At 44.4% G+C, this 144179-nt stretch overlaps 1 protein-coding gene across 1 annotated transcript; it reads left to right on the top strand.

The window, feature by feature from the left end:
• The first annotated feature begins 23068 nt into the window (after positions 1–23068).
• Positions 23069–135465, top strand: BAHD1 (bromo adjacent homology domain containing 1). Its single transcript, XM_048485425.1, has 7 exons — positions 23069–23541; positions 95206–96852; positions 111614–111978; positions 116871–117030; positions 128684–128760; positions 130224–130315; positions 132124–135465. The coding sequence occupies exons 2-7, from the start codon at positions 95223–95225 to the stop codon at positions 132311–132313; spliced, it is 2514 nt and encodes an 837-aa protein (XP_048341382.1). The 5' UTR covers positions 23069–23541; positions 95206–95222; the 3' UTR covers positions 132314–135465.
• The last annotated feature ends 8714 nt before the right edge of the window (positions 135466–144179 follow it).

The following is a 144179-nucleotide window of genomic DNA, read 5'->3' as shown; positions in this document are numbered from 1 at the left end:
TGATGGCAGGGCTTATCCTTGGCTCAAACTTTTTGGGATTCTACCTCTCCCCCAAAGACTTTTTCTCTGTGATGAGAGGAGGCATGTCTTAAGAACTTCCTGAACATCACACCTCTCCATTTTTTTTATATCATGAGAGGCTAGGGTTTAAATTTATCTCAATCTTACGCCCTCTTCAATCCTTTATCTCTAATCCTATATTTTTTGGGAGGAGGATAGCAGGTTAGTTTGAGAAAGTAAAAGAAATTCTGCATGTGCTCAGGGTCACATATTGCTTCATACCATAAAGTCGTATCAGGATGGTTTTCAGTGCATGGTTAAAACGCATGTCAGACTGGATGGGACTGAGCTCATTTTTTTTCTCCAGCAGATCCTATTCACATACCCAGTGGCGTAGCGCCAAGGGGACAGGGGTGTGTGCAATGCACTGGGTGCGCCCTGGTGCCGGGGGCATTCCGGGGCAAGGCGTGGCGTTCTGCAGTGTGCCAGGGCGGGCGAGGGCATGGCAGTGGCGCAGGGCACACACATGCCCCGGACACAGTTCCCCCTAGCTCTGGCCCTGCACATGCCCCAACTGACTCATCTGGGCAGTTTTTCTTCTGCAAAATCTGTGTGGAACAGCAGTGGCGTTGTGGTTAAGAGCAGGTGCATTCAAATCTGGAGGAACCGGGTTTGATTCCCAGCTCTGCCGCCTGAGCTGTGGAGGCTTATCTGGGGAATTCAGATTAGCCTGTGCACTCCCACACATGCCAGCTGGGTGACCTTGGGCTAGTCACAGCTTTTTCGAGCTCTCTCAGCCCTACCCACCTCACAGGGTGTTTGTTGTGAGGGGGGAAGGGCAAGGAGATTGTAAGCCCCTTTGAGTCTCCTACAGGAGAGAAAGTGGGGATATAAATCCAAACTCCACTCCTCCAAACTGAGGAAGCAATCTGTAGTTTTTCTCTAGATTTTCTGCTAGGGTTGCCAACCTCCAGGTGATGGCTGGAGATCTCCTGAGATAACAACCGATTTCCAGGCAACAGAGATCAATTCACCTGTAGAAAATGGCCATTTTGGAATGTGGACTGTATGGCATTTAATCCCATTGAAGCAGGACCAGATCTTGAGGGTAAAGGGAGCAGGTGCCCCGGATGGTGGGCAAAGAGGGGGCAGTGGTAAAAAGTGGGAGCAAAAGCTTATCAAGGGGAAATGATGCTTGAGGGCACTGAGCCCTGCCCCCTGCCTCTCTGCAGGCTCCTGCTGACCCCTGGGCCTGGGGAGGGCAAAAGCCGGCCTGCACGGTGAACAGGGGGTGGGGCTCGGTGGGGCAGGTAGTCCAGGTGGGTGCCGTGGTCACCTGCCACCAAGCCCCACCTCGACTTCCTGCGGGGGAGCAGGGCTCCATGGCATGCAGCTAGGGCACAGACTGTTTCATGATGTGGGGGAGGGCACCTGATTAGGTTGCTTCTAGAACAAGGAGGAGGAGTTTGGATTTCTCTCCTGTAAGGATTCTCTCCTGTAAGGAGACTCAAAGGGACTTACAAACCCCCTCCCCTTCCTCTCCCCAGAACAGAAACTTTGTCAGGTAGGTAGGGCTGAGGGAGTTGTGAAGAACTGTGGCTGATTCTGCACATCAAATGTATAACAGGTTGCAGTCGTGATAAAGGAACCCCTTTTCCTGTTTATCTGTTGACATGTGTTCCATGCAGGGAGCAATTGGAGCCCACGGAAACAATCTGGGTTGTTCATGCATTGCACAGAGGTGCTTCTCTCTTTTTTAAAAAAATTTCTGCTACACATGCATAACTACGCAGGCATGCAGAGATGAACCCCCACAGCCATGCTGATTGTTCCACAATATGATTGGCTGTACCTGCGTAGCTACGCAGATGCAACCCACAAAAACATTTTTTAAAGGAAGAGGCGCCTTTCTGGAATGGAGGGCCAATGGCAGGCTGCTTTTCCCTCATCCTGGAGAGCACAGTGGAAGGGAGAAAATGAAAGTGCCTCCTGCCTGGCTGTTCACTTGGTAGCAGCTCCAACTCAGGATTTTTCAAAAGAATCATTAATTTAGCAATTTAAAAAATGGGTTGGGGAAACTAACTGGAGCAGACTCGTTTGGGTGATGAGACCTGTTCGATTCCCCCCCCCCCCCACACACACACAGTAACGTAGGTATAGATTTGTTATGGGCCCCACCCCTGGCCTCAGTGCTTATAAAAGCAGCTTTCCGAGGCAAGGGATTGCAGAGTCCCCTTCCCCACCCGCCCCCCCTCCCACCGGCTAGGCTCCCAGCTGGCAGCCGGCAGTCCCTTCTCCCTCCCCTCCAGGCAGAGGGGTAGGGAAAATGGAGCCCAGTGCAAAATCTTAGGTTTGCGCGCACACACACACCCATGGGCAGCTGCTGTGATGCTGGAATCCCCCCCCCCAAAATAGCATCACTTTCAATGGTGTTTAAACTAGGGAGCCCAGATTCTCCTTTTAAATCCATCTTAAAGGGAGAATCTGAGGTCCACAGTTAAAACAACATTGAAAGTGATGCTGTTTGGGGATTGGTTCTCCCCCACCCTGAAACAGCATCACTTTAAATGTTTAAACTGGGGACCTCAGATTATCCCTTTAAATCCATGCTGAAGGGGGTGGATTTAAAAAGAGAATCTGGGGAAATTTGGGGGGTGCCTGCTGTCAGGGGTGCAATTGTTAAGCTAGCAGCACCAAACTTTCAGAGTATTTTTAGGAGACTCTCCTGATGATACCACCCAGGTTTGGTGAAGTTTGGTTCAGGGGGTCCAAAGTTATGGACCTTCAAAGGCGTAGCCCTCATCTTCTGTTAGCTCCCGTTGGAAACAATGGGGGATGGCGCAACCCCTTTGGACCCCCTGAACCAACCTGCACCAAACCTGGGTGGTACCATCAGGCAACTATCCAGATGATACCACCGGTTTAGTGAAGTTTGATTTATGTTGTTTTTGCTCTTTAAATGAAAGGGTGCATAACATATTTCTTTGGAGGCTATGCTCCAAAGTGACCCTGGTAAATGTGGCCCTGTTGTAACCATGCAGGTGTGGGATTTTTACATTTATAATAGAAAATTTAATGAAGACTTGCAGTGCTGCAGGGAAAAAAGCAAATTAAATGTGAGAGATGGTAAGAGATTGACACTAATGCTATTGGAAATTTATGGTATCTATGCATTTGAATACTGGTTGCAGCTTGTATTCCTTTTCTTGATTCTTCTCTAGCTCTTTTTGAGATGGGCCTACTACAATGAAGGCCAGAACATTTTGAGAAGAAAGTTCAAAGGAATTTGGACTGTCTTTCATTTTTGTTTTTAAAGATAGGTAGCAATCTAGTCTTCTACAGAGTTGGACAGCACTGAGATAAATGTTTGTATTAACTAGTTTGGAATTGGATGATTTACAGTGCAATCCTAGACAGTTATGCTCATTAGCTTCAATAGGTTCAGAAAAGTGTAACTCTGGTTAGGATTGCACTAATATTCTGTGACCCTATATGAATAACTGGAGAGCAAGATGGATTCCTCACAGCATATTTATAATGAGTTGCAATCATTATAATAAATTCATTTTCCATTTATAAATAGGGAAAATGAGTCCATTTATAACTATTGCAACTCATTATAAATATGCTGTGTGAAATCCATTCAAGCACAAAAACCCACTGAGACTTACTTCCAAGTAAACATACAACAGATCTGGCAATGAAAGTGCAGATTATTGAGGTTTTATGTTGTGATTTGTCTGAAGAGTAAACGGAGGTGACTATTTTGCCTCTGTCAGTACTCCAGAAATCAAGGTCACCCAACAGAATTGATTAGAAGTAGTGTCAGGATGAATAAAAGTAGCTATTCCTTTGTGCAGTGCAAAGTTAAGTTATGGAATTGTTACCTATAAAGACCAAGCCAGTAGCATAAATAGTTTTTAAAAGGGGTTAGTCCTTTGGAGGGAAGTCCTATCAAGCACTTTTAGACAAAATGGTTAAGTTTGGTTCTTCCAGATTTAAAGGCAGAATAACTCTGATTACCAGAGGCTAAGGATGAGAGCAGAATTTTCCTATTCTTGTCAACTCCCCATTGATAGAATGAGGATGGGTTTCAAAGATCTGTTGTTCTGGCTCCACACACTCTGTGCTTATGTGACCAGCAGTCCTCCATGACATATGGCAAAGCAGCTTCTGAAACTGAGAGGGACTTCCAAAAGTGGTTTGTGATATAACATGGGATGGGGTTTGCCGCTCAAAAGTAAAAACTCTCACTGGACATCCCACAGCATTATCCTAAGCAGAATTCCACTCTCCTAGTCTACTGACTTCAATGGACTTAGTAGGATATCAGAGCTATGCTTAGGATGGTACTTGTGGAGAAGCTCATTGTATCCTAGCCAGAGTGCTAGACTAGATGGTTCACTGGTCTGATCTGGCAGTGCAGTTATCATGTCTGTAGGATTTCAATATCCTTTCAGAGAAATGGAGACATGCAGGCAAATTTTTCTGATTTTGAATTACACACACACAAGCCTTTATTGGCATACAAAACAGGACAATATTTTAAAGCAAAACAAGGTTAAGAAATACAGTTAAAATTACTAATTTCCATTATAAAATTTGCAAGTTTCACAAAAGAGCACATGAGAGCTGTTCAGGAGACTGGGTATCTTATAACACTCTTGCCACTGAGAACATTGCAAGAAAATGGAATTCATGTATTTCATGCGTATCTTATTGTATTTAGGGCATACAAACAGAGAATGGTCAAGTGTTTCAACTGATTTTGAATATAATTGCATTGCAGTTGGGCTGCACTTGTCTTCACCTAATTCTGTAATGTACAAGCTTTTCTGTATGCTATAGTTCACATGATGAATTCTAGATAAGGGTTTATAATGCTTGCTGAATTATTTGGTTCACCTGTTCAGAGTGCATTTGCACTAACCCCACGCCTCTAGATAGTGAATGAACGATGCACTGCCAGATTCTTCTGGGTCCTTTATTTTACAAACTGCAAGTCTATGCAAAAAGCCAGGTTAAACAGGGACACTGGGTTTTGAAAGCTACTAATGGATCAGTAGCCTAAAATAAAAGGGCAGCTCTCTGGTTTTTTTTTCTGAGGAAAAAGATTGCAAAGCAGGAGAAACTCCCCATGTTTCAATACATTTAACCTGCATCCTTTTAAACATTTCAAACTTGAAGCAAAAAGTCAAAGCAATATGCTTATTGACCAGAGATGGTTACTCCCAGTGTCAGAGTCCCAGAAGGAGGACAGTGGAAGAAGAATGATTCAGTCATCATTCCATGATGAATGTTAAGAAGGCTGCAACCGCAACTTCTGTAGCATTGTCTTACATAGTTTGGACCTAACAGCTCCCAATTTCAAAACAGCATTAGCCAGCACACTGGAAAGAGCTACCATCAAGAGCAATGATTCCCAACCTTCTTTCACTTGTGTGCCCCTTGGACACCCATTTCCCTAAATTGTACCCCCATTGCATATTTTTGCATAGCCCCAAATGCTCTGGCACATATCCCTGAAGGTACACTTACCCCAGGGTGGGAACCACTGATCAAGAGTAAATTGGAATATAATCCAGGAGTGTAACTTGTTTGTTAACAAGGCCAGACATGACATAAATGTGACTTGGTCAGTCCAGGCCCTGCGGGGGAGGTGACTGTCTCAGCTGATGAGCTCCTAGCAGGCTCACTAGCCCAGGTTTGCATGGGGGGTTGCTAGACAGGTCAGATCGGAAGCAGGGAGGGTGGCTGCCTGGACTGATCAGTCCACAGGCTTCCAAATCAGGGAAAAAGTGGGATGGGTGGCTACACCGGCCAATATGCTATGGCCCTGGCAAGCCAGATCAGGAATTGGGTAGGGTGGGTGCCTGGACTGGCAAGGCTGCAGTGGGCTTGGCAGGCCAAATTGGGAGCAGGGTGGTGTGGGTTCCTGGACTGGGCCAGCTGGCGTGTGTGGGAGTGCACAGGCTAATCTGAATTCCCCAGATAAGCCTCCACAGCTCAGGTGGCAGAGCGGGGAATCAAACCCGGTTCCTCCAGATTAGAATGCACCTGCTCTTAACCACTACGCTACTTCTGCTCCTTTAAAAGGAGAATCTGAGCTCCCTAGTTTAAACACCATTGAAAATGATGCTGTTTGGGGGTGGATTCCAGCATCTCAGCAGTTGCCCATGGGGTGGGGGCACAAAACTCAGATTTTGCACCGGGCTCCATTTTCTTTAGCTATGCCTCTGTCTGGAGGGGAGGGCAGAAGGGACTGTCGGCTGCCTGCTGGGAGCCCAGCCGGTGGGGGTAGGATTTTCTCTGCCCATATTTAGGCCCTTTCTACACAAATCACCTAAAACATTTGTAAAACATCTTTTAAAAAATCTTTTTTCATGTTTTTGTAACTCTTTTTAGAAAATAAAAAATTACTTTAAAATATTTTCTATATCCTTTTTTACCACAATATTTGTCCTCACTCACCTCCTTGGAATGATTCAAGGCTGCCTTTGGAGGGTTCCCCCCCCCTTTTTTTTTAGTTATTCGTAGTAAATAGATCACACAGCAAGTGAAAACATTTTGAAAATGTTTCAGGCTAAATAATTGTTTTAAAGGGGGATTCACTTAAAATGTTTTGAGGCTGGAAATAAAATGTTTTCAGAACATAAGGGGGGGAAACAATGTGGAACTCCATGGAGGAAACATTTTATTTCCTATTTCAAAACATTTTAAAAGGTTTGTTCGGAAAGGGCTTTAACTGCATCTGTTCAGTAAGTCCAATTTAGCCTATAAATTGAGACAGTCCTTGCTTAATTCTTGTAACTAGCATTGAGAACCAAGTATTGCTGCACATTTATTCTTAGAGATACAATGGGGCCAAAGAACAAAATGTCATTTGAAAATGTGCATGAATCCCATTTTGCCGTAGAGAGGAACTATGAACTGTCACCATGCAGCCAAATGTTCTTGCTAGTTTATTCTTTCTTTGTTCTTATTAGGATGTAAAGGAAGATGAGGCACCTGCATCCTTTGGTAACTCTACGATTTCTAAGAAGTCAAAATAATACTGCAAATTTAGGTGCAATTTTGCTTCTCAAACGAATTTTGGCATTTCTTCCCCATGTAAATTTAACTATTGCTGTTATATTCTCAGTCCTATCTATGTGCGTCTTTTGAAATCTATACATTAACAAACCTGTTTTGCTGCCTCAAGCTGAGGGCACTTTTTAGGAATGGGTTGGAAAGAGCTTCTAAGAATGGCTTGTAGAGAGCATTTAATCTAGGGCCACCAACTGCCTTGAACCACCACCCTTCAAGCTGGCCTCCTCTTCATTCTTAACAGCAATTTCTGAACCACAGAAAAGGAAAGGTGAAGCTGAGCACAGCACGAGTCAAACATTATCAGCAGCTAATGTCTTCACATCAAGCTGTTAAAAGGACAGCCACAGATGCTGACTGAAAAATGGGCGGTTTCCACACAACACAAATAAAACGTCTTGAGGACAGAAATATAAACACTCCTGCTATAAAATCTATTTTCTGTAGCCTTTTTTGAGTACTCTTTTTGTGAACTCTTGATCATTTTGTAGAGTTCTTGTTTTGGCTAGCTTGATACTAAATAGCAAACTTTTATTCTCTTGGTGCGTTCAGAAGTTTTCAGACTCTGCAAGCACCGTTGTTTGAAAAGAAGCCACCTAAGCCTTACCAGGAAGTTCAGCTGCCAACAGAAAGTTGCTCGCTTGGCTCATTAATGGGCAGATCAAATGAAAAAGACAAAGCAGTATAGACATGAAGTGGATTTTAAGATCTCACAAGAGAGAATTTCCAGATTATCCCTTGCATCATCAAGCAGTGCAGCCAATGGGAAGGGACAAATACAAACGCTATAGCAAGGTACCAATACCAGTGGGCGGGAACCAAGTTACTAGCCCTGCACTAACTGGATAAGCAAGTTGTTACTGTGCATTATAACCTAGTAGGTTGGATGGGAGAAGTATAAAAGCTCTCTAGGAAGTCCTTTAAGAGGGCAACATTCAAACAAAATGCAACCCAAAACATAAATAAGCACAACTGAAGTATTGTAATAAATCTGCCTCTCTGTATATCATCACAACAGTAGGGTTATGCTGCAGATCACCTTCAAAGTTTAAAAAGGTGTAAGGCCAAGGTACCCCGACAACTGCTTTATCACAAACATATGGTGCATGCAAAGCTTCATTATTCTGAATCAGACCCTTGGTCAATTGAACTTAGCACTGTCTACTCTGACTGGCAGCTGCTTTCCACCATTTCAGGCATAGGTCTTTCACATAACTTGCCACCTGATCCTCGGGGATGCCTGGTGTTGGACTTGAGACCTTGTACATGCAAACCAGATGCTCTACCACTGAGCCACAATTGCTTGCCAAAGGGTCCTGGCTGATTATGGAGATCTTTATCAGAAACCCTGCTCTGTGTATCCCCACCCCCATCTTCAGAAGTGAGCTGGATGGATGCCAACAGATTTTTTTAAAACTGTCACAGTACTTTAGTAAATTCCCTTTTTTACATCTATTTGCCTGGCACCACTTCTTTTTGCCTCTAAGCACCAAGTAGAAACATTTTTGTTTTCCCAAGCGTTTGATAATAATCATCACTGTTGGTTTTGCTGGCCTTCATTTGCTCAATTGTTTTGCTACTTCTATTATTGTTATATGATCTAGTCTTCTTGATGACTTTTAGTGTAGTTAGTTCGTATTTTAATTATTGTGTGGCTTGTACCATATATTTATAGCAAATATAAGGCACCTCAAGAACTTTTGTTAGAAGGCAGGATGGAAACATTTTAAATTAACAAGGTTAGATGTTGCAGGGTTTGTTTGTTTGTTTAAAAAAAAAACCTTCTCCCTGCTGTTATCCAGTGTCTCAGATGTCTCTGATAGCCTTCTTCTCCATCAGCGCTGCTAAATGGCTGAATTAGCTTTACTGCTTTGGGGTTCAGGGCACAGAAGAAATGAATTGCAGGAGCTGTGCATGTCTGTGGTCCTCACTACACCCCTGAGCAAGCTGGATATATGGACTTCTCTTGTACTACCATAAAAACATATTTCACTGTTTCAGATAGAAAACTGGAAGCTCAACAGGTGACTTTATGTATTTATGCACAGTCCGCCTTTCTCACTGAGACTCAAGGCAGATTACACAGTGTAAGAGATGAGATGAGACATCTGATAATTAATATAAAAAGACTAGGATTACAATAATCTGAAATAAAGCATGAGTATTAGACATGATACATTAAACAATGCTGAAAATGTTACAGAAGTATAAAAGCAATGCAGTAAGAGCAGGATATTACATACAGCAAACAGATAATACATACTATACAGTGTGGCATAGTTCAGTCTTGTGTTCTTTATAAAAGCATCTTCCTGGGCCATTTCGTTAGACAACACCTGGTTTTCTTTATAAAAATGCCTTCTTGAACAATCCTTTTTGGATAGTTTGCAAAATGACAGCAGCATGGTTCCCTTCCTGACCACTTTTGGAAGACCATTCCACACAGTGGGGGGTCGCAGCAGAAAATGTAAATCTACAGGCAGTTGATTTGCAGGGTTGTACTTGCAGAAGGCCCTGCTGAGATGAGCGTAGGTGTTGTGTTAGAGCATAGCAGAAAATCTGGTCCTGTAGATTTGGGCCCAAGACCATGAAGGGCTTCATACGTGACAGCTTGTGAAATGTGATAGAAGTACCTTGAACTGAACCTGGTAACTGGCAGGCAGTTGGTGAAATGGGTGTAATAGGCATGCTCCTGCTAGCTCCTGTTGATAAGTGGGCTGTGGCATTCTGTTCCAACAGGAGTTTCAGGGGCAGACCCACCTAGAGTGAATTAGGAAAAACCCAGTTTAGATTCATGGATTCAGATGGCCCGTTCAATCTAAAACAGTGGTTCTCAACCTTCCTAATGCCGTGGCCCTTTAATACAGTTCCTCATGTTGTGGTGACCCCCAACCCTAACATTTATCCATTTTACAGATGGAGAACACTGATGCAGAGGGTCTTAGGTGACCCTTGTGAAAGGGTCATTCGACCCCCAAAGGGGTCACGACCCACAGGTTGAGAACCACTGATACCACTGATCTAAAATAAGATAGAAGGTTGTATAATTGAACATCATTTTATAACTGTCACTTCATAATCTTTGTTGCCCATTTTCTGCACATATCCCAGTTGCTTCCAGGGCAAGTGGCCCATTAACACCATTGTATTTATCCTATTGCTTGATTCTCCCCTCCCCTCAATGTCTCTCAACAGCCTCTCCTGGTTTCATTCCTGTGTTTCCCTGTTTTACTATGTCAGTTCTCTTACTGCGTCATACTTTGAAGCCTAATTGACTTGAAAAGCCCACACAGATTCTTTTTCTCCCTGTAAATATTTCTCAGAAGTGAGTGAAGAATTCTGATTTTGTAGTATTTTATTACTTTTGTTATTACAGCCCCATGATGCACCTGCAATGATTGCACAAACAGGTGTTGGGTCTCTTTTGTATCTGGCATTGCAAACCTTGCTGTAACTCTCCCCAAGCTGGCCAGTTTGGGTTTTTTTTTTTGGGGGGGGGGTTGCTGTAGAAGTAGTTATGATGATCAGGCCCTCATTGCTTGTGTGTTATTCAGTAGACAAAGATATGAGACCGTTCCACGCAGCACAAAAAAGACATCTGTGGAACGTCTTAAAAAGAGGCAGCTTCTGGTTGCTTTCCAGTCAGCAAAGGTGTTAGAGGGGGAAAGAGACTGTTTCCCACCTGATACTTTGCTGTCTAGTCAGTTTCACCCTCAGCATGTGCCTGACATTTTGTATGTTAGTGAAGGGATTCTCCCTGCCACCATTTGCTGAAGGTTTCCCCGGGACATTTGCTCTGCGGGCTGTGATCCTGGTGAACCTTTTTAGCTCAAAAAGTACTCAGCTGGTCCTCCTGATTCCAACAATATACAGTTTTCCTATGTTTTTATTATTTTTGAGGATCTGTCTTTGCAGCTACTCTCACACACATAAGAGAATATTAGCCACCTGGAAACCGGGTCTGCTGCTCATTGAAAAGCATTGGATTGTCTTGTCCTGCATGAACCAACTTCATTTTTTTTCTTATTGCACAGAAAAACCAAGTTGGTCCACGGAGGGCAGGTCAACCTAATGCTTTTCAATGGGCAGGAGACCCGTCTTCTGAGTGGCTAAGATGCTCTTCTGCGTGTCTGCATAGATACAAAAATAGCTCCTGGGGAGGGCAGGGGGAAGAGAAACTATGTATTGCCAGAATCAGCAGGACCAGCTGAGCACAACTATGTATTTAGGTGCCATCTTGAGTTAATTAATTAATTTAATGCTGCATTTTAATGGGGTTGGGTTTATTTTTATTAGAGCCATATTTAACTATATTTATATTGTATTTTAATCTGACTGTGCTCTTTCTATATGTTGTTCACCGCCCTGAGCCCTCCGGGGGAGGGCGGTCTATAAACCCAATTAATAATAATAATAATAATAATAATAATAATAATAATAATAATAATAATAATAATAATAATATTTTTCAGGCTGAAAAGGTACTCAGGATTGCAGCCCGCAGAGCAAACGTCCTGGGGCAGTCTTGTACAAATGGTGGCAGGGAGAGTCCCTTCTGCTGCACACAAGGTGTCCGGCACCAGTTGAGGGTGAAACTGACCAGAGAGCAAAATGGTTAGGCAGGAAACATAAGACACCTTCTTAATTCTGCATTCCACACAGCCAGGCAGTAGATGTCTTGTAGGTGGCATAGGAGGAAAAGGTGCACCTTCAAGTGTTTTTTTTTATGGCTGTCTTGAGCAGAAATAAGGTATTCTAAGGATGTCTTGGGGAAAAGGCTGTGCAGAGTGCCTTCCCAGGATGGGGTTGTTGTTGTTGTTTTTTGCATCCTCAGGATGTCTTATTTCAGCTGTGCAGGACGCACCTTAGTGATCTTTAACACACTGACATATTTCAGAAGGAAGAAATCAGAGATGCTTGTTTTCCCTCTCCAGGTATTCTGATATCAAGAAAAATGTGCATCTTTGTAAATGACAAGGACTAGAAATATGAAATAATAAAGCCTACAGACAGATGCTTGATGGCTGGTGTGAAAAATAATTATCATGCAGATTTTACTCTGGAAAAGCTTTTTAGCCAATGTTCTTGCTTTTTTTAAGGAATGGATTTGGATTTTGAAAGAAATGTGTTGCTACTATGTGATTTCTTCTGTTCTCTTGCAAAAATGTTGTTGGCAGTTTCCTTCTTCTGGGGCTGAATGTTTAGGCAGGGCCAAAGTTTCTTTTACCCTGAATTCTGAAATTGGACTGTCCTATATAAGAGAGGTGAGGCTTCAAAAAATCTGAGGGAGTGGGGAGCAAGAGGGTGCCAATGCTCACAGTGCAATTATGAGTTACACCCTTCTGAGCCCAGAGACTTCAATGGATGTGGAAGGGTGTAACTCTGTTTAGAATGGCACTATTAATCTATCCACATCTGGCACACCTAAGGATTTTGTTGGAGGAAGCCTTTCCAGGCTGGAGGTAGCTTTGCCTGCTGTTGTGCCATGTGAATTGGCTTGCTTGTTTGAGACATTTTTTGAGACAAGTATTTACAAGCATTGTAAAAATGTTGGGGCACTGATGAAAGCCCAACCATACTTTCTGACCGTGGCCACACTGCTGTTTCTGGCACCTCTGTACTGTGGTGGTGCTTTTGGACACAAGTCTTCATAAGGATGGATGCTTCTTTCTCCAGGCTGCATATCACCTGTATCTGTTTGTTTATTAACATATTTCTGCCCTCTCCCCCCACCTCCTTGCAGCCATCGGGGGAATGAGGCACTTCAAAATGAACCATCTCTACTAGACAATTGAGACTCCCCAACCTTCTAACAGCAGCCTACCTGAGACAACCAGCCATGTGCGCTACAGAACAAGCCATCTCTTCCAGGCAGTTTAGCCTCCCCCACCTCCTAGCAATAGTCTAATTGGGAGAAAGAGGGGCATGTGTGCTGCAGAACTAGCCATTTCTGCTTGGCAAATTAGCCTTCCCCACCCCCTAGCACAGGGGTAGGGAACCTGCGGCTCTCCAGATGTTCAGGAACCACAATTCCCATCAGCCCCTACCAGCACGGCCAATTGGCCATGCTGTAAGGGGCTGATGGGAGAGAGCAACAATTCCCTGAACATCTCAGAGAAGCCACTGGAATTCTGCCAGCAGCCTAATCAGGGGGATGGGCATGCTCCCTGCAGAATGAGCCATCTCTTCTGGGCAATTAAGCCTCCTCCCTGCCTGCTGCCCGAGGCACCTGCCTTCCTGCAGTTTGATATCTAGCCCATCACTTTTTGCCATTTAAAAAATGTTGTTTATATATTACAATTGTGTGTCTGGACGGAAATGGCTGGTGCCAAGGAAAATGAGATAGGATATGATGAGCAGGGAGATTTGAAAATCTGCAGCTTCTGCTTTACACTTTGTCCAAATTTGGAACTTTGGGCATCAGCATTCAAGTTGTACCAAAGCAGGTTTGTGAAAGTGCAAATTGGGAAACCTAGAAAGGGGTGAATGACAAGAAAAAACCCTGAGAAGGACTGCTGCAGTTCAGGAAGCAGGATGAAGCAAGAGTTCTTTTGGAAGTGACCTTTGTGGGAGAAGAGATTAGTTTCTAAAAGTACCTACATATGGGGGGTTGGGGAGTACATGCTTCAGTTCAAATATCTTTGCACTGAACAACAGATCTCTTCATCAATTTGATTTTTATATCATGTAGGTTGGAGAGAAATAAAGAAGAAAGTCTTACCAGCAGGTAGGCTGAGAAACACGCACATTAGGGCAAACTGGGATTTATATGCTAGATTTTTATTTTTTTGCTGGAAGTCCAAAGAAATGCTGTTTCAACTAAGAGCTGCTGAGGTCATCCCTAATGTGCCCTTCTCTTGCCTGTCTCTCTCTCCCCCTCCCCCACCTTCTAATACATTGGAAGGAAAATCTAGATCTAAGGAATACCTTAGCAGGAAATATGCTGTGATAGCATCATGCTGACCTCTAGCACTGAGCTGTAGTATTGATCAAGGTGGAGGCTGGAGGGCAGAGTTCATCAATGAACTCATCAGCCCCACTACCTACTGCATCTCCCAATTCATATTCCATAGAGGTCTTTTAAGTACTGACCAAAATCTAACACATACCATTTTTCCTGGCAGGAGGACAGTCTGACAATCTGAGCCAGACGGGGCTACAAAATAATGATGTTTTGGAGGATTACAGAATATCTTAAAATATCCTCCAAATGGCAGCCACTAAACACGCCGTGGAGCAATAGAGGTCTATGGTAGGATCTGAAAACTAAGAATTATGAGTTTGTTCCCACCTTTAGTCTGATTCAAATAATGTCCAGGTTCTCAGCTAAAATTGTCAGTGATTAGCTGGGAACATTAAGACCAGCCTTGTGATAACTGAGTGAATTTTAACAGAAGAATCTGTTTGTGAGAGAGGGGTACATTCCCCTGTGCTGATACAAGGTTGGATTAATATGGTCCTCAGACCTACTTGCAACCAGACCTGACAGTGATAAACACTTCTGGGTTTTAGAGATACTTCCAGAATAAAACAGGTGTCCAGTGGAATTTTTGAAACTAACACAATTTATTTCAGCATATGCTTTTGTGTGCCAAAGCTCACTTCCTCAGATGCATTGGGCTATAAATGAAGCAAATAAATATATATATCAACCTTGCATTGCTGGGGTTCTCCTGGAATCATTCTGCTGACGCCCCCACCAGCTGACCTCATTGCCTCAAGCAGCTGTCATGCACTTGATAGGTTACACCTGCGCCACGTTTTTTTGTGGAATCTGTCAGTAACTCAAGTTGATTATTTAGAGTCAGACTTGATGAAATGCTGGGTTGTGTGAATGGATATTTTTTTATTCCGCTTTCGTGTCCCCAGCCCTCTGATTTGGACCGGGGCTATGACTTGGGGGGAAATGGGGTTCAGCTCTTGCACTCTGTTCTTGATTTAAGATGCCCCCTCTGCAGCTATTATTGGCCTTGTTAGGAATCTTAAAAGAAAACCTTTATACTTCACCCACAGGGTAAATAACAGCTCAAAGAGGAATAAGAAGGCTTTGAGACTGGAAAAGGAGATGGTGTAATCTCCCCTCTTTTCATGGCCCATGACAGTGAGACTGTGCAAACTAGTAGTAGAGAAGTATGTGCTCTGCATTCAGGGGCTCTCAAGTTCACTCTTCAGTATCTCTAGTCAACAGGAAGAAGGCAACAAGAAAGGCCTTTGCTTGAGTCCTCAGAGAGCTGCTGCCAGTTAGACTTCAGCAGGCCAGTGGTCTATCTTCCTTTAAAGCAGCTTCATGTGTACAGTTGGCATGCTTAGGAGATCAGTTCAAAGATCACCTAGTCATCTAGCTTGACCCTCAGACTTCCCACACCTGATATATTTACTCTAATGAAAGACTAGGGTATTCAAAGGGGTTGCCTTAAATTTGCATGTAAGTTATAGTTATGTCCAGTCCGACAATAAACATTTTTGGGCACAACTTTTTGGGTTACATTCTTCCTTTTGAGTAAATACACATAAATCTTGCCTGTTCCTGATTAATCCTCAATTTTGTGGTTTTGTTTAAAATGAGTTTGCTCATTATCCATCTATTTAACTCATCATTTTCTGAGGAGCTTGTTTTTTGCCTGGGTATGGGTAAATGGGTGGGATCTGATCTTCAGGTATCGACTGGGAAGTTAAAAGGCCCCTGGAGCAAGCCAGGCTCAGCAGCCCCCTGCAGGGCTAAGCAGAACTCGTGGGGCTTGGCTCTGTTTGCAGAGACCCACCAGAAGCTTTCCCGCTGAGTTAAGTAGCCCCTGCTCATCTTGCTGAGCTTAGTCCCTTCAGAACCTGACAAAAATATTTCAGGGTTTCCCCAGATCCCTCCTTCTGCACATGTCATCAAATTATTTGATACAAGCACCTGTATGGGTGAAGAGCTCACTGTCGTTTTATAAAAATGAGCTCAGTACAACAGTCTGGAGAGAAGTAAGTCTGTATGAATGGCAAATACACAAGAATGCATACTGGAATGAAGGATAAAAAGAAAGAATCCTGCATGCCAGGCAGGTTATAAGCCTTGCTAACCAGACACAACAGGTGAAGAAGAGACCCGCGCAACTGCAATACGAATACATAGTGCTTAGTTTATCGCTAGATGCAATGTATGCTGAGGCTTTTTATTTCTCTGCCTGTGATTGGAGTGAATCCTAGTCTAATCTGCATACTTGGGAAACAGTTGAAGCACACATGCAAACAGCATTATTTATGAATGGCAGGCACTCGTATAAATTGCAGCATTAAAGACTGTGCCACTGCTTGCACATATTCTAGCAGCAAATACTGCATTTTAAAGCAAGCCCATGCTATCTACACATTAGGTAATTTGTGCATTGTATAAGAACAGTATTTTTAAAAAGCTACTAGAAGTAGTCCTGAGTGAATGAAAAACTATCAGAGCTGATAGATGCAGGTAACATAAACGGGTGTACAGAGAAAGAATGAGATCCGCATCATCGATTCAGACAATGGGAAAAGGGATCACTGCTTGAATCTCAGCGCAAGTGGAGCACAATGGAGGAAAACTGCCATTGTTTATTTTTCAATTCCAGCCTACAAATCCACTTCTTATCTGGCTCTCACTTCAGTTTCCTGGGAAAGCATTAGACACTTTCCCCTGTGTAGGGAAATACCCTCTTCTTTGCATAGAGTGAATGAGGGAATTACTTAGTAAATTGGTTATTAAGGGTAGAACTATCGTAATGCCTTGTTCAGGTGCTGTATTTGAATTTGGCATAGATTGCTTGGTTGTTCTGGCCTTGGATCCTGTATAGCCCCTTGAAAATACAATTATTTTGTTTTGAACAAGAATCTATCCCTTATTGGCTAGTCTTCAGGGTGTAGTTTGAGGCTGCTAATCTTCACTAGTTTGAAAGGATAATGTTACTACCATGATTTCTGTTCAAAGAACTTCAGCCAATGAATGTCATTCTTTCATTAACATTCTCCTACTTTCTAGCCACAGGGAGAAAACCAAGAGCCTGATATTACAATAGAATCACAGTCATCACTGAAAATAACTGAATCACCTCATGTTTCTAGTAAGCTCCATATTGGTACAGATACTATGTTTTATATTTTCTATTATTGCAGACCCAGAGTTTCTTTATGTTAGTGAAGGAATTGCATCCTTCTCATCTGTCTGTATCCAGATAAGTGGGGTTATAAGGCTAGACTGAAACATTATTGTGCCACTTGGGGTATTGTAACACATGAGATATGCACATAAGAATGTGATAGTAGCCAAGAGCCATTTTCAACCCAATGTACATTCTAGCCAATTTAGATTTTACGCCGGTATTATAGGCATGGGAAACACAAAAGACTCTTTGAGTGACACACATGGAGTACACATACCAGCACTTGCCTTTGTTTTTAAAGTGGCAAACTAGAGCATTGCTATTCCCCAGGCTGCCCATGTCTTACCTTCCTCTGCATTATGTAAGAGCAGGACGTCATCGCTATTGGCATTGAATTAGGCTACAGAAAGAATGGCACAAAAAGAACAGTAGAAATTAAACGCACTGGTTTAAAGATGTAACAAAGTGTACCTAATGCCACTAGATCAATGAAATGTCCATAGTATGGTTTGAGAATGGAGAAGACAAGGGCTAAACAGTACGCATAAAGGCCTTCGAAATCATGGGTTCAATTTGGCCCATTGGGACTTTGTATAAAGGAAACTTCAAAAACACAAGTGTTAGTCATGCTGGTACATGTATGTGGAGTCCCCAGGTCTATTCAACTAGGCATGATCCTGGTCACTTGACCAAGGTGCAGCAACAGTAGGCTTCCATTGTGCCTCCCAGCAAGATATCCTGTTGCCCAAACTCCAGATAGCCCACAGGCAAGAACACGTTGCTCCTGCTACCAGTACTTGGAGGCCATAATTAGAATGAAGCTATGCCTGGTCTATTGGGGTAATAGAAGCAGAAAAACCCCACTGGTAGTAGAAACAATAACCCCCAGCATGAGAAAGTACATTTCAGATGATGACCAGATTTTGATTTCGAGATAAACATGTATCAGAGGAGTACATCAAGAGTTACCCTAAATGTGCACCCTTTTAGCTACCTTTTGTTGGGGATTTTTCCCCCCAGTTGGTAGATACAGCAAGTTGCAATCTGGGAAGGTGTGTTATTTGACCAGGTCTTCTGAGAACTGCCTTTAAAAAGCCAGGACTTGAGAATGCTTGAACAGAGGAAACATGCAACCAGCATTCCATATGTGAAAACTCAGTCCCATTAATCCCACCTTAATTTACATTACTTCAGCAGATCTGTAATACTTCAACAATCCCTTGTGTGATTTGGACCCTGCAAATGCAATCCCAGGTCTACAGTTTAGAGCAGGTACGTGGTCACAGGTTCTTCTCTCTCTTTCCCGTTCCCTCCAGTGCTATTCTATATCTGTCACACTGTAAATCCTATGATTGGTAGACTCTTCAGATTTAAACTACGATCACAATTGTTGATCTGGGGTTGCATGGTTATCACCCCTAGCTTCTATGAACAATCCCATAATGATACAGATAGTGTTCCATACGTACTTCTTCAGAATTTCTCTGCCTTGAACATATGAACAGAGAGCAATTTTGCAATGCTATTTTGGGAGACATGGGGAACTGGGGGAGAGTGGGATGATGCATCCATGAGTACTGAAGCAGAGGATGCCCTCAGTTCAAGAAATCATTCTTAAAGAGCCCAGCAGTGACAGCTCCTTCATTCTAAGATGAGTCAGAAGCTATGGTATAATTTAAAATCACTTTTTAAAAAATGAAACACAATAGAAATTACACAGGATAAAAAAGCTAGCATCACGGCTGCTCTAGACAACTGGAACATTTGCTGCATGAAGATCTCACCGTTGTTATGCATTTCTCTCTACCTAACAGGTGTTGCAAGGAAATGCTCGGAAACGCTCTTTCCCCACAAGTGAGGGTTGCAGCTTCAGGTGTTTTCCATAAAGATTTCTCTGGTGCTGCAGCAGCTGTTGATGACTCCTCATGGCAGGTTTCCCTGCTCCGGTCCCCTGGCAGCAGACATTCTGCCCCCCCCTCCCCGGCATGTTTTCTTTTCTTTAGAAAAAATGACATTGGAACATTATCAAAATATAATCTATTTATCAGTTTCTCTGAATTTCTGGCTTTTAGGAAACACACATAGCCCCATCCATCGGAGAGAGATGCCTTTCCAACCACCTTATTCAGGCACATGCTCACAATCACTTGAGGTGGATCAGTTACCTCTTAATGCTCACGACAGTTTAAGCATGGCAAATGTTTTCTAGTTTTGATGGTGTGTATTTTTGAGGGCTTTCAAAGGCAAGGAATTGGTTTCCAGAATAGTTAAAACACAGAACACAAGACGGTAATCTTGCTAGGCCAGTTCCATTACATGGCTGAATTTGATTTTGTTTTCTTTTTTAGAATTGTTGCCTAAACAATAAAAAAGGATAATTTGCGTGGCCAACAATGTTCACGGCAATCATTGTGTTAATCAGGAAGATTTTATATCTTGGCTGTCGCTCTGTTCTCCAAAATAGTTAGCAGCCATCACTACAGCAAAGCTTGCCCATGGTAATCCTTTAACAGCTGGTTAACTTAACCTGCTCTGTTTTAGGATCTGATGCAAGAGAGCACAGAGTCCCTGAATCTTGGAAAAGTTATGCAAAAGAGGGCATTTCAATAGGTGCAGAGGTAAGAAAGGCCTCAGGAAATTCTCCCTTGAAGGCAGAAAAGCCCGTCCTATCCTTTTCTGCATTATGACACCCTTAAGAAACCAATACAAATAATTTCCAAGCAACTAAAGACTATGTGGAGCTTGAATACGGCTGTAAGAGACAAGACTACAGTACACATGGGCAGTCCAATTATATATATTAGCAACTATGTGCAATACATGGTCAGTTGGAAGTGAGTCTTGTTGAGCGTGAGTGTGTTAAGTGCTGTCAAGTCCCTTTCAGCTCATTGCAACCTTGTGAATCAATGTCTTCCAAATGCCCTATAATTAACAGCTTTGCTCAGGTCTTGCAAACTGAGGGCTGTGGCTTCCTTTATAGAGTCAATCCATCTTAGGTCTTCCTCGTTTCCTGCTGCCTTCATCCTTTTCAAGCATTGTTATCTCTTCCAGGGACTCTTGTCTTCTCACAGCTTCAGTTTAGCCATTTTAGCTTCTAGGGACAGTTGAGGCTTAATTTGATCTAGAACCCACTTATTTGTTTTTGTTTTGGCAGTCCATGACATCCATACACTCTCTTCCAACACCACATTTCAAAGGAATTTACTTTCTTCCTGTCAGCTTTATTCACTGGCCAGTTTTCACACCCATACATAATAATAGGGAGTACTATGAAATGAATCCAGTGACGAAGGGAGGGGAAACTGCGACCGGGACATGAACTGCCTGCATGCCCCTGCCCCAAAATGCCCCCGACACCCACCACCACCCCGGCCCCAATACTTGACTGCAATGATGGTGCCCGGGGCGAGTCACCACAGATGTCCCCATTGTAGCTCCGCCTCTGAATGAATCAATTTGATTTGAGTTGCTAGTGACACATCCTTACACTTAAGAACCTTTTCTAGTTCCTTCCTGGCCTTAATCTCCTTCTGATTTCTTGGTTGCAGTTTGCCTCTTTGGTTGATGATGAAGCCAAAGAATAGAAAGTGTTCAACAATTTCAATTTCCTCATTGTCCACCCTAAAGTTGAGTAGTTCTCCAGTAGTCATTACTTTTATCTTTTTGACTGTCTGCTGCAGTCCTGATTTGGCACTTTCTCCTTTAACTTTCAGCAGAGTCATTTTCTGCCAGTTATGTAGTATCATACCTCAAATAGCTAATATCCCTCCTCATAATTATGGTATGTTCTGCATACAGATTGAGTACAATGAGCTTATTCTGAAAATGTACATAGAATCACCGGGTATATAAATTAAATATCAAATTAAAAAATCAAATAACAAAAATAAACAAAGTGCTTGACATTGTGTAATCACAGTTCCATTACATGTGGCAATTAGACCTGGAGTTAAATTCCAAATGCTCTCTAAATCTGCAAACCACAAATCATTTTGAGAGCAGTATACAGCCTTCAAAAGATTATTATTCACTAAATGTTCCAGCAGGCTTGGCACCTACAGAACAGCCCCAAATGAATGTCTTTTAGCTCCGATCAAATTTAAAATACCCACTAAGTTTGGTTCTCCAAAATAAGACCAAAAATGGGATAGTTAGGAAAAGGCAAAAATGAAGAACTTTCTTGTTGGGAAAATCCAATAAATGTTGACCTGGGTTTCTGGAAGACAGCTGAGATGTTAAATGTTATAGTTAAATATTGCTCAGTTATGTTATTCATCAAGTCTGCATTAAAAGGTGTTAGCCCTTGGGTCAATAGCAAGGCAATCAAGCTGAGTTTGATGCTATTGGGGAGCAGGTTTTTCCTCTGCTTTTCTACAGCACTGTGGTGCATCTGTGTACTTCCTGGGATTCCCCCAAATTTTACCTGATGTTTCCCAAAGATGCTTTGCTGCAAAGCTTGGGGAAACATCACAGCAAAGCCTGGCTGACTGCTGTATGGCTGGGAAAGCCCAGAACTTTCCGGTTGTGCCCACATAACAGCCATTTCCCCTGTCCATTCCCACAGCAGCCATCCCCCCCCCCCCCACACACACACTATACAGACACCAGGCTTTTATGGGGTTTTAATCAGCGATTGAATATAAAGTTATAGCGGTGTGTATAAAGGTTCCAGCTTTCATTTTTAAGAAAAACAAGACTCTGACTTTGGTTGCAGGAAATCTGCCTTTCCCCTTACATCTCAGTGAAGGGGGCTAGAGACTTGTTTCTTGAAATGTGGAAGTTGGCAATACGGTGAACCTGATTCACAGATTGTGGTGCTGATGTCATGGGGATACTCCTGCAAAACCTGGGTGGTGGTTGAGGGATGCCCGCTTCCAGGGAACTGGGGCAAAGTAACTGTGGGGGAAACCTGCCAGGTGGAGGTCTCCTTTGCCACAGCATCAGCAGCCACAGGCTGAAGGAAGTGAGCTCACCCCCCAAACGGAGGGCCATGGCCATTCGTATGCACATTTGAAAGAAACGGAGTCCGCCGGGCGGAGCCGTCGAGTGGGTTGGTAACCAACTAGCTAGCCGGCACTACACCGGGCGTTCCTGGTTTGCCGGTTCCCCCCTTTTCCCCGGCCGCAGCATCGAGTCCCGAAGCGAGGCGTTTCCAGGGCCGAGGAGGTGAGAGCGGAGCGGACTGGTCTGCGATGAGCAGGAACTGCCGGAGGGCGACTGACTGACACGCGGAGTCGGTGACCTGAATAGGGAAGCTGTCCAGCGGGAGTGGATGCAACAAAGGGCGCGCGAAGAAGGGGACCGAACCGGGGCCGGCCGGAGGCGAGACCGGGGCTCCCCCCGCAGCAGAGCTTCGACGACAGCAAGCGGGAGGGACCGGCTGGCATGTGCGGTGACCGAAAACTTCGTCGAGGGTTTTGCTTAAACGGAGAGGGAGAGGAGGCAGCCGCCGCCAGGGGTGAGTCCGAGCTGTGGTGCGGTGATGGGGAGGAGGGAAAGGATTTTGGTTTCAAGGGGGTGGGTGGGTTTGAAGACCCCTCCTCAAGAGAGAGAGATGGAAACGAGGAGGCGTCTGAGGCAGGTTGTGGGGAGGGGCTGAGGCTGCTACTGCTGCGGGGCCGCCCCTCCCCCTCGCGCTGGGAGGCGATGGTGGCCCTGCCGAGTCCGCTGGGAGCCGCTTGCCTGCCTGCCCGCCCGCCCCGCTCTGCCTGCCTCTGCTGGGACTCGGCTGGGGCGGGCGGCTGGTTGCGGAGATTGGTTGGCGGGGGCGGGCAAAGTCCCGCGCGATTGGCGGGCGCCGCGGAGCGGACGGCGCAGGAGAGATCCCTGATTGGCTGCCGACGAGGAAGCAGGAAGGGAGGACGGACGGAGCCGAGCAGGGGCTCGATGCTGTTTCTCTCTCTCTTGCCGCCGCCGCCGCCGCTTTCGGGGACTTGGAGCGCATCGGCGGCGGCGCCGCGGTGGAGGCAAAGCGGGAGCCCTGCGGCCCCCTCCTTCTCTTTTTCCCGCTTCCTCCTCCTCAGCGGGAGCAGCAGCAGCAGCAGCAGCAGCAAGAGGAACCGCCGCTACCGCCCCCCTCGGCGTGTGCGCGCGGGCCCCAGAAGGGGGCGCGCCTCCCGTCCCCATCCCGCAGCCGGGCGGCTACGCGGCGGGAGGCGGAGGGGGAGGAGGCGGCGCTGACGCAGCAGCGTGGAGCCCGGGACTCGGGCGCCCCGGGGCGTTCCAGCCGCCGGATTCCAGCCCGGCCGGGGCCTCCGCCTGCTCCGGGTGGGCCCCGCCGAGCAGAGTGGCGGCGACGGCAGTGGCGGCGCCGGAGGAGCAGCAGCCCGCGAGCGCCTGGGTGAGTGAGCCTGTCGTCCGCCCGCACCGGCCGGCAGCGCCGCCGGGCTCCGCCCGCCGAGGAGCCCACAAGGTGGTGGTGGTGGTTCTGCGGGGGCGCCGCGTTGGGGACCTCGTCGGGGCCGGGCGGGTGATGGGAACAGGTGCCGTCGTTGCAGGGGGGTGGGCGAGGACGGGAAGCGGAGGGGGCGCGGCTCTTGCTGGGCGCCCCCGGGAGTCGGCGCTCGGGTTTGGGGGGAGGGGGTTTGTGGCTGGTCCCCGGGAACTTTCCGCCCAGATCCGGCTCGGGCTTGCTGGCGGGGGCGGGAAGGGTGAGCTTCCCGGCCGGAGTGCCCCCGGGGGCGCCGCTATCGCCACCGTCTTGCTCAGGCGCCTCGGTCGTCCTCCTTCCCTCGTGTCATGGTGGGTGGGTGGCTTGGCTGACTCGCGAGCTGCGGTTCCAGCTGCAGCCGCTTCCCTGCACCCCCCGACCCAACGTGGTGCCTTTGGGGCCCTGCCCTGGCTGCCGCTGCGTCGTGGTCGGCTTATTGCGAAGGGCACGGTGGCCCGGGCTGGTCCTCCGTACGAGCTGAAGGACACCCATCTCACCCCGCCCATCACCCCGCCGTCTGCGAGCAGGGAGGAAATGGCCCCTGGTGGCAGGTGGGCTGAGCCATGGCTGTACAGCTCCCCAGTGGCCCGCTTGGAGCCCGTCTGGGGGCTTGGTCTGCCCTGCTGGGCTTCCTGGGATTAGCTTTAGGGCTGAAGTTATGTAATAAAACCATTAACTTTTATAACATCAGCAACAAAAAGGCCTCTTCCCAAACGTCCTGAGGACGCCACCGTAGGAGGCCACGTGAATGCCTCTGGCTGCCCTCTGCCCCCTCGCCCCCTTCCTGATTTGTCCCCTGCCTCTGAAATAGACAGTGTCCTACAGTCCCCATCTCCTCGTTCAGAGGGGGCTCTTCTTGCTCTGTCTGTACCAAACTCTTTCCTGGGTGAACCAGACATGGAGACAGATGTCTTGATTAAAACGGGCCATAAAGGACAAAGGCGCACAGAACACTCTCTGTGCCTTGTTTGTGGGCTGTTCATGGAACCAGGCACCACATCAGAAGGGACCCAGCCTGAAGGAAAGGGGGTCGAGGCAGGTGTTGGGAACTGAATCTTAATAGATTTTCTCTGGGAAAACGAAGGCAAGTAATAACTCCACATTGACTCAAGAGAAATGTTTCATGAAATTAGCTAAAGTTATGCAATAGTTCCACTATTGAAAGCATTTAGAGAAGCAATGATGGAAGTGTGCCAGGAGGTGATGGGGGTCCTGGCAGCCTGGTCCCCCCTCCCCAAGGAAAGCTGGAACAACCAACTTTTTATCTCTAGGTCTGATTTTGTAGGAGCAGAGTTCAGAGGAGTTTAAAAAATTCTCAGTCTGGTCCACCTGTTTGTCACGCTTTGCTTGCAGAGAGATGATAGACATGTACCATTATCTTAAACAAAACTTACATAGCCTTTTAAAAGCACTTTAAGGATCTTCCAGGAATTTTCTCCTGTTTTAGTTAGTGTGCTCTGAGCATTGGTATGCTTTCCCCAGTTGAAGTGTCATCATGCAACCTTCAGTTGGTTAAGGCTAAGATGCTTCCCTGCCTTTCCTTCATGCTAGCCCAGCCTCCTTTATGGCTAGGTGTGGATCCTTCTAGTCTGCTCTGCCACTTTTCCCTCTCCAGGTGCTTCAGTGAAGCTGGCAAAGTTGAGTGAAAACCTTTTTTTTAAAAAAAAATACCGTGCATCATGCTCACACAAGTTTACCTGGTATCTTTCTGAAAGGGGAGAGAGACTGTCAAATCCTAACTGGGAATCTGAAAGTCATCTGTTTCAGGAACCCTCGCAAAAGGGGAGCCATTTGAAAATATGTGGAACTTTAAAGGATTGAAAATGCATTGTAGACAGAATGCACAAAAGATATATGAAAGCTGAAATACAGTTGAAAATCCACTTGCCTGTAATCAGTTAAAAAACCTAACAGATATGCACTTGAACAGGAAAAGGAAACTAAAAATGCTATAAGACACATGTGTAAAACTTATTTTAGGGATTTTATTGGTACTTCATATATTTTCTAAAATCTGGAATATTTACTTGAATACATGACCACATTGAAGCAAAATGCAGGTTGAACAGCTGTTATGTGAAAAGGATGTGTGATCAGCTTCATTTGTGTTAAGTGTGTTACTCCTATGTGGGATGATCCAGAAACTAACTACTCTGTGGAATATCAGATGTCCTCTTCCGTTGAATGGACCACATGTTAACAGATCACATACAGCCCATATCTGATGTGAGCTGGTATAATCTGAAAGCTGTTGACATGGCAATATTCTTTTAGGAAAGTACCCATTGTATTTTTATGTACCTTTTTGCAGTGGAACGAAGTGAATAGTCAATAAAGTCATGAATCTTGACTGTCTGTGTTATCTGCTTCCAGATTTCCATGTTTACCTTCATGTAGATTGCATTGCAGAGAGCAGCTGTTTGCCTTGCTTTCTGTAGCATGGAAGTAACTTTTTAAAAATTGTCCCCTCTTGTTCCTTCCTAATTGAAAGGAATGGTTATCAGTGTCTGTAAAATTCTAGGTGCATCGTTACTTTTTATTTATCTAGATTTGCTGCCGGACTAACCCTTGGAGTGTAACATTTCACTCTGCATGCAGTTTTGTGATAGTGTGATAGAAGAGTCCCCATTCTGTTTTGTAACCTTTGGAACTAAAGCAGGCTACGGCTTGCCCATAGATGTTTGGCAAGTCCATGGTTAAAACCTTGTTACACTCACCACTCACTTTCCCTCCATTTGCACTTAACGCTTGTGTTTCCAGGCTCTTGCAAGAATGCTAGTATGTGTTCGATGGGTGGAGGGAGGAAACCAGAGTTCTGATGAAAGTAGAAGGTACAGTGCCAATATTTCCTTGTGATATGTTAAGACCGCTTATTGAATTCAGGTTTTTTGAAGAATCTTTGGCACTGTGATTGAACTATATGTTGGTCCAAGAACTTTTGATACTTCATGGTTTATAGCATAGTCTGATGGAAAATGTGTTTTAAGGATAGAAGTAATAATTTGCTTAAGATGACTTCTGAATTTCACCTTTCCATCGTTTTGTGACAAGTGGCATATGAAACTTTTTGCCTCACTCCTTTCTATCACATTTCTACCACATTTACCCTTAGTAGGCTTTCTATTGAAAGGTAGTTAGCAAAATTGTGATTTAATTGGGAAAAGTTCTGGTTGATTGTTAAGGTAACTCTCTAATGCTGATAACTGTTTTGGTATTAGAATCGTAATAGCTTCTGTATGGAGCACTGAAGTGGCTTTGTTCTGACTGTGCTTACTGTCGACTCGATCAACAGGAGGAGGGAGAGGAGAGAGGACGGGGGTTGGTAAGCAGTGCTAAAAGAGGTTTAACTGTTGATCCTCAGAATGAAGACAGTGTCATTGACATCAGTTCTGTCCCCCAGAGAATGGTAAAAAAAATGCTTGCTGGATAATGTTTGATATTAAGTTGGATCAAGAAATGTCACTGTCTGTATCAGACAAAAAAAGGAATGCAATGTTTGTGTTAATTATGCTTCTATATTGGCTGTATTGTTGTGAAGTAGTTTTATTGTGTGTAAGACCAAGATGAGTATCCTCAATCAAGAATTGGCAAGTAGTTAATCTGCTGTTTATTTTATGCAGACACAACCCCCCCCATGTACACTTATTGAACTTCTGTCCTATTCAGTAGAATGGAAGAGAACGTATTTATGTGTCCTATACTCTATATTCAAGGCTCAGAGCAGATACACATACAGCAAAGAACTCTTTTTAAAGATTGGTTATTTATACGTATTCGGGATGTTCATGTCATACATTGTAAACAAGTCATAGGAAACACACTTAAAAGGACACTATGATACGTTAGGCATAGCTCACGCCAGATGTGACTACTTGCCTATGTAATAATTCCTAAATATATGAAAAGCAATAATTCCCAATGTTTGTATATCTCATTTTGTATGTTCAAGGTCCTTTGCATAATTATTGTGAAGCCAGTTCAGTGTTATTATTGCATGCAGCAGATGAGGCTATTGCTGTAAGGGAATAGAGGCATGTTGAAGTTCACCTTACTGAGTTCATGTCTGATTAGAGATTTGTACTGTGGACTTCCCAGCTGCCTATCCTGGACCTGTAACAGACAATTGTCAGAGGAGAATTCTGATGCACCACAAACAAATGAAATAATATTTGTTTGGCTGTTCCAGAGGCCTCACTGAATTCTAGGGTGCTTCTGGGTGTGGTTTACCAACCTGACTCTTTCAAAATGGGGAACTTTTTTTCTTTTCTCAGAATGTGATTGATGCATTCTTACCTCTATAAGGAATAGTAATGGGCATCCCACCAGTTCTCTAACAATATAATCCATTAACAACATTCAAGTTAATGTTGTGTGGGTACTTCTATAATTTTTTGCTAAATCAAGCATTTGTGATCTTTCAAATGAAAATGAACTGGAATATCTTTAGGAACAAAATTTTCCCGACAGAGACCTTTCTTAGTCAGAAACTCGAGCTTGGCAGTTCTGTTGTGTTAGTGGCGTTAACCTGAGTGAACAATATCGGCAATCATCTTTTTTTTGGCCCTCTGTCGAGGTGATGAATTATTTTTGGCTAAACAGACTTTTAGATGTTGGTCTTCCCTGTGTTTGCAAGCCATCAGTCCTTCAATCATAGTTAAAATCTCTTATAATACTGACTCTCATATTCTCGATATAATAGCGTGCATCATTGAACGTACTGGAATTTTTCAGAATCTTTCTTCATATTGACCTGACCAGGACCATTATGGCACTTCCAGTTCTTAAAATAAGTTAGCTTTTGTTTTCTCTTTCATATCTTTTATGGGTAACATGTGACTGTATTGGTACTATCTTTGCTTCTAGTGGTTGTATGCATAGAATAATACAAACAATCCATGTTTAGCCATTTTTAGAAGGGATTTCTCTTTTTTATTTTTCTGCTTTTGGGCTTTTAAAGTATTAACGTGTCTATGCCCTAACTTTATATTACATCTGATTTCTTCCTTGATGTTTTGGAATGTCAGCTAAAAGCAGTTTCCTGCTAGGGAGGTATTTCCAGATAGTGTGTGTTATTTAAATGAGAAGGATCATCTGCAGTATCAACTGAAGCAGTCACTATGCATAAAGATTGTCTTGTCAAGTGTCAGAATCCCGGGAAAATCAACATATAAATTTTCTCAATAAATAATAGACAGGATTGTAACAAAGGGAGGACTGGCCACTGGTTAAAATGGGGCAAACTGTGACATGGAGTGCATGTTAGAAAGGCCTCTTATTGTGATATTTTATGGATGGTCCCTCATATTCTCTTTGTTTCCCTAATGGTTTTCCTTTTAGGAAACTCCTAATCATGCCAGTGCAATGCACGTTTCTGTAGCTAACATAATGATTTTCACAGTTCTCTTTCATATCTTTATCACAATAAAATTTTAACTTCTGTACAGTATCTCCCCTCTTTTATTAGAACTCCTTAAGAGATGTGTTTGTTCAGTAACTAAGGTAAGACATAAATCATATACAACATATTGTAATTCAGTATAAACAGGGCTAATATAAGAGGGGTTTTGTGTGCCACAAAGAAGTCAAATGTAACCAAATCCCATTTTTTTCCAAAGCACTTCGCCAAGTATTTTTAAAGCAATTAGTTGGGATTAAAAAAGGCCAAGTTAAAAAAATGTGAATATCCCTAGACTCAACTATTCAGTGTCTGCTGAAGTCTTTGAATTGTTTGGGTGTCCGGCATCCCTTTGCTCCTGCATTCTCCTGGTGGCCAGTGAAGTTAGTTAATACGAGTAAGAGACAAAATGAGAAACTGGACTTTTTGCTATGGCCCATCTCACCTTCAGGGTTCCAGATCATCTCTTTTATAGCTCTTGCACAGCATTTAAAGTTTGTATGCAGACTGGGAATAGATGACTAGGGATATTCAGTGTTGAAACACTGATCAAAAAGAAGTAATTCATTATGGAAAGTTTGTTCTTCTCAAAAAGTATATGCTAAACAAATATCTCCAACAATTGATGAACATAGGTAATAAAACATACAATTATGCTTCGTTAGCTGGCACCCTAAGCTACATAACTGCCCTAGTTAGTACCTATTACTTTATTTATTTTTTTATTTATTTTTGGAACTTTTATACCGCCCCATCCCCGACGCAGATGCCCTGTTTGGAAAAGGTTCAAATAAATCCACTACAAAGATGCTACCATAGGAGCAAATTCTAGTTCGTTCCCATGGACAACTAACCAGTTCAACTATTTGTAAGTCACAACTACATTCCTGTAATCCTGATACTGCTGACTTGAGCAAAATTCTATCCTACCTGTTTATGCTAAACATGTCTTCTCTAATGGGTGTCATCCTGCACCAGCTGCTGTGGGTGTATGACAGATTGTTATTGTACTGCACAGATCACAAACTGTTCACAACACTGTGGCTGTATGAAGTTTTCTAAAGTGACTGGTTGAAGGAATTTGGAGAGCAGATTGCTGCATTGTTGGATGCATGAGGTGATGTGGGGGTCAAAAGAGTGAGAGGGCATCACAGGGCTGTAGGATGACAGTAAAATCCCACCCTTTTCAGGGAATATCCCAAAGCTTGAAAAATTCCTGTTAAATGTTTGGGTATCAAATGGTTTAAATGAATATTTAAAATGAATGGTTTCTTAGATTGCGTTAAATGACAGAAGAGCACAGTAAAAGAAGGCAACACGCAAGTTTCTTACCTTCATACCTCCAGTTGCAAATTTAAAAAATGAGTCAGTCACAGGAAGGGTTCATGGCCTGTTTGCTTTACTGTGGAGCATCTTGTGGAATAGCAAATGCATTACCACAGCATGTGTCATGGACAGCTTTACTTACCTGAGCAAGTGCTTCTGTTTCTAAACTAGTTCAGCGGCACTTAAGTAGCTGCTGATTCCACTTCAGGCTAAACCAGAGAAACCAGAGTGCTGTAAAGGCCCAGGTGTAAATGAATGGTCTCTATGTATTTCATCCTTGGAGCTAGAAATGCCATTTGCATGTCAACTGGCTTCAGAAGTGTAAGTTCAGATACCTACTGGAGAGCTGTCACTTGGTTTCATCAAACAAAGTCAAGGAAACAGGCTTATGGAAACAGGCTTAACTCACTTTTAGTCAGCATAGTTTCTAGCTAGTTTCAGTTGCTCCGTAAAAGCTATTTTATTTATTGTGGTCAAAATGCACAGAACTTATAATAAATTGTTGATCCAGAACTAACCTACAAATTTTGAGGATTATTTTAACATGGCAGTGTAAGAAAAAAGGTGCAGATGTATTTTCCTGGTATTGGTTGGTAAGATTCCTGGGACTTTGCCAGGAGATCATTTCACTGTACAGCTGTTACTTGGCTGTGGTGATTCCCTTTTCAAAGTAGTGCTTTTTTGTACCTGGGAAAGAGGTGTTTCCCCAGCACTCAAAAAGTGGTGATTAGCTGCTGGGAATATGTGATTTTTTTCTTCAGTGTGCGCAGTGCAGCATACATTGCTGTGGTGAGCATCACAATTGTCTGTTGCCTCATGCTTGGGAAGTTTCAGGGCAAGGCAGTCTCTGCCTCCTCTATCATGCCAACCGCAGGCAAGGTGTTAGGGTCTTTGCAGACTTGGAGGACTTATTTGGTTTGCAGAAAACAGGCTATCCCTCTCAGTCAAAGGTCTTCTTTGGTCGTTCATTTACTGGCAGCTAAACCCAACTGTCTGTGACTCCTGCTTAGGTTAATTTACAAAGCCATAGTTCTAGTCACTGAGAACTTATAGAAACCTAGAGGTTTTTATTGTGGGGAGATGAAATTTCCAAATTATCCCCCCACAAGCACATACGTTTGCATTGTCTGTATAATTTTAATGCCTTGTAAAAGCTTTTTATATCGCTTTTTACTGATTTAGAAGCTGAGCATTCTGTTGCTTTATGCATAATGTTGTGGGAAGAGAGCATACCTGTGAATTTTTAAAGTGAACACACAACTATTGTTTCATTAACATTTTATTCACCTTTTTCCCCTTGAAAAGGGAAATTAGTTCTTAAAGGCATTATTGTCTTCCTGGGTTCCAATACAGTGAGGAATTTTTTAGGGGAGGATAATGGAGAGCAGGTGGTTTTCTCTGAAACTGACTTCATTTGTTCACTTTTAAGAGTTGGGACAACCACATCATCAGTCTAATGTGTTCCAGTATAGTCTGGGAGTTGTTTCCATTTCTTTTTAGGGCTTTAAATGAATTTCCTTCCTTAGCTTTCCGTGTGTGGATGGGCACAAATATTTTTGATGCACCTACCAAATATTTTTCATGGTGATTTTACTAACACTAGTAGTATCCAGCCAACTTCTGACTGGACAGATATTTTAAAATTACCTGAAATTTTGTCCCTTTTTCACAATTCTCAAGCATTCTCTGTGAAGAGGAAAAAATATAGGCAGTGTTTAAGGGGCTGACAGTAAAAGAAGGAATGCATGGAGCCTTTGCCCATAATTCATTTGTTTTGGTTGTGCACATTGAGTTTTATTTTTTTTCTATCTTATAATGATGAATTTTTGCCTACTAGAAATAGAAACTGTTGTGTAAATTCTGGATAACACTAAGCATGGATGGGTGCATGAGCTTGTAACCTTTTCTTGGGACAGTGTAAAGGGGCCACGTTTGTTTGTGTGGGGGAAGCATAGAACTGGGGGCTGTGCTTGGGTGTGGCGTATATAAGCAGCACACACTGCCGCATTAAGAGCACCTGCCAGAGAGGGAGTGCTGGGGCTACTAAGAGGGGCACAGGCGACAGCAGGACAGGGGTCGAAAGTTCCAGAATCTGGGGCAAGAATCCCCTTTGCCTTCCTTTACTATTTATGGTAAAAGAGGGAGGGAGGTTGTTACAGGCTCAGAGGGATGTATATGGACACACACTTTGCCTGCTGTCTCCGTTTCCTGACATAACAGGGAGTTCCTAGGATTTGTTCTGTTGGACCTGAGGTTGCCAGAAATCAGTCAGAGCAATTCCTAGATTGCTGGCATCCTTCTCTGCCCTCACCTGGCCACCTCTGTAGCCCAAACTTGTTAGCTCCACACACAGTGGGCTCCTGTGGCTTCATAGCCCCCGCAATCCCCCTTTCACTTAAAAACCCTCATGTTTCCCCTCCTCCTTTAATTTTATCAGACGTTGAATCAGTCACTTTCAGATCTTATTTTCTTTTGGTGGGGGGGAGGGGGCTCTGTGGGAATGGGGCATTTCAGATCAATGATAATAAAGCATGATGGAGAACCACAGCTGTAACTCCACAAAGCGCAGAACAGGAATTGTTCAGGAATCAAAAATGGATGTTGTTGTGTGGTATACTGGTTCTAGTGTTGGACTGGTATTGTGGAGGCCCAGGTTTGAATCTCTGTTCGGCCAGGGAAACTTGCTGAGTGAAGTGGGGCCAGTTACATACTCTTCGCCCAACCTGCCTCACTGGGTTATTAGGCTAAAATGGAGGAGGAGGGGAGAATTACATTATAAGGTTCATTTATTGTAATGTTGCCATTAACTGGGTGGTGTTGTAGGCTCCAATCCACAATGATTGACTGGTGCTCATGCTGTGCTGACAGCTTGAATTGTAGCTATTGTTTTGTGTGGGCAACCCAGTTTTGCCTTTGGTCAAATAGATTTTTGCATTGCAAAACCTGTCTGACCAGAGATGGTGGGACCAGAGTGTTCCTGTAGGATGGCAAGTAGTTCCTCTCACATACAGCTCTTTAAAATTATTTTCTTTTTTATATCAGAGTGTTCTTACTTTTTATATCCAAGGCACTTTTATATCAAAGTGTAATCTATGCATGTTTACTTTCTGCAGTGTGGATCCAAGCCCATTTTCTGTAAGATAATGTGCATTTCAGCCAGTAGACAGGAGCTAATTTTGGTTGATTTCCCCCTAACACCCCCTAACACATATCTGTGTTCTGGAGGGATAGTGACAGGGTCTCCAACTATTTCTGAGTAATGAAAAAGATCCCAATCTGCTCCCCCTCCCATATTATAGAACAATTTTTTACAAACCAGGACAGATCTTTTCCTGGGTCTTCGGGATGCACGAGATACTCTGCAGCAGCTGGGTAGTATTTTAGGGGGCATGATGGGACTGCATAGTGTGTGAGAAAGTTCATTTCATAGTTCTTTGGATCGAGCCCTTGGGCTTGACTGCCATTCTATAGGATGGATCCAACAAACTTTTTGAGCAGAAAACAGCAGTTTCTACTGCTGTGCAAACTGCTCTGTGTTTACAAGGAACAGCAACAGCTTCTGAAGATGTTCTCAAGTCTCAGATTGTGCAAGAGGTTGCACAAGCAAAAGAAGATCGGTAGATTTAATTCACTTTTCTCATGCAGTGTTAGCTATATTGTAAGATGTGAAACAACCTTTTCCATGAGTTGAATCTAATCTTATGCATGTATTGGGGGCACATTTGGGTACACCTCGGTGGGTGCATATGTTATGGCCTAAGACGTAATCTGAAAAAGTGTAATTTGGTCATCCTCTGCAAACGCAAGAAAAGACAATACTGAATTTTTATCATTAATTTTGAAAAAATGGCTTATGGGTGTGTGTTTACTGTGATCTGATGCGGCTGCTAATACATTTTAGATAGCAGCAGCTGTAGGTTAGATCTTACAAGCAGTTAGCATAGGGTATTCCCACCTGCTTCCTCTAGTGGCTTCCTGAGAGCCCCCAAATGCTGATGCTCGGAATGACAAGAGACCAGTGAATCTAATGCAGTGGGGCTTGGGGGGCAGCTGGGAAGAGGAAAAGTTAAGTGACCTTACTGCTTGCTTTTATACAACCTGAGTTTCCATAGACACCCAAGAGGCTGTGAAAATAGGAGCCATGCCATCCAGCTCCCCTTTTCAGAGCAGTTCTTAGTGCCTGTGTCATTTTGCTCGTGTGGTTCCCATGACCAAGCGCCAGCTTTTGGGAGGTCTTAGGAGGCTGCTGAGAGATGAGGTGGGAAAGCATAAGAACTATGTTTGGCTCACAGCTCATAGGCTCACAGCATGAGCAAGACTCAGATACATGCAGCATGCAGTCTTTGGAAGAATTCAAGTGTATTGTAGAACAGGGTGCTTTATTTAAGCGATGTTCATAATTTTCTCTTTTGAACAAACTAATGGATTGTACTGCTGAGTCAAAAGTATATGCAGACATGACCCAATTGTAGGTTGGTGGGTAATGTGGCTCTTTGTTGGTAATGGATTCTCTTGGAACCTAACTTATTTAACAATACATAATTGGCGTCCTGCACCCCCAGTGGTCATTGCTGGGCCCACGGAGCAGCTGCTCGACAGCCACTGCAAAGCCTTTTTCCTGCCCACAGCTCACCCCCTAAAAGGCCAGCCGGGCCATCGAGCACCTGGCAGACCTCTCTGCCTCCCCTTCCCATCCAACCATATCAATTTCCCCCTTCTCCCACCCCTAGCCACAACTTTCAACCCTCCCCCCACATCAGTACTCACCTGCCCACCCTCCCCTACCCCAAAACTCACTTTGCCACCTCCAACCCCTCCCCACCCTTTTCAACACTCCCCAACCCTCATGTTTCCACCATCCCACACCCTAATCCTAATCTTTCAACCCTCCCCACCTCAACCCTTGCCTTCCCACCCATCCACCCCCACCCCTCCCTACACCTTTCAACCCCACTGCAACCATCACATTTCCATCCTCCCACACCCCAGTACTTGCCTTCAACCCCTCCTGCCACTCCTAGCCACACTTTCCAACCCTCCCACTACCCCAAGCCTAACATTTCTACCCTCCCACTACCCAAGCCTCAGCTTGTCACTCTGCCCCACCAGAACCATCACCTTTCCATCCTCCCCCACCCGAAGCCTCTCTGTTCCACCCTCTCCCAGTCTGCCACTCCAAGCTTCCCCTTTCAATCCTACCAATACCCCAAGCCACTTGGTTCAATCCTCCTCCACCCCAGGGGTAGAGAACCTGCGGCTCTCCAGATGTTCAGGAACTACAATTGCCATCAGCCCCTACCAGCATGGCCAATTGGCCATGCTGACAGTGGCTGATGGGAATTGTAGTTCCTGAACATCTGGAGAGCCGCAGGTTCCCTACCCCTGCTCCACCCCAACCCTCACCTTGCTACCCTCTCCCCCACTCCAAGCTACTCTTTTACACCCTCCCCCTATTCTCACTTTTCTACCTACCTCAAGTCATACCTCCCCCACCTCCCAGCCATAGACCTGGAACCAGGTAAGTCTTGCTTTGCGAGCAGGGGTGGGGGCTGCTACAGCCCTAGTAAAGCCCATTTCAGGAGGAGATGCTTCCTCTTCAACTCTTTGCTAGGGCCCATTGCATCTCCCCCATAGTGGGCTTTGCTGCTAGTGTTTATCATATAAATCAATATTGGTTCTCTCAGAGAAAGACACAGGGTTAGATCTAGTGAAGGCACTGACTGTCATGGATCTGCCCTTTCCTGTCCTCCCAGCAACTATTTCCAGTCCCAGGAAAATTGATTCCTGAAGTTGTGGGACCTGGGCAGGTAATAAGCATGTGGATCAGTGCCCTGCTGTGAGGGTAGGGAAGGGAATAAATCTGTAAATGAAAACAGAAGTGGCTGCAGTGGTGAGACGAAAACATGGATAGTCCACCATCCCTTACTAGAGGGGCTTGCTGGATCTAGCCCACCAGATTATTATTTTCTGCTAGTGTTATACTGTCCATAACTGAATGAGATATATGCAAAGCCTGGATTAGAGGTTTCTTGATTAGCCCCCCACAAAATCTCGTATTTGAAAAGGAAAGAACAAATTAGGAGTGCAAACTGTAACACTAAAACAAAATTCAGAATTTGACCTGGTGAGATTTTTTAGAACATTAAGAATAGAAAGGGGGTAGTTGGAAGTTGTAGATTCAAGACAGATCTGAAAACATGTTTTGTATTGTACGTAACATTACTTTGTAGGGCGGGGGTACAATGGAGTGAATAAATAAGAAATGAAAAATGTCTAGAGGATAGAAGCAAAAAAATTGATTTAAAGGTTATGATCTGTTGTATTTATCAGTTAATCAACTGGAACAAACAATAGAGTTTTTGAAATAAAATATCAATTCTTACGATTACAGCATAAGAAAAAACACCATTGAATACTCCTGTGGAATCCTTAATAGTGAAGATTGGCTCTTTGTGGGGGAAAGTGTGAGGACCACATGGCATGACAGTAAAAATTTATAAACAAATAAGAGAAACAGTTATTCCAGTTATTACCCACGTAATGTTGTTCCAGTTATTATATACTCAATATCAAGACAAACAAAAGATTCCAGAATCTTGGAATAATACAATTAATTGTAAATCAAAAAAAGATCCCACTATGATAGACTGTTTTTTTTGCCATTGTTATGTATTTTGGCTGGTTTTTTGAATAAGCTTAGTAAACATATGCATCCTGACAAATAAGAATTTATGAAATAAAACATCCTCTGGGGTAATTTGACATATAATAAATGTTGCCCAAAACAACAGTTTTATATAATACTTTTTATTAGAATTAACTAAAATATCTCAGGGTAGTGAGTTTTTTAACTTCCCAGAACTTTTCATCAGGCTGGATTATAAGTACAAATAACAAGCGAGAGTTGGGTGGAAGAAAACTGCTCCCCTCCTCCAGCCTTGCCATGTGAATGCATAGCTATATCGATCTGGAGACTGCATTGAGGAAAGTGAAGGGAGAGAAATCATCTCAACAGCTTTGCTCACAGGTGAGTGAGGAGGAGCTATTTTGTCCCCGTCCCTTATTTTGCTTCAGCCACTTGACCTGTACGGCTGTTCATTCATCTCGGGAATCAATTTTCCAAAGGGTGTAAGGGAAGGCAGTGAAAATCTGAATCCAAAAGTGTCAGAAGCCACACACAGCAAGGAACCTGTAGCCAGCAGGACCTTCTGCTGACCAATTCCTGGATCCAGCCGGTGGTGCTGGGTGTAAACCAGATTTCAAGTCGCTCTGGAGCCTCCTGAGGTTCAAATGCAGAAAAGAATATCTCTCTTTTGAAAATGTACACGCCAGTAGTTCATCAAAGCCTTTCCCAGAGTAACCTGGAACACTACAGTTCCTAGTAAAGTAAGTAGTGGGGGAAAAGAATATGGCTATCCATATATTCACGTTGGCTATCCATATATTCAAGTTGGAGAATAAGTTTAGATGATGCACATAATGGATTGAGTGCATCTAACTCCTGTAAGTTCAGTCTCAGTGTGCATCATCCTCTTGACTGCAGAATCCTTTTGGGAGGGGGGGCAGGGGAAAGACAGTGAAATGCAGTATGCTCCCAGATAGGTAACATTCTAGATAATTGTGTTGGTTGGGGAACTGTATTCTTTTTCTGAGCTCCTTGGAAGAAAGTCAAGTTCATTGTGCAGAATTTTGTGTTGCTGTTAGAAAACATTGGGGTTTCAAGGAATTAAGATAATCATGAGAATGCTTTTCTTGGTGTAAGTCCCAATCTTTGAGGTTCTGAATGAGTTTTTAAAACATATTTATTACAACCTTTATTAGTTGCCTTTCCTCGTGGTTAAAGACTGCTTACAATAAAAGTTGAAAATGTTTTCAGTTTTAACCTGAAATAAAGCAGCAACAGCAACTGCAGAAGCAAGTTGTTTCTTATAAAAAGATTGGTAGATTAAACTAACTGTAGATTTATTCACAAATTACCATTTATAATCTGTGTGGTTGCTGGATTAAACAGAATATGATGGATGGAGTTGGTTTGCGGCCCTAAAAATTAATATTGCTATTCTTTTTTCTTCATTTTTATGATTCTAATACATGCCATTAAAACATTTTTAGTATGTAGCATAAGATTAACTTAATTTCTTTGTGCAAGAAAAAGTCCAGCATCGCTTCTCTGGTTATTCAGAAACAGAAAAGATATGTCAATTTCTTTGCTATAAAAATGGATTGCCTCTGAATCGTTAATTTTGTTTCAGAATAAACATTACTGATGTGTTTGAATACTATGTTATTTGTGTTCCTTTGCACCATGCCCCCATGGTAGGCAAAAGGAACTGGGGACCTTTCAAGCAGTTTGAAGGATATTTTAATGTGTGGTTTTAAAATTTCTATTTGTTTGGGATAAAGTTATTTGCAGTTATTTGTAATAGGTACTTTTTTATTGGTCTGAAGAAGGGCCCCTACTATTAGAGTACAAGCCCAGTATTAACACTGAAGAATTCCTTCTTTAAAAAATTAAGGACAATGTAATATCTTTCCAGGTGATAATACACAATTTTGTCTATTAAGGCTTTGTTATTAATTTATGATAAATGGCAGTATCTGTGAATCATTGATCTTGAGGTGCTATTAAAAGAAAATTTATTTATGATCTATATGAAAGAGTTTCTTGCCAGTATATGTGTGCTAAGTGCTGTCAAGTCGCTTCCAACGTAAGATGATCCTGTGAATTAATGTCCTGCAAAACATTCTATTGTTAACAGCCTTGCTCAGGTCTTCCAAACTGAAGGCTATGGGAACCTTTATAGAGTCCATCAATCTTGTGTTGGATGTTCGTCTTTTCCTGCTGCCTTCAGTCTTTCCTAGCATTATTGTCTTTTCCAATAACTCTTGTCTTTCCATTATGTGACAATAGCCACAGTTCAGCCATTTTAGCTTCTAGGGGCCGTTCAGGCTTGACTGGATCCAGAACAGGGGTCTGCAACCTGTGGCTCTGGAGCCACATGTGGCTCTTTCAGCCTTATACTGCGTCTCCACATGGCCTGGAGGTTGGAGGGTAGTATGGGCATGTCCCTCCAGCCCTCCAGAGCAGCGCTGGAAGAGAAGGTGAGTTGAGGGGCTGAACCAGAGGCAGCTCTGTACGTGAGGGCACCACTTTTCGCATCCCCTCCACTCACCTCTACTTCTAGCGCTGCTCTGGAGGGCTGTAGGGACACACCCATGCTACCGTCCAACCCCAGGTGGTTGGAGGGTAGTGTGGGCGTGTCCCTCCAGAGCAGCCACCATACCCCCTCTGCGACTGCCTGCTCCATCGGGCAGAGGGGGTTTCCCTGCCTGATGCTGCTGCCTCCCGCAGCGTGAGAGGTGGCAGCAACAGGTAGGCCATGGCTGCCATCCCCCCTCTGCCCCACAGAGCACGCAGCTACCTGCTCCGTGGAGCAGAGGGGGTTTCCTTGCCTGGTGCCGCTGCCTCCTGCAGCGCGAGAGGCGGCGGCACTGGGCAGGCTGCAGACACCATCCCCCCTGTGCCCCACAGTGCAGGCAACTGCTTGCTCCATCGGGCAGAGGGGTTTTCCCTGCCCAGTGCCTCCGCCTCCCAGCACTGGAAGGAAAGGGGAGTGGAGGGGCTGAACCGGAGGCAGCTCCATAGATCTTCGGGGCTGTGGAAAACAGGTCCAAATGGCTCTTTGGGTGGTAAAGGTTGCTGACCCCTGATCTAGAACCTACTGATTTGTCTTTTTTACAGGCCACATTATTTTTTCATATTTGTTAAGGTTTTGATAAACTCTGTTTCTGTGATTTGGAATAGCTCTATTGATATCACATCAGCCCATTATACATGGAAAGTTTACCTCGAGGCTCTTCTTTGCGCCATTGGCTCTGCTCGTATTTCTCTGTTTACATGGGAGGAGGCATCCCACAGCCTGCAGCACAGTTTGTCTGCTGGACCTCTTCTTCTCCCAGTTCTCTAAGTCTATCTATCAACAGCCTTAAAGGCACAGATCTCATTACACTGGGTAGTTCCAGAACTACAGCTGATATTCTCTTCCCCTCCATTCCATTCCCCTCCCTCCACACACTCTCTCGTTCTCTCTCTCTGCCAGCATCACAACAACCTCTTCCAGCATTCATGTGAATGGTAAGCTTTGTTTTCAGAAACTATCACAACATAGTTTAATTCTAAGGACTTGTTAGAAATAAAGTTTTCAAAAGCCCTCTCAGTCATAGAGTAGGGCAAAAGCAGAACAGGGGAGGTGGAATGGAACAAATACACCCTGCTTGTACTGTTCCTTTCAAAAGTCAACTCTCTGTTGTTATTATATTGATATTTTTATCTAAGCATTTAGAGAAGCAGGAAGGAGCTGGCAACGTGGAAGTGGGGTGAGGGGGAAGGTGTGAGGGGAGAACAAGGGAGTGGGAAGGCTGGCCATGGGTAGGGGGAACATGTCTTAGGCAAAGCTGTGTTCACTGGCAAATCTCCCCACTCTGGCAGCTTAGCAAATTAAAAGTCATGCTAGAAGTGGTCTTGCTTGTCAAGGAGAGAATGGAAAGTGAAAGCAGGCTCCAGGAAAAAGGTCCATACAAGAAATGTTGCCATGACGGACACTCGCCCCCACTGCGCACCATACTCTTTGTGTATAATTGGCTATCTAAGTTCAAGTTGCTAGAATGCTGCATATAGTCTCCTAATTCTGTCTCTGTCATTTACATTTGCTTCTTATCTATCTTCAGCAATTTAAAGTGTTTCATCAATCATTCATCAAGACTTCATTTCATTTGGCTACAAGAGTAGTCTTTGTATATTTCCTTGATAATATCTCTGGTTTCAACCCATAGTTCTTCTGGTTCACATTCCTTTGAACTTAGTAATGCACTTCTTTGCATGGTCTTTAAACTCTTCAGGAATGTTAATTAGATTGATTTTGGCACTATGAATGTTTTGTTTTTTTTCTTCAGCTTTATTTTAACTTTTGATATTAATATTTCATGATAATAGACCGTCTTCATTTTCTTCTTCTGGTTATATAATCTGTTTGATTTCTAAATTGACCATCCAGTGATGTCCAAATGTACAATTGTCTGTTTGGTTGCCTGAAATGTGTTCGCAATAGAGAACCTATGGTCTTCATAGAACGCTTGGCTGTACAAGAAGCAAAATCTATCATTTCTAATTTTCCAGATAATATTGGGAAGTGTGAGTTGACTGAAACTGATTTTAGGTTTTTTGACAATCTTGTGAGATAGTTTTCAAAATTCTGGGTGAAAGCAATCTGGGGAATTCTGAAGGGGTAGCTTTTACATGTAGATCCATTCAAAGTTACTTATGGATTTTAGAGAATACTTCGTTGGGAGGAAGATGTAATAGAAAGAAATGCAAGTTAATGTATCTAATATAGCAGGTTTGAACAGAAGATAGAATGTGTGTAGGAAAGACATTGAAATGTTTAAAGTAACAGTGAAATTGAAAGAAATAGGACAAACAATTCAATTTGTGATAACTAGCATATGTTCTTTATTGGAGTATGGCTTATGGATACCATATGTTGCTGATAGCATCTTTTGGAATTGGGACCGCAATCATTTTTCAGAATTTGCACAAAATTATTAATTATTTATTGCTTGAATCCATCAAAATCTTTCTATCAAAAGGAAGCCAATAAACCCAATAAGGGGGAGGGGGAGCACAGACTATAATCTGTCAGATGTTTGTGGGTTCTGTATATTTGTTTAATTGAAGCATTTTCATGGGAGAAAAATATCAGTGGATTTAAAAGTGTGTAAGGGAGATTCAAGCTTATCTAAAACCAGTTTTATGATCTGTGGAAGTAAAGTTGGTTAGATCAGTGAATAACTGTTTTTAACTTCTTTCTAAGTGGGTGAGAACACTTGTGATGGAAAGGTGATAGAAGACTTGATAAAGACACTCGGGCAAAAGTCTTGAATAAGAGTCTTAATGCTTGGCATCGAGAGCTACAAATGAGAGCAGTGTTGGCTTGAAAAGGGATGTAGCATCCTGCCATTTGGCTGGAGGAAATCTACAATGAAGTGAGTGAGCACAATTGGAAGAAATTATGCTGATGAAAAAAGAACCTGGATTAGCAGAATAGTTAGTGAGGAGTTGAAGCTGTATGCCACTTGCGCACTTTGGAGGGAGGAGTGGTGTGTGTTTAAACAGGAAGTGTATAACTTTCTTATGGGTCAAAGGTTCTCACCATGCATTACTTCTACAGTAGCTAGAGGAAAACCTAAGGGCAAAAAAGTGGCTATTTTTGTCAGAGCAGGGAAGATCTTGGACTGCCACTAATACTGCAGTGCTAGCGAAGCAGTACCTTCTGTAGTTCCTTCATTTTCTGCATCATCTGTCCTGCTGGAAATGTTAACATGAACAGAAGAGTTCTCTCAATTCCTCTGTTAAAGGGAAGCGTGATAATGTAGAATCAAGCTAGATGATTCTCTGGTGTCTGCATCATCAGCATCTCTACAACAGTGTTTCAGTTGGACATTTTTTGAGACTTCAAAAAGCTGGCCTCATAGTGGTTGGAGGAAGCAGTTTTCTTTAACAAAACAATCTTTTCACCTCTCAAAATGTTCTGGTTATTTTTTAAAGGTATGTATATTTTCCATGTACAAGTTAGGTGTGAAAGTGTACATTGCACATTATTTTTATTTTATTTTATTCAATATATACCTGTCCCTTTTCCAACCAAGGTGGGCTCAGGCCAAGATGTGGGGTACTAACAATATGCCACTTGAAAGCCACATCTTCTGCCTTCTGCAATGGTATGTTGTTGCTGCTTGATTATAATTGCACTTTTGGTTTGGCTTCTCAGTAAGTAGAGAGGACCTCTCTCTCTGTATTCCTCCTGCTTATTTGAATATATCCCAAAATATTAATGCCACGTTGGATCAAGGAGTGACTAATATGGCACTCGCCTTTTTATTAACAGTGTACATTTAGCAACACTAATTGTTTGGTTCTTTCCATGGAAATAAATGGTCTGGACAGATCCATGTCCAGTCTTTGTGGTATCTGAAGAAGTGAGTTGTGACTCATGAAAGATCATACCATACCAGAAGTTTTGATAGCCTGGCAAGTGCTTCTGGATGCTTGCTCTTTGCTATTGTTATGGACAGACTAACACTGCTACCCCCATCATGCTCAGTCTTTGTGGTGAGATCTTTATTTTCCTCAGGGGATATTTGTGTATGTGAGATAAATAAAATACTTTTCTCTCTCCATCTTGAAAGTGAGATGTTTGCATATTATATCTATTTCAGGTTTTTTTTAATCAACACAGAATTGACAAAATGAGAAGCAGAAGCAGATAACATGGGGAGAGTGGGTTTTAGGTTCCTTCCACACATGCAGAATAATGCCCTTTCAATCCACTTGAATTGTTTTCAAGTGGATTTTTCTGTTCCACACAGTAAAATCCAGCTGCAAAGTGCTTTGAAAGTGGATTGAAAGTGCATTATCTGCATGTCTGGAAGGGGCCTCATTGAACAGCATGTGGGCCAGTTTTCAGGAACCAGTTGTCTATTATACAGAATATATAGGGAATATCCTTAAATTTGCTCATGAATGTGTATACATCTGAGTCTTTGATTTTATTAGCTTCTTACATTTCTCCCAGGACTTTGCAAGTTATCAGAGAAAATATGCTTGCATTTAAAGGGCATGCCCACAGTACCATACATGGTACTCAAGGAGAGAGTTCTGTTAGCAATGGGTTTTGTTAAGCCCATACAAAGAAGGTTATTTGATTCCTCAAAAGATGTTTGATTGTTCTTATTCCATAAAGCTGCACTCTTATGTATATTTGTAAGATCCTGCTGACCTCAGTGGGACTTATCTGATCCATCGGGGTTGGTGTAAGAAATGTGTCCTAGGCCCTTTCTGCATGGGCCGTTTAGACTGGAGTGGGGCCAGTAAAAATGCCATTGTGGGGGAGAAGATCGCACAGCAGCAGCGTTTCCCCTCCACAATGGCGTTTTTTGGACTTGCTGAGCAAGTCTTTTGGAAAACGCCAGCTTCCATCTGGTGCCAAGCGAACAGCACCAGGTGAAACCTGGTGTTTTCCCTGCGCCGGCGCAGATTTAGATCTACTATCATTATTGTTACAGATAGATTAAATATTGAAAAAAGAAGAAATTTGGAAACTATTAGAATTTTTTTGGGGGGGAGGATTCAATGGCGCCCAATAAAGATGCTATAAGAAATTATTGTATAAATTTTGGGAAGTTATTATGACTCCCAATTAGGCTTTTTGACACGTCCTGTATGGAACTTAATTGGTTGTTACCCACTCTTAGAGTGAGATAGTGAAGTCTTACATTGTATACAAAATAAATGAAAAGATTATGACTTGAAAACTCAATTTAGAGAAGTTTCTTTTTATTGTTCTAATTTATAATGTATATGTTTTAGAGATATCTTTTTGTAAAGCTGTTATGTCTAAATAAACTTCATTTTAAAATTTTAAAAAAATTAACAGCTACTAACATTGAGAAGGAAAACAAGCAAAGATGCTCTTTCTTATATAACTGTTAAAGGCACTTCTGCTCTCACAGGTGATAATACGTCGTGCAACTCCAAAATCATCGTGTGATCACTGACCACTGAATACTAGAATAAGGAGCTGAGGAATGAGAATGCCTTTTGGTTATAGAAAATAGCTGTTGTGGTACTTAGCAATGTCACAGCAACAACAGCCAGAGAGATATGGTAACATCAGTGGTGTCCCACAACTGTATACCAACTAACAAAACATGGTTGTGTATTTGAAGCTGTAGTCATTACTATTTCTCTGGAATGTGACTTAACTTGAATTGGTGCCACTGTTAGCCTGTAGGGAGCACTGCCTGCTTAATTAACCAGAGTATAAAGAGCAGAAGTACTACGGGCTTGGGTTGGGGAAATGTGGGCTGGAAGTAGCTTTGCTTCCCTGACTTGGTTTGACGAGGGTTGTGGTCTTCAAAGCAACTGATCCGCCCCAAAGGGTAGAGGTAGAAAGAGGGTTTTGTGTTTGGTGGGACTGTGTAAACATGCATAGCATCTAAGTACGAATGTAGGTTACTCTTCTATAGTATAGTAAATACATAAGTAAACTTGGCCAGCTACATATACAGTGACTTATAGCCAGCCATGCTGCTCCAAAGACTTGAGGAATGGCAATTTCTTCTAATTCTTCCCCCCATTATACTTCCCCACCTTGCCCTCTGTACTGCTCCTAAAGAACAAAATTTCAGGAGCTCAATGGAATATGTCGCAAGAGTGGGGAAAAGGTAGGAAAGTTCAGCTCCATGAGGTTGAACCCAATTAACTGATCTTACTGGGCCCTTGCCTTTGTTTGCTAGCTGCAGCATTGTGTATATTGAACTGCGTAATCTAATTTCAAAACTTTGTCTAGCTTTGAAATGTTGCAAGTGTTCATAGGAATGAAAAATTGCAAGACCGTCATAGCTTACATGCATAATGTATTTGTTATGAAAATGTACTCTCCACTGTATAAGAATGTTATGAAGTTAGTATTTCAAAACCATCTTCGTGGCTTATGCTGTACTGTAATTTGAACCTGAATGAAATGTTAATGGAAAACTGGAGCATCTATTTTCTTCTGTCAAATGTTTGAGGGTATAATGGGATGTGTGAGGGGGAAGGCTATTGTGGGGGCCACGCTGGACTCAACAGCTTCATTGCAAGTCATGGAGGTAATGTGATCGCCCTGCTCCATGAAAAGTCAGGAGGTTTGCGAGTGAGATGTTTGTCCTTAGTAATTCCTGGGCTCTTGGCTTGCATTTGTTGCCTCAGCAGAACTTGCTGCAGCGTAGTGGTCTGATCTTTCCTTCTCTTGGGATGTGATAAGTAATAAGGGGAAGGGCCTGTGTGTGACGGACTGTGTTCAGATGGATCTAGGGCAGTGGTTCCCTCTTGGGGTTGCCGCCCCCTTGGCTCCCAGGCCACGTCCCTAGTGCCCCCCATACACATGCATATGAACACACCCCTTTCTTGGTATTAGGTCTACTGCAAATAAAACATGACCTAGTAAAGATAAACTGTAGTCATCCCCAGCAGGAGTAAAATCGCCGCTAGGAATAGCAGACGCCGGAGGAGGTTTCTATCTGGCGGAGAGCGTCCAGCTTAACAGGAAGCCTTGAGGATTCTCGGTGATCCTGACAACTCTGCCCTGTGCTGGTCTCTGGCACCTTTTATTAGGGTTTCATTGTGGGCGTGTAAAGGAGGTGGGTAGGGAGATGAGCGGGAGACCGGGAGACCTGGAGATCATCATGTGATGCATGATCTCACCTGGCTACGTGCTTGAGGAGGCGTAAGCCGTCTGGAGCCTAATCCTCACCTGGGGGGGGTAAGCAAGACCATTGTCCCTGCGCCCGGTGATTCCCGAGCCGAGAACAGTTCATGACCATCGCGACTCATAGGGGGGATGAGGAGTGGGGTGCTTGGTATGCGACTCAGCAGCAGGCCGTAGGTCCGTTGAAGCGTCCCTAACGTTTCCTACCACGGTGCTGGCTGGGTCAGCCAGTGCATTACTACATTCTCCTCGCACATTTTAGAAAAAGGGGGACCGAAATGCTAAGGGGCGATTTAAAGGGACGGCTTGTCTCCTCCCAGCCGTCTGGTCAAGCTGACCAAGCTAGCTTGTGTAACATTAGGAACTTAATGCGGGGTAAGTGGAAATTCGAGGGAGCTTCTTTGCACCACGTTAAGCAGGCAATATTGTAGACACGCATTGAACGAAACAAGATCCGATAAGCATGAGGCGCATACAATTAAACCACAATGCAGAGCTGTACAATAGTACACTCAACCATCCTCCCGGCAGCCGCTCCGAGAGGGCTGACCACCAATGGGAGCAAAACATCATAACTTCAGATTAGATACAACTTCTTGCAGCTCACGCACTTTCATGTGAATCAACTGCAGGAATTATCAGAAAGACGGTTAAAAGCAACACATATTATGTACATTCTCACAACCTTGGTGATGTAATAACAATAAGTAATCAATAAGCGGCCACGATTATTGTCTAGGGTAAACGGATCGAAGTTCCTGCTGCTCGGAGGCCCAAGAAGCGTCCAGAGCAATGGAGGTAGAATTGATGGAGTTTCCGCAAGGGAGCACAGGCCAGCCGGCCAATCAGTCTTGGTGTTACAGGAAACAAGTCCGGGGGCTCCCACAGGGGAAGTTCGCGAGGGAGACAGGCTCTCGGCCTCTTGGAGGGCGCGACACGCGATCGCTTCGACAGGAGGGATCCGAAAGGCAGAGCGGAGCGGCGGCGGCAGCCGTCCGGGCTCCTGGGGTGGAGCCTGGGGTAGCAGAGAGTCCCGGCAGACAGACAGGCGGAAATGCAGCAATAACAAATAACATAACTTCAAAAAATTAGGGCATGCAATAAATTTAAAACAATAAAAACATGGCTAAACTTGATACATAGGCTGGATGATGTGTGTATGCGGGAGGAAGGCAACTCCGTGGTTTGCATAATTGTCCAATGCATGGCTCTTGCTGTTTGACTACAATTAAAGCTACAGAAGCGATGGCGTTAGAGTCCATGGATTTCTCAAGAGCTGTGAGGGAGAAAGCTACTGATAGTCTTTAGCAGTGCAGGTTCAGTGATTCTCCACGAGCAAGGTTGTGAGAGAAGGCGTGTTCCAACAATATCTGCTGCAGCTGAGAACAGCGTTTGAGAGTTCCAAGGGTTAATCTACCAGGAATGTCCCTGCCTGCATCTCCAAGCTTCGGCCAGGGGGCGGCAGAGAGGGAGAGAGAATAGCGATTGTAGATGAGTGGAGCAGCAGCACGCGGCATCAACCTCTGAGCCACAGCTGGCTCCAGGCTGCCCGTTCCCCCCCAGGTGGCCCCAGCCGGGGCTGTGATCCTTGTGGAAGAATGGGTGTGCTGGCTCCAGAGAGATCCCTCCCCATCTCGGCCCAGGCTGGGGGGCAATCCCGGGCCCTCTCGACAGGGCTAGCTGGCGAGGGTCGGATCACTCCAGGGGAGGTCCCCGCTCCATCTCCTCGATGGGGCTGGTCTGGTATGGCGAGCTGGACTCCTGTATGGAAGAAAAGACAAGCAACAGCTTTTCCCCTAGGGGCTCTTTTCGTGCTGGCTGAATTAGTCCTTAGTAGATGACAATGGAAGGCTCGAGCCCTGAGTGCGGAGCGATTTTTTTGATAGAGAATAGAGAAGAGTACTTTGGATATGGTCTGCTTGGATGAGACCTTGATTGGGTCAATGGGGGGGGAACTACTCCCCTTTCTTTCGCTTGTTTTGGCCAAGCTTTCGTTAGGCGCAGTTGGCCCATTCCGACATAACGATCAACTTGCAACATTCAAAGGCGTTAAGAGATACAAGGCAGGGAATTGTCCGAAGGCTTAGAGGGAGAAGGGAGAGGTCATATCCAGGTCGGATGTTTGTTTGTAAAACAATCCCAATCACCGTCTAAGGTGTGGGTTTTTTGCAAAGCAACTTGAACAATTCACAATTATAGTCATATCGTAATATAGCATCTATAGGAAAGATATAGAGAAGATGCAAAGAAAACAGTTCTTCTGGAGCTTGAGGTTTGCACTCACACAGGAGCAAATTGAGAGGGGTTTGCAAAAAACCCTTTATCAGATCCCCCTAGATCTAGAGGGTGGAGGCAAGCGTCAGCCCATTTCAGGAAAGAGGGAGGGTGTGCAGAAAGGAAGGCAGGGGGGGGGAGGGAGTTTGAAGTCAGCTCTACCTTCCCCTCCCGTAAGGGGACTTTGGCCGGTTTGAGCTCGCTTCCCCTACCTTCTGGCCAGCTGGAGGCTGGTGTAAGATAGGTGTGGCTGAGAGACCCCCCTTGGCACTGTGACTAGCCAGGGAGCGCTCAGGCAGAGAAATGTGGGAACAATGGAAAATGATTTTGGCTTCATATATGTAAACTTAGCTTATGCCAATAGTAATGGCAGTGTAGGCCTCAGATGGGACGAAGAGGAAAAGGTTCTCAAGGAGAGGTTTTGAAGAAAAGTTTTGAAGGTTTAAACTACAAGATGGAGGCGGCCCGGTAAGCAGGTCCCCATCGGCCTCACTAGGGAGCATGCATCGAAGGCCGCGTCCTGTTTAAGGTTGATGCTGTAATGGGCTAAGCCTTTCAAGGAGCATTGGCACACATAATCAGAAGGAGAAAAACTTTAATTGAAGCACAAGAGCATAGCTTAGAAGCAATGGAAAAGAGTAATCCCTCTTATGAGGGGAGAACCTTAGGGGTCTCTTGAAAGGGCAAGACATACAGGACATACATAGGCATACAGCAGAGCACATATAAAGTAACAAGGAGGATTACAACTCTGATTTGAGATCTTGCTCTCTCTGAGGTACCCCTGACGATTTTGCTGCCAATGGGAGTTTAGAGCTTAGGGCTTTGGCACAAGCAAAGAGGCTATGAGATCTGGTTTGAACCTTACGAGCTGGAGAGGGCCAAGGGAGGCTTCTTTCTTCCACGAAGCGACTTTTGGCTTAAGGCCATTGTGTGAGCATCTTCCCCTTTCCATGCCTCATTGTCCTGTAGATTGGCTATGGTAAGCATTCTGAGGGCCCGGTTCATTAAAACGGGTGCAGTCCTCTTCGATCCCTCACAAGCATTTCTTTCTGTTGCAATTCAGTGACTGTGGACTCTGCAGAGATTTTGAAATGCGTGCCATCTCTGGGGAGCACTGGCGGGAAGTGCATGAGAGTGACTTTTGGAAGTAGAAAGGGGTTAGCAGAGCAGGAGAGTATAGACATGAGGGGAGCAAGCTGGCAAGACCAGCCCCATGGTCTCCGTGGGGATGGGATCACTATACTGAGCTGGGGCAGCAAAGATCTCATGGGGGAGCTCCGGGGGAAGGGTTTGAAAAGTCGGAGTCTTGGTTCCGTGGCTGGGGAGATGCCCGGGCGCTTGAGGCCTCCCAGCGAGCATTGGGAGCGCCTGGTCTTAGAACTCTTCCTGGGGGGGTCTTCGCCCTCTGGGGAGAGACCCTCGGCCGTCAGGGATGGAGGCCCCCCCGGCGGGCAGCCTTCAAGTCCTCGGAAATGTCCTGGCTTACGCCTGAGTGAGACACTCGTCTGGGGCTGTCTCATGGCAGCGTGAGAGGGCGGCGGCTAGAAGGCTGGCTTGATGGGCGAAGGACCCGATATCCTGGCAAGCTTTGAGCATGTCGGCCAGCTCGGGGTTCCTTCCTAGGCCTGTGATTGCTTTGCGGCACTCAGCGGAGGCGTTCTCCTTGGCAAGGCGCTTAAGGAGTTCGCCCTGGGCCTCCTCGTTGTCAACCTGCCTCTTGAGGGCCTCCTGGAGTCTGTTCTAAACTCTGCATAGGGCTCTTGAGGCTTCTGCGGAGGTGCTAGAAAAACTTTAGGGTTGGCTGTCCGGTGTGGGACTTTCAAAAACGCCTTGTAGGCGCATTCAGAAGGCGACCGTAAGGGTGGCCACCGGCAGGGCGACTTGTGCATTGGGGCTAGCTTCGCAGCCATAAAGCTGCGCGGTGGGTGTAGGCGCCGCCAGAGGCTGCTCCTCTGCTTATGCACTGCTGGCGGTACTTCTCGCTTTCCAGATCACATACTACTTGCGCGGGGTTTAAAAGCATGCGAAAGGCGGTTTTCCAGTCCTCGGGAACCATTAGGTGGCTCCTGGCGACTGCTTCCAACATGCCTCTCACATAGGGGCTGGTGATTCCCTAGGTCCCGCATTGCTGCGGAGCTCAGTGAGGATATTATAGCTTAAGGGGCGATACTCGACAACCCGCCGAATGACGCCACCCTCCCCCTCGGTATCTGTGAAATGGACGGGGCACAATGCAAGAATCTCGGCATCGTCTTCCGTCAGGGTTTCTTTCTTCTGCAGGTCGTGGCTAATACGTTCTGCGAGTTTTGAAAACCAGCGCCATTACGTGGCGCTGACGGAGGTGCAGTGGCTTCGGAAAATGAAGGCTGAGCAAAGGGGCGGCTGAGCCGCCGGGAGAGTTTGAGATGAATTGGTGAAGGAGCCGAGGGGCAGAAGGAGGACAGGCGTCCAATTTAGTGGATAGAAAATTCCGGGGTTGAAATTGAAGGTGAAAGATCGAAAGGAGGGCGGCCTACAGCAAGGGAGCCATGGGTCTGCAGGCTGATGGCGACAAAACATTGTCTCCACGTCAGTAGCAGCGACATCGGCAGCGAGGCTCTGTCGCGAAGAGTGCGCCCGATGTTTTCCCAGTCCTTAAGATTCAATGTCCCCCTCCGGGTACCATGGACACTGAGCTTCAATCTCCTCAACCAATTTGCGCGGCTCCCTTCTCTTCGGGGACCCTGGCGCATTTCGTTAACGCTTTAAGTTCGTCAACGTGCTTGTCATAAGACCTGCTTTTGCAAGCTCCCATACTCACCGGTGTTCCGTCGGACGCGAGAGTGTCCTACGACGCGTGTCTCTGGATGCGCCGATCCAGAGGACAGTCGATACCGAAACGGTGGTCCCTGGATGCGCCGATCCAGCGGACTTCGGTATCGCGGCCCTTCCCAGGCGACGGTGAGCAGGGTGGAGGTTCGAGGATTCCCCGGTTTCGGCACCAGCTTGTAGTCATCCCCGCAGGGTCGTCGCTAAGGAATAGGCGAGACGCGGAGGAGGTTTCATCTGGCGGAGAGCGTCAGCAACAGGAAGCGCGGGATGTAGTGATCCTGACAACTCTGCCCTGTGCTGGTCTCTGGCACCTTTTATTAGGGTTTCATTGTGGGCGTGTAAAGGAGGTGGGTAGGGAGATGAGCGGGAGACCGGGAGACCTGGAGATCATCATGTGATGCATGATCTCACCTGGCTACGTGCGGAGAGGAGCGTAAGCGTCTGAGCCTAATCCTCACCTGGGGGCAAGACCATTGTCCCTGCGCCCGGTGACTGAGCCAGACAGTTCATGACCCGTGACTCATAGGGGGATGAGGAGTGGGGGTGCGGTGCGACCAGCAAGGCCGTAGGTCCGTTGGCGTCCCAACGTTCTACCACGGTGCTGCTGGGTCAGCAGTGCATTACTACAATAAACCAATTAATTGAGCTGTTTTAGCAATATGAAAGGGTATGTTATCTTTATGCCTTCACAGTTCTAATGGATGTGCTTGATGCAGGGATATCAGCGTCTCAATATTATTTATTTATATTTGCATTTATACCCTGCCCTCCCCAGCAGGGCTCAGAGCGGCAAACAGCAATACCAAAGTTAAAACAATAATTTAAAAATATATTGGCTGCAGGGCTTTAAGAAGAACTCTTAGATCCCCACATTCAGTAATTTTCAGTCTGTTTCTCTGCTTGGAAAGAAGCTGGGTTACTGCTCTGCTAAATATGTTGTTGGGAAGCCTACAGCACGTCTTGACTTTGTCCCACAGTGCAGGTGGTGGTCAGGAAGGTCTTTGTGAAAAGTAACAAAGATGCCTTTGCCTTGTCTTCTGTCCCCATCTACACGGCGAGGAGAATGCTGCTGCTTTCTTTTGAAACTCATCAGTCACCAGAATGGCAGGACAAGAACTCTTTCCTGCCAGCTCACCCAGGCATCCCTGTTCTGCCCTCCACTGCCCCAAAATTCTCTGCCAACCCCCAAAAATTCTTCGCTTTCTCCCTTCTGCCCCCAAATGCTCACCACACCCGTTGATGTTTCCACTGCCCCTAGGGCAGTGATGGCGAACCTTTTAGAGACCAAGTGCCGGGGCGGAGCAAGGGAAAACTGCGCCCAGGGCACATGTGCACCCTGCACCCCTGCCATGCCCCTATCTGCCCTCGCCCTGCCCTGGAACACCCCCAAACACCCCCGTGATACTCCTGGAACGCCCCCGCCACGCCCACGCAGGGGCACATACCCAGTGCGTTGCGCACCCCTCACCCCCTTGACACTATGCCACTGCCGAGTGCCCACACTGGGGCGATGGTGCACGTGCCCACAAAGAGGGCTCTGAGTGTCACCTCTGGCACCCATGCCATAGGTTCGCCACCACTGCCCTAGGGGTAGTACCACCCACTTTTGGAATCCCTAATCTAGAAAGCATCAGCAGTAGCTCAGGTGAAAACGTAAAGGGTCTTCAAAAAGAATTACACTGTGATTGGTTGGTGGTTACCTCAAGAGCTACAGTATGTATATATGTTTGTGTGTGTGCCTTTGGGTAAAGAAGTTGTTAAATTTTTTCTGGCTGTCAATGCTGTGGAGAACTGAAGATGAGGTTGGGAAAATGGATTTCATTTTGTAGGGCTTGGATTTTTTTTTAGTTAAAATGATTTTGCCTGTATTCTGATGAATTTATTCAGTTAAAATGATGCTTTTACATTTTTATTAATAACTCCTTTCAGTACGGTTTCACTGTGCTTGGCTTATGATCAAAAATGGCCAAAACATGTTCATGATATTGGACAGCCACACCTGAAGCATATTGGGTTTGTCTGCCCTGTAGATGAGAATCGTGAAAAAGGAATCTGTGTATATGATACACTAATGCAGTATATCAGTGGTTCTCAGCCTGTGGGTCGCGACCCCTTAGGGGTCGCCTAAGACTCTGTGCATCAGTGTTCTCCATCTGTAAAATGGATAAATGTTAGGGTTGGGGGTCACAACAAGATGAAGAACTGTATTAAAGGGTCGCGGCATTAGGAAAGCTGAGAACCACTGCAGTATTTGGATCAACACACAACTAGTTCTTACACCTAGTAAGAATAAGATTGTCCTCCAAAGGATGTAATTTGTTTAAAAACAGTTTGTTCAAACGTCTCTAATGTGGGTGTGAACATACATCAAATATAAATATTCATAAGAACTGAAAGTTATTATGGTTTTAATGTATGCGTTCTGTGTGTTGTTTTTGTTTTAAACAAAGGCTCATTTGGCTGGCAAAAGACAATTCTGAAATACAGGAATCACTATTAAAAACTCTTTATACATTTTTCTAAAATAGAATGCTGGCCTAGAATTTTATAGGGTGGGATTTTCCTTTTTGGCTGCCCTGGACCTCTCTCAAACATTAAGATCACAAGTTATTTGTGGAATGGACAAAGCGGATCAAATTGACTGTGCTAATTTGTACTTCTGCCTTAACATTACATTGCTAGATTGATATGACAAAGAGGAAAAAAAATTGAAACCCTTTTAAAAATGGAGGAGGAGAAAATGGATGAAGGGGAGGTTGGGCAACTACACTGATATGGATAAGGGCCTGGTGTGTGCACAAAATGAAAGCCAAACAAACAGAATAAAGGAGGAGGAGGAGGAGGAGTTTGGATTTATATCCCCCCTTTCTCTCCTGCAGGAGACTCAAAGGGGCTTACAATCTCCTTGCCCTTCCCCCCTCACAACAAACACCCTGTGAGGTAGGTGGGGCTGAGAGAGCTCCAAGAAGCTGTGACTAGCCCAAGGTCACCCAGCTGGCGTGTGTGGGAGTGTGCATTCCCCAGATAAGCCTCCACAGCTCAGGCGGCAGAGCTGGGAATCAAACCCAGTTCCTCCAGACTAGATACAAGAGCTCTTAACCTCCTACGCCACTGCTCCTAGTTGTTCTATAATCATCCAACTTACTTTGTATCACGATCGATGATAATATATAGCTGAAATGATTTGCAGTTTGCCTCCTGTAGTCTTTGCAAAACTGCCCTGAAGTCAGTGAGCTGAGAAGGGTGTAACTCTGTTTAGGATGGCAGGGCTGGTAGTACCTTTGCTGTTTTCTCTTGCAGGCAGCCTGTTTTAGTAATCCAACCTCTCCGAGTCTTTCTGATATAGCTTAATCTCATGTCTTAAATAGGTTCTCAGCCAGTTCCAGAGTACATGTGAGCTGTGTTTCCCTGGTCCCTTGACTCTTCTTAATGCAACGAAGACTTCTGTGGGTTTTAAAAAAATTCTACCATGCTAATTTTCATAGACTCATAGAATTGGAAGATACCACAAGGGCTATCAAGTCCGGCCCCTGCCATGCAGTAAGATACCATCAAAGCACTCCTGACAAATGTCCATCCAGCCCCTGTTTAAAAACCTCCAAAGAAGGAGACTCCACCATCCTCTGAGACAGCATATTCCACTGCCCAACAGCCCATACTGTCAGGAAGTTCTTCCTAATGTTTAGGTGGAATCTCTTTTCTGGTACGTTGAACCCATTACTCCTTGTTCTATTCTCTGAAGCAGAAAAAAACAAGCTTGCTCCCTCTTCAGCCTGACATCCCTTCAAATATTTAAACATGACTATCATGTCACCCCTTAGCTTTCTCTTCTCCAGGCTAAACATGTTCAACTCCCTGAGCTGCTTCTCTTAGGGCATAGAATCCAGACCTTTTACCATTTTGGCCACCCTCCTCGGGACCTGTTCCAGCTTGACAATATCCTTCTTGAATTGTGGTGCTCAGAACTGGATCCAGTATTCTAGATGAGATATGACCAATGCAGACTAGAATGGTAATTTTGGTCTCTGAATAACAGTTCTGTTATGTGCTTCATCATATCCTCTTGCTGCTCTCACACTCATCCAGGCAAAGGTTTTCCTGCTTCAATTTTTCTTTCTGCTGACATCAGCCATTCAGCACTTTTGAAATAATATGGTGATTTTTCACAGCTTGTTTAGCATCTGCCATATTTTTTTATTCATATGATGTGTCAAATCCATGTCTGTAATCACCTAGAATTATGGCCATTTCTGCACAGCCAGCTGAGCAGGGGTGCATTGGCATAGTTTATGGACAGTCCCGCTGGGTGCGCAGCCGACGGTGCATCCTTCGCACCGTTTGCATGGACAGTCCCGTTTGCATGGACAGTCCCGCTGGGTGCGCAGCCGACGGTGCATCCTTCGCACAGGCTGTGCCATCCCAAAATGGCTCTTACCTTCTCCTGGCTTCCGTTGCGTTGTGGAGACCAGGGGACAGGCCCCCATGGCCAGAGTGACTCGTTGAGCGAGGTTCAAAAGCGGCGTTTTCGCACTGCTTGGCCGGCACTGCTGTGCGAACAGCGCCCCAGGAATGGTGTTTTTACCATCCCCTGGGGCGCTGTTATTGGGCTGTGTGGAACTGGCCTATGTCTGAAGCAAAACAAGTGTCAGGGTTCTTGCTGTGGCAAAATTATGCAAAGAATTTAACAGACCTTGTTTAATTGCCAAAGGAGTCTCTGTATTACTATTATCCTTTCCTCCTCCATGTTTGTCCTTCTCACCCACCAGCCTGAGATTTTGTTGTATGGAAGCCCAATTTCACAGGCAGAATACTTGGATACTGTTGAGACTTCACTGTATAATGTGGCAATCTCACAGGTAGTTGTATACAGAGCAACTTCTCTATACTACTTGGACTGATGTTCAAGTGCTGATTCGCCTGTCACCTCTTGGGTCATTCTAGAATGCAGCTGGATGATTCGCACTTAAACTTTAGCCGCTAATTGCTTAGTAATGAAATATTTAGTCACTAGGCAATTAACCTTAATGGCAAAGTGGCTGGTGGAGACTGTCTATTCTGGTAAAGGTGTTTAAGAACTTAATTTTTTTTTAAATCAAGCTATCTTCTGTCTTTGGTGCAGCCACACATTGAGACTGCACACATGCAGGCCAGTCAATTGAAGGATTTTTCTAGTCTGTGGACACTTTAAGACTAACCCCTCCCTTCTGGAATGTGCTAGATGCCACTTTCCTGCTCAAATGGTCATGTGCTCCAGTTGGAAGTGTTCCTCTTCCTATGGCTCATTCTTTGCCACCACATTAAAAAGATCAAGTTCTCTAGCTTCATTTGTTTTCATCCAATTTTTTTATCTGAGAAAGTATTCAATATGTCTCAGAAGACACTTTAAAAATGTTCCTCCTCTGGAATCAAGATTGCAAGGATGGATGAGCTTGCCCTTTGTTTAATCTGCCTTGGGGAAGGGTGTAATGCCACAGTCTGTAAATTGTGCCAGTAGTTCACACCCAAAGGCCACAGTGTCCATGCTTCCTGCCTTATGGACGTTACCAAGATCTGGGTGCCTGGCAGCTGTCAACTGCTCTGACTGAACAAGGTCCAGCTCCAGCATCAAATTGTCTTGGTTCCATCCATTCTGTGGTCAGAAGTCTAAAATGAAAACCAAACATAAGGAGAGACACTGGTCAGTTTACCACCCTGTACCCAGTGGACAGTTGGAGTTGATTCTATGTATGGAATCATTGGAGCTCGCCCCACTTTGTGCCCATTGTGGTTACCTGTTCCATTGAAACCAAGCATGTAGTGATTGCTGAGGCTCATGCTTCAGGGTCTACGGATCAAGTCCAACCAACTGCATGGCCACCTGCCTCCCTACTGATTCCATGGCACCATTCCCTTTCTATTACCCATCCCCATATCCTCAGGTATAGAGAGATTGGCTGTTATGGATTTTCTGGGCTATGTGGCCATGGTCGGGTAGTTTTTGCTCCCAATGTTTTGTTCGCATCTATGGCTGGCATCTTTGGAGTCATGTCATGGTAAGAGTCTGAAGATGCCAGCTATAGATGAGGATGAAATGTTAGGTGCAAAAACTACCAGATGGTGGCCATACAGTCTGGAAAACCCACAACAGCCAGTTGATCCCAGCCATGAAAGCCTTTGACAATACAATGGAGAGATTATTTGAGACTACTATCTCATTTGGAACCAAGGCCAACTACATCTGAGCTTCAAGACTGCCTACCAGTACTGACCAGGTTGGCTTCACCACAATCGCCTGCATCTCCACCAGACATGCTCTGCTATTCCAAAGAAGAAGGGTCCCATTTCATTCAGTTAGGACCTCCAATTGGATCCTTTGCCCAGTGATAATGTAGGGGATCTGGACCTGCTTTCTCTAGGAGACGACAAGACTTTACTCAAAATAGATGATCAGAATGGACATTCAGGTTAAGATGCATGAACCCTAAGCCACAAACTAAGATCTTGGACAGGCTGTATTCGAAGACTCCAGAAACCACATCTTTCCTGCCCTTATAAGGTGTTTTGGATATTTCAAAGGCAATTGTGGAAAACCACTTCTATCCCTGCAACTTCTGTCCCTGCAACTTGAAATGATATGCGGGGTTCATTAACAGGGATGTCTCTTTCTGTTCACCCAACCAGCCGCTTCATCATTAGTGGCAGAGGAGATGCAAGCAAAGCAGATACAGAGTGTGCTCTCTACTACTGCTGACAAGGAATCCAGGAAAATAGATTCCAGTACTTGAAAAGCTTTCCACTTACTTTGATTTGTTACCTGATGATAAGAAAGCTTTGGCAAACCTTATCCAAGCAGAACCCATCTCCCTCTTGAAGTAACAGATCAATACTGGATGACGCTCTGCTGACTCATCTGCCAGAACCGTGGCCTCTGCAGTGGTCTTGAGGTTTAGCTCAACAGCCTTTCCTTCTGAAACTAGGAATAGAGTGGAAGACCTGCCTTTTGCGGGCACCTCACTTTTCTCCATCAAAACAGACGAGCTGGTTTTGCAGATTGAAAAGAACTGGCAGACCACTCAGTCTTTTGCCATCATACCTAGACCAACACAACCTTACCCCACAGGGTATCTGTACCCGAGGCTTAACCATCAGAGTCTGGTTTGATGTGCCAGACTTAACAGGATGCTTATTTTGATTCACCCAGATCACCAAAAGAACCTGCCGTTTAATTATACCGTTTGAGCTTGCCAGTGCACCCTTTCAGTTCGCAAAGCTACACATTTGAGATCACAGGGATGTGTCATCTATCCCTACCCAGCAATTGGTTCCTCACATCCTCTTCTTGGCATTCTTTAAACGAGTAATTGAATCTAGTCCTCAATACCTGCTGTGGCGGAATGGGCTTGCTTTGCCTGGCAGGCCCTATTCCTCTCCCAAGCCTCTCCCAGGGGTTGCCAACTTTTCCTGGGAAGGGCTTGCTTTCTCTCTGGGTAAACAGTTGCCATCACCTGACCGTTTTGAGGAGCTGCCTGCTGGGGAAGATCAGGGTTCCCCAGTTTCCTTTCCAACCGTGAGGCTTCTGCCTCAGTTTCCCTTGGTTCCCCTCTCCTGGGTTCCACAGGGCAGATTGGAGATCCCGGAGGAAAAACTGCTTGCCAGCTGCCAGCCTTCCTCCCCTCTCCTAGTTAGATAGCTCATCCAAGATGGTGGGGCATTCATGGTACAGAAAACATCTAAGGTTTAAAAGTATTTATTAAAAATAAAATTATTTCAAGTATATTTAGCACTGCACCAGATTGAGCAAGGGTTTCCAAAGCAAAGGAGATATAAACGCAAATCCCCTGCCCCTCTCACTAAACATACCCTAGCAGTTGTTGAAAATAGGGTAGGCCCTTAAAGCTTAGAAGGTTGCAATTCTCAAAGAGTTCTCATTACCTGGCAGGCTGAGTGTGCTCCCTGGATGAGCAAATGGTTCAAAAATGGCTGCTCCCTTCTCAGCCCTGACCAGAGGTCTTCTTCCTTCAGTGGCCCAGCAGAAAGAGTAAAAAAAGAGGCCTCGCCCCTCTCCTCCCAGCAATTTATCAGATCCCATCCACCCCCTTTTGACCTGGTCAGGCTGGACCAAGTTATCTTTTCCCCTTGGTCAGGTAGCTTTTCCTGATGTTCATCTAGAATTTGTAAGTCCTCCAAATCTATGGTACTTGGTTGGATAAGGGGAAGAGGAATAAAGGGGGGGAGGAGCCATTTCTCCACACCTGTCAACATTTAAGTCTAGTGATCAAGTGGAAGAAATCTTCCCAGGAAGCACAATTTTTGGTGATTTGCTGAATTCTGTTTTTGCGCAAGCTTTTTAACCTTGTCACTGAGCTTCTGACGGTTACTTCAACAGTTTGCTAGTAACTGTTCCCAACTGTCACTACACAAACAGAGATTACTAGGACTGAGGCCTGTACAACTGCTATTGTCCCATATACAAAGGTTACCTGATGGGTGGTCAAACTACTGACGTGATGGTCTCAGGATATCAGTCTTCTTAGGAATGTTCTCTTCAGACCTCTTTGCCCACAAATAACTGTCACCTTGGATGCATCCTTAGAAGACTAGGGTGCTCACTGTGAGAAGTCTTCTGTGCCAGACACTTAGCTACGCAGTGAAAGGTGTTTGTACATTAACATTCTAGAACTGAGAGCCATTTCTTTTGTCCTTACTGCACTTGCAGCTGTTTTTGGGGGAAAGGTTGTCCAGGTCCAAATGGACAGCACAGCTACAATGTTTTATGTAAACAAACAGGGAGACATGACATCACTAACATTCTGTGCGAAATCTGTGGCAATTTAGGAACATGCAAGTGAGCATGGAATGATTTAACATGCAATTCATGTAGCTCAGGGGTCTGCAACCTGCGGCTCTCCAGATGTTCATGGACTACAATTCCCATCAGGGGTCTGCAACCTGCGGCTTTCCAGATGTTCATGGACTACAATTCCCATCAGCCCAATTGGCCATGCTGGCAGGGGCTGATGGTATTTGTGGTCCATGAACATCTGGAGAGCTGCAGGTTACAGACCCATGGTGTAGCTGATTCAGACAATGCCAAAACTGAGCAGGGTCTGGTGTTTCAATGATCTATACACCCACTGTTTATAGAGTGGGGCTGCTAAACTGTGAACTTATTTGCTACATACCACAACACCAAAGCCCCAGATCTCTGTTACAGACTAGAAAGCGATCCTCTTAACAGGAATACATTTCAAATGCTTCTGTTGGACACCCTATTTGAAACATTCCCACCTTTCCATGGATAGGCAGTTTACAAAATTTGCATGGAGGAAGCATGTTGCATTATGGTCACACCATTCTGGCCTCAACAGATGTAGTACTCCTTGATCTATCCAGGGGCAGATACATATACCTTCTTTAGACTTAGTTCAGATAGGGAATATGGTGCACTACAATATCTATCAACTTCGGCTGATTGCTTGGAGCCTCAGTCTGCAGTGCTAGATTTCTCTGAGCTTGTAACTACACTGTTTCTCCGAAAATAAGACATCCCCTGAGAATAAGACGTAGTAGAGGTTTTGCTGATGTGCTAAATATAAAGCATCCCCCGAAAGTAAGACGTAGCAAAGTTTTTGTTTGGAAGCATGCCCGTCGAACAGAACACCAGAGCATGCAGCTGTGGAGCCGAAAAATATCCCCTGAAAATAAGACATAGCGCATCTTTGGGAGCAAAAATTAATATAAGACACTGTCTTATTTTCGGAGAAACACGGTAGCACTCTTCTAAATGCCCACAGGCTGTTTACCAGACTCTCATATGACCATGAGTGGCTCACAATAAGGGTTTCCTGGCATCTATGTGTCCACTCCCTCTACTGCTTAAATATCTCCTATCATTGAAATCCTCTGGCTAACAGGTTATTCCGTTTAAACTCCTGTGGCTGCCAATTCTGCTGCTCATGCCCTAGTACATAACTCTTACTAGCAACCTTAATTGGGCAGTACATAGGAAATTAGCACTCGCTGCAGCTAACAACAGTGCCCTAGCAATTCAGCGTTTCTTTTTCACTGTGGGCCACCAGTATATACCATCCGCATTGAAGGTGTTCAATGCTAAATGCGGCTCTCAGCTCCTCTATGGAGCACCTATTTGGATTGGAGCTATAAACAAAAATATAAACACAGCCCAGTCCCGTTTCTTCCACAAAATTATGGGCTTACCAAATTGTGCTTCATATGCAGCCCTATGTTTAGAACTCGGGCAAATATCATATGCCACGATGGCCTGGCTGAGAACTGTCAGATACTGGCTACGTATCCACTATTTGCAGGATCACTCCAGTTTGTTACACCTCATGCTTCCGACTATGCAAATTCTGGATGGCTGAAACTAGTTGAGGGAAAAAATCAACACTCTTGGCTTTTCATTAGAGTCGTTAGTCCCTCTTTCCCTATCAGAAGCATATAGCTGCTTGAAAACTAAGCTATTAGAACAAGAGTATCGGGATATGATAACAGCTGCGAGGAAAACGTGTTCCCCCCTGACCCTGCTTATTCCAATTGAACAAGGACACATGGCCAATTATTTACAGTGGATCACCAACCCTAAATTAAGAAGAGCTTTAACACTGGCCAGATTCAATCTAATGCCTTCTATGCTGCTCTACGGCAGATATCAACAAATTGATAAACAGAGGAGGCTATGTCCATGCAATATGGGTCAGGTGGAGACACTCGATCATACCCTCTTTCATTGTGTAAGGTTTGCAAAAATCAGAATGTCACAATCTGCACTTATCCCATTTCTGTATAACAATCTAACTGATGCTCTTAAGATACCTATGCTTTTGAACAACATGGATCCCACAGTGTGTGAGAATGTAGCAAAATTTCTGCTAACAATAATAGACATAAGTCTAGATGAATACCAACCAATGTCTATGTATTATGACCACATAATAATAATAATAATATAGCCAGCAGTAATTTTTCTAGCTTCTGTCAGTATCCGATGACGTTTAAGTGAGTTAACTTAGCTGAAGGAATGTCCTATAGTTACAGAAGGACCATGTATATATTTTAGTATTTAGTATTTTAGTACCAGTGTCTATAATTGTGAGCAATAATGGGCAAATTTTGTATGCTGATTTTGTATGTTTATTTTATGCCAATAAAGGCTTGTGACGAACAACATGAACAATTTGCACCATCATGCCCTAGTAGAGAGCGAGTCATTTTTCTCACATCAGTCATCTAGAATGTTCCTTAAAGGATTATTATTCTCTACCCCACTCCAATACTTTACCCCACTCCAATATCTCATATTATATATCAGTGATCCTTGTCTGTTGTGTTGGTTTAGCTAATGTTGACCCCATATGAGCCATTAGCAACTTGGCTACTTTCTGTTCTCTTTAAGGTTGCATTCTTTGTGGCTAACACTTGAGCCAGGTGGGTGAGAGGGTCAGCTGTCCTTAGGACAGAATCCTCCCCTCCAATGTTGTGCTTACCTGTAACTAATTTCATGAAGAGAATATGGTTTTAAGACCTAGCGATCTTACTCAAAGTAGTCTCCAAATCAATGGCTGAAAAAAACCCTTCCTTTGGATATTAAAAGAGCTTTATTGTTTTACTTAAAGAGGACAACTCCCTTTCCTGAAAACCCTCATTTATTCACCTGTCATTCTGGGCCATCAAAAGGTAAGGCAGCAGCATCTCAGACTCAAACAAGATGACTCGTATTGGCCATCAGATGGTGCTATGAATATACAGGACTTTTCTACCCCCTCCTAGTAAGAGCACATTCTACTTGATCAGATTTGCTTTGGCAGCCTTTTTTCAAAGTGTTCTGTTGAGATTGGCAGGGCTGCAACGTGGTTGTCTGGTGACCCTTTGAGTGGTTGTGAATGCAAGAAGGGAGATGTCAGTTGGCAAGGCACTCCTGCAGTCTCTCTTTCAATGAGAGCTACACCCCACCTCCAGGGTAAATTAGATTATTAGTCTCCCAATGTGGGACTACACCGAAGATGAAAACAGTTCTGTACTTACCTGTAATGGTTGCACACTAAGTTGCATACATTCCCTCCCTGCTGCCCCACTGTGAGTTCTCAGTATTCATTACTTATTTTGTTGTAAGAATGCTCACAGTGGCTTAGGAGAACTGAGGAAGGGGAGCATGTCCTTTTGGAGCATATGACTGTTTAAGCAGGAAAGTGACATCTTGTGCGCTCCAGAGTGGAAGGGCTTCTCTTAAAGTATCTACAGACTAGAAAAAGTGAGGAAAATCTTCTGATTAGCTAACCTCTGTGTACACACAGAAGACAACTCAATGAACAGTAGTTCCTGGTAAGTTCAAAACTTTCTAATATGCACATCCTCAGCCAGAAAGGAAGAGAGAGAAAATCAGTATGTTCCATCTGTTCCATTGATATAGAGATTAATTTTAGCCTATCTGCTTTGCTGGCTCTCATTTTACAGTCTTTCTAGGGCCAATGTCCAGAGTTGATTATTGAAAAAGGCACAGGGTCACTGGGGGCATTGTTTTCTGGTTTGTGAATTACTTGTCATTACCTTGCAAGAATTGTTTGAGTCACATATGTGGTCTTCAGACTGCAGTGTTGTACAACAAACTTTGTGATCTTGCTGCCTTTGTCCATAGTGTTTTACTGTAGTAGGGTTCGTTATGGATGACTTGCTGATCCTTTTGAGAAATTTAGTGCTGCTGCTGCTCTCTCACTTTGTGTTTTTCTGGGACTTATATAATGATTCTTCTCTTGCCTTTTTATATTTTATTGAAAGATTTTTTAATATAGAAAACTGGCAAGAACTAAAAAGAAAATATGGGGAGGAAATAAAAGGAAATTTTAAAAAGATATATGTGTATGTATATAAAGAAGTTTCCATATTTTCTGCGACAAATACAAATAAAATTAGAAACTTAACACTTCATAGTTACAAAAAGAGAAAACCTATCTCTGGCTGATTATGCATAAGGTGTCTGGTTTGCGATGGGAGTGAATGTCCATTGTGGCAAGATTGCTTGTGTGGACGTATTTCCTAGAGCCCCGCTTTCACTTTCCATTCTCTCTGCAGCAAGCGAGACCACTTCTAGCGCAACTTGCTTCACCGCTAGAGCAGGCAGATTTGACAGTGAGCACAACTTTGCCTCAGACATCTTCCCTCTGCCCATGGCCAGCCTACCTAGCTCCACCCTTTCCCCTCCTTCACACTGCCACCCACACCTCCCCCCTCGCTCCCCTTCCATGTTACTAGCTCCTTCCTGCTTCTCTAAATGTTCATATTGAGATATCAATATAGGAATAACAGAAAGTTGGCTTTTAATTATTAATTAATTAATTAATTAATTAATTAATTAACTAATTAAATTTATAGGCCGCCTCATCCCCGAAGGGCTTGAGGCGGCTCACAACATGGCTGTTTTCCGGAACAGCAAATTAATACAACATAAAACTTAACCCATTAAAACTCAAGCAGCAGTTAATAACAATAAATATGGATTAAAACAACAAGGTTGTGTAAAAACACACACACACAGGCGCCCGATCTAAAGGCCAAAAGAAAGGGGAGGAAATAGGCAGGGCCCAAGATGGAATTAGGGGCCCTGCTAGGAATAGTACAAGCAGAGTCTCCTTTTGGCTCCAACCCACCTCCCCTGCTCTGCTTCTGCCCTCCCCAATGATCAGGACTATTTCAAACTTTATTTCAACCAAGCCTCTATTTTAAAACAAGTCTGTCTCTTCTCCTGTGAGAGCAGCAGCAGCAAGAAGAGAGAGAGAGAGTGTGTGTGTGTGTCTGTGTGTGTATGTGGAGGGAAGGGGAGCAAGAGAGAATGCCAGTTCTAAGACATTGTCCCCTTCTTTAGCAGCATGTGGTCCATGTTTATCAATATAACAGAAAAATTGATATGGCAGTATTTAAAAGCTTTTTCAAAGCCAGGAGGGGCTACTGAGTGTGATGAGATCTGTGCCTTTAAGGCAAAATTGATGGGTGGAGTTAGGAGAAGCAGAGGCTTAGCAGACAAACTGTATGGTAAGGAGGCAGTGCCTCCTCATGTGCAAACAGAGAAACACAAGGAGACCCCACTACAAGCCCACTGTGCAGTGAAGAGCTCCAAGGTAAGGGTTCTGTGTCTAACAGGTCTCTTTTGTCTATTATCTTATTTTTTTTCATGTTCAGAGTCCTTCTGAGAGCAAAATTCTCATCCGTGACCCCATCCCTTTTAGGGCTGTCCCTGTCCCAGAGATCGCCGGTATGGAGTGTGTCGGCCTGGAGAGGTTGGCCGTCCTCCTGGTGTACCGGTTGCCTAGCGCCCCAGGGGACGGCCTGCTGCAGCTTCTGGGGGTGGTAGCTGACTGGGCGTTGCGGTTCCTCAGACTTCTTGTCTTGGGGGATTTCAACGTCCATGTCGACACTGCCTCATGTGCTGTAGCTGTGGACCTGGTGTCATCCATGGTGACGCTGGGCCTCTCCTTGGTAAATTCTGGCCCCACTCATGAGGCCGGCCACACACTGGATTTGGTCTTTGGGGCAGGTGTTGACGTGGTCATATCCTCTATTGATAGAGTGCCATGGTCTGACCATTATGCCCTGAAGGTTCGTGTGGACATGCCGCAACACCCCTGTCTAGGTGACAGGCGGATTTATGCCCGCCCGCAAAGACTTATGGATCCTACTGGATTCCTGAATGCTCTGCGGGATCCTGAACCCGCTGGCACCCTCGATGAGCAGGTAGCGGACTGGAATGCCCGTCTTTCCAATGCCATCGAGGCTGTTGCTCCCCTACGCCCTCTACGCCCCCGATCTCGGCTGGCCCCCATGGTATACTGAGGAGCTATGCTGTATGAAACAGGAGCTTAGACGGCTTGAGCGAGTGTGGAGGAAGTTTCGTGACAAGGCTGCGCAAGCATCTTATAGGACGTTTATGAAGGCCTATGAGATGGCGACGAAGGAGGCAAAGAGGATATTCTTCTCCTCCTCTCTCGCATCTGCTAGTTCTCACCCAGCACAATTATTTCATATTAATCGGTCTCTTACCTCATTGACTGAGGGTTCTAAAAATGATCATTTGGCTATTGGCTGTGAGGCATTTATGAGCTATTTCGCAGACAAAGTTGCGTCGGTCCGCCAGGACCTTCCTGCCACCTTAGAGACAATTAGTGAACTGGAGGCTCCCTTGCCGTCTTCTGGTCAGTATTTGACCCAGTTTTCCCTGCTCTCTGAAGCCACTGTCGACAGAGTCCTGGCTGCTGTTAGACCAACTACCTGTCCTCTGGATCCGTGCCCCTCCTGGCGTATTAAAGCCTGCCGGGCAGAGTTGCGACCCCACCTGTTGAGTATCATCAATAGCTCCCTTGAGCAAGGAGTTTTTCCAGGTGGGTTGAAGGAGGCAGTGGTCCGCTCACTCTTAAAAAGACCGCCGTTAGATCCTGGTGATCCAGCCAATTACTGCCCCGTTTCAAATCTTTCATTTCTGGGGAAGGTAATTGAGAGAGTGGTGTTGGAGCAGCTTCAGGCCTTTCTGGAGGACTCAGCGGCCTTCGATCCCTTCCAGTCCGGCTTCCGTGCTGGGCATGGGACGGAGACTGTTCTTGTCGCCGTCACAGATACACTCCGTATGCAGCTTGACCAAGGCGGATTGGCGCTGTTGGTGTTATTAGATCTTACCGCATTGTTTGATGTGGTCGACCACGATCTTTTGACCCGCCTGGCTGCTTCCGGGGTGCGGGGCACTGTCCTTCAATGGATTGCCTCGTTTCTCCAGGACCGGAGTCAGCAAGTGTGGTGCGGTGACCAAGCCTCCCGGAGGTGCCCACTCTATTGCGGTGTGCCTCAGGGAGCACTGTTGTCCCTGCTGTTATTCAACATCTATTCGACCCCTTGCTCAGTTGGTATGGAGCTTTGGGCTGGCGTGCCATCAATATTCTGATGACACCCAGCTCATTCTGTCGATGGAGGGGGGAGCAATAGCCATCCCTGCAGCTCTCCAGCATTGTTTGGAAGCAGTCGCTGTTTGGTTGAAGCAGAGCAGGTTAAAACTGAATCCAGCGAAGACGGAGATCCTTTGGCTGGGCCAAGCGGGAGGGATGGGGGATTTTCAGTCGCCAGTGTGGGAGGGGGTCTCATTGGCACCGACCCCTTCCGTTCGTAGCCTGGGGGTCCACCTGGATTCGTCTCTTTCAATGGCGACCCAGGTGGCCCATGTAACCCGGGCCAGGACTTTTACAGCCCTGGCCCCTGCCTGGTGGAATGCTCTCCCTCCAGCTGTCCGGGCCCTGCGGGACCTTAATGAGTTTCACAGGGCCTGTAAGACTAAGCTATTCCGCCGGGCTTTTGGGGAGGCCAGCCGCTGATGCCCCCCCCCCCCCACCTTTTAACAACTGGGGCCCTGCTGTTTCCCTCCTAGAGGAGTTTTAGTTGCTGGACGCCATCTGCTGTCCTGTTGTTTTGAAATGTTATTTTATGACTGAACGCTGTGTTTTAATGTATACCATTACTAAATGTATGGTGTTTGTTTATGTATTTACCTGTTGTGAACCGCCCTGAGCCCTCTGGGGGAGGGCGGTATGTAAGTCGAACGAACGAACGAACGAACGAACGAATAAGCAAGCAAGCAAGCAAGCAAGCAAGCAAGCAAGCAAGCAAGCAAGCAAGCAAGCAAGCCAAAATTGGGAGGAGACTACATTTTGAAGAGTTGGGCTGCAATTCTGTGTCTAGTTTGGGGGCTTAAATGCTGTTGAAGCAAATGGTGTATAAGCAAGCCTACTGTGTGCACAACAAGATCGTAGTCCCTAGAAATTGCATTACTTGTGGTAGAAACTTCATTGCAGCTCTGTTTGTAGAAGACACCATTTTTGTTCCTCCTGAAATGCAGAATTAGCTGGTTTTAAAGAACTAAAGTGGCAGCAGTTCATATTCTGAGAGTTGGTAGAGAGAGAGTGAAGTTCAAGAGCAGGGACCTCTTCCACAGGCCTTGTCAGACATTTAGTCAAAGTCCAAAGAAAATGGAGTGTGTGTGTGTGTTACTGAAATTTCCTTTTGCTTTGCATCTCTCTTACTTCAAGGGGGCGGGGGGGGGGGGGGGGGGGAACCCAACAGTCAGTGCCTTGTTTAGTAAAAGTTGTCATACATTCCTGTGTGCTTCAGTATGAGAATTGCAAGAACCAAAGGGGTACAAATTTGGGAACAATCCAAATTATAGTCTTAACAGCACTATTTTTATAGCATCAGAAATGTGTTCGTGATCCAGTGCAATTCTGCTCAGGTAGAGTCTTGTGGCTTTATTATATTTTTCAAGCATCAGCAGGGATTTGTGGATGCAATATGATGTTTCAGGCAGTTGAGCTGAAGAACAGACAAACCAAGCAAGTAGTGCCATCTTTTTTTGGAATTGTTGTTTGAATTTTGCTGGGGTTAGCATTTCTACAGCACTTTTGGAATGTTTAAAGCTCCTCTCGTGTGTGAACTCTGCAGTGACAACCAGTCCAAATGGGATTTTCAATATATGTTCTGTCTCATGATTTAAGTTTTTTTTTAAAAAAAATTATGAGCCGAACAATCATTTGAATCTTAAAATGTTATCAGCTAAGGCCAGAATCCAATGCATGGGAATAAGCACCAAAAAATCCATTGAGGGGACTTCCTAATAAAGATGGCTAAGATTAGGCTGTAAAAATTGAAGCTCTGCTATAACGTATATTTGCCAGGGCTGTCGTATGTGTTGGATCCAATGGAGCTTTTCCACAAATGACATTTGCCAGTGGAAGGGGGGCTGCAGAGCACAATTTTCTCACCTCTTCCCTCCTGCTAATATGCAAAAGATGCCCTGAAATATTTCTCCTGCAAGGCAAGAAAGCCACTCTCTGCATCCAGAAATAGGTTCACCTGTGGGAATGCTCTAGTAGTGGATCCAAGTAAGTAGTTTATCTTAATCTGTGCTGTGTTGTGCATCGTGGTTGAGGTGAGAGTAGAGCTGGGAGATTCCTTGGCTCGCACCTATCTGGGATGGTACATTTACATAACCTCTTGAGGTTGCTTGGTGGTGAGAAAGATTGGCTAGCTGGCAGTTCTTGGAAGCATCTCTCAGGAAGGGAGGGATACCGTTTTTAAGTGTTACTTTTCAGACTGTGATTGCTTTTGGGATGAATGGTCTTCATTGATACTTATGTTTGGTTTTGAATGACAAGAATTGAGAATAACGTGTATGTAGGATACCCAGTTTATTAATGTTCTCATGTTTCTGTTTTATCCTGTATCCTACAGTTCGTGCTGCTGAACTTTTGAGAGTATCAAACATATACCTGGTAGTAGTTTTCTGTCTTGAACTGGGAGGGGAAGCTTTATATTTTTAAACAATAGCAACGTTTTAAAAATTAAAACCTAAAAATGTAACCCGATGTTGCTGTTGTCTTTTGGATCCACACCTTTTCCCCATCTAGGGAAGTGCAGTTCTATAGGCGGAATGGTCATGGGGATGGGGGAACTTTTTCACTAGTTCAGTACTCACACTGCCAACCATTTACATTGCACCCAGTACTGTTTGAGGGGATTGTCCCCTGATTCAAGACAGCATTTTGTGGGAATGGGCCTGGAAAGGGGAGGAAGGGAAGTTTTGCTTTTCTTGTTGAGTAAGTTAATTTCTCATACGTTAAGACAGAATGCTGCTTTGTCATTAAAGTGCTTTGATTAATATGCTTGTTCTAGTTAAGGCCGAGTGTCTGTAGAATCACGGAGGATGAATGGTCAGCTAGCCCAAGCTCCTATTGTCAGTCAGGGTACCTTGTATGTAAGATGTCTACCACAGGTTCTTGTTAGGCCTTTAAAAATCATAATCCTTATACATAATTGCCTAAGGGATGGAATGTCTGACGACGAACCCTCAGCCAATGGGTGCGCAGGATTCATGAAGTGAATCCTGTGTACCCATTGATGGATGACATTCCCTTCCTTCCCCACCTACCTTCCCTTGACCCAGGAGCCTCCCCCTCCACTCCAAACAACAAACCAACACACCAATGAAGTGGCAGGTTGCTGCCCGCTGCACTTTCCCCCTACCTCAAAAAGCAACCTGGCATGGCAGCAGCTGCTTGCCACCCATTGCCCTGCCAAACTCTCCCCAAGCCTCCCCATTGCACCCTCCGTCCACCCCAAAAAGTAACCTGGCCCAGCATGGCAGTGCATTGCACCACCACCCTCCCCAAACAAACCTACCTGACAAGGACACCAAGTGCCAGCCTTGGGTGGGTCCAGCCAGGGCTGAGGCTGGTCTGGGCCACTCTCCTGGAGGAAGAGGGAGAAGTCCCCCACCCTCCCCTGTCTAAAGCCCATTTTATTTTAATTTGAAATGAACTTTAATGCTAATGCTTGTATAATTGCTAAACTGTTTTTGTAGGAGGAGGAGCAACTTGCAAGGGCAAGGACACAGAGTCATTTCAAGTAGAGCATGATTTTGGAACACGCCCTGTAATGGCACATTGCTGAAGCTCTTGAGAGTGCAGGGCAAGTTGTTATTCAAGAAACGTGTCTGCCATTACTCTGCTGTTACTGAGGAGTCAACATTTGCTAGGAAGGCAACTCTGTGCATGCTTTGGATCCAGAATTATGCAAGTTTGTTTATTTGAAATATTTGTATGCTGACCTATTCACTTGGTCTCAGGGTGGCTTCTGGTGCTGTTCCAGCCATCTTTTGTTAAAAGGATTTCAGCTGGCAGGACTGGGAAAGACCTGTGGCTGGGTCTGAGAACATGGAGATCTGCTTCCAGTCGGCATAACTAGTAGTGAACTACATGATTCTGTGGCCTCTCTGCAAAGAGAGAGAATGGTCAGGTTCACTTTTGGGCTAAAAGAATTTCCAGGCTGGGAAAGATCTGTGACTTGGACTTCGTTATGTCTTTCTGTAAACTTTCTCAAAAAGGATTGGTGGTTAGAGCAAATGTTGTTTGTCGTGCATTGTGCTGCAGAAAAAGTGGCTAAGAAACCTTGGGATTACAGAAGACACCAATGGCTCGACCAATGGGAATGGTCTTTCTGAACTCTAAATACTAATTGAAGCAAAATCTGTGACTTCAGAACAAAAGATCAAGATGGTGTATCGGCTTTAGCACTCAACTGTCCTTCCCTGTCTTCTTTATTCAAGAAAGCTCAGAGGGGCAGAAATGGTCCTTCCTTCCCACATTTTATCCCAGCAACAACCTCTTGAAGTTGACCTTGTCCACCCTCAAAGCTTTATGACAGCATGAGCCTTTGAGCCTGTGACTGACACTGTCTTCTACATCATATTGGCTCAAGTGTAGTTCTGAATAGTTGAATTGACACAAACCTGTAAATGAACCTTAAGATTGAGGAAAGGAATTGGTCATTTCCTCCAGCAGTTGGGAAGACTGAGAAATGTTGATTAGCGTGCATGAAGTAAAACTTTGCTGTTCGCATTTGGCTTCTGATAGCACCTGAAGGTGTCTTGTTATTTAAGCAGCTGGGAGCAGCGCAGAGCTCTCCTCCATCTAGTGGCAACTTGCAATTCTTCATTAAGCCTAGTCCATTCTTACTTAGCAGAACAAATGTCAGTCACTGCTTGGACAAGACTGTCTAGTGGTGGCTTTTATAGTAGCAAGGTTTGTGCCCTCAATATGTAGTATGCAAAATTGTCACTGTTAATGCTGATTAAGTCTGGGTTTGCTACCAAACTAAAGGCAGATTTCAAATAGCCTGATCAGCTTGGGTAGCATTGTAGTTGTTTATATGTACTGTGTTTCCCCAAAAATAAGACAGGGTATTTTTTTTTTTTTGCTCCAAGAGATGCATTAGGGCTTATTTTCAGGGGATGTCTTATTTTTTTTTCTGTGATTTTGCACCCCCCCCCCCCCATGTGACCAGATCAGCTGCGCCGGGGAATCTGTAACTAGAGCTTATTTTTAGAGTAGGGCTTATATTTCAAGCATCCTCCAAAAATCCCAAAAAATCATACTAGGGCTTATTTTTGGGGTAGGTCTTATTTTTGGGGAAACAGAGTATGTTAGATTTCATAAGCTCTGTATTCAGGTTTGAACAAGCTGAACACATGTAGGGATAAAGCTGAGATTCTGCCTACTGGCTCTTGATCTGACATTGAAATGGTTAGAAGAAACAATCTAAAACTGTACATTTTGTACACACAATTGGGAACCCTGGTTTTTTGCTGAGCTCTTGATTGTGTGGTAGAACCTGCTCATTTATTTGAGTAGGACTCTGTTAAGACTGCTGAACAGGTAGAGAACAGGAGTGGGCCCCCATTCCATATGTTGAATTGACACGTCTGAAGCTCTGAACAAGGCTGTGTTCAAGTGGTTGCCTTATCCTCCTTTTATTGATTTGTGGGGAGGGGAGGATGTTAGGCTGGCCCTTTTGTTTGTTATTTGATTTTCCAGCCATCTTGGACTGCCATGCCATAATAAAATTGCTTGGAGTCATCCGCATGCACCAGGAATTAATCTCTAATCCTTGATGAAAAGTGTGGGAGATCCCGTGGACCAACTCTTCCCCTCCCCTTCGAAAAAAACACTGGCTTAAATAGCGATCTGCTTCTGACAGCTCAAACTTCTAGGAAGTAGTAAAAATCACAAGAGGCAATATGTTTCAAAGCTGTAATCACAAAAAGAATCCATAGCCTTTGACTGCATAGTTCACTTGTCACATTCAATGGGTGACATTTTTGATGAAAATTGGTACAGCTTGTGGTTACATTTATAGCTCTGCCCCCTTTTTGATGGATTGATGATGCTTGTTGCTGGAAGCACGCAGAAGTCAGGGTGCTCTTGATAAAAGCTGTCTTGTCACGCAATCACATTGTTCACTGCAAGAAGAGGATTCTGTTCACTGTGAGAAGAGGATTATACCTTCTCTCATAGCCCTACTAGTTCTCTGTCACCTATTATGTGAGAGAAGTGCAAAGTTGCAGATAATGTTCTAGTGACAGTTTTGGAAGTTTCTGCATCCAATATGTTAATGTTCATCAGAAGAAATCTAAATCAGCAGGAACCCCTTTAAGAGCAGCTGGGTTGGGGTTTTTTTTTTAAATGATGGTTAATATGGGATTTTGCCTGTGGGATCTCTCCTCCAACCTGATACTTGCACTATGAAGGAGCAGCAAGATACTCATGATTAAACATTTGTTTGTAATTAGTTGCTACAGTGACCTCTGGGTATGTGGTGGGATGTAAAGATCATCATTCGGGGAGAGCAGAATATGAAGTAATTTCGGTAGCATTGTCTTCATGGGCCAGTTTGCTTCTTACATTCCTATCAGTATTTTATTTTCTTTCCTTAAAAAAGAGTTATTCCTCACCTCTTTTTGTTTTGAAACAGCATCATTTATAGCCCTAGCCAACTTTTGTTGAGAGTTTGTTAATATACTTTTGGTTTAGTCTTTCTTTTTTTTCCAAATAAATTTATTTCCAACCAAAGACCACTGACATATACATCAATAAGCAAGCTGTTACACAACATAAATATATGACAATTTAACAATCCTTACTAAATATAGATTATTATATTATAATATTAAAACTTTACATATTGTTATTAATCGCACAAACATTTACAAAAAATTCCTATTTACTATATCCACTACTATTCACTATCTATAACGATTCATGAACCTTCCATAATATACCAGCAAGACAACTATCAGCAGACAAGTTCAATGTCCCCCTTATTACACTAAATGAGCAATATTCCCCCCCCCCTTGGTTTCCTCCTGTAACATTGGTCATCCAGAAAATCATTTTTAGCTATTTATCACTAAGAGAACAATTGGATCCATTCATTCACCCATTTCTTCCTGTATTTGTTTTTATACTTGATATAAAGTTCAGTATGTAATATAGTGATGTTTGATTTCATTTGTTTCCTTAAAGTAGACAAACCAAGGTTCCCATCTTTCTTTGTATTTTTCATAAGGTATTTTCCTTATCCTATGAGCTGCCCAATCCATACTGGAGAAATATTGGACCTTTTCCTTCCAGTCCTCCAGAGTTGTTATCTTATCAGTTTTCCATACTCTTGCAAGCACTTGGTTTAGTCTTTCTGTTGAGTTGAATATGGCTTGTACGGGCAATAGCACGATCCCAAGAGTTCTGGGCATCATTCTTGAATTCTATAGTTGTTTCCTTTAATCTACAAACCTGTTTTTGACTTTGCTGTTCTGTAATTCTAGTGTTGCCTTTGAGTGCATCCTTGTTGGAATAGAGTTCAGGAAGAAGAAAGCTGAGCTGCTTCTTACTCATAGGCAAAGATCTGTACATTAAGAACATAAGAAGGAGCCTGATGGAACAGACCAGAGTCCATCTAGTCCAGCACTCTGTTACTTGCAGTGGCCCACCAGGTGCCTCTGGGAGCTCACATGCAGGGAGCTCACATGCGGCTGTTGCTCCTGAGCACCTGGTCTGTTAAGGCATTTGCAATCTCAGATCAAGGAGGATCAAGATTGGTAGCCATAGATCGATTTCTCCTCCATAAATCTGTCCAAGCCCCTTTTACAGCTATCCAGGTTAGTGGCCATCACCACCTCCTGTGGCAGCATATTCCAAACACCAATCACACATTGCGTGAAAAAATGTTTCCTTTATTAGTCCTAATTCTTCCCCCCAGGCATTTTCAATGTATGCCCCCTGGTTCTAGTATTATGAGAAAGAGAGAAAAATTTCTCCCTGTCAACATTTTCTACCCCATGCATAATTTTATAGACTTCAATCATATCCCCCCCTCAGACGTCTCCTCTCCAAACTAAAGAGTCCCAAGCTCTGCAGCCTCTCCTCATAAAGAAGATGCTCCAATCCCTCAATCACCCTCGTTGCCCTTCTCTGCACTTTTTCTATCTTTTCGATATCCTTTTTGAGATGTGGCGACCAGAACTGAACACAGTACTCCAAGTGCGGTCACACCACTGCTTTATATAAGGGCATGAGAATCTTTGCAATTTTATTATCAATTCCTTTCCTAATTATCTGCAGCATAGAGTTTGCCTTTTTCACAGCTGCCATGCATCGAGTTGACATTCCCATGGAACTATCAACTAAGACGCCCAAATCCCTTTCCTGGTTTCTGACTGGTAGAACTGACCCCTGTAGCATGTATGTGAAGTTTGGATTTTTTGCCTCTATGTGCATCACTTCACATTTTGCTACATTGAACTGCATTGGCCATTTCTTAACCCATTCACCTAATTTATCAAGGTCCGCTTGGAGCTCTTTGCAATCCTTTTTAGTTCTTACTACCCTACATAATTTGGTATCATCTGCAAACTTGGCCACTACGCTACCCATCCCTACTTGCAGGTAATTTATGAATAGGTTAAAGAGCGCTGGTCCCAAAACGTATGATTGGGGGACCCCACTCCCTACATCTCTCCATTGTGAGAATTTCCCATTTACACCCACTCTTTGCTTCCTGTTTCTCAACCAGTTTTTAATCCATAGGAGGACTTCCCCTCTTATTCCTTGATTGCTGAGTTTTCTCAACAGTCTCTGGTGAGGAACTTTGTCGAAAACCTTTTGGAAATCCAAGTAGACAATGTCCACTGGTTCCCCCTTATGCATATTTTGTGTCTTTCCTCATCCCCCCCAAATCTTTGCCCAGAATTAAAAGTGTATTGCTGCCTCCCCAATTTAATACTTATAAAGGACTTACATTGTGAGGGCTTTGGGGGAAAAAGGACTTGATTTTGAAATGTGTGGATTGTTTCTAGAGAAGATAGCTGTGACAGGTTTGGACCTCATTTGAATGTTTCCACCATAGAAAAGCAGACTCATAATCAGCCCTGTTGATTGTTTTGAACACATCTCCTATACCTTTCATGGATAAGAGGTTTGAAAAGCAATCTAGGGAACTCTTTTGAGATGACAAATTCCATATCTGTGTAATAACAGATGTTCAATATCTGCAGTTTGTTGTGGGAGGTTATTTTTGTTTGTTACTGTTTTTTGGTCTGTTTTCTTGCTTTAACACCACAAAATTTGCTTGTTGGGTCCAGTATGTTTAAAATAATAATAGGTGTGAAGACTTTGGCTTCTCTTAGCTGTAACCTGTTGACTACTTTAACAAAAAATGAACTATGGAGGCATGGAGGGTAAAAAAAAAGGTCCCATACAATTGGGGCTGCATGTAAATGACTTGCTACCTGGGGCAGCCTCCATGCAGATGGATTTGTAGGTCTTGCTATATCTCTTGGGTTATGAATTAGCTTGAGTGGCATCTTCTAGATGCTCACACTAAAATAACTCTTATGAATAACTGTCATAGATAGTGAAAGTGCTGCTACTTACACACATCTCTAAGGACTACTCTGGCAGTTCCTGCGTATACTATATCTTTTCTCATATCCACTTACTAAAGCTATAACTTAGTCAGATTGGAGGTCTGTACTGGCTTTGCAGTTAATATTAACCTTGGACTCTGTTTCACTGGCGCCTGCTAATTCCTATCACCTATTCTGAGGTGCAAATCTTCCATTTCTTGGACAGTTATTTTTGTACTAGCAGTAAAGCCTTTTATAGGGTAAGGAATACAGTGGGCCTAGATAGGGCGAGGTGGTGAGGGCAAGTAGGGGACTGAGTTTTCCCACCTTGTCTTTGGGTGGAGTGCGGGGAGATGGCAGGCAGAAGAATGGGAAGGTTCATGGCAGCCTCAGTCTGTCTTGTCTTTGGAGGGTGAGAGAGGCTAGGCGGGGGTGGGAAGGACTTGTTCAGGGCTGGGGTGGTGGGGGAGGGGGAGACCAGGAGAACTTGCTGGGGGCAAGAGGGCTTTTGCAGCTCCTGAGCAGCAGCTCCAAGATGCTGCTGCCCCTTGGTGGGGAGGGGAGGGCTTGGCGGGCTTTCTCATGGAGGCAGAGGACATCTTGAGTGGGTATTCCTCTACCCATGCGCAAGGAGGCAGGAAAGACTTTTACATCACTTCCTCTTGGGGCCCTGGGGGCCATCTTTTCCCAGTAATTTTCCTGTCTCACCAGGGAGTGCGGGTTTTTTTGATAGGCTCTTTTAGGGTTTGACTTTCCTGTCTACCTTTCTGCCTTCTTGTATGTCCTCCTGCTTCTTTTTGGTTCCTATACTCCTTATTTCAGCTCAGGGTAGTAGGAATCGCAAACAACCAGCTCCAGATCGATTCTCTGGAGCGAAAGAAAAATCTTCCTGCCTTTATTCCCAGGCTTCCTAGGATGGCGGCCAGGTCTTTCTCCCCTCCTAGGGAGATTTTCACCCGCTCCTCTACAGAGGGGACTCGAGCTGCTACCGCCACCCCCCCACACACACACACCCGTTACCACTTGGACAGCTCCCAGCCCCCTGAGCTGGATCAACGGGCATGACCGGCTCCAGCCGTGGCAGCAAAAAGTGGTGGAGGAGTGCCTCCTCAAAGCAACAAAAGACAATTAGAAGGAGAATGGAGCCAAGCACCTCCAAAGGGCGTGACTGAGCTCGGCGGCTCCGCAGAAGGCCTTCTCCAGCTCCCCAAGAGTCTTGGAGTGCCTTCCCATTGAGTCAGAGGTTTCTGAAGTCTCCAGTTTTCACCAGAATAGATCTGGGCGAAGGAGGGGGGGTGGCGAGTTTGCAGGTGCCACAGCTTCCCCAGGGGTTCTTATGCCCAACAAGAGTTATGGCTCACCTCCTCTCCTGATCTGATTACTGAATGTTTCAGAAGGGCTATGAGGAAAAAAAATAGCAAACTACCACAGATCTAGAGAAAGTCAGGAACCCTCCAGACTCAGAAACCCTCATAGTTCCCATAGGTAGACTAACAGGGACCCATCAGGATTCCCTCCTCTTCCTTTGGGATGAGGAGGAAGAGACTCTCAGTGATGCAGGGGACAGACCAGATGGTGATAGATTCTCTGAATCCGAGGATCAAACCCAGGATCCTACAGAAAGAAATCCCAGATTCTTCAGACAGGAGGATTTAACAGTGCTTATCACAAAAACCATTTCTGCCCTAGACCTCCAAGTTTCTGAGGATGCAGAGGAACCTTCCTCTTCCTCAAGAGTGTCTAACAACCCCCTTAAGGGATTTCCAAAGGAAAGTACAGACTGCTTCCCTCAGGAAGAGGGGGAAGCCACCTTCTTCCCCATTCTAGACTGCTTCAATAAACACATCAGAAAGGAATGGCTTAACCCACCCATCAACAAAAGTCTCCCACCTTCTTTTAAGAAGATTTATGTGCCCCTCAACATTTCCACACCCTCCTCCAAACACCACCAGTTGATTCCCCAATAGCCATCCTCCACTCTGGAGGTCTGGTAACAAAGATGGAGAGGGTAACATCAAGGACTCATTAGACAAGTGGTCTGATACTGTCCTTCGCAGGTCCCACGAATCTCTAGCTTCTGCCATCAAAACACTGGTACCTTCTTCTACAGTGGCCAAGAGCCTCTATGATCTGGCTTAAGCAAACCCTAGAAATGATCCCTCCAGAGGAGCAAAGGGGTTGAAAGAGTTCTTGTAGTCAATTCTTCCTTTACTTCCTTTGACATCCTCACCCTAGTGGCGCGGTCTATGGCATTCAGCCTTGTCGCATATCACAACATGTGGCTGTGCACCTGGCTAGCAGACACATACTCAAAATCAGTGGCGACTGGCTATTCTTATGATGGTTCATATCTTTTTGGAAAAGAACTGGAACAAGTGCTGGTGGAAACCAGAGACAAGAAGAAGGCAATGCCAAAATTCGTGCACCAAGATCGCACACAAGTACCTCCCAGAACGAATTTTCGATCCCAGCGGGTTCTTTCCAGAGTCAACTGAGAGGGATGGCGTTCATCATGGCAAAGTCAGGGTAACAATAGAGGAAAACCTTCCTTTCGTCACTTCAACAAATTCCAGGGGAAATCCTTTTGCAACAAAAGAATCCCCAAGCAATGACTATCAAAGCATCCCAGTCGGCAGCCGTCTTCTCCACTTCAGCACAGCTTGGGAAGGTGAACACGTCGATAGGTGGACTCGGGAAGTGGCCTCATAGGGTACGTCATTGAATCCAGACTGTTCCCCAGACATCACTTCATGACATCACCTCTCTCTGCCAACCAAGACAAAGCCAGGAGAACTATCAACGCTGTGTCCCATCTGCTATCAATTCAAGCAATAGAACCAGTGCCTTCTTCGGAGAAATTTTCAGGGACATAGTCACATTTCTTTACTGTGCCCAAATGAACAGGAGATTGGCGGGCCATCCTCAACCTGCATGGAATCAACAAATTAATCAAACTTCCAAAATTTAGGATGGAGACACTCAGATCCATAACCTCGACCTATGTCACGGGGATTTCATGACGTCATTAGACCTGACCGAAGCATATCTCCACATGCCAATCCACCAGGCTCACAGGAGTTTTCTAAGGTTCGCCATCGGAAAGCAGCACTAGCAGTTCCGAGCACTACCATTTGGATTAACCACAGCACCAAGAACTTTCTCCAAGGTCCTTCTGGCTCCCATTACCCTCCTGAGGGAACAAGGGATTCACATTTACCCTTACCTAGACGATCTGCTCATCAGATCAAAAACCAGAGACAAGGCATTGTCAGATCTCAACACAGTCCAAGTCATTCTTTGACAACATGGCTTCCTGATCAACTTAAAACAAAAGTGTCACCGCTCCAACACAGAGAATCAAACACCTGGGAGCCATCATAGACTCCACAAAGGACTCCCTGTTCATTCTGAGGGACGAAATTCTGAAACTTCAATGCTCAGTATCTGCAGTACTTTCAGCACATATGGTTCCCCTTCTCCAACTGGCTCAAGTGATGGGACTCATTATATCAGTGATCGACCTCAATCAGTGGGGACGTTTCCATGCATGACCCCTCCAACAGTTTCTGCCCTAATTGATTAGGCTTCTGGAATGGCAATTTAATATGCCATTAACATGCAACAGTCTGTTTTCAATAGAAATAACATTTTATTTTGCCTTTATGGAACTCTGTAGTATATAGGGCAGTGGTGGCGAACCTTTGGCACTCCAGATGTTATGGACTACAATTCCCATCAGCCCCTACCAGCAATTGGCCATGCTGACAATTGGCCATGCTGGCAGGGGCTGATGGGAATTGTAGTCCATAACATCTGGAGTGCCAAAGGTTCGCCACCACGGATATAGGGTGATTCCCATGTTTTCCTTCATATTCATCCTACCACATAAGGGTTGTTTTGAGCTGGAAGAGAATGACTAGACCAAAGTTGCCAAGATTGTCTCATAATTGAGAGGGGATTTTGAACATGACTCCATCTTCCTTGTCTGACGCTCTGTCCACTCTCTCAAGTGGTTACAGTTGTAGCTTTAGGACTAGGAGGATCAGTGTTTAAATCCCAATTCAGTTATGGATGTTGATGGCTTTGGGCCAGTCATTCTTGGATACAGTCATTCTTGGATACATGGGAAAGCCAAAATGACAATTAATTCATAGTGTCTGTGTCTAAATGGATGTTATAAGAATCCAACAAGAAGTTGTCCTGGCATAGTTAATAATTGGACATGGAGTCCATACTCTTAGATGCCTGCTAAGGAAGTTCCTGCCATTATATATGCTTTATAGAATGTTACGACTCTTGAATGTCCTTTTTAATTTTTCAATAAACCTTTCTGATTTGCATCATGTCAACTTAACTGTTTCTGGGAGAAAATGTTATGTACTGTATTTCTATTTCTGAGACATTTGGTTGACATAATGTTTTAAAGAACTTGAAAGTTACTGGGGCTTAGTGGGTTCTAATAATTATCTTTAACTGAAAGAGTATGCTGTTGTGACTGGTTGCAACATGGTCGAAAGCATGGTGCAAGGTTTCCTAGACCATGCTATGCCAAAAATACACTGTTACTTATCTAGCAAGACCATACATAGTTGTGTCAAGTCAGCTTTTGGGCACATATGTAGACATGAGTGAAATGCCATTCAGCAACTAGTACCATTGCAGAGACCACCAGAGAGGATTTTGAGGAGGTCCCCCATTAGCAGGACCATTTTGTGTTCCAATTAGTACTACTATATTATAATGGTGGTGGTGGTTCAAGAAACTGCTTTAGTAAAAGAGGATTGGGATTATGGGCTATTCTTCTGCGCTGTAGAGGATATATTATCCACTTGCTATATGTATTATCTTGCTATCACTATATTGTTTTCTGCCTATGTAGAAATTTTATTTTTTGGCTTTGTTTAAATATCAAATTTTAATTCTTATGCCATTTATCAGAAGTCTTTCTCTGTTGATTGACCTGACTTGCATTGTATAATCTACATTGAATCTTGATGAGAAAGGTGGACTATAAATAACATAAATAAATAAATGCAGAGTTTGACTTGGGTGCAGAATTCAGCAATCTAAAGACTCTCAGCTGTTGCCTGTTTTTACCATGCGTCCTTTTTTCAGTGATTTTCAGTGTGAGGGGGACATCAGTGCCCATTTTTCTTCTCTGACTAGCATAAATGGAATAAATGATGCACAATTACTTTTTCATAATTTACTCAAGGCATAACATTTGGATTACATTGTCAAAATGCAGAATCAGTTCATCCCTAATCATGAGTCATCTGCAGATCCATTTCTGATCAAAGTTTTGTTTGTTGCCACTTTTTTGTTCCTCTTTCTTTCCACTTTTTAAAAACCTCTTTGACTGAAACAGTTTTATCACAAAAATGAGCAACTTGCTGAGCAACACTCTAGAAACCTGCTTATTTTCTATGCTGTTGAATAGAATTTACATATTCTTATGAACATGGCAGATGTTGAAGTTTACTTAGTAGACGTACGGCATTTATCCTAAAATATTACTCTGAAGTTGTTCTCCTCAAGTGTGAACAACATTGAACCAGCTGTTATGTCTCCCTTCTTGAGGCAATTCAGAACACCTCTGTCAGAAAGGTAGCATATAAATACACGCAGTGAATTTATTTTTCCCAGCTCTTCCATCACGCCTCACCATGTTTGGTTCCTTTGAATATCAGCCTGAAATGACTAGATGTTGTATTTACAACATAGAAGCCCTGTTTGTCACTTATATACTAAGTGTTTATTTTTTTTTCAGCACAAAGAATAATTGCACTGTTTTTGTTAGTATTTACTTCTGAAATTCAGCACAGAGCATGACTTAAACAGGCACTGAAGGAGAAGCAGAACTGTATGTGTAACACTTCAATTTATTTGACTTTTGGCACAAGGAAGGATAAAAAAGTGCTGTGCATCTTCAAACTGCACCTGCTGCAGGAGTATTTTGCCTTTAATCAAGATGTTTGAATGTAGTAATGAGAAGTGAAACGTAATGGGCTTAGGCTGGAGTAGCTCTCTGCATAGGATTATACTTTAAGGGGAATAGAACAAATTGTAGCAATGATTCAAAGGTAGGTTTGATTGCCCTTCCCCTCCAAACCCCCCCCCCCAGTAAATTGAACTTGCAAGTAGAATTTTGTCATATTGCTTGAAACACATCAAGATTTTCCTCATCTCACCTTTAATTTGGTTTGAGAGGAATAAAGATTTCATTGAGCATTGGTAAAATCTTGGAAGGCTTCATTTCATCTCTGTGAGACTACCATATACCAAAGGGGACAATTTATTTGTAGGTGCTGACTTGACTTTGGGGGGGGGGGGGTGGATTCAGAGCATTTCCAGCATTTCACTCTTGCTTCATTATTGATAATAGGGTTAGTGAGAATTCTGGGTACTGTTGGTGTTCAAATTTCCAGTGGAAAATCTTGCTGTACTTTTGATAGGCAGATTTGCATCATGGGCTGAAATTTTGTTTGACCTTGTATTTCCCAGAATTTGCATAAGTTTTGGGCATATGCATGCTGGACTAGTTTTATATTTCATGTGGTAGATTTTTTATTTTAAATATTTGCTTAATTTAGTTTGTGTAGTTATGTATTTACCTCACTTATTGTTTAAGGCAGACAGTTTCCTAGAGGTTATTGTTAAAGGGGTTTTTTTTTGAGGGAATCAGTTTTCTCCCAACTACAGTACAAACTGGATGATTTTATAATATCAACAAATATGTTTTATTGATTTTATAATATCAACACCACCATCCTTGTGTATGGGCTCTGGCAAAGCAATACATAGTGCCAGTTCCCTGGCTAAAAATTAAGCCTAGCAAGCCACGCAGTACTCCAAAGGAGTTAAATACATGCAATTAAAAGTGAGCTTCAAGGAATTCTGTCAGCCTACCAGCAGCAGACTTGCATAAGTGGTGAGCTTGCAAGTGCTACCTACATTCTAATAGGCTTGCTTCATTGTTTTGAAATCAGACATTCAGGCAAAGGCAAGAACTAGGTTTGATAACAGAGTAGCATGTCCTGTAATTTACCATGAGTATGATTGCTTAACAGCAATTTAATTACTAGGATGGGGTAAGCACCCAACTGAGAGTTACTGGTACCTATGATTTTACTATCCCAAATTTTCAGTGAGAAATTTAAAAACTGCTTACTCCACCTATACTTGCATTTTTTTTTGTCTGAAACAGAAACAGTGTAATTTGTGTGATAGCTCTAAAGATCTTCAGTTCTTGTTGGCACATTTTTCTAGAGTTAAGCAGCTCTGTACATCTGAGTGAAGTAAGTGCCCATCTCTAAATTTCCCTAATTTATAGCTGTACTTTGGCTAATTCATGGGATTGTGTGGGGCTGGCCTTTTGGGGATATTTGGATAGTGGGGCAGTGTTTCCATTTTCAGTCAATGGATTTTAAAGGATTGATGGGAAAAATTGAGTGAAGGGCCTGAAACCACTGATAAGACTTGGAGGTTGTATTTCACTGATATTTAGAAAGTGTTGTGTCTGCGTCAGAAAAGAAGCATGATGGGGAGAGTTATTCTCTTCTGGGGGACTTGATGTAACTTGGACACATGAGACATGTGAGTGCAGCATTTGTACATAGGTGTGGGTTGGGCTTGTTCAGTGCAGGGTGGATTTTGACAGGTGCTGGGAGGAGTTATCCCCCATGCTGAATTTGCCCACAAATGCATAGCTGTGCAAAATAGTACTCAGCAGGGTTGATCTGATTTAAATTAAATGGATTTAAATCATGGTTTTCTACATAAAGACCCATTCTTGCTGATATAATCTGAATATCTATAACCAGAACAATTCATTTTTAGATAACTTTCAGATTCGTTTTACAGTTATATATTTAAAAAAGGCTTTCACAGGTGGAATCAACTGGCTGTTTTGCGTTTTCCAGACTGCGCAGCAAGACCACAGCCACACAGTCCAGAAAACCTGAAACAGCCAGAACAGAGGCATATCGGGGGGGAAATGGCGCCCGGGAACAACACCTCCTCCAACCCCCCACTCCATGCTGCCCCCGTCTGTTGTGAAGCCCCCCCAGCAGGCTGGCTCCTGCTTTCCCCAGGCCCTAGGGAGGGCAGATCGCTGCCACCACTGCTCATCACGGAGCCCTGCTCCCCTGCACGTCCCTAGAGGCTAGCTCTTGCTCTCCTCAGGGCCTGGGGAGGACAGAAGCTGGACTGCAGGGAGGCCGGGAGCGGGGTGTGGCGGGAGACGCCTCCCCATGTGACCAAAAGGCGTGCGCCCGGGGACATGGGGCAGTTTGCCCCTGAGCCAGTATATTAAAAAGTACTGACTAATAAAAACACACAGATAATTATGAAATTATTGAAGATGAACTATCTCCAGTTTGTTAGCGAGTAGACCAACTGCACAGCAGAGTGCTGGTTACCGAGAGTAGGAGAAGCAGCCTTAGGACTTAGCTGCAACACCAGGAGAAACACCAATCAGTTCAAAGGTCACACACAAATTAGTAGCAGCTGGCCAGAACCGGCTTGAACCAGCTCACCGCATCAAGTAGTTGTCAGTGAACTGTCAGTTAGATCAAAATGGTCTAGCAAGACACACAGTATGCCTACAGAGGCACTTTGATACTCTGACACCCCTTCCATATTGTGGGTAATACAGTTAAATAAAAAATAGTGAACAGTTCACATACAATGACAGTTCACAAATACATAAATCAAGTGACAGTTACAATTCCAAGTTTAGGCAATACAAAATCAAACTTATGAAGTGGTACAGGCTTAGTAAGTATATCAGCAAGGTTGTGTTCAGATGACACATACTCCAGCACATTGTCAACGGCTTGCACGCGCTGGCTTTTCAAGTTCTCCATCTGACCTAAGTGGATGCAGGTTTGTGAATCCTCAAAAACCTTAATGGGTTTGACATAGATTGCACCCAGCTCAGTTAAAAACTGTTCCATCCACAACAACTCAGAGCAGGTCTCAGACAGAGCTGTGAATTCAGCTTCGGAGGTAGAGAGATAGTACTCTGCTTCCTAGACTTCCAGGTGATGAGGATAGAAGCATATTGAACAATGATACCAGAGAAGGATTTGCTGTCTGCCCCTTCGGCGAAGGAACTGTCTGCAGCTGCTGACAGAACAGTGCTGGCATCAGGTTGGATTAACAAGCCTTTATGTAATGAACCCTTCAAATACCTCAAGACATGCTTTAAAGCTTGCCATTCTCTCAGAGTAGGTTTGGCAATGCTTCTGCTAAGAATACCAACTGCATAAGCAATATCTGGTCGAGTAGTATTGCTGATAAACACCAAACTACCAAGTAGAGATTTGTACACATCAAGTCTGTTGAATAAAATAGTACAAGAAGACTTTTCAAAGTTGGTAGCCATGGGTGTAAGAACACTCTCAGCATCTTTCAAACCACTGGCTTTGATGAGCTCAGTAATCTTCTTGGTCTGTTTAAGTAACATACCACCAGCAGGTGTTTGCTCAATTTCAATTCCAAGATAACCCAGATCTTTCACTGTAAATTGCTTGTTGAGCTCTTGAGGTCTAAGGATGAATGAGCACAGGCCCTTTTATCAGCCTTCTCCTCGGCAGCTACTCCGGCTATCGTTGGAGTCTCAACGATGTCCCAGAGACCATTCCTGATGAGGAAACTCTGCATCTTACAGCTCCAGCTAGCATAGTTATCCTCATTCAGCCTCTCGAACAGCAGACTGGCAGATGTGAAGGCCATGACTGACAAACTCCAAACACCAAGGCACCCTTACTCTTGAGTAACGCAGGGGTCTGGGCCCATAACCTGTTAGTGAGTAGACCAATTGCACAGCCGAGTGCTGGTTACCGAGAGTAGGAGAAGCAGCCTTAGGACTTAGCTGCAACACCAGGAGAAACACCACAAGAAGCAGTTACTCTTCAGTGAAGTGTAGTTTATATACAGTGCAGCTAATCACAAGAAGATATATACAAGGTCATGGAACAGACTGACAGCATGCTTCGCCAACACAGCATGCTCAGAAGAGAAAGAACAGTTGCAGCTGTTCACACATATTATACAGAAGCTGACCAATCAGCTTAAAGGTCACACACAAATTAGTAGCCGCTGGCCAGAACCTGTTTGAACCAGCTCACTGCATCAAGTAGCTGTCAGTGAACTGTCAGTTAGATCAGACTGATCTAGCAACACATACAATATGCCTACAGAGGCACTTTGATACTCTGACACAGTTTAATTTGGGTCTTGCATTTCTTTGTTGCAATGTTTGCACTTTGTGTGCCTGCCAGCCTTAACCATAGGCAGAGGAACTTCATTAGAATATTCTCTTTTACAGCCTGCTGCCAGTTAGAGGGAGTCCAGCAAAGATGGACACCGTCACTCCTTCAACCATAGGCCCATAGATACAAAAGTCCCAGACCATTTAGGGCTTTGAAAGTTAATATCAAAATCTTACACGTGACCAGTATTCCACCTGGGGCCAATGCAGTTGATGGATCACTGATTGGATATATGCCCTCCACAATATCCCCATGAGGACCTGCACAGTTGCATTCTGGATTAGCTGAAGTTTCTGGAGCAGTCTCAAGGGTAGCCCTGTGGAGAGAGACTTACAATAGTCAAGTCTGAAGGTGACCGTTGCATGGATCACTGTGGCTAGGTCAGGTCAAGACATGAACAGTACTTTGTAGTGTAAGCATGTTCATGGGGTTAGATGCTTTTCTGCTATACTCTGCCCTTTTTTGGCATTCTGACATATTACTTTGCAGCACTATCATGGTTCATGTAAGGTAACTGTTAGATGTTTATGACTACCCCAACAGTATTCAACTCAGTAATATCTTATTGGATCAGACAAATGGCCCATCCAGAGCAGGCTCTAAATTGTACTTATTTCACTTGTTTACTTCCGTCTCCAAAGATGTAAAAGATTATAAAATATTGCTGGTTGGGGTGTAATTGGAAACTTTGAAAAAACTGTCATGCAACATTGTACAGACTGTGACGTTGTTCCCTCCCACAGTTATTATATACCCAGAGGCAGGTTAGCTTTGTGTAAGTTCTGTGGAACTGACTGTATTGAATTGATAAAAATTGTTCCAGTGTTTTCACAAAATTGCTACTTAAATACTGTAAAGTGGTGTAATATGTCAGTGTTCTAGTTGATGTGCTGAGAAGGGGGATGCGTTGTTGTAAAGTTGTAGTGTTACAGAGCTCAAAGCCTATTCAAAATGTACCAAAAGAAAGGATGACAATTCATAGCTTTCAAAGTAAAAATTGCTTTTTTTTAAAGTATAATTTTTTGAGATTTGAATGTTTTCCTTTAGTAACAGTTCTACAGATATTGACATTACTGGTGAACAAAATGTGTGACATGACCTGCTAGGGCAGGGGTAGGGAACCTGCGGCTCTCCAGATGTTCAGGAACTACAATTCCCATCAGCCCCTACCAGCATGGCCAATTGGTTCCCAGGTTCCCATGCTAGGGAAATGGACCTGCCCTAAAACAGAAAGGCTGTAGGGGAGAGGCATCTTAGACTGTAAATCGGGGGGAGAAGAGAGGGGGGGTGGGAATCCACCTTTTTTTATTACTATAATAAGAATATGGTACAGTAACTCAAGTGGTCATTCCAGTATGTGTAAAGAGGGATAAAATAAATTTCATGTGCCATTGTCATTCTAGCCGCAGTAACCAGCTAAGATAATCGAACTCTTTGAGGCAGATACTCGTTGGGCAGTCATTCAGTAAATAAACATTCATTGAGCAGTTTTTAATTTTAAACCCCCCCACTGATTTTTATCTACTTTGCTATTCATACTACTTTTCTGTGCATACTATTCCACTATTTTTAACTTCTGGAGAAGCCAGCCATACATGGAAGAATGGTCTTTTTACTTTTTCCACACTGCCAGCAAATGTCAGAACCCACTAAGACTTTGCCTAATTTTGCAAGAATTAAATGACAGCAATAAAGCATTTCCAAACCATTCTCTCTGATCCAAGCTTGAATTGACACCTTAGATACTTTATGAAATGTTTCCCCCCATATCTTCAGTGAAATGGACACAGAATTGTGTTGTCCCTTAATGGATTATAGTGATGTCAGTTTTAAAGAAATATATTTTGATTTCTGTCAGTTGCTTACAGTTGTAGCAACGAGGGAATGAGAACATTTTTGGCTTGTGCTGAGATCCAGATACTGGAATTGTTGGCCATTTAAAAATAGTGTCAAAATAACCCAAATATACTTCACTCAGCAGTCAGACATGAGAGGAGCCCTTCTGGACCAGACCAACATGGTGTTTCATGCAGTTACCAACCTGTCAAAGTTCTATGAACAGGTTATGGTGGCCAGAACCTCCTCATGTTAGAACATAAGAACATAAGAACAAGCCAGCTGGATCAGACCAGAGTCCATCTAGTCCAGCTCTCTGCTACTCGCAGAGGCCCACTAGGTGCCTTTGGGAGCTCACATGCAGGATGTGAACGCAATGGCCTTCTGCGGCTGTTGCTCCCAAGCACCTGGACTGTTAAGGCATTTGCAATCTCAGATCAAAGAGGATCAAGATTGGTAGCCATAGATCGACTTCTCCTCCATAAATCTGTCCAAGCCCCTTTGAAAGCTATCCAGGTTAGTGGCCATCACCACCTTCTGTGGCAGCATATTCCAAACACCAATCACACGTTGGATGACGAAGTGTTTCCTTTTATTAGTCCTAATTCTTCCCCCCAGCATTTTCAATGAATGCCCCCTGGTTCTAGTATTGTGAGAAAGAGAGAAAAATTTCTCTCTGTCAACATTTTCTACCCCATGCATAATTTTATAGACTTCAATCATATCCCCCCTCAGACGTCTCCTCTCCAAACTAAAGAGTCCCAAACGCTGCAGCCTCTCCTCATAGGGAAGGTGCTCCAGTCCCTCAATCATCCTTGTTGCCGTTCTCTGCACTTTTTCTATCTCCTCGATATCCTTTTTGAGATGCGGCGACCAGAACTGGACACAGTACTTCAAATGCGGTCGCACCACTGCTTTATATAAGGGCATGACAATCTTTGCAGTTTTTTTTATCAATTCCTTTCCTAATGATCCCCAGCATCGAGTTTGCCTTTTTCACAGCTGCCATGCATTGAGTTGACATTCCAATGGAACTATCAACTAAGACGCCCGAATCCCTTTCCTGGTCTGTGACTGATAGCACTGACCCTTGTAGCTTGTTTCTTTTCTTGCTGTTGTTTCTTTTCTTGCTGTGGTATTCAAAGGCAGACACCTTCCGAATGTAGATGTTCCCTTTAGCCATTGTGGCTAGTGTGTCTGATTATTGACTATATTTCATGAAAGAAAAATCATATACATTGGTGATAATTGCTGCATCTAAGTCCGTAAATTAATTACATGTGTGAAGTAGTACCGAATCTACTGCCCATTTAGCTACCCAAGGTCTAGTGTAATGTGGGGGAGGTTCTCCATACCTATAATGGATCAGGTCCTTCTTAAGTTGTCTTTTTTTCTCACCAAAAAGCCTGAAACTCAGTAGCCTTTCCTCTGAGGAAAGGAGCCTCAGCCCCTTAGTCATTTTGCTTGCCCTTGTCTAGCTCTGTAATTATTCCTTTTGAGGAATAATTTTGAGGCAACCAGAACTGTACACAGTATTCAAAGTGGAACTGCACATCATCATACTGCCCATTCTGTTTTCAGTTCTTCATCTAGAAATGTGTAGCTTTTTCATCGCTGTTGCACAATTTCATTTTCCAACATTTTCATTGAGTTGTCCCTCATGACCACAGTCTCTTCTGGTCAATTACTGCCAGGCCAGACCCTATCGGTGTAGATGTAAATCTAGGATGGTTTTTTTTTTTCCAGTTGCATCATTTTACACATTGTACAGTATTAAAGGTCTTTGCTCTTGGGCCAGTGGGTGTCGTTTTTACGTGTAGTCTCTGGTGAAAAAGAGGCTTGGCAGCGGTTGAATCCTTCCAAGTCTAAACACAAGAATCCCTCTTGCACTGGCCTTACCCTTGAAGTTATATCAGACAGTTCCACAAGGGGAAGGCACAGATGATTTATCTTGCTGTGGACATCCATGGGGCAGTCTCAATAAGGTATTGATTCTTTTAGCCACAGTTAAGCTCCCAAAGGCACCTGGTGGGCCACTGCGAGTAGCAGAGAGCTGGACTAGATGGACTTTGGTCTGATCCAGCTGGCTTGTTCTTATGTTCTTCGTTCAGGGAGAGGGAAGGGGGACATTTCAGCTACAGGCTTGTAAATTTCTTAGGGACAAAAAGCGTTAGGATAATAGAAACTGACAATCAATGGCCAGTGGTTGTTTGAGATTATCTGATCATGAAAAGGCGTAGTTAGAAGTTTGAACTTCATGGACCCTGCTATACCAGCTTGAAGGAGCAGAGGGCTCCCTTCTCTCACCCTTCAGTTGAATCGGTTGATGTTTCAGCAAATGTCTGAGGGTGACACAGCAGCTGCGGCAGTGAACTTTTTCTGCTGTTTGAAAACGAAACAAAACCCGTCTCTGAGTGAAATCAGTCTTCAGAGAATTTGAGTACTTTTTTCTTCTGCAAAACAAGAAATGGCTGGAAGGGAAATAAGTATTGCCCCCTACCACAACACTGTTTGCACACTGTGATTCCACAGAAACATGTGGCAGCTTTCGGCAGGAGTTCTTGACTTTATGTGTGTGTGGAAGAGAATAAACATCGCAAAAGCAATTGATGTGATTGTATTGACCATATATCTCGATGCCCTGTTCTGATATATTGGCTGCTTTTTACTTCAGTCCTGATACCCAAATTCAAAGTGCATGTGTACGGTGTCAGACATGAAAAATGGAGGTGTGCATAATAGGTGCTTTTTCTTCAAAATGTTGGACCAGAAAACTAATCCTTTCCTGTTAGCTGATTTTTAGCATTTTAAAGGGGAAAGCAGCATCGCCCCCATACCTGTGTGCCCCATCCTATTTGACATGACACTCTAGTTATTCAGTTCTTTTGTATGGGAACTGGGCCTCATCCAAAGAGGTTGCCATGAAATACTTCATTCAAGTGGAAACTTCCTGTAGGAATTGCACGTTGCTGCCACAGCAAGTCTGCATTTCTGCAGTAACTGTGGTTTAGAGTCTTACTGTTGGTCCTTTGTAAAATTATAAATTTCCATGCAACTTCATCATTCTGGGTAACGCTCTGATCAGTTGCAGAGCTCTTCAGGTGGGAGGATTGACATACGAAAATGTGCAGATTGTTCCAAATCTGGTGTTTGCAGCTGCAGAGATGCCAGATAAATGTCTAATAATGTGTTCTTGTGTGTGGCTCTTAGTAAAAATGATTCCTTCATTCTGCCTTGCAATATGTCTGCTGATCACTAACTAGCCTGTGCAGTGTTTTACTATCCTGTGTGCTCACATACAGCTGTGTAAGTAACATGTGGGCTAAAAGGATGGAGGACACAGCAAATCTATGTAAAGCTTGCAGGCCTCATTGCCTGGATGACAGGTGAGCTACCCAACTACATAGGCACAAGCTTGCCTTTATTGCTCCTGTGTGGTCTCTGTCTATGCTTGGGACCCCATCTGTATATTCCTTTCCTCTACTCTATGCAGTCATCATTCTTAGATTGTAAGCTGGTTAAGGTAAACTATTGACTAACAGATAAACATTGTAAACATTTTATTTTTCCCCTTATTTTTCTCAATTTGCCATTTTGTTTTGCACTTCTCATTTGGAATTTGTGTTTTATTTATGAGTACATATGCTAGAAATTTTAAAAATCAAATAAATAATTAGGGTTATAGTATACATAAACTAAAATTCCTTATACTTTGCCTCACTGGTGAGTGTGGCCATGCTATATTCAGGGCTTTTGCTAGGGCCTGCCATTTTCCTAGCATTTTCCCAACTCATGGCACCATTTCTCCATTCCCTCTTATTGCTTTTTACATAAATTGAAGCTCAAATATATAATGGATACACATTTTAGAGGTGTTTAACAGCATTTATTAAACATGAAGTAGAATGACAGCTCCAGGATACCAATTCCCAAATACCAAATTAAAATTTTAAAGTACATTGCGATGATAAAGCTGCTTCTACTGATGAGACATTTGATTATATGTTAATAATGACTCAGAAGGGTAAAACGAGACTACGTATAATTTGTAACACTGTATATCAAAAGTAAATTAGAAAATTTCTCTCGATCCCCCCCACATTCACTCACTCACTCACTCACTCACTCACTCACTCACTCACTCACTCACTCACTCACTCACTCACTCACTCACTCACTCACTCACATGCACACAATAGGGCATTCATTGAAAATGCTGGGGGGAAGAATTAGGACTAATAAAAGGAAACACTTCTTCACGCAACGTGTGATTGGTGTTTGGAATATGCTGCCACAGGAGGTGGTGATGGCCACTAACCTGGATAGCTTTAAAAGGGGCTTGGACAGATTTATGGAGGAGAAGTCGATCTATGGCTACCAATCTTGATCCTCTTTGATCTGAGATTGCAAATGCCTTAACAGACCAGGTGATCGGGAGCAACAGCCGCAGAAGGCCATTGCGTTCACATCCTACATGTGAGCTCCCAAAGGCACCTGGTGGGCCACTGCGAGTAGCAGAGAGCTGGACTGGATGGACTTTGGTCTGATCCAGCTGGCTTGTTCTTATGTTCTTATGTTTCCAGTTCTGCAGGGAAGATCTAGCAAATTAAAGTAAATAATTCTCTATAGAACAGTGGTGGCGAACCTTTGGCACTCCAGATGTTATGGACTACAATTCCCATCAGCCCCTGCCAGCATGCAGGGGCTGATGGGAATTGTAGTCCATAACATCTGGAGTGCCAAAGGTTCACCACCACTGCTATAGAACCTGCTCTGAACACATTTTTTTTAATAAAATCACATCTTACATATTGATTACCGTATATACTCGCATATAAGTTGACCCACGTATAAGTCGAGGCACCTAATTCTACCACAAAAAAACTGGGAAAACTTATTGACTCGTGTATAAGTCAAGGGTGGGAAATGCAGCAGCTTCTGGAAAATTTCAAAAATAAATACCAATAAAATTACATTAATTGAGGCATCAGTAGGTTAAATGGTTTTGAATATTTATTTCAAAGAAAAACAGTAAACTAGCTCTGTAAGTGGAAAAGAGGTATCAACAGTAACTTTAAAAGTACAAAAACCTTAGCCCAATCAGCAACCAAGCTATAACCCAAGAGTTAAAATCCTTCAAAACTGGATTCCTCCTCCTCATCTGTATGACCAAATGTAACCCAACTCAGATTTTAAGAGGGATATTATCGGACATGTTAAAGGAGTTCAAGTCTTTGACAGTGTGATCCCACCTTGTGACCCTTAACATTCACCAGACTTACAACAAAAGAAACTATAAATCTGTTTTCTGTTTCATAAACAGAAGTGTGCAGTATAACAATGAAATATGGCAAACCAATACAGAAACAATAATAGTTCTGGCCTGCTATGCAAAACAGACCAGCAGGGTCTCAGTCCTGTGGTTCTCTCTAGCTGTGTCCAAAACCAAAATACAAACTAATAGTCAATCAATATAAACACAATATCCCCTTCTCAACCGTTAATACAAACATTCTCATACCTGAAATAGTTCATAACAACTGAACTCTGTGAAGTTAAGGCCTGTTAGCAGTTATGAAGCCTATTCTTCCTTAGAAGAAATGGAGCCTTCTTCCTTATATGGAAAATCTGAGATCTTTAGCTCCCCCTAATGGACCCTGGGTTACACAAACAGAACTTAAGCCATAAAAAACAATGGAATAGAATTACCGTATTTCCCAGAGTATGACCCTCATTTAAGTCGAGGGAGGCTTTTTCAGCCTAAAAAAGGGGGCTGAAAAACTCGACTTATACGCGAGTATACACGGTATGTAGCTTGCATTGATGCAGTGTTTGAGTAAATGGTGGGAGGCTGAGACCTTGGCCTTTAGCCTTCCCTGGTAATTATCATGTTCTGTGGTTTGAAATAAAGCCACATCTCAAACTATCAGGCATCTTAACTGGTTAAAAAACTAACTATTCCCTCCCCTTCCACTCCCATATTTTGTACTAGGCACAAGCTTTTGAGTGACCATCATTTGGTGTATTGTGCAAGAAAGCCTTTCTCTGCTAGCGATGTTAAGACATTTTCCTCTTTGTTCTCAGGGGTGGACATTGATCCTATGACGCATGCCCGGAAGAAACCACTCTTACTTCTGAAACACTCAGCTGGTTCTGCAGGCCAAGCTTTGTCACCGATTGACGGTGAAAGAATGGATAGGACTGAGGTGGAGGACAGCGAGCAAGGAAATAGCACTGAGGGGCAAAGCTGCCAGAGTAAATTTGCAGGCGTGAATAAAAGCAGGAATTCACAAGGACTCCGAAAGACGTATCCATTGAGGAAACGTCTCACTTCATCCGTGGATAAAAAGACATGCTCAGTGCTCCTCACGAGACTGGAGGATGTAGCAGGATCGCTTCCAGAGGAGACTCAGAGCGACGTGAAAAGAGGTCTCTCCAGTTGTATGGATAACTTCAGACCTGCCTGTTTCTCAGATCAAGTTCAAGTGGGGGAAGCAGGAACGAATGACTCTTCATTAGGGAAATGCACAGTATCTTGTCCAGTGACTGAGCAGGAGGGACATGATGCCTGCCTCTCAGTGCCCAGGAAACGAAGGCTAGCCTCCCTGAATGCAGAAGCAGTGAATAACCTGCTTTTTGAACGGGATGATGGCCTATTGTCTGGCAGGCGTTTTCAGAAAGATTCCACCAAAGTCAGTGGAGTTTGTTGCACTAAGACCGTATGTTGCAAAACTCAGGGCGCTTGGCCCTTGCTGGAAAAGCAAAGCTCTAAAACAGTGAAGGTAAAGAATCAAAACGGATCAAATCGGAAGTGTGATCCTTATGACCAGTTATTGGATGATGTCTTTGATGGGAAGAGGCGGGAGGATAGTGAGATTTCCTATCATCCCGCTCCAAAGAGATTGGCCAGTCTCAATGCAGTGGCGTTTCTGAAACTCACCCATGAAAAAGACCACCCCCTGAAGCCGAGGAGTAAATCGACTGGAGAGGGCAAGTCTGAAAACCACTGTTCCAAATCAAAGCTCAAGTGGGCCAAAGCCAACAGGAAAAATTGTGTTAAATCCAAAAAGGAAACGTCCACTATAAAGGTAGAGGGTCAGCATGGCTGGCAAGGAGTCACCGAGGGTGCATGTAGAAAAGTAGCCCATCAAGATTCTCCTAGAATCTATGGGAAAGCAGAATCTGTTGGTTACGAACCATTATCTAACTCTTGTGAGGGCACAGAGGGTTTCTATCACAGGCTGCCTTTGCTTATGGGTGGGCAAGCTTCCATGAAGCCTGAATATGGAAGACCTGGAGAGAAATCTCCGACCCCTAAGCAGGAATTCCACCAGCCTTCCTTCCCAGTACCTCAGTTCCATCCTTTGCCTGTGCCAGGAAATCATGCGGACTGTGGCTGTGTCTATGAATCATCAGGCTTGACTCCATTAAATGGATTTTATGTTTATTATGGCCAAAGTGGATACAGTAGTTACACTCATTGCTCTGTTTACCCGAAGGATGAATTGTCGCAGGCAACAAGTGGTGAGAGCCTTTTGGTATCTCCAGGTTCCTTGCCGCCAGATCCCTCCTTTCAGCCATTTCACTGGTGCAACTCTCCATATTGTTGTGGAGAAGGAACAGCAATTAATAGTTACAGCCTTTGTGGGGTTATGCACGTCCCAGAAAGCAGAATCAGTGGTGTGCATACAGGGCGGAACAGCTACCCTTATAAGATGCCTTTCACAGCAGGTAAGCCTTTATGTTGTCTTCTTTTTTTTTCTTGTGTGCGTTCTTTTTAAGTTGGGTTATTAATACCTGAGAGACAGAAAGAGTTAAAGAGTAAAGTGATTTTTTGTAACTGCCAGAAAATGTGGTCAGTTGAGAGAACATTACCTCTGTATGAATGTTCGGATGCTGGGATGTTACTGGCCTTGTGGTAATTGATATGTTCTATTTTATTTATTTATTTATTTATTTATTTATTTATTTATTTATTTATTTATTTATTTATTTATTTAATTCTATTTGTATGCCGCCCTCCACACAAGGACTCAGAGCAGCTTACAGCAGTAAATAGTATATAAAATTTGATGAAATAAACAATTAAAACAATTCGTGCTTTGCCTATAGCATTCCAGTGTTTTTATGTCCTCGTTACCTCTGTGCATGTGTGGCATAGTGAAATGATTACAATACGATTTTACCCTGTCAGTTGCAGGTGGGGATTATTGCTCTGAACAAGTTGACTTGTTGTTAGCTGATATTTGCCATGTATGTGGAAGTGGCTTGCAGCCTAGCCAGCTGTTTAACAGGCAGTTTCTCTCAAAGTCTTTCATGCGAAGTGAGTAGTAGAAGTGTTTATATTTATCACAGGTTGCGGGTTGCGCGTGGGGACTGATCTGCTTTGGAGAAGGGAGCCTGTGTGCCGGCCATCCCAGTTAGTTGGGGCCTCCATAAGATGCCTTGAGAGTGAGCGAACTATGGCGCTGCATGACCAGGCAGGGGCTGCTGGATAGACTTGCACGCCCAGGTAGCAAGGGGAAATTCATTGAGAGGCTAGCGCCCAAATGGTTCCCATTGGCTTGCTGCTCCACGTTCCCCCAGCATTGGACCTGGGGGGAGGGTGTTACTGGGGGACAGCAGGGGTTCTGCGCAATGACCGGATCCATCCCCTGTGCTGCACCTCTCCTTCCTTCCTTCAGCCAGCAAGCCAGTAAACAAGCTGCGACCAACTTTTTGTCCATCAAAAGTGGTCTTGTGTGTTACTCTGGGCCCTCAGCCTTCCTGTCTCCCCCACTTGGCAAGCAAACTGAGGAGTAGAGGTGTTGGGAATTTATTTTGGAAGTCTGTTCTTGATCAGTTGTGACCCAAATCTGCGGTTGGCACTATGCAGAAATTTTCAGCAGTTTAAGGACCTGATTATCTCATTGGAAGCTGTTACAAAGGATACGGGAAGAAGTAGCAGCTGCTTGGCATTCCCGTTACTTCATATATTTAGCTGAAAGTATGTGCTGGAAACTGCTGTCAATCTGCATTTGGAAGTAGGGGGTACCGAAGAGATCACCGTTGGATGAGTCGCGTGTGTTGATATTTCAGAGGAGAGGTGGGACTTTGTGCTCTGCATGTTAGGGAGAAAAAAAAGTTATAAAATGTTGTGGGGTGTCAAGGAGAGCGCTTCAGGGTCTTTACACAAATGGAACACACATACCAATTGAAATATTTCTCACAGTGCACATTATACCAAACTGAAACGCCTAGAAGGATGAATGATTCCCCTCAACTTTAGATTCTTCAAAGTTAGGTCAAAGTGTCAAGCTGTCCTTAAAAGGATTCTGCTTCCTTCCCCCATCTCTGTTGCCCTCACAAGTGATCATCTTCAATCCCACTTGAGGGAATAAATAGTTCTCTTCATTTCAGCAAGACCACTGAATAGCAAGCTCCTGAAATATTATGGTTATAGCCCAGAAGCTGGTGCTCTACTCAGATATCTGTGCAAGTTGTTGGCATGGCTGGTATATACTGATTGGAGAGGCAGCTTGGCTAGTTGACACAAGAAAGAGATCCCCTTTCCCCAGGGGCTGGGGATTCTGGATCAGGTTTCTGGTCAAACACCTTCCGCTGGAAAGCTTTCTCCTGTACTTGCCAGCAGGGGAACTTCATTAAATGCAATAGAAGTGGCAGAATTTGGAAAGTATATTATTCTTTTCTTTCTGATGTGCTATTTTTAGCTTTGCAATCTGGCCAGCCAACATTGTACAAAAGAGGCAAGAAAAAATGTTATGTAAATTATAGCTGTTATCTGAGAAAGTTACAGTTTTCCCATGTTCTCTGCTCAGGTGCCTAAAATCTGATCCAACCACTTAGGAATGTGATCAAGAGTATGCCACTACAAAAGAGTATGCCATGAAAAAGACCAGAAGCTCCTCTTCCCCCTCCCCCCGCCACAGTAGTCTGTTCTGATGTATTTTCCCTTAGCCCAACACTAGTAGTTGTAGTAAGCCATGCTGGGGTGTATGCTTGAAGCAATCAGGTGCAGTGTGATGAAAACAGTGAAGAGGATGCTTTTCACCTCCCTCACCTGTGCCATATTGTTTGTGTAAAAACAGTCTCATCTATTTGCACTGCCTAAGTGAACAGGATAGAGATATTTGAATAAATAAATGTGATTGCCTCCACCATGTCTCATAGCAAAGCCTTACATTGCTCAAACTTGTCACTTGCGATGGCCTTGCAGCAAGTATTGCATGTTTTGTAAATGAAATTCCCAACCTATCTATAGAAGCTGAGCATACTTATGTTTATAGCAGGGTTCCGCAACCTGGTGCCCCACCCACTTCCTAAAAACACTTGGCAGGTACCAGAAAAGGTGTTGCCGGGTGCCATGGTGCCTAGCAGGGCTAAAATGTTGCTTTGGCAGCACTTGTCACCACAGCACAAGGATCTACACTGTGTTACTGAGGTTAAACTGTGGCAATCATTTTTGGCTGGTTCTGCCTCCTGCGGCAGCCATTTTGTTGCTGTGCCCAGCGTGCCATGTCAGGATTTCAGATATGCCCACAGGCTCAAAAGAACCAATGGGCTACAGCAAGAAAGCCCGGCAGGAAATAATCTCATTCTATGGCTGCAGACTTCTGAGGTGGGGTTAAGTCTGTAAACAGTCTTGATGGAGGATTCCCCTCTGTTGTGTCACTCCTTTTCACCAAGGTACAAGGTATCCCACTCATTTCTCCCATTTCCTGTGCCATGAAGCAAACAAGAGAAGGATAATGACAACTAATGCATATCAATTACTGTACTTGGCTATTAGCAATAAATAACATGATAATGATAAGATATTTCTAGTTCACCTGCCTGAAGACACTCATGTTAGCTATTGTAGCTTGGGATGTAGGAGGAGGACAGGGTGCTTTTGTAAACCTGTTCCTACCTGTCACATAGAAGAGATTCACAGGTGCATAGCAAGAGCGACCATGAACATTTTTAAATAGGGCAATTGCAGTAGTACATTGCTCTGATCAGGACTATGGGGCTGCCAGGAATTGGAGGGGCGGCTTTCACACCTGAATGTTTCACTAATTGAAACCAATGTCTGTCTGTCTCTTTTTTTCTCTCTAAAGAGCTAATACCAGCACACTGGGGGGATTAGTTTCAGATGAAGAATTTTTTGTGTGGAAGGGTTTAAGTCTCTTCTCTTTCTGTGCTGCAGCCCCAGTCATTACAGGTGCTCAGTCTGACTGCAGCTACCCTTTTAAAATTGCTGGGAAGATCATAGATCTCCCATCATCCCATCTACTTTGACCTTTTTTTTCACCACAGGCAAATTGCTGTTTACCAGCCTGTATTAAAGACTGTGGCTGGGATGCAAATATTCCGGCCCGCCAAGTCAGGGGCCAAGAAGCTCCAGGATTCTGCCTTGTTTTCCAAGTATAGCTTATTTTGATGCATCAGATGTCACCCCAAAGGCTCACCTAGCAAAGGGCCGAATCACAGTTTCTGGACTCCTAAGAAGCTTTTGTAGGGAACATAAGAAGAGCCCTCCTGAATCAGACCAGTAGTTTTAGTAGTCCAGTGCTGTGTTTCACCTTTGGCCAACCAGTTGCCCCGGAGGACCAACAAGCAGGTTGTAGAGTCTACAGCCTGCCCCAGTGTTGCCTCTTAGCGCTAGTGTTAAGAAGTTAGCTGCCTCTGAATCTAGAAGTTTCCTTTATTCACCATGGTTAGTAGCCATTGAGGGACCTCTCCTTCATTAATCTGTCTAATATGCCTCTAATTCTTCTAAAGCCAGCTACCCTCATGGCCATCATCACGTCCTCTTGACAGTGACTTCTACAGTTTAATTATTGATTGACTAAAGTGGCAGGGAGGGTACAGGAGGGAGACCCAGTACATATATACAAGCTGTCTCTTTCGCATGAGGTTTCCATCTAGGTGAAATAGGAAAAAAAGACATCCAATTTTCTACCATCCATTTGTTTCTTTTAACCACCCTCCCACACAGACAGACAGACAGACAGACAGACAGACAGACAGACAGACAGACACACACACACACACACACACACACACACACACACACACACACACACACACACACACACACACACACACACACACACACACACACACACACTGTGCACACCTCTCCACCCCAGCTGTGCTCCTCCCTCTGTGAGTTGAACTATGACTCCCTTGTGAGGCGGGGAGGGCGGGAAATTCCCCAAGGACGATGACAGTGAATCTTTCAGAAATTATCATGTCTTTTACAGCATGGCTGCTAATTTTTACTTTGTTCAGGATTTCTAATATGCATACATGTGTCCTCCTTATTTTGGGTCCGTCTTCTGAGCCTATGAGAAGCTGTCCTATCTCAGTGGTAGAATGTGTCCTTCAAAGGCACCCCAGGTTCAGGCATCTTCAGTTAAAGGAATTTAGGTTAACAGGGAAAGACCTCTGCTTTGGCCAGTTGTTGTTGGTCAGAATAGACGAAACTGGGCTTAATGGACCACTCCTCTTATTCAATATGGCAGCTTCATGTGAAGTGCATTTCAAGTGGAGCTGCCCGTGTCTGCACAGCTGTGCTTCAGTTATAGGTCTTTTGCCTACAGCATGTAAAAAGTTGATCCCCAATTATTAAAATCTCATGCTTGCTGTGCTAGGAAATTTCTCACCAGTAGGCCAAGTAGAAAAGCTGCAGGGCTATAAAACTCTATCTCTAATAACTGTTATTTATACAATTAGTTGATAAAGAGGCATAATTTCCTCTACCTGAGATGTCAGTTTCCTCTGTGGACTTTGCTTTCTGACTGTGTGCAGCCATGCTGTGCAAACTGTTTTAAGATTCTTAGGAAAGGATAACTAATCCAATTAAACTGCTGGGTAATTTTAGGTAGATGGTTTGAAAGCTAGAACTATGGAATAAGATGGACTTTATGTTTTCATCCCATAACAGGAACGTATGGCTGTTAAAAAATAAACCAAAATTGTTTACAGCTGCCCACATCCAAAATTCCAAAACATAATTTTGCTAATACCCTTACTAGAAGCAGCCACAATACAGTGTGCAGGCTTTTGAGTTCACCAGAACTCTTCATCTGGCAAGGTGTAAAGTAAGCATGGGAATAAAGGAAATAGCATATATCCAGTCATTCCATTCCAAAGAGTTAAGGGCACCTCTGTCTTCAGAGGTTAGGGCAGCAATTTCCACTGATTTTTCCCTCCCTCTGCATCCATCCTTGTGCTGTTACTTCACCCTCATGTTGCAATCTGCTGACTCCCTAAAGTTCAAAATTTTGGAGGCTCAGTAAACTGCAACCAGCAGGGATATCAGGAAAATCCTGCCCCGCAAGGTTCGAAGAATACTGGATCTTTGCTTTACAATAGCCACCTAAGCACAACTTTTTCAGTCTCGTTAAATTTGTGTGCTTTGTATTCTTTCTTGCATCAAGGTATTAAGGACCACATAATGGATTCAGGAAATCAAAAAAGAATGCTGCCCAATATAGACTCCCTATGAAGAAGCAGTGTCCCCAGGGCCAGACTGAATAGCATTCCAGGACTCCCTTGTAATAATGTGTAGTATGCTGAATTATCAACATACCCCATTTCCCCGAAAATAAGACATTCCCTGAAAATAAGACATAGTAGAGGTTTTGCTGAAGTGCTAAATATAAAGCATCCCCCGAAAGTAAGATGTAGCAAAGTTTTTGTTTGGAAGCATGCACGTCGACCAGAGCATGTAGCTGTGGAGCATAAAAATAAGACATCCCGTGAAAATAAGACATAGTGCATCTTGCTGAGGGAACCACCCAGACAGCATCCATTACTTCTTGGTCAGATTAGCTATTGTGAATGCAGGTTTGACTGCTAGCTGACCTCATTCTTCCTTTCTGGAATACATCATGCTAGTGTGGAGCTAACTATGAGGTTGTGGCAGGTATCTGTCTGTGTGGGAAAGAAGAGGAATCCTTAATGAATGCCCAAGGGGCTGGCCGTAAGGAGAGGTGAAAGACCTATGGCCAGTCAGAGGCTGAGACTAAGCCTTAGACTTGCTAACCAAGCAACTGCATTACTTACCATGAGAATCCAGGGAGTCTGAAAAAAGTCGTGTATATCATATTAATTACATTAGTTTTCTATATTGGGAGATGCTTAATAGTATGCCTTTCATGTGATGTTTGAGTTATGCTTGCTTCAAAGGTGTAAGCAGAACTTATCACATCTCGTCTGCTTATTAACATGCATTTAAAATGAAAGAAGATTCATCATAATTTCTCCCCGCTTCCTGAAAGTAGCGTGGGAAAACCTTCCTTTGCTCAGGAAGGTGGTTCTGTGACATCTGTAAGGAAAATCTGAATTACCTTCAAGTAAATCAGTAATGAGTTTTTAGAAGTGGGGGTGGTGGTGGCAGGGGGGGCAGGGTTATATTGTATAGAGAGGAGCTGTCAGTCAGCTATTTTATTACAACATGAACATTAGAAAAGAAAAAGAGCCCAGGAGTACCTTACAGACAAACATTGTTTCTGGCTGGATATGAGTTTTTATGAAAAATCTGAAGAAGTGAGCTGGGCCTCACAAAAGCTCAGACTCGGCCAGAAATGTTGTTAGTCTTTAAAGTGCTACTGGACTCTTGCTCTTTTGTACAGTTATCGATAGATCTCAGTGGGAAGCTACGTTAGTCTGTCAGTGTGACTATTGTTAGGCTGTATCTGCTCACCTAAGTGAGCATCCAGTCTCTGATCAGCATCTGGTCAGCCAGCTACCGCAGAAGAATCAAAAGCAGTGCTGTCTCAATCCCTTGTTTGTCACCACATTAGAGACCTTCAGACATACATTCCCAACAGAGCATCTACCTTCATTGAATCCTTTTCTGAAGCCTCTTACATTAGCAGCCAGCATAATATTTTGTGGTACAAATAAGTTCATTTTGTTCCTCTTAAACTTTCTATCCACCAACTCCACCGGATGATCTCAAGTGTTCAGACTTTGAGTCTGAATCATTTCTGTCTCTCTCACTACCACCAAACTTTTCCAGTATCTCCTCCCCACTCCTAGTTAAATGCTTAAATAGTTGCATTTAGTTCACACAGGTAAATCCCTTGGGGTTTCAGGTATGCAGCATGCTAGATGTTCCATAGCTCTTTGTAAGTAAACCTGAGAAAAAAATTAAAACAAACACATCAAAAGTGAAAGGGGGAAGCTAGCTGAATTGCCTGGAGCAGTGGCTCCCAACAGTTGAATAATAGACTAACTTCTAACTACATTTTAGGCTTTTGCTAGTCCACAGGTATGTGTTTGCAACTGTGGTACCATGATCTAGGGATATTCTGCCAAAGGAGATGAAAACAGGGAGCTTTAAAAGAATGAGGATTATGTGGTTATTTCTCAGTTAATTAATGCTCTAGTTCTATACTATCTAATGCAGTGTTATTACAGAGAGAAGAGCAATCCACCCTTTTATCCTTTTATTACTAGTTTGTAGGATAATGTATCTTTTTGGTTTTACCTCTGAAACCGCATTGCAAAGCTGTTTGGAGGGCTGCTAGCCAGGTTGAATAGTACAGCTATTTAGACAGGAAGTGCTGTACTGCCTTGGATAATACATAACAAAGGAGGATGCAGAGGAGTGTTTTGCAGCTTTCCTTCCCCCTGCTAAAAGTATCAGGATCTATCTGTGGCTCAACGTTATGTCAAATGTGTGCACTAAATTTCATTGTGATTTCGGTTCTCTAAAAAGGCCCATTTCACAGTGTGCGTGTATGTATTCATACTGGATTGTGGGGTGGGTGGGAGAGAGAGTGAGAGAGAGTGTAGAAGAAGAAGAGTTTGGATTCATGTCCCCCCTTTCTCTCCTGCAGGAGACTCAAAGGGGCTTACAATCTCCTTGCCCTTCCCCCCTCACAACAAACACCCTGTGAGGTGGGTGGGGCTGAGAGAGCTCCGAAAAGCTGTGACTTGCCCAAGGTCACCCAGCTGGCGTGTGTGGGAGTGCACAGGCTAATCTGAATTCCCCAAATAAGCCTCCACAACTCAAGCGTCAGAGCTGGGAATCGAACCCGGTTCCTCCAGATCAGTGTTCACCTGCTCTTAGCCACTACGCCACTGCTGCTCCTTCTCCCTTCTCTTCCCTGCCACAGAACCCAGAACTCTAGCTGTGGGTTATGATACAGAAATGTTTTTTTGGATATAACGTAGACCTTAAGATGCACTCTCCCCATGGTCGAATCTACTTATATACATCCCTTTGCTCCCAAAAAGATAGAAAATCTGAAGTACTTCTATTTTTTCCAAGAAAGTTGGATTTTAAATGAAATAAGTGCCTTGGAACTGGCATTAATTGTGCACCAATGACAGCATCCAGAGGTGTCGATTCCTTTTTCCTTGACTTTTCTGCCATCAGCCATTAATACCTGCTAGGAGTGTTTACGCTGATTGGTCTTAATCTGTGAGTGATGGCCCAGCCAATCCCTCTGACCTTCTGATTTACAAAGAGAAAATCAACCTGCAGCCCTGGCCTTTTGAAGCACGATCCTGATGGAGAACAGTTTTAGAATTCATACGTCTGTTCACAGTCAGATTCCTCGACACGCTTGGAGAAAATATCTGTTCATGTTGTGAGCATGTTTGGATAGTAACTAGTAAGTTGAATAACATCCATGCATGCATCATGATTTTTTAAAATTTCATTTCTACAAATGCTTCTAAATCATTTACTATTTTCCTCTGTCTGCATGTGATTAGGATGTGTACATGTAAAAAAAATCTCCAGTATTTTGGGGATTCAGGTTTTGGGAAGGGCATAAATGCTGGTACTCAGGACCCCTGAAACTGTTTTGAGATTTAAGTTTGGGTTTGGGGCATGGATTCTGGAATCATTTGGGTTCCATTATACCCTAAGGCAGGGGTCTACAACCTGCGGCTCTCCAGATCTTCATGGACTACAGTTCCCATCAGCCCCTGCCAGCAAGGCCAATTGGCCATGCTGGCAGGGGCTGATGCGATTTGTAGTCCATGAACATCTGGAGAGCTGCAGGTTGCAGACCCCTGCCCTAAGGGAAACTTTTTCAGACAGAGGTGCTGGAGCAGCCATTTTTTGACCAAATGACACCAAAATTGCTGGGGACCTAGTGCTGTCTGCCCACTGAAGGCCTCCGGGTTTCAAGAGAATTGGACCATGGGTTGCAATTCTGTCGGCCCCTAAACAAGATGCTCCCATTCATCCTTTAGTGTGGTGTAGTGGTTAAGAGCAGTGAAGTCTAAATTGAGTTTGATTCCCCATTCCTCCACATGAGCTGTGGACTCTTATCTGGTGGTCTGGATTTGTTTCCCTGCTCCTACACATGAAGCCTGCTGGGTGACCTTAGGCTAGCCACAGTTCTCTCCACATTCAGCCCCACCTAGCTCCGAAACATCTGTTGTGGGGAGTGGCAGGGAAGGAGTTTGTAAGCTGTTTTGAGAATCCTTATAGCAGAGAAAGGCAGAGTATACATCCAAACTCCTCTAGCCTTCTTTGCCTTGCCTTCATGTAGGTAAAAAAAGTCCATGTTTTCTTTAGGGCAAAGTCAAACACCCAAGAGCAAAAAATCTCAGGCAAAAAACTTCCCAATACAAACAAAATCAACAAGCCCAACCAAACCAACGTCAAACTGGAGAATTCAAGCCAAACCAACCTGGCAAGGTGGACCTGGCTAGACCCTGATATTCACACACACATATACTCTTTCCCAAGGAAGGCATCAGAAGGTATTTTATAAGAAAGTGAGAGCTATTTTATATCGTGCCAGTCAAATTAGATGACTTGCTCACTGTGCATGCTCATCAGATAGTACAAGAGGAGTGCCTGAGCCATAAGAGAGAGGTCATGCCAGAATGTCTCTTTCCTGGCCTAGTAGCTGAGTTGATTGGTGGAATGCAACTCATAGAGCTCAGCTAGATAGTTTACTGTCTGCTAGATAGGAGCAACAGTGGCATAGTGGTTAAGAGCAGGTGCTCTCTAATCTGGAGATTCCCCGCTCTACCACTTGAGCTATGGAGGTTTATCAGGGGAACTAGATTAGCCTGTGCAACACATGCCAGCTGGGTGACCTTGGGCGAGTCTCACTTCAGAGCTCTCTCAGCCCCACCCACCTAACAGGGTGTTTGTCGGGGGAGGAGGGGAGGAAAAAGAGATTGTAAGCCCCTTTGAGTATAAAAGGGGGGGTATAAATCCAATCTCCTATTATTTGCATTTGCTGAAACTTGGCTCAGGTGCCTCATATTCCTAGAGGGGCAACCTACCTCCCCAAAGGACTCCATCTCCATGGACATCTTGGGGGTGGCTATGGGGGAACCCTGCTCAGAAAGGAGGGTGGGAGGAGCAGCAGGACTGCTCCCCACTCCCAGAGGCACAGCTTGGACTCTAAACTCTGTACCCACCAAGACAGCTCATTTCTCCAGTGAATGAGCCAGCTGGCCCAGTCAGCCAAGCTGCCCTTGATGCACAGGGCACACTTGATCTCCAGCGTAGACCTTCTGCTGGGTAAGACATTCCAGATGGGTCTTGATGCCCTCTTGCAGCCTCTGCACCAGCATGTGCATCCTGTGCTTGGGTCAAGAAAGGCGGCCATTTTCACGTTTTAATGAACAGAATGATGAGACATAGGCTTCCTGTGTCAGGCAAGTGAATTTTGGTGAACTCCTTAAAGGGCTTAAGGATCTCCACTATTTGAGAGAGATTCAGCCACTCCTCATTGCTAAAAACTCTTTTCCCATGCACAACATCAACTGACCTCCCCCTCCCTCACCCCACCCCCTTTTTTCTAATTGCAACCTGAGATGGTAGTATGGAATTCTTTTTAAAAAAAAACTTGGTTCATTTTGTTCATTAATTTTGCTTATTAATTTTTAAAACAATTTTGTTTATTAATGTTTCCCAACCTACAAGAGAGATGCCTTAATTTACTGTGGGGGGGGGGGGGGAGAGTTGGAGCTTGAAATATGGAATTATGTCCTCAGCTTGCTTACCAGATTTTATTCTGATATCTCAGGATTCACGAGAGAGATTGTATGGTTCGCAGACAGAATGCTACCAAGGGAATTGGACCCAAGACCTCCCTTCGCTTGGCCAATAACCAGGAAATTGCTTAAATGAAATTAAATTAAGCTTCGTGGTGCCGTGCTCCTAGTGCAGCAAATGGAGATTAATTTCTTCTGTCTGGGTGTATATGACACACTGTTTAGCAGCTTCTGATCCATGTGGAATGGCAGGAGTCATCTGCAGTCTCTCAGTTTTCATTGAGATTTCCTGCCCATCTCTGCACTCATCAGAGTCCAAGGAACTTCTTGTTTGGAGAAGCCCCCATCTGCTGTGACACAGCCCAGCCATGGATTTCCCACTTCCAGCCTGCAGTGCCATCTGCCTGCTATGCTCAGAGTTCTGCTTCCTTGGGAGAGGAGGCAGCGCGTTTTGTCTCAAGCTCCTTTCTGGAGGTTTCTGGAAACCTGTGCTGTTTGTGTTAGTGGTATCAGTATTAGCAAAAGCTTTGCCTTTCAGAGACCCATGGAAAGGTGATTGCACTCTCATAATTCCATCATTAAAGTTACTTGTCATATTTATTAGTTGCGCTTGTTTTTACAGCTGTGGTTCTCACAGGTCAGCAGTATTACTTTCTTCCATGCTCCCGTCTGCAGGAGGGAAGACTGCTTCATAGCTTTAAAAAGAAAAAGGAAAGCTTGCAGCGTGGTTGGCAGAGGGGAGCAGTTTCCTCCTGCAAAAAACCCAAGCCATGCTTTGCTCTTTAGACTGAAATCAACTATGGCATTTATATGAGTAATTTGCAGTGATTTCTGAGGCATCCTGTGTGCATTCCTTCCTTCTCTCACAGATTCCATTTATGTGACTTTTCCGGTTTTCAGAGGTTTCCTGAAGCTCCTCAAGGACTTTTGTGAGGTCCCTGGGGAATACCCTCTTGCTGTCTTATTCTTGAATAGGAGACTTCTTCCCTGGTTATTTGGCCAAGTGTAATCTGTTTTCCACCCAAATTTGTCCTTGGCATTCAAACCCGTCTTTGTGCCAAGGTGTTTGGGGTTGTGTGTGGACTTGGCCTTAGATTCTTCTTGAAAATGCCTGCAATTGTTCCTGCTGTGTCTGACGTTATTTTCTGCTTTTAAATGGAAAGGGAACAACTTCTGCTTTCATGGTCCTCCTTTTGTTTGGGATCGCTTGATTGCACGCCCTGTTCATCTGCTTTAGGGAATTAGCCATCTCATTTGACTTGTAGAATTTTACTTATTTAGGACACTTATATCTTCTATTTTCTGTTCAACCTCCAAGTTGCTTATACAGATGAACCTGATGACACAGTTAGAATTCAGTCATCTCTCTAAAATCACAAAACTTTCCAAGGGAACAATGTCAGAATTAATGACTTGTTTGTAAACTCCTTTTCCAATTAACTGTCCCCCCACCCTCTACCCGCACACACGCAAAAGCCCTCTAAAACGGTTCCGTTTCATTCTTCTTGGAAATCCATCAGTCGTGCCTTCTGAGTGCCTCCATTCCACACAACAGAGGCAGCCTGGGAACATACAGAGACTCAGTGCAGCAGACCAGGCAGAGCATGAGAATCTGGTGTAAGGAGAGTAGTTTCTGTATGGAGGTTGTTACAGGAAAAGGCTTCCCTTCAGCTACCTACATTTCAGGTCAAGAAGGACTTTAAAAGTAAGCACCAGCCTCTTGAACTGATCGTGACAGCCAGAGCAGCTGCTTCAGAATTGCTTCACTCAAGCTCAGTAGCACCAGAGAGACTAAGAAGATTTGGGGGGTATCAGCTTTTAGGAGTCAGACCTCCCACAGAGATTTGACTCTTGAAAGCTTATATCCCACTAATCTTGTTGGTCTCTAAGATGCTGCTGAACTTGAATCTAGCTGTGCTACTGCAAATCAACACAGCTACCCTCTGACACTGCTTCAGAATTGGGGGGGGGGGGGTTACGTGTCCATAGTGGCTCAATCCTGTTTTTTCACAAGCATCCGCATTCTGTACCAGATGAAACCTCTAGGTTGTCTTCAATCACAGTCCACCCTGCAGCTCACTACAGTTATTGAGTCAAGTGGTTACAGAAGTATGGATCAGGACAAGAAGATCAGCTGAGTCTGGAATCCACCTTGTGTATCAGTGAAGAAGGCAGGTGATAAATGAAGTACATAGAAGAAAGGAAAGGCAATAAAAGAAACCTCTCCAAGCAATAGCTCCATTCTGTTTTCTTCCATTACTAGACTTGTCTCCAGGAGTGATGCCAAACTCTTTACTGAACTTCACACCATTGGTAAGGCAGCTTCCTCCAGAACATCCACTTCTCAATCGTTGTGAACCTCTGGTTCATCTGGATTCAGGTTCAGCTTATTCCCTTTCAAGAACTTGAGCACAGCGTTAAGGCACTGATTTAAGACCAAGCATCTCTTTCTGGAGGCTTAATATGTTATATGTATATATTGGTTTAGTGACTTGACATAAATGTTGAAAAGCACTGGCAAGAGTATTGAGCCCTGGATGATTCCACAGTACAGTATTTGCACAGACAATTCAGCCTTCCTTAAATGGTACCTGTGTGTATTCTTGGACAGAAATGACTGAAACCATTGGGAAGCCCTGAGCACCTCAGCAAAACTGAAAAGCTACAGACTAATCCAGACAAATATAAGTCATTTCTTCTGACCACCAGATCATCCAGTAGAACAGTCAAAGAGGTCTTGGTCCCCAAACCGGGCCAGTTGAAATAGGTCAAGCATGGATATTTCACTCATGAAAGCAAAGTTGCTCTACAAGAAATACAGCTGTAGCTATGCCAGGAGTATGGCATCCTATAAAAACTGAAGTTTCTTAAGGTGTTTGGATTTGATACACGGGTGGCAAATTCAGGAGAGCATTCTCAGGTGAAAACCTTTAGATTGTTACCAAATTTACCTGTAGCTCTAGAATTTGGACTCTCTGGAACTCTCAGAACTTTGGCAGCACAGATAGGTGCAGCAGTGCTGTTACTGGCAGCATGTTGCCTCTCAACTGTACATTTTCTTTATTCCACACACCTAAACATTTGCTTCGAGGTGGGTGGGGAAGAGGAAAATAAATGAAGGTGTCATGTTTCAAGTTGATCTGGGGAATTTTGACCTAGCGTGTGTATAGCACTGTGGAAATTAAAAGTGCGTTGTAAATAGTAGTAGAGAAGGAAGAAGAGGAGAGGAGGATGTGTGGGGGGGAGGGAGGGGGGAATTCTTAAGGCCAAAATACCATTCCTAACAACTGACTAATCATGACATAGTAAAACAGAACTATTCTGAGGTATGGTACTTAGTTTCAGATGTTAATGTTTGTGCTTAGTCATTGTTATACAGGGCTTTACAGTCCTCTTCTCATGAAACAGCACAATAATCTTGGGAGATTGGGTCTTTATCCTTGAGCAGCAGTGTTTCATACTATATTTTGCTTTTTTCTCCACCCTCCCCTTCACTTGTCCCTCCCAAATCTCCCTGCAGACAGCTGCAAGTCCCTGGACCAGCTGAGCCTCACAATCCCTGTGGCAGGGCACCCTGTTTCACCTGCCCACCCACTCTCAGGATGTCCAGTACCCAGTGTGCCACCAGCTGCAGAACCCGTTCCTCACTTGCAGACGCCCAACTCAGAGCCCCAGACGATGGCCCGTGAATGCCCGCAGAGCTCCAAGCCCCCCAGTGGCTCTAAATCCGGCCTCCGGAATACGACCAGCTGTCTACACGTGTCTGACAGCAAAACGACTGGGGCTCACTCTCATCCAAAGAAGCAGCAGCGCATTAACCGGAGGAGAGCCACGAATGGCTGGATACCTATTGGAGCAGCTTCCGAGAAGGCTGTCTATGTTGTGGTAAGCATTCTGCAAACAACGGGGTGTGTGTGTGTGTCTGTGTGTGTCTGTGTGTGTCTGTGTGTGTGTCTGTGTGCGCTTCCAAGAACGCTGTTTGACAAAGCAAAATCCATGCTTACTAACTTACTAACTCTGGGCTAAGTTTTCAGCAGCCTCGCTTATGATGCTCTTTGGCTTTATACCAGAAACCCCCATGCCTGTCTGATGGGGAAGTTTCTGTGGGTCAGTAAATGCTGGTGAGCCTTAGATATGCCAAAGCTTGTTAACAAGAACAGCTGTTTGCATTGTGACAGTTCAGAAGTTAGGACAGAGATGCAAGGGGCCCCAGTCCTAGCTTGCCTTTGGAAATATACAAAGTCCATTTTTAAAGGTGCTTAGAATGCATTGTCCTTAAGAAGGGTATTGTGAGAATTCAATAGGTGTACGAAAGTGAAACTTTTTAAAAAATGGAATGAGAAAAAGAGGATAAAACAGAGAGAAATCTTGTCACATGTTTCTGTAGGACCAACTATTTGGGTGGAAGAGACATCGAAGCACTGTGCTTCCCCTGCCCCAATCAGTAGTGCCAGGGCCAAACAATTCTGTTGCCAGCCCTTACCAGAAAAAACACCCACAATTTTTTTGCTTTCCTCTTGTCTTTGTGGTCATCAGCAGCCTGATTTCTTGCTAAATTTGCCATCTTTTCACCACCAGGTTAAGACAGCTCTTTTGGAGGAAGCTTTTAAATATCTCCCTAGTCTTTTAGGGGCTTGACAGGTTTAATCAGAGCTATGTTTTTGTTAAGTGTATTCTATGACTTCCATTTGGTTTAATATTTTTGTACTTTGAAATGTTTTAAACTCTTGTTTGTTGTATTTTGATTGTTTTGTACTCGTTGTAAACCTCCCAGAGAGTTTTGGCTACAGGAAGTATAGAAGTGAATGGAAACAATGCATGAATGATCCTTTGAGGGGATATTCAGATGTATTGAGCAATTAGGAGTGCAAACCTGGATTGTTTTCAGCATAGTAAACTCCCTCTGTCTTTCCCTTGTGCAGCATGCTGCATTTGTACGTGGAAGTCTTTACTCCTCAGTGATTTGTGATATCTAAATATAAGGGCCTAAGCCCGTGGAAGTTCAGTGGGTTTTTAGAGACAGGAGAAGAGTTGGTTTTTATGACCTGCTTTTCTCTATTGGAAAAAAACCCCAAAGCAGCTTATGATCACCTTCCCTTCCCCTCCTCACAGCAGACCCTTTCTGAGGTAGGCGGGGCTGAGAGAGTTAAAAGAGAAGTGAGATTTAGCCCAAGTTCTCCAGTAGGCTTCATATGTAGGAGTGGGGAAACAAGCCTGGTTCACCTGATTAGAGTTCACCGCTCATGCAGAGATGAAGGAAAATCAAACCCATTTCTCCAGATTGGAGTCCGCCACTCTTAACCACTAACTGTGCGGAGAGTTGCACTTTTAGATTCTTAATCAGAATTAAGCTGAGGTTAAGAATCCCTGTTGTTGGGAAAGAGACAAACTTCTATGATGATGCCCTCATTTGGACATTGCAACTAATTGGCGTTTAAAGACTTCCATCTTCAGTCTTGGCACGCTGTTCAAGGCTGGGGGGAAAGGTGCAGGTATGCATATCTAGCAATTAACCAGATTCATGTCAGTCACAAACCTGAGATGTGTTCATGACAACTGATCTGAACCTGACCTGAACGATGAGTTGACATTTTGATATTTTTGAGGCAGAAAATTCAAACTGTCCTTCCAAAACAATTTTGCTGCTCTGCAATAATATGTTTGAGCCAATCTGCTTCATTCTGCCTTAATCAGGGGTCCCCAAACTACAGCCCAGGGGCCAAATGTGGCCCCCTGAAGGCATTTATCCGGCCCACCAGGCATGGCAGCAATGGCTCCATTCATGTGCAGTGGGGGCTCGAGGGAGAGGAGGAACCCGACTAGCGGCCATTGATGTGATGAGTCTGGCGGCGCGGGAGGGTTTCCCACTGGGTTGTTGTACTTGCAGTCGCTTGTCTGCCTTCAGGCCCCCCACAACCCGAGAATGGGGCTACCCACTTCTGCCCCTGCCAACAAGGCCAGCTGAAAGCAAACAGGGCGATCCCCACCCCCCACCTTGCGGGACCGGCTGGTAGGCGGCGAACAGGTCTCCGTGGCTTTGACTGTTGGGTCTGCTGCCGGGAAAACAGAGCCCTGGAGATATCCACTGCCTTCGGGGTCTGCCAGATCGGCTCCCTTGGGCTCCTGGGCTCCTTTCTCCCCAACCAGCCTATGCAACAAGGCAATGCCCACAGGTCTGCTCTTTTTCTGTCATATGAGTTGCTGCTTTCTAAACATTGCTGATCACAGGCAGGAGACATATTTGTGGATATTACCTCTATGTAAGAGTAGCCAACCTCTAGGGGAGGCCTGGAGATATCCCAGAATTACAGCTGACCTCCAGGTGACAGAGATCAATTCCTAGAGAAAATGACTACTTTGGACGGTGGGCTCCCCACCCCAAACCCTGCACCCCCAAATCTCCATGAATTTTCTGACCCAGAGTTGGAAACCTTACATGTGGCAATGCCTGCTCCGCCCTTCCCTCTCGGCTACTCCATGTGTCGCTCTCAGGCTTTCTGTTCCGCCTCACTCCCATTGGCATCAGCCAGGCTGGTGAATCGCTCACTGGCTGCTAGGGAGGGAAAAGAACCCAGGAAGATACCTGATTCTGGGTTAGATGGAATGCTTCATTGGGAAAGTTCTGCTTTTTTTTTTACAGGGGAAGGTATTCCACAGCCTCTCCAACAATATTTGGAGCCCACCCTGTACTTGACATACTTTGGTCACTGTTCTAAAAACAGACCATGACAGAAAGGCTGAAAGGTGAAATCAAACATTTTACAATCATTTGTGCATAGGAATTTGTTCATAGTTTTTTTTAGTCCGGCCCTCCAACAGTCTGAGGGACAGTGAACTGGCCCCCTGTTTAAAAAGTTTGGGGACCCCTGGCCTTAATGAAGGGTTGACCTGGCACAGTTAGTGGCCTTTAAGGTTTTTCGCTATGCTTCCACCCAAAGAACATTGTTTTATCCTTTGTTACCACAACCTTAATGCAAAACAAGCTTAAATTTGCATGCTATATCATTGTCATATTGTGGTAAATACACAGCTTCTGGCTTGGTCTGAGTAGAACAATAGATTGTGACTTGCCATTACATCAACAGGCCTGAGGGATCCTCATGTGCTCTTCCCTTTGTCCTCTTCTTGTCTGTCCAGCACTTCCCCTTTTGTAGCAGACCCACGTTTTACATGATGGACAATGATTTGTGCTGGCCCTGCAAACAAGGATCCAAACTGCAGGTTATTTCCCTGGTTTTCATGGAGCATGTATACCATACATGCTTTCCAGGCATATTTTTCATTACCTTAAGAGGAAAAAAATCCAGTTTGCATAAACCCAGGAAATGCCTTCATTGTCTGCGTAAGCATGTAAATTTCAATTGCAATTCCATAAATACATCCTCTGGTGGTAGCTTGGTTTGTGGTGCAGTTAGAATATGAACCACCACCACCACTCATGGAAACCTGTGCCAAATTTATGGAAGCTGTATTCACAGTACATACCCTCTAGTATGTCAGTGGTATTGATCCAGCCTTACTCCAAGGAGCCTTCCATCAATCAAAGGAGGCATCCTGTAACTTAAATGGCTCTTTCTCCAACAGAACTTGAACCACAAAGAATGGTGAGGTATGAATATTTTAATAAATAAATGAATCAACTTTGCTCAGTGGAGTTGTAGGATGGGATAGGATCCACCCACTGAATCTGCCTCAGACTCTAGCCCTTAAGCTTGAGTGTCTTTCTCATTGCTGTCTGCCAAGTCTGTCATTTTGAGCCAGTGTCTCAGTGAGCTACATACCCCGAGTGATTATTTTTTAAAAGCTTGCAAATGAGGATACTAAACTCTCTTCTTTTGGGTAGCCCCTTTGACTTCTGTTGAGCTTCCAGACTAATTTGATTGTACCCCAAGTCTAGTAAGTAACGTCTTTAAAACTAAATCAAAAGAGCTTGTAAGGAATGGGCATTCATGGAGCATTACAATATTGAAAATGTACAGCAGCAGTGAAAAAGACTCCTGTGTCTGAAGAAGCATTCTGCAATACAGCACAATCCAACCACCTGGAGGCCTGTGAATTGAAATGCTCCATATATACAACTGAAGCCGGCATCAGTTTGCCATATTAAAGAAATCCACACTTTCAGCTTGCTTAGTGTGAAGTAGATTCCAGAGTGTGGCGTTTACTGAATGCAACGGGACTTAGTAATTCAGTGGTGCTTTGATTCTCATGGTCCGAAGCACATGCGTTTCCATAAACATGTTATAGACTTACAAGTTATGTATTTACAACAATCTGAAGTGACCGTTGGCCCTTAACTTTAAAAAAGTTTTGGAGCAAAACTCCTCAGCATGAGCACTCTGGGCTATGTTCTTTCTACTCAGGAGAGATTAAAGCTGATCCTTCTACTGGAGGTACTAATGCACTACTCTTGTCTCAAGCTGGATGCTAGAACAGCAGGCCTGTTACAGAGCCTTCTAGCTAATAACTGGTGAGAGAAAGCTAAAGTAATTTGAAGGTGGATGTCTGTGTGCTTTTCTCAGCTTAATAATCTTTACCTTTTATCTGAGTTGTATGTTTTGCTTCTGAAATTTAACCTGCTGGGAGAGGAGATGCACCGTGTGGTTTTTTGTGCAGCGCAGCTTTTCTCTGGCTTCTGTAGCAGCAAAGGCACACCCTTTTTGGCAGAAAGCGTTTGACTCTGTGTAGGTGTATTACAGGAAGCCGGTATCTATTTCTCAGCATTATTTCCCAGCTTCACTTCTTTTCTTGGCGCTCTCCCTTGTCAATATTTGCAGAATGAACCGGAGCCAGCTGTTCGCAAGAGCTACCAAGCTGTGGAAAGAGATGGAGAAATCATCCGGGTCCGAGATACAGTGCTCCTGAAATCAGGACCTCGAAAGAAATCTATGCCTTATGTGGCAAAGATATCTGCTTTATGGGAAGATCCTAAAACAGGTACTAGAAACACAAGTTTACTCTTAAAAGATCCCCCCTTCTTGGCAGCAGAGAAAAAATGGCAAGGAATGTGATTGGTGACAGATGGCTTGTGGAATTAGCTAATATTGAATTTGTTTATAAGGGAACTATAGAGCTGGAAGGGAATTGAAGGTCATTCTGTCCCACCTGCTTTTTGCACTTCTACCCCAACCTCCTTAATGTATTAGTACTCAAATTTTTAAGCAAGCTGAAAGGATTCCACACTCACTGCTTTGGAAGTCTTTCAGGAGCACACCCTTGACTGATTGTGAAGGTGACAATAGCCCCCAAGGGCAGGGCTGGAGACCCACAGGTAAACCAGCAATGTAGTGCCCAAGATGTTTCTTCCCTCCGCCATCCTGATGTAAAATGATTGTAGACATACATCTATTGTAAACACTTCTGAGGTGACTTCTCGTTTGGTGCACCTTTCATATTAGTGTAAGAAGTGCCCCTTGTCGCTCGGAGTTTCCTCTCAGCACTAAATGAGAGGACACCCTAGATGTCATATGTCGCATTGGGGAAATCTATGAAACATTGAGCACCGGGAAGATTCTTTGGCTCTCCAACCAAGGTGCTCAGAGGCAGGGCAGCAATGATATCATGGTCCAGGAATGTCCCTCCCTTAGATCCTCGGCTGAATAAGTGTGTCTTCCCTGAGCTTGGACCCTGTGTTTGGTAGATACTCATCAGTTTCCAGTTGGGGACCATATCTACCTCACAGAGGGAAGAAGGATTATTTTAATGCAACTGCGTGGTGATCTCTAATTATTCACAGTAGTGGCCGTGGGAATGGCCCCTTCTCACTATTGGCTCAGGCCCAGCAGTTGGAGATGTTTGCCCTGGAAATCTGATGACTCTTAACATCTTAGCAACAGTTGCTCCCACAAGATTTTGTAACTACCATAATGTCATGAACCTCTCATTAGGCTAATGTTCTTTACAGTTTGCAGTGTGGGAAATAGTATAAAGCTCTGATTTCTACCTAGTTGATTGTCTTGCTTCTAGCCACTAACATTATGCTGCATTGCAGGTGAGAGCAAAGAAGTAAAACAAATTTGCTGGCTGGTCCAGGGAATATAGACTTTCTCTGGTGATTCAGCAGACCACTCTAATACAACTTCTACATTTGCTGAAAATGGTTCAAGATTTCAAAGTAAATGGCACAAAAAAAGTAGAAAACTTACTCTGTGAAGTAATATGACGAACAGCTGAAGAGTCTGGTGCCAGAGAAGGGATATCATGAAAGTGCCTTTATGGTTTCTTAAATGGAGCCCTGTGTTGTTAAAAGGGACAGACTGGCATCCTAGAGTTCTCGAATGAATCTGAATCCATAGCTAAGCAGCCTGTCTCTGAAGCAGAACCACCCAGTCACCAGCATTTCGGTTCTACTATTATTGCAAAGAGCAGATGAACACCTTGAAGAAAACATAAAAAACTCAGAGCCAAGACTTTCATTTCAACCATTTATTTCAACCATTTTCAGTCCTAGAAAAATTAATGTTGAATAGTTTATAATGTTGAAGAGTGAAGAGATAACAGTCTCAAAGCAGTGGGGCTTTTCTGAAAATATTTGCTGCAATCAGCCCAAGGTCCAGCTATAGAGCAGAAAGTCTTCACATTAAAACATAAACTGGCTATATCCCCTGTGGTGTCAACAAGAAAGTTCCTTCTTCCCTGTCTTCCCAGAATCCCCCAGAGCGGTTTCCCACTTGAAAGGGTTTTTTTAAAAATACAGGGGAGATAAATGCATAAATGTCCTTAAGCCATTTTATTTTTTTAAAAAGACAACCCTCAAGCACATGAGGCGTGCATGGGTAGATGGTTGAGCAGCATTCACTCTACTGGGGGGTGGGGAGAGATCTTGCATGAGATATGCTCATCATCACTTGCAGGGAAGCAGGACCAATCAAAACTCTTTAACATCATTTCCTGTAAAGGTCCTCAGGGTCAAATCTCCTCGGTATTGTTCCTGCCTCTGCAGGGTGTGCAGTGTGTTAGCGAGGCTCCATTCGTTTCCTCAGTCTGTGTGTCAGTGTGTCTTGTTTCTGTGTGTTAAGTTCCCCCAGGTCTCGCGGGTGTTAGACCTTTAGAAGCAGGGCAATAGGGAGATAGTAGACAATATGTCTTCACAATCCTTTACCCCTCCAAGGGAGACCTTTTGCCCCTCGGCGGCTGAAGGCACGAGAGGAGCGAAGAAGAACAAAAGGAAACAAACTGAAAGATTTTCTCCAGAGTGAATCGTGTCGAAAAAAGCCTAGCACAAGAAAGCGGCAGGGCACGAGGAGGGACCTCCCGTGCCCAAGAAGAACGCAATGTCGCAAGGGAGCTGTGTGCCTTTCTAGGGTGCTGCCACAGTGGCCGGCTCCCAGCTGAGCTCTTCCAACCCTTCGTGGAATATGGAACACTTGGCCAAAGAATCGGTTAGGCGGGAAGAAGACAATGAAAGCTAGAGTGGCAGCCGACCAAACCGGCAAGTCCCGGGCCCTGCTCCTAATGCAAGGGAGAGGGACGGACCTGAGCAGGAGGAGGGGGAAGGAGAGTCAACCGCCTCCAACTTTTCCAACCGCCTCCAAGCTTTTCACACCAGAAAATGAGGCTCCCGCCAGAAAATGAGGCTCCTGCCAATGCGGCAATCATGTCTTGGCAAAACACTCCCCCTGCTGCCTTTGCAGCGCTACTGCGGGAGGAGATAGAGAGAGCCTTAACAGCCAGGGAACGGCTGAGAGACGCAGCGCATACTCACAGAGCTCAAAATACTTGCCCTCCCAACCCCCCCAGGGGGACTTGGACAGGACAGTGTTGCCTTCCCTGACCAGGTAGAGGACGGGTCAGAGGAGAACTAGAGGAAGTGAATAGGTTCTCGGAGGGAGAAGAAACAGTGGAGGAGCAATCTGAGCAATCTGCTAAGCTGTTTAAAAATGAGGATTTACAGATGTTAATTACCAAAACGATTTCAGCTCTGGACCTCAAAGACAGAGCAGACGCTGTAGAATCTGGGACCTCTCCGGATGAGGGGGCCCCATCCAAAACAGTAAAAGGTTTCCCAAAAAGAAAAGAGGACTATTTCCCAAAAGGTTCAGATGAAGAAAAAGTTTTCCCTGTACCAGAAAGTGTTGTAAAACGTATTAAAAAGGAATGGTTAAATCCAGCTGTCAGGAAGGGTCTCTCTCCATCCTTTAAGAAGACCTACCTGATGCCTGCCCCTTTCCATACCATGTTGCAGAATCCCCCAGTAGCGATTTTACATTCGGGGGGACTAGTTGCTAAGGAAGGAGAGGGGACCATTAAGGACCCTCTCAACTGCAGGTCAGAAGCTGCCCTATGCAGATCACACGAATGGCTGGCTGCAATAATAAAATCACTGACCCCAGCATCCACAGTTTCTAGAGCAGCTATGGAGTGGCTGAAGAGGATACTAGAGAAACTACCACCAGAAGAAATGGCCTTAAGGGAGGGGGTAGAGACAGTACTGATAGCCAATATGTTCATCACAGATGCCCCTATGGAAGCAATCACATTAGCCACCAGAACAATGGCATCTAACATGGTAGCGAGAAGAAACAACTGGTTAAGCCCCTGGCAGGCGGACACTCTCTCCAAACACATAGTAGCATCCTACTCATACTATGGGGAGACACTTTTTGGAAAGGAACTAAATCAGGTTCTAGTGGAAACAAAAGATAAAAAGAAAGCCATGCCTAAGTCTATAAAACAGGATAGATCCCAAACCCAAAATAGGCCTACCTTCAGATCACACAGGACACTGCCAAGAATCCCCAGGGAAGGTCCACGTCCAAATTGGAATAATCAGAGTTCCTTTTGGAACAGGCAAAATTTCCATACCTTCAACAAACAGGGCAAAAATCCCAAGCCAAATAGCAACAAGCAATGACGGTTTGGAGCCCCCTGTGGGGGGTCACCTTGTCACATTCAGCAAAGCTTAGCAGGGCAACCATGCAGACAAATGGGTACAGGAAGTAGTCCAAAAGGGATATATAATAGAATTCTTAAAAATTCCCTAACAACACTTTGTGCCGTCCCCACTGTCCAAAGACCCACTAAAAGCAAAACGAACCTTAGAGGCATTAAACCACCTGTTGTTGATCCAGGCGGTGGAGGTAGTCCCAATGCAGGAAAGATTGTTAGGCATCTATTCGCACTTCTTTACTGTCCCCAAAAAGTCAGGGGACTTCAGGTCAGTGCTGAACCTGAGCTTCCTCAACAAATTCATCAAATTACCAAAATTCAAGATGGAAACGCTCAAGTCCATCTCATTGGCACTCAGCCACGGGGATTTTCTCACATCACTGGATCTGAGAGAAGCCTACCTCCATATCATGATACACCCAGCTCACAGAAAGTTCCTCAGGTTCACCGTGGGAGATCAACACCTGCAATATAGGACTCTCCCGTTTGGACTGGCAACGGCCCCGATAACGTTTTCAAAGGTCCTGATGGCCCCATCCTCCTCCTCAGAAAGCAGGGAATACACATTTACCCCTACTTGGACGATCTGTTGATCTGATCCAGATCTCACCAACAGGGGGTCAAGGATGTCGAAACAGTCCAAAAAGTGTTGCAACAACACGAGTTCTTGATAAACAGAGAAAAAAGTTCACTTATTCCAGCGCCACGATTAAATCACTTAGGTGCCACCATAGATACCAGAAACGACGCCCTCTTCATTCCAGAGGAAAAGGTAATAAAAATTCAACAAGCAACCAGGAAAGAGATGGCCTTGCACCGACATTCCTTGATGCGTCTCACAAGCCTGCTGGGGCTCTTCATCTCAGTGATAGACCTATCCCAATGGGCAAGGTTCCATGTAAGACCCCTGCAATTATTCCTGAGACAGTTCCAAAGGGACATCATTCTGAAAAGGGACAGAAAAGTGACTCTGCCTACTGCAGTCAAGGCCAGCCTGCACTGGTGGACACACCGCGTAAATCTTACGAGAGGAAAAAAGTATTTGCACAATCACAGACCGCAAATATTTACGGACACCAGCCTCTCGGACTGGGGCGCAACTCTAGGTCAACAATTCATTCAGCAAACTTGGTCAAAGCAAGAAGCCAAACTCCCAATAAATCTGCTCGAAACAAGGGCAATCCGACAAGCACTGAGACATTTTCTACCGCAAATCAAAGGACAGCATGTGATTGTTCGAACCGACAACATCACAGCGAAAATATACATAAACAACCAAGGAGGTTCAAGGTTTCGCCTGCTACACCAGGAAGCAACCGAAATTCTTCAATGGGCAGAACAACACCTTCTCTCACTAGAAGTACAACACATAAAAGGGAAACAGAACACGAAGGCAGACTGGCTGAGCAGACAACAGATCCAGGAAGGAGAGTGGCATCTAAACCCTATTGTCTTCCAGCAAATTGCCAAAACCCTGGGGTGGCCGATGATGGACTTATTCGCGTCACCCGACAACGCTCAGGTAGGGCGATTCTTGACCAGGTTCTTCGACATCAGAGCAATGGACATGGACGCCCTGACAGCTCCTTGGCCTCCGGGGATCCTATATACATTCCCTTCATTTTGTAAGGTTGGGGGTTAGTTCCTGCTCCGCTATCCTGACCTTGGCGCATTCCACGTTCTGGGCTGCGTGCCCGGGATGGTTGCTGTCTTTAACCTTGCTGCACTTATCTTATGCGTTTGAAGCTTGTCTTTTGCTCTGCCGTGGGAATTGCGCTTAGGAGTTCGGGGAGGGGCTGGATTGTCCGTATAAGCGACACCTTGAGCCCGGGAAAGTCAGAATCCGCATTGCGTGTAATGTGATCGTTGAAGTTTATGAAATAATAAAAGAACTAGAAACCAGTTGCTTTTATATTTGAGTCCTTTGAGGTTCCTTACATTATCGCAGTTCTCACTATTATTCTATCTTGGTTTTGATGCGTGGTCAAAGTACCATCCCAGCTCATCCGTTTTGTGGATCCCCTGATGGTAATACTACCAACATGCAGGGAGTTGACTACTGAGAGCGATGTTGCCTTTGGAAAGCCCGAGGGAGACTGTGGTAGCCCCCCAAGAGGGTTCCCTCTCTGCCCGCTTCCACCACGGCGGCCTCTGTGGAGGAACCAGCGGAATCAATCTCCCTGGTGACCCTCTCCAGGCCCGGCTCAGCGAGCTTAGCCTTCCTCCAACTGCACCACGAGCAAGTGGAAGAAGCCCCCCTTGATGGCTTTCGGCCTTACGGTTTTAGGCGGACTTCTGGAAGTCGTCAGGAATATTATGATCCCTGGTGGCGGAGTGTGATGGACGTGCTCCCCAGGAGGCTGACATTTCACCACCCCGCCCAACATGTGGATTACAAACCCCGGTGTCACGAGCGGTGAGGGAAGAAATCAGGGTATCGACCATCCATGGGATACCCAGGAATCCCTTGGAAAGATTTCCTGAACCAATACCTCAAAGGACCCTCCTCTCCGAAGACCACTGGCAGAGCACTGGAAGCTGGCGCCCGAAGGGCTTCGGCGTCCTCCACCACCGAGGACTCCGGAGGAGGATGTTAAGGAGTTACCTAAAAGGTTCCAGAGTCGAGACTTACCTTCCACGAGGAAGATGCCGGCGCCCAGCGACCCTCGGACTTAAAAGAGAGGAGAACTTGAGGCTGACTGCCCTGCCTGCACCATGGATGGCGGCGCCCCCCCATTTGAACCCGGCAGTCTTTTACGGGAACAGCTTCAGAATCCCTTGAGAGGAGGGCCAAATGTGACTTGAAGGAACAGGGGCGGGAAGCCCTTGAAAGCCTTGACGCAAGCCCTAGAAGAACTGGAGCGGGAGAGCAGGAAGGCGAGAAGCCCCTCGAAAGTGGCGACGCTATCTTTCGAACTGGGCAGCGTGAACAGCAGCGCTGAGCCGTGGAAAGCAGAGGGATTGTCCCGTGATGAAGGGTGTTCTTAGAGACCAGTTTCTCAAAGACCACTCGCTTCCCACAGTGATCATGTTTGCTGGAACTACTCCAGGGACTTCGAGCTTTCCAGCGTCCAGCGCGAGTGCCTGAAAGAAAGCACTGGAAAATCAAGGAGAAATCCCGAAGCAGCAATGCAAATGTAGGGAGCCTTTATGATAGAGCTGCGAAGCGTGACCCGGGAAATCTCCCTGCGCCCGGAGGAGAGGTAATTGGCGGCAAGAGAATTGATGTTGCTTCGGAGGGAAGTCGAAGAACCTCGAGGCGTCCCTACCCTAGCACTGGCGGCGCCCAGCTTTCGCCCAGCGTCATACGCCCGTTGCCCCTATTTGGACCGTTCCGCGAATGGAGGCCCCCTTGCAGCAACGTAGAGTCCTACTCCCGGTCCACCCACCCCCCCTCCCACCAGTGCAACCTCCGCCCCCTCTGGCACTTTAACCACCACGGGACAGGTTTCCCGCCCGAGCTCCAGCGAGTGGCGCCGATAGCCGGTAGGAGAGCTATAATCGCCCGCCACATCCCAGCGCGGATTTGATGGAACCCGCTTCCAGATTGCGCTTATTTTTATCCACTACAACTGGGGCTTTACAGCACATGCTCGAATTCGATGATCTCTATCGATCCGAAGCCGAGAAAGTGCGAGACATCGGATCCGTGTTGGATGGGGATGCCGCAGAATGGTTTGTGGAATTACATGAACTGGGAGGGGCCCCTGAACTTCAAAACGTGGCGGCCTTACTCCAAGGCCTCCGATTACGCTTTCAGGATCCGGAGGAGGTGAACAAGGCCATTAAGACTATTAAAACCCTCAAGCAGGGTAACAAAACCTTCGCAGAATTTGCTCAAGAATTCCATTTAGCCGCGAGCAAACTCCCAGACTGGCCCGAACGCATGAAGTGCGAATACTTTCACGATGCTATCGACCCAGAAATCTGCACCTGGGCAGATATGGCGCGTGAACCACAAACCATTGCTGAGTGGATTACAACTGGCAACCTTATTGCGGCCCGACTTACCCGATCCAAGACAGGGAAAACTGCCACCAGCAAGCCTCCTCCCAAGCCTGCAGCGGCTGCCGCCGCCCCGCCAAAGAAGGCAGGTGCTGGACCTCCTGCAACCGAGTCCACTTCCGAGCGTCGTCGCCGCCTCGGATTATGCTTATATTGCGGGGGACCGGGCCACATGGCAACCAATTGCCCGAAGAAACAAAAGGCGCCCGTTCCCGCTCCTCGCAAGTCGACGGCATGAACCCCACGTAAACCAGGACCTCGGGGATCCCAGGGAGCTGCGCAAACCACCTGTGAGGACGAATCCGGAGATGTCGATGACACCGAACCTGAAGGGGTGAGCCTTTCCTCTGGCCCCGCGGAGGAAATCCCAGTGCCAGATGCGGTGAGTGAAGGGGGCGCTCCCATTACTATTATGACCACTCTAACCAATACGTCCAAGCACACACGTATTCTAGCACGAGCACTCGTGGATTCAGGTTGCTCCCACTGCCTTATGAGGCCTCAGGTGGCAGAGCAATTAGGGCTTGAACGTATAGCATTGGCCAAACCCATCCCCTTCACCCAAATGGATGGCAGCCCGTTAGGCACCGACGGCCCGGCCCGTTTCAAAACCCAACCAGTGCTCCTACAATGCGCTGAACACTGGGAAAGGCGTAGCTTCATCCTGGCTTCAGTCGCCAAACATCCCATAGTGTTGGGAATGCCCTGGCTTCTCTCCCATGAACCCACCATCTTCTGGGGGCAACGTATAGTCCGGTTCACCGATCCTCCTTGTGGGGATCACATGCACGGGGGAGCGCCACCGGCGGAGCCCAAAGAAAACCCCGATGAACCCCAGCCAATGGCCCTCGACATTGCCCCAAGCCTGGAGTTGACCGCAGTTCCCAAACAGTACTGGGATTTAGCCAAAGTCTTTGAAGAACGAGAGTGCGATCAACTCCCCCCCCCCCATCGGGACACAGACTGTAAAATACTCTTGGTCCCAGGGGCGCAACTTCCGAAGGGTAGAACATACCGGATGAGCCCCACCGAGGAGAAGGAGCTTCGTGCCTTTCTCGATAAGAACCTGGCTCGCGGGTTTATTCGACGGGCCACCAAGAGCACCCACGCAGCCCCCGTTCTGTTCGTGAAAAAAAAAGGATGGGACCCTGCGACTTTGTACTGATTATCGTGGTCTAAACGCTGTCTCTCTTTCGAATAAGTACCCCTTGCCCCTGATCAAGGACTTACTCGATGCATTGGGGAAGGGGCGTATCTTCACAAGCTGGATCTGAGAGAAGCATATTACCGAGTACGAATCGCTGAAGGATTTGAACACTTAACAGCGTTCAATACGAAATTTGGTCAAGATGAATACTGTGTAATGCCCTTCGGGTTATCCGGAGCCCCAGGGGCTTTCATGTCGCTTATCAATGATGTCTTACAGGATTTTCTGTTCAAAGGGGTGGTGGTGTATTTAGACGACGTCCTCATTTATTCCCAAACAGTGGAAGAGCATGAACGACTGGTCAGGGCAGTGTTGCAACGTCTGCTCGACAATTCCCTCTTTGTAAAACTGTCCAAATGTGCCTTCCATCAGACCTCCCTAGACTACCTGGGCTATCGGATCTCTCCAGAGGGCCTGGAAATGGATCCTGCCAAAGTAGCAGCGGTTGTAAATTAGCCTGTCCCCACCACCCGCAAGGAACTCCAATCCTTTTTGGGGTTTGCCAATTTCTATCGAGATTTCATCCCCCAGTTTGCCAAAATTGCCCTACCGCTTACAGATTTGCTACGCACCAAGGGAAAAGGACCTCAGGCATCTAAGCCCGGGGTAGCTCATCTCCTCAGGAAGATAAAAGAGGAAAAAGCAATGGTGATACTGGTTGCACCAAGGTGGCCTAGAAGACCATGGTTCTCGACCATCCAGGAAATGGCGATAGCTCCACCGATAATACTGGAGCCGGAACCAGACCTTCTATCTCAGGGCCCCATGAACTTCCACGACCCAGAATGGCTCAAACTGACTGTGAGGCTTGTGAGAGGAGACATCTGATGCAAAGAGGTTTTTCTGCAAAGGTGACAACCACCATTTTGGCAGCACACAAGAGATCCACCATCAATATATATAATTCGTCATGGAAGGCATTCGTGAGGTGGAGCAACAGCCATTCAGTGGACCCAGAACATCTGTCATTACTGAACATATTAGAATTTTTGCAGAGGGGATTTGATCTGGGACTTCGCAGCGCCACCTTGAAAAGACAAATAGCAGCCATAGCTACAGTGTGCCCATCTATTGATGGCGTTCCTATCGCCAGGCAAAAGGCCGTTATGAATTTTCTGAGAGGAGTTAAGCTGTCACAACCCCCCACAATACATAGATTTCCTTCGTGGAGGTTGCACACAGTGTTAACAGCACTTACGAAACATCCATTCGAGCCAATACAAACCTCACACCTAAGATGGGTAAGAATGAAGACACTGTTTCTGATAGCAATAACTTCAGCTAGGAGAGTTTCGGAGTTGCAAGCACTATCCACAGATCCAAAGCTATGCATCTTTCACAAAGATAGGGTCACATTAAGACCAGACCCGGCTTTCACCCCAAAAGTGAACACCAACTTCCATCGACGTCAGGAGATTACGATACCAAACTTCATACCAAACCCGAAGCATCCAAAAGAGTACTTATGGCACACATTAGATGTCAGAAGAGTACTAAAAGCCTTTCTGATCAGGATGGAGCATTTGAGAAATTCAGAAGCCCTGTTTGTCAGTATACAACCTCCGAAGATGGGCCTACCTATGTCTAAGGCAGCTGTGAGCTCGACACTGAAGGCAACCATCATTGAAGCTTACAAAGCTAGCGGGTTATCAGTGCCTTTAGGAGTCACTGCGCACTCAATTAGAAGTGCGGAGACCAACGCAGCATTTAGAAACCATGCGTCAGTGGAGGAAATTTGCAAAGCGGCAACCTGGTCACCAATTTCATCTTTTGTCAAACACTACAAACTCAACTCCATTGCAGCCACAGAGGTGGCTTTTGGCAGAAGAGTTCTGGGAAACATCATAGGAGATGAATGAGACCCACCCTAATTAGGGGACACCGCTCTGGGAGGTCCCATGCAAGATGTCTCCCCCCCTCCCCAGTAGAAGAGTCCGTTGGATACTTATCATGAAGGGCTTTTCTACTGGTGGGAAGGGAAGACATCTTGGCTCCTCCCTAGTTTCTATTTTTCTCCGATGAAGTTTGTTTCAAACAAAAATTAGAGCACCCAGGAGGATTAGTAGGATGGAGCCAGAATGAGTTGAAAGTTTCTGTTTAGCCTTTATGTTTATAACGTTGTTCCCAAAAGAGATGTTGGAATGTGTATGTTGTTCTTGTGGTCCTCATTTCTACTGCGTTGTCAGATGGAATAGTGAGGGGATTTGACCCTGAGGACCTCTACAGGAAGTGATGTTAAAGAGTTTTGATTGGTCCTGCCTCCCTGCAAGTGATGATGGGTATATCTCATGCAAGATGTCTTCCCTTCCCACCAGTAGAAAAGCCCTTCACGGTAAGTATCCAATGGACTCTCTTACAGGTATGAACATCTGTCATTTTATTTATTATTATATTTATATACCACCCTCCCCAAAGGCTCAGGTTGTGAAGTCAGACTTCATCCTAAATGGGGCTCAGATTTTCTTAACATCTACTTTTCTCTCCTTCCAGGAGAGCTGATGATGAGCCTCCTGTGGTATTACAGACCGGAACACACTCAGGGAGGCCGCAATCCTAGCATGCATCAAGTGAGTTCTTGAAATCTGCAAGATGTTTAGAATGCTTAAGCAAGGATTACCAGGCAGCTACTTCCTTGCCAGGAGATGGGAATGGAATTAATACACTTACCTTACACAAGTTCTGTGCATTTCAAAACATGTTCTATGTTTTACCCACCGCGTTTGCATAGGTGGAATATGTTGCATTGGATGAGGAGGCAAGTAATCTATAACAAGCCTATTAAAAAGATTCATCTTCAACCAAACCATTCATAATTTGCCAGTCAGCTGTTCTGTAAACATGCTGCTGGGTTGGATCAAGCGCAACATTTCACCCTTTGCTGGAGCTCTTTCACATGCAGTGATGCAAGAAAAAGAGTGCATGAGCTGCTTGCATTCATTCACACTTACTTGTATCCCCACTTGTGTTTCTACTTATGCAAGGTATTGTGTATCCAAATCTTGGAACGTCAAGTAGCGAACTGCGCAGCTTTTCTATTCTTAGAATGGTTCCCTACAATGTACAATACTGGAGAGGAAAGAGATTGTTGTCCATGATTTCATGTGTGTGGTGTGTTCATGAGCAAGCTAGGATGGGAGCAGTAGATGTGGTAGAAGATCTTGCGCAATCTCTTTTACAAGCGGAACAATGTTATGTAGATTTCTTTTCCCATTTGCTCAGTGCTGGATCCAAGCCAATATCTCTGATAAAGAATGTTGGAATATGATGTTGTAGATCACATCCCTCAAATCAGAGCTACTGCAGGTCACCACAGGTGCCCCCTGACAAAAATTGCACTGCCCAAACCTCATATGATAACAGACAACAACTTACTTGTTCCATGGGCCCTTGGAGTGATCAGAATCCCTGAAATTTTAACCACCTCCAACCCAGTTTCCTCCTTCTCAGTGGTCTTGCTTGAAATAGTCCTGGCCCAAGTTACAAGTTACAAACATTGTGTAAAAGAGACCTTAAGAATGTGCAGTGGTCACTACAGAGATCTCCAACACCATTTTTTTCTGTCCAAATATCTTTTTGTTGTATTATCCAGATGGGCTTCTGTTGTTATGGAAGATATAAATGTCTTTTACCCAGTTAATAGGTTTCTCGTTAGAAAACCGTGTTTTGAAAACAGTGCTGGTTGATACGGTTGATGGTGTTGATGGGCAATGATTCTTCCTCTTACGTTGGACAGCCCTGACCTGGATGTTGCAGATAGTCAGATCTTGGAAGCTAAGCAGGGTCAGCCCTGGTTAATACTTGGATGGGAGTCCAGGGCTTCTACTCAGAGGTAAAGAATGCCTCTTGCCTTGAAAACTTCCTGAGGTCACTATAAGTTAGCTGTGGCCTGATGGCACTTTCCAACTGTTCCTTGGACAAGCTGTGTCCAAAACTGTAAGCATCAATATGCATGTGGTAACAGAGCTCCAGCAAGATTGTGCATACGTCTCATCTAACATTAAGGTAATCTTCGTTGTGTGCCTTCTTTTAGAACGAGATCTTTGCATCCCGACATCAGGATGAAAACAGTGTTGCCTGTATTGAGGAAAAGTGCTATGTTCTGACCTTTGCAGAGTACTGCAGGTAGGTGGTGCTCTAAACTTGCTTTTCTTTTGACAATCCATAGAAGAATGTGCCTTGCGATCCCACCACTTTGTTTATGGTCTGTATTTATAGTACATTTAGAGTTTATAATATAGGTGGTGTAATGGGTCTGCTCTGCCTGTTTCTTAGCAGGTGTTTTGGTTCTCTGCTATCTTCATTAGATTGCTCTTCAGAGTTCCAAGAGAAAGCTTGTCAGCAGACAAACAACTTATTTTGTTTTACTTTTGTATTATCCTTTTTTCAACTGTTCGCTCACTGTTCACCTGTCTGCCCAGCTTCCTTCTGTGAGTCTTGAAGAGATTGGGAAGTGAAGCAACTTCTTAAAGTGTTTTAGTTTTATGCAAATTACAACCAAACAACCCATCTTCAAAATCTGACTGTCCCTTGGCCTATATAATGATCCAGAATTTTCTCTCAGTGGAGTATGACAAAATTTATGATATTTCATGAAGGAGTGATAATGAAATATGTTTTCAAGTGTGCTTGAAAACTGGTATGCTATCAAAAGTTGCCTTGTTTTGTCCAGGAGCAGTCTGCAAAATTATCCATTTGTAAAATATTAGATTTTTGCTTTGTGAAATCTTAATTGTTGCATACTTTAGTTTTAGATTACATTCTAATTGATCAAAGTTGGTAAGCTGCAATGGCTATCACATAAATGGGAGAAATGGCCAATACCTTATATAATCGTTTTTGACTATGCAGTAGGTCTAGAGCAGGGATCTGCAACCTGCGGCTCTCCAGATGTTCATGGACTACAAATCCCATCAGCGCCTGCCAGCATGGCCAATTGGCATGGAATTGTAGTCCATGAACATCTGGAGAGCCGCAGGTTGCAGACCCCTGGTCTAGAGCCAGTAGGAGAGGTGAGATCTCCATACTAAACAACACTGTCTTATGGGTGCTGTGTGGTTTCCGGGCTGTATGGCCGTGTTCTAGCAGCATTCTCTCCTGACGTTTTGCCTGCATCTGTGGCTGGCATCTTCAGAGGATCGATCCTCTGAAGATGCCAGCCACAGATGCAGGCGAAACGTCAGGAGAGAATGCTGCTAGAACACGGCCATACAGCCCGGAAACCACACAGCACCCAAGTGATTCCGGCCGTGAAAGCCTTCGACAAAGCACTGTCTTAGTTTTTTTAAAAAAAATGCCTGTAGAAATCAGATCTGCCCTGAGACTTGTGCTCTGTTCTTTGGAAAGGCAGCATAAAAATCAAAGAGCAGCAGCAGCTGTTGTCACATGCTACCAGAGGCCCGGGGAAATGAAACGCCCCAACGGCATATGTATGCCTCAGGTGAACAGGCGAGAGTTCTGTAGATGAAATACCACTGTAGAAATCACCCTTTCTCTGGTCGCTGTGCACCTCCTTCTAAAGGTTTTTGGTGGTGGAACACAAAGCGGAACACCTGAGGAGGGTCTTAACAATCAAGCAGTTAGAAGGTTTCTATGGGAGCAGTTTGAAAGGTGCGTAGTAATAACACTTGGGTGTTCGTGATCCAACAAGTTGCTGTTGCAGAAAGTGATATCTAGGGAGTGGCCATGACTTAGAGAGAAATCCCATGCTTTACAGGCCAAAAGTCCCAGGTTCAGCTCCTGATATTTCCAAGGTAAAAGCATTCATGAAGCAGATTCTTTGCCAGAAGCCCTGGGAGCTACTGACAGTCAAAGTAGATGATACTGACCTTCATGTACCAGAGGTCTGGTTCCTTATAAGGCAGCTTCATATGGTTTGCTTGTTTATATGATGATTTCTGCTTCTTAGTCATGGCTATCTAATGGTTCTACAGATTTTGTGCCTTGGCAAAGCGTCGAGTTGAGGGGATCCCAGGCAAGAAAACTGTGATGGTCCCTCCATCAGAAGAGTATTCAACCCCTGCACACCGCAAGGTGCCGGAGGACACAGATCCAGAGTTGGTTTTTCTCTGCCGCCACGTCTACGACTTCCGACATGGACGCATTTTGAAGAATCCGCAGTAACGGAGCTCTGTGGCTGTGGGGTTGACAAGCGGCACCAGAGAGCCAAGGGCAGGCTGACCTCATCGTTCACGCATGCTCCTACTCTTCAGAGCACTGTCCACAGGCACAGGACAGAGTGCCCGAGCACTCTATCCTCTGTATTTGAGAGCAGATTTCCTGTTAAGGCAGATGTTCAAAGCACAGCACTTCGTCTAAAGAACATAAATTAAAATATATATCTATAGAGAAAAGTGTGTGTGTATATAGATATAGGTACTTGCTTCTGTAAATCTATATCTATATGTACAATGAGCTTCATATATCGAGGGGGGGAAGGGAAGATGGTCCAGGGGATAAAAGCCAGTAAACTGAATGCAGAGCCAATCTTGGTGGGGGATGGTTAGAACATAAAGAAGGGAAGCTTCAGCACAGGAATGAATCAGACTGTGATAAGGTCCTTGATCTCAAGTCCTTACGTGAAGGTAAGGACGGAGGCTCTCTTGAAGAGTCTTTTTTGGAGACATTACTGAACCCAGTATCCTTACTTATGGAAAATGTTTTCCTCCATAAAGGGAGAAGGATCACATCTGGGGTAGCTTTTATGTTCTATAATGATCTAGTCAGGTTGGAGATTTTCCAGCTGGCTCTGAGCTTCATCTCCAAAGCAGGAAGTGGGAAAAAAAAGATGTAACAGGATTACCTCACGCCATTATGAAAAAGCTGCATATCTTTCTTAGGCTGCAGCCCTAAGCCATTGACAAAAGTCGGTTCCATTGAAACGGTGGAACTTATTTCCAAGTAAGTGTGATTAAGATCAGGATGTAAGAAAACTTTAAGCATCATGCCTGTTTGGGAGGGAAGGGCAATACCTTTACTGCTGAAAAGCTTCCAGAGTATGGAGTTTAGGTAACAGCTGCTATGATAGTGATCTCTTTCACACAGAAGTCTTGAGGCATCTCTTCCTTTGGCAGAAATAGTTCATGTTCCTTTCCATCCCATTTCCGTTTCCTTTGCTCTCATTTTCAGTCCTTGTAGAATCTGGATTTGCACACTCCGTTGTACTTGGGAAGGTCTAGAAGCTCTAGGGGTAAGGAACGACAATGTGTTACTTTGGGTTATATTCTTTACAGAAAAAGCATCTTAATCCCAACCAGTTTAGTCGATACTTTTGCTTGCCTACCTCTCTTCCGATCCTGCCTCCCCCAAAATCTCTGACACTGATATCTGAGCATGACAACCAAGGTGAGACTCTTAGGCTCCCAAAAGGAACTGACCAATGAGAGGTTTGCATTGTTGAAAAAACTGCTACCTGATTCCTATGGATACTTCTGCCTCTTGCCTTACATGTATAGCTCTTAGAAATACTTTAGTTGAGCTTTTAACACAAAGCTATTTCAGTTAATTCTAAAGCAAACCAAAGGACAGCATAAGAAGAGTTCGCTGAATCAGTCATATAAATGTGCTGGGATTCCATTTGTAGATTGCACTAATTCTAAAGAATGAGAATCAACACTGTATCAGTCCATGTACCTGCTGACAGTCTCAGAGTCGCTCACCTGAACTGGGGAACTGCGTTTTTTGGGAAGTTCTGAACCTAGTGTTAAATGAACTAGAAGTGTTCCTATGGCTTTAATGTTGTTGTCTTTTCAAGTAGAAATAGCACTACCTGTATTTGCCCATGAGCTGGAATCAAGAGTATTGGCAGCTGAGTTCTGTGCCTGCCTGGCCTGGAGAAATTAGCCCTGCCGTGTTCAGTTCCTAGCGTGTTAACAAAGCGATATCTTGCTCTACATACCAAAGAGGGGGAAAGTCATGCAGAGGATCTTGAAACATTGGTAAAGGCTAAACATGGTGGTCATCATTGTAGCCATGAGATTGCATGGGGATGATTCCTACTATGTTTTGTAGGGAAAGGATTATTCCTGCTATTTAGGGGGAATGTCCCACACTAAAATTGAACCAACAGTCCAAGGCTGATCCGAGCTTACTAGTGCCCAAAGTAATGGGGTTATTTTTCATTAACCATTCCTGGGGCACGTAGAAGAGCTCTTGGAGTGACTAGTGCTACAAAGCACATCTGCTTTACAGCATGCAAATGGCACAAGAGTTTCCGTACAACGTTTCACTCAGGCCAGTGATAGCATGGCTGAAAGGAGGCTCTGGTTTTTATGGATGGAAGGTAGAACTGGCATCTCTCTTGTTAGTCCAGTGATAAGCAGGAGTGGTTTCGGAGCAATACTATGGGTACTGTAGCTACTGCCTATTCTTCCATTTGCCTGGCTCAGGAGGGAATTCTAGAGGAAACGGAGCAACTGGAATAGGGAATGTTCCCAGAGTGATGTGGGTAGAGTGTGTGTATGGTTGAAGATGGACAGTCTGGTCTATGCAGAATCAGATTTGGGGTTCCTTTTTGTTGTGATAGGGAGGATGAAATCTATATTTCTAGATATCTTCTCTTGGAAAAGGTGAAAGTGTGATGGTCATGGTGTAGATAACAGGAATCCGCACAACATTTAATTCAGACTCAAATTCAGGGTACAACAGCTCTGTTGAGAGAGGTTTTAAAATTTAGCTTCGGAAACCAGAGTAATTTCCAGTAATTTCCTGAAAACCTGGTTTGTGCAGCTTCCTCATCCGTCTTTGTCCTGCCTCCTTTCCAGGCAGAAAAAGAAGATATAAGAAAGAAACTGTATCTGCCCAGATTCTGGGAAAGGCTTCGGAGCCCCCTTATTGGACAGGGGGGGAGAACCCCCTTCCCTCCCCTTCCTTGCTTCTGATATTGTCAGAATCTACTTCAGGCCAAGAATATTGTTTGAAGACTTGTGTGGTGGTTTTATGCTGTTCTGCAGACAGCATGTAAATGATTTGAAATGTCTTATCTGAAATGAGAATATTTCATGCTTTTTTAATCTATTAGATATGGAAATATTTTTGAAACTGAAAATGCAGTCAGTAGAATTAAAATTGAAATGTAATACATGTAAAATATATTTTAGTTGATAATTTTGTAAAATGCACTTTTTTGTGTCTCTTCCCTTGTTTCCCAGATCTGTATTTCAGTGTTTACAGATGGAATGAGAACATTCCCTATACCCTCCTTCTGTGAAAAAGATATATTAGAAGTAATTCTTAAAATAAATTTGAGAAATTGTATTGATTTAGAAAACAAAGAAGCGACTGTCATGTTTTTATTAGCAGTTTTTCTTGTGTTGAGGATTACTTGATAAATGAATGTTAAAAGGTACCCAATTTTTTTTGGCTCACAAAGGTGCAAAAAATCACAACATAAAATATAATTTGATTTTTGAAGGGTTTGAGGCACGGCCTGGCTGAATGTTTCGATCGATAGCGGACGTTGGGAAGAAGGAGGCGTGAGAAGAAAATGGCTGGAATGACCCACGTCCTCCTCCCCAAACTGACTGAAAATAAGGGCTGTGTGAGGACATCCCCAGAACTAGAAGGTTCTGCACACATACAAGCTCTCAGCTTTCCACAACTGAGAGAGTGGTATGTGAAGGGGCACAAATACCTTACTGCTTCTCATGGTTGAAGGAGGGAAACTTAGGGCCTAACTAAAAGGGATTTTTTAAAACAAACCCAGCCCCGACTCACTTTCCATGCAGCAGTTGCGGGGAACCTGTTTTAAATTGTATATATTCAGATGGGGCCTGCATCATAGTGGGAGGAGAAGCTTCTGCCTCCTGCTATGCTGTTTCCTTGAGCTGAAACCCGATTCATTTAAAAACCTCACAACTCATGTTCTAAAAATACGTATATATCTGATTTGATTCTGTTTCACGTGAATTGTTATGGCAAAAACTTTTACGTATGGACATAAATCCTCATCTCTGACACCTCATACAAATGTTGTGTCACAACACGCAATGTCGAGTTCATCTTAACCCACATGGTCATCTAACACCTGAAATTCCATCAAACATAGGAGTTAAGCAAGGGCTGTGTCTTTGCTCCATGCTTATTTAACCTCTTCTTAAATGATCTAGCACCCACAATTTGTCGCATCTATGGGCATCCCCCCAAAGTAGACCAAACCGAGATTCCTCTCCTTCTTTACACCAACAGTGCCGTATTACTATCTCGTATGCAAATAGGCCTCAAGCATTTCTTAAAGACATTCACACAATATTGCCATCAGAATCTTCTCACTATTAACTATGAAAAGACTTAAAATTCTTGTATTCTCTAAACATTGGAAACTCCATACATGGAAACTGGATGGAAACCAGATAGAACAAGTGAAGAAATTCCGTTACCTTGGTGTGTGCTTCCAGTACAATCTCAGATGGAGCTTTCAGCTAACACAAGTTATTAAAACATCGAAATAGGAAACATCAACCATAGCAAAAAAAATTCTACACTGACGGCGGACAATATTTTCTAGCTGCCATCAAACTAGTAGAGTCGCAATTACCATATATACTCGAGTATAAGCCGACCCGAATATAAGCAGAGGCACCAGATTTTACCACAAAAACTGGGAAAACTTATTGACTCGAGTATAAGCCTAGGGTGGAAAATGCAGCAGCCAATTTTGCCAGTTTTTTAATGTCATCAGATGTGTGGGCTCTGAACATATACCAAACTAGCAGTGATGATTTCTACGCTTGGATTTCCTCCCGCATGGTTTCCCTCAGGAGGGCTACCAGCTGTCTCTGTGAGGCATCATCACAGAGGCTGTGTCCTGGGGCTGCTCTGTGCGATCCAGGGGCTACCTCCCCTTCCCTCCCCCCCGGTGCAATCTTGCCTGATTCCGTCGGTGAGATCCGTCTGCTGCTCTTCTTCCCCCACGCTATCCTCTTCGCGATCCTCCTTGTCTGCCTCCATGACTGTGGCCTCCGTCGCGGGCGGGGAAATGGGGCCATCAGTGGCAGCCACGGAGGTCTCCGGCCCCTTGGTCCCTCAGCTCCTGGAGGGGCGGGTTCGTGCTGGATGGACGCAGATGGGGTCCGGGAGCCTATTAGCCTGCCGGCGCTCGCCAGCGTGGCTCCCTCGCCTCCCTCCCTCCGCTCGGATCGACGTGTCCTGGATCGGGTCACTTCCAGACGCTGCCCTGCTGGGCCGGGCCAAGGCTGCCCAATTGCTTATTTCGCTCCTCCCTCCTGTTGCTGCAGCCACGGCTTTTTTAAACACAACTCTGGAGGATGCGTCTCAATAGGGTAAATTAAGAGCAATGTAGCAGAGCCTAGATAAGGAGCTGCTCTCCCTGATGAGGCACCGGAGAACAGGTAAGTGGGACCCTCGCTCGAGTATAAGCCGAGGGGGGCTTTTTCAGCATAAAAATGTCCTGAAAAAGTCGGCTTATACACGAGTATATATGGTACTTCCCCATTATGGATTTGCAGTCTCAAAGCTGAGATCAAAATTATTCAATCCCTCTTCATTCATCGTCTTCTTAGCATTCCAAAAATGTGTTGCTTACTTTGCCATTTGTTATGAACTTGGCTTATAATTGGAGACAAAAATTTGGATGCTTATCTTTAAATTCTGGCTTCGTCTCCATTACAGGGCTAAACCAAAAAGCCTTATACACCATATGCTGTCAGACTCTTTTCAATCAATATGGTATAAGCAAATAACAAAAAAGATAAGAACTCTAGGTATCTCTTTGGACTCCATAAGCAACTCAAACGAACATTACATATTTCCAATAATAAAGCAAAGACCGGTTGATAGGGAGAAACAGTTAATCTATGCCCAAGCAATGAGACCTTGTTCCCCACTGGCATTCAATCTCTCTTCAGAACAAAGGTACCTTTCAGCATATGTTGAAAACCTTACCTCCCCACATGCCCAGCAAGTTTTTATGCAAGCCAGATTTAATATTCTTCCATCGGCCACCTATAAGGGAAGACTTGCAAATATTCCGTTCAGTGAGCGGCTTTGTCCATGTTTGCAGGGGCACATGGAAACCACTGAGCATGTCCTGCTACGCTGCAACTTCTATACATTCCAAAGAGACAAGTTCATAAAACCTCATCTGAACAAAGCCCTACAGACTTCTGATAAAGGGAAAGTCAAATATTTACTCCATGACAAGAACATCCAGATCACCACAGACGTCGCCGCATTTTTAGTAAAGGCGATGAAGATCCAAAATTTTAAAGTTACTCCTGATTAATTTTATGGATAATCAAATGTAAATCGTTTTAATATTTTCCTTCTCCCTACCTACACTGATCCATGTAGGTAGTTTAATTTTAATGTATTTATATGCCAATAAAAGGTGTTGTGTGTGTGTGTGTTTTAAAAATATGAAATAACGTTTAAAAGGTGTATTGTCGAAGGCTTTCACGGCCGGAATCACTGGGGTGCTGTGTGGTTTCCGGGCTGTATGGTCGTGTTCTAGCAGCATACTCTCCTGACATTTCGCCTGCATCTGTGGCTGGCATCTTCAGAGGATCTGAGATCCCCAGCACCCCAGTTTAAAAGGTGCTCTCTTTCTGCCTCTTTTCCTTTCCCAGAAGATCCTTTCAGCTGCCCTTTCACAGCTTAAAGAACTGCAGAGTGAAAGGAAAATTGGAACTGTTCATTTTGTGGATCCCAACTCCTTGCATATCATTTCAAACTAATATTATTTTGAAAATTGAAACGTACATTCTACAAGGCTGTCAAAATACACTGAATCAAAATATGATCCTGGACTAAAAGCTCAGCACTGTGACCAGCTATCATGGAATGGCCTTAGGCAAGTCCCGCAGCCAGTTGGTCAGAAATATTAATAGGCTCTCTCCCAGAGCAGCAGGCTATAAAGACTAATGAGACGGGGATGGTGCAGCACTTTGGGCAATTAAGAGCACTTAAAATGGGTGGAAGAAACAGTTTTGTCTTTCCTCTCTCGCTGTCCCCTTTTGCTATTCTAACAGCTGCTGTTGAGGGTCCTTATCTCTCTTTGGCTTGGCTGCTACTTTTATTTCTCTTGTGACTCCTGGATGCCTTGCCTTTGTGTCAGTTCCTTAATGGAAACAGCAGTGCCTTCCCAGTGCTGCCTTTGTCTTGCTACAGTGTCCAGCCAAGGAACAGGACACAAGAGCAAATGTTTCCAGTTGGACCTCATTGGCCCCTGCTGCTGTTTTTTGTTCAAAATACAGGGAGGGGGGTTGTGCTTTGAGTAGAATAGAGGCAATTATGGGGGGGGTTTTTATAAGGGGTTCCTTAGGGATTGCCATTAACTGGTAAGTGAGTGCCATCTGGTGGTAGATTTGTAATTTGCTATGCATGGCAGGAGGTGTTAAAAGACTGGTCAAATGATGCATATTGGTAGATCCTAAGAGGAGTTGTACCACAGTATATGGTGTGGAGTGATTCATTGCAACAGAAACTTTGAAAGTTGCAAAATCAGGGCTGAACTTCCCATTATATTTGAAATTAATGATCAGATATCCCAATACATTTTAATGTATTGGGATATCTGATGTATTTAAAAGCAGGTATGGAGAGAGGGAGTGTTTCTTGGGTAAGATGTTTATTAACCCTTTCTGTCCTGGACTGTTTTCCTTGTAGGCTCTCCCAAGGTGCCCCACACAGTGCTTGACCAGGTGGGAAGAGCGGTGGCTAATCTCTGGCTGCCTGGCCCTTCTTCTGGGCCAGGCAATTTCCCAGCATGGCTACTGACCTCTTTCCTGCCTCGCTGGCCAATCCAGCCCTGGGGTGGGGCCAGGGTTTTTGCAAGGCCCCCTTTAGGAGCCTCTGCTCTCCCTGGGCCTAGCCTCATGCTTTCCCCAATCTTTAAGTAGCTGGGAGTCATTATCATAGAACGGTGGCATTGGGGCCACCTGGGTTTTTCCTTTGCTTTCTCATTTCCAGTGTATGCAATGCCTTCCAAAAAAGCCATGCAATGGAGCAAGGACCAGATGGCTATAGATGCCCACCCTCGAGTCCTGAAAGGTTAAAGCCAGAAATGCAAGTATGTTTAGATGCAGCATTCTGGAAAAGACTTGGTCTGCCCCTCTCTTCATAGTGGTGTCTTGGTTAGGGGTGAGCCCCGCCCACCCAGCCTCCAAGCAGGTTGGCTTTTGGCCTCCCCAGGCCCTGCCGGCCTCCATGCAGGCCAGGGGTGGGGCTCAGTGGTGGGCAGCCTCACCCCAAACCCTGCTCCACATGCAGGCTGGCGAGGGCAGGGCTTGGCGCCCTCGAGCCATGCTCACGAGCGCAGGGGGCGCCCGGAGAAGAGGTTGTCTCCAGGCACCATTTCCCCCCGATACATCTCTGCATCCCAGATGTCCTTCCTCCTGGCCCAGCCAGCTGGCTGCCACAGAGTGGAGCAGAGATATCACTTGACAATTGCCTGATGCTTATTGGCTGACAGGGTGGTCACTTGATAACTGGATCCATGCTGTGCCAAGGCTCTGACAGCTGTTGTTTCAATAAAGTTGTGGCCACTTCTCTCCAGCTGAAGTGTTTGTTTGGTTATTCTGTGCTGTTGGTGCTCCACCTCCCCGTACCTTGCTCCCTTAATCTCTGGGCCCACAACTGAAGTTGGTCAATTTCACTCAAGTTCAGCATTCTATCACTAGGCTGCTGCTGCTAAATTAAAAAAAAAATCAAAACTACCAGGGAACCTTCAAAAAACCTTCCTAGAGTCCCAAAATGGAGGTGGCATGGCAATGAGTGGGGAAGGGAGGTGGGTGATCAAGTTGGAATGACTATGGTGAGAGCAGAGTCCAATTTGGTTGACACTTGGTGGGTCTTTAATGGACAGGCAGCACTATAGTCTCTGCACATCTGCTGTAATTTGGTGGAAAAACAGCCACCACCATCCCCCACATTCCGTCCCCACTGCTCCACAAGAAATAATGGAAACTGAATAATTCTGGAATCCAGAAAAAAAACTCAAACCTGATTTTCAAAACAGTATTGGGGACTCATATATCCCAGAAAAACAGTATTTTTGCCCTTCCCAAATCCAGATCTGAAAAATATCTATTTTTTTTAATATGCACATTCCTACTTGACATTACTACACAGTATTATACTGCTCTGTACCTCTAGGAGGAGCCTTGTTCCGTGCAGGAAGTACACACACCTTTTTCTGTCAACTTTGATCCTTGGGAGAATAGGATGAAGCAGGAATGAGAAGGAACCTTCGTGTGGACTATTCCAGTGTGGTGCCAAATTTTGCATATTGCCGGCATTGTGGGAAGGAATGAGGAACTGTTCAGTAAGCACTAAAGGCATGAAATATTTGGCTACGTTGTACTGCCAGTTTTAATACAGCTAATTGTAACTGACAGTAATTGCGCCAGAAATTATCCCAATTGAATGTTGAGGGTAATTGTGGTTGTCATATTAAAGTGATAGAATACCTATCCAATTAAATGATTTTCCTGTAGCTTTGGGCCCATTAAAATGATTGTACTGATAAATGAAACACGGGCAAAGTGGTGGTATGTCGATATAAATTGTTTGATTAAGGGCCATAGAATGACGCATTAAAAGATGAAGTTTTAAGAGGATTTTCAATGCTTGTGGAAAAAATGGTAATCCATTAACCGCCAATACTGCCCAGCAGATATTGTGTTGGATTCAAAATCCTGTTCAAACACCACGAACCCAGTGTGTGGGCTTGAAAAATATGTTCAGTTCTAGTTCCCCCTTGAGGCCAAACTACCTGTAACTTTGTGAATCTGTGATGGAATTCCCCCAACATGTAAACGAGCTACAAAAAGCAACAGAAATGGAGAGGGATGGGTTTGGGGCCATTTCTCTCCATTCACTTTAAGCCCTTGTAGAGGAAAGAAGACAAGCATAATACGACTGCTTGTTCCCACCCTCACCCCCCCTACAGGTTGTTAAAGAAGCAGATGGGAGGCATTTTAACAGCAAAATGACATGCACAGTTAAAAGCGGCAGTTAAACTGTCTCCGCTGCAGGGTTGCCTTAGCCCATGTCCTTCTAACAACAGCAGCAGCTTTTTGCATCTAAAATTATAAGTTGTTGGATTCAGTAACAGATGTCTAATATATTTTTATCGTTAAGAATTAGCAAAACAGGGAAAAACCCAGAATCAAATCATAGTTACAATCAGTTTTAGAGACGAAGAGAAAACAAAATTGGTATACATATAGCATGTCAAAAATAATGGCCATTATTCATGTGAATTCTAATAATCCAAAACAGATTTTTAAAAACCCACTTATGAGAGGTTACTGTTATAAATTTCAGTGACATTGCTCACAAAATAAATGTTATATTGGCCTGTTACCATCTTTCCCAGTGCAATTAATTGTTTAGCTATTGCTCTTTAATCCCTTTTTCGATAGAATATTCACTATACCATGAAGGTTATTGATAATTTATATACATCACTTTGGCTATATTCTTCACATTTCATCATTATTCTTTGTGCATGGGTGTGTGTGTAATAATATATATGACATGCTTTCTTCAAATGGAAAACTATTAACTACCTCTGTCATAAAGATTATAACTGACTAAAAGCTGGAGAGTCAGCATGTTGTACTGTTACAAGCAGCACACACTAACCTGGAGAACTGGATTTGATTCCTCACTCCTCCACATGAAGCCTGCTGGGTGATCTTGGACTAATCACAGTTCTCTAGAACTCTCTCAGCCCACACAGAGGCAAGCAATGGCAAATCACCTCTGAATATTTCTTGTCTTGAAAACCTTACAGGGTCAACATAAGTCAACTGTGGCTTAATGCACACACAAATTACTTACATGCTAAATGCGCCATACAGGAAAATGCTACATTTCTGGATTAGATGCAGTCAAAGTAATCACATGCTTAAATTCAATAGATTTCAAAGGGAAGATGCTGGTACATTGCTTAGCGCTTGTTTAAAGCAGCCAATAGCAATCTCCTTTTGCAATGGCATTGATCAAAGAATTTTCCCCCCTGCTCTTTAATGTGACATGAACAATTAAGTGAATGGCTCAAAGTCTCTTTTACAAATCCAATCACTGGGGGCCTTTCCCCACTTACCTTAATCCTCCCTATGCCACGCACTGCTCTCAGCGCACGGCATCCCTGGCGTGCGTACCAGGTACGTCCCACTAATGACCCCAATGGTCTGCGCTGGGTCATCACTAAGAGCGCCTTAGGGATGCCATCGCCAGCTTGAGGGGGGCGCTGACAGTCACGGGTAAAGCGTCGGGGCAGCTGCACTGTCACCGCCCCTGTCGTCGGGAGTGCAGGGAGACTTTCGGAGAGTAGCGCAGGCTGTAAGGTAAGTGGGGAAAGGCCCTAGGTTTCAGGAAAGCATAATTGAACTAGAAAAACTTTGCCTTGTTGCTTTCACAAGCAACCATGAAAAGAAATATCCCCTGCTTGGCATAAGCATATTCAAATATTAAAAGAAAACCATATTTCAGCAACTACCAATCTAAACATATAAAAATCCTTGCAAGAAAGTATTGTACATTTTGCATTTCTGACCATATTCCAACCCATTGCCAAAACAGAGATTGCCAAATTTGTTACCGCAGAACTTTAGAAGAGAAAAGTTGAATCCTTTCTATGTTAGGGAAGATCTTGAAGATACTCCAAGAACTCTTCCAGTTTTGATGATGAGAGACTGCCTGAAAAGAACTGAAAACCAAGTAAAAATGTTTTAAGCAGAATTAAATCATTGTAGCTTTCCCATTCCATGACAGTGGTTTTTAGAAGAGACCCTGAGGCTCTAGTCCTGAACAACCACACCTGGAAGTAAATTTCACCTTATGGAACATTATTCACCACACTGAAAGAGGGAACAAATTGGCTGTGGACTGAACAGCAGGTGCCTGTAGAAACAGTGAAGCTGAGGGGGAAAGGAGACAGGAAGTAAGTCTGGAAGAAAAGAAGAGACAGGACCTTGAAGGAGGGAGGTGTTCACTGTAGGAAGATAATGGAGAAAGGAAGAGG

This window comes from Sphaerodactylus townsendi, linkage group LG02 (genome assembly GCF_021028975.2).
Source record: "Sphaerodactylus townsendi isolate TG3544 linkage group LG02, MPM_Stown_v2.3, whole genome shotgun sequence".
Classification (NCBI taxonomy): Eukaryota; Metazoa; Chordata; class Lepidosauria; order Squamata; family Sphaerodactylidae; genus Sphaerodactylus; species Sphaerodactylus townsendi.
This window is presented reverse-complemented; position numbering and strand designations above follow the sequence as displayed.

Bases quoted from the DNA above. Each gene is read 5' to 3' on its own strand.
- BAHD1 (XM_048485425.1), top strand. From the start codon at position 95,223: ATGACGCATGCCCGGAAGAAACCACTCTTACTTCTGAAACACTCAGCT. The intron at 128,761-130,223 runs GTGAGTTCTTGA...GCCTTCTTTTAG, and splicing joins GCAATCCTAGCATGCATCAA to AACGAGATCTTTGCATCCCG. The intron at 130,316-132,123 runs GTAGGTGGTGCT...ATGGTTCTACAG, and splicing joins ACCTTTGCAGAGTACTGCAG to ATTTTGTGCCTTGGCAAAGC.